Consider the following 144,179-nt stretch of genomic DNA (forward strand, 5'->3'; position numbering starts at 1 on the left):
AGAACCAACAAAGCCAAAAGTTGGTTCTTTGAAAAGACCAATAAAACTGACAAATCTTTAGCTAGACTAACAGAAAAAAAGAGAGAGGGTGCAAATAATGAAAAATCAGAAATGAAATGTGGGACATTACTTTTGACCCAACAGAAATAAAAAAGGATTATAAGAAGATACTACAAACAATTGTACACCATCAAATTAGATAACCTAGATGAAATGGACAAATTCCTAGAAACATGCGGTCGCAGTTAATTCGTCTGGGGGGGGGGTGGCGGCCGGTTGCTAAATCCTAGGCTCTCAGGATTGCTCGGAGGGTACCGGCGGCGGGGGCTCTTTCCCGGAGGCGAGGGCAAGGCGGGGGACTTGGCCAGGTCCCCGGCGGAGGCGTGCAAAGTATGGAGGGCGGCGAAAAAGGAACAGGTGGGACACGTTTCTTTTAGGGTGAAGAAGCCAAGAGAGTTTTTTAGGGGAGAGTACAAGCTTATAACGGGCGGTTTAGAGGGCGGGGTAGCTGTAGAGGTTAAAGGCTTGGATTGGTTCTGAGAGGGCGCGGAGGTTGTCTTTGGTTGTTGGGTGTTGCACAATGATTGGTGCATGCGCACTGGTAGTAGGGGACGTTGCATTGTAACGGAGGGGTTGAGTGGTTAGACGAGGGAGGCGGTCTTACCCGGCAAGCTTCCTCCAACGGTTGGTTTTGGGTGAGGAATTGGGGCCTGCCTCCGGCCTCACCTTCTCAGGCCCGGGGGGCTGTGGAGGGCGCTGTCACCCGTACCCACTACCCTCCCCAGGGGTGGATCCGGTCCCCCGGCCCAGGCCCGCCAGGTTGAAGCACGTAATCAGTATCCCGCAGAAACACACAAACTACCTACAATGGCACAAGAAGAAATAAAATATCTCAACAGACCAATAACAAGAGAGAATCAGAACCCATAACCTCCTAACGAAGAAAAGCCCAGGACCAGATGACTTCACAGGTGAGTTTTCCCAAACATTCCCAGAAAAATTAACACCAACCCCACTCAAACTCTTTCAAAATATTGAAGAAGAGGGAATACTCCCTAACTCATTCTATGAGGCTAACATCATCCTAATACCAAAGCCAGATAAAAATATCATAAGAAAAGAAAATTATGCACCAATATCCCTTATGAATATAGATGCAAAAATTCTCAATAAAATACTAGCAAACTCAATCCAATAACATATTAAAAGAATTATACAACATGATCAAGTGAGATTTTTCCTAGATATACAAGGGTGGTTCAATATAAGAAAATCAATTAATGTAATACACCACAGTAATAGAATGAAGGAAAAAACACACATGATCATCTCAATTGATACAGAAAAGGCATTTGGCAAAATTCAGCACCTATTCTTGATAAAAACACTCAGGAAACTAGAAATAAAAGGAAACTTCCTCAATGTGATAAAGGGCATATATGAAATACCCACAGCTAAAATCATATTCAATGGTGAAAGACTGAAAGCTTTCCGTTTACGATCAGGAATAAGGTACGAAAAATAAATGAGGTATCCATTTGGAAAGGAAAAAGTAAAACTTTCCCTATTTGCATACATGATCCTATATATAGAAATCCTGAAAAACTGTATTTTCTGCATGATTTTTCTGTAAACCTATAGCTTCTCTAATAAATTTTTTAGAAAAAGATAAATAGCACCTGATACAAGTTCATGATAATTAGTATAGACACTGTCTGTCACAAGGGTGAGGGGATGGTTGCAAACTTGTGAGCATGTGCTCTACCCAAAGAGGCATCCTCCACACAGCTCCAGCTGAAACCGCCACCTATTAGCCCACTTTTCCACTGAAATAGCCCTTCCCTTTTTGGTTTGCATAAGTTTTCATTTCCTTTGTTTAAGCTCCAACCTCTTCATGTTTATTCAGAAGAAGCTTGCTTCACTACAAGAAAAGTTACTTTTTCCTTTCCCTTTGCAGCATCTGCTAAAGCCGGTTCTAGCCAGCCCTAGCCACTAGGGCAAGCAGTCAGGAGAAGCCCTGACCTAAAGTCCCCTTTGCCGAATTAAAATAGTAAAACTCACACCCACTGATCATGCTAAGCCACCATTTTTGTACATGCAATGCATGAAGTAGCATGATTTGGAACTGCACATGTACCACTTTAGCCTATCCCCTTAACTCATGTCATCTCACCCTTCTTTAGGCACTCCCTTAAGCCCACCTTCCCCAAATCGTATAAAATCCCCAGACTCCTTCTGCTCAGGGAGACAGATCTGAGCTGCTTGCAATAAACTTTCTTTTCTTGAAATCCTGGTGTCATGGCATTAACTTCTGTGCACATCAGGCAACGAGCTTATGCTGGGCGATAACTCTGCTCATTGTTGTTATGTACCAATGCCAGTCCAAAGTGGTCAGGTGTCTTAATGCCTTAAGGTAGGTAAGAAATCGGATTTTAAAATTCCGGATTTTAAAATGCTAGCAACCATGATGTTCTCATAAACATTGGGGACTGATGGCTTGACATGCTGAGCCCTCTGTCTTGGGGCTTGCCCCTATGAAGCTTGTTACTGCAAAGAAGAGGATAAACCTGCTTTATAATTGTGCCTAAGAGTCTCCCCTGAGTACTTCTTTGTTGCTCAGATGTGGCCCTCTCTCTCTAACTAAGCCACCTTGGCAGGTGAACTCACTGCCCTCCCCCCTACGGGGGACCTGATTCCCAGGGGTGTAAATCTCCCTGGCAATGCAGCATATGACTCCCGGGGATGAATCTGGACCCAGCATCCTGGGATTGAGAACATCTTCTTGACCAAAAGGGGGATGTGAAATGAAATGAAATAAAGCTTCACTGGCTTAGCAATTTCAATTGTAGTCGAGAGGTCACTCTGGTGGACATTCTTATACTCTATATAGATAACACGTTTTAGGTTTTAATATACTGGAATAGCTAGAAGCAGATACCTGAAACTATCAAACTCCAATCTAGTAGCCTTGACTCTTGAAGACGATTGTATAACAATGTAGATTACAAGGGCAATAGTGTGATTGTGAAAACCTTGTGGATTGCACTCCCTTTATCCAGTGTATGGATGGATAAGTAGATAAACGGGGACAAAAACTAAATGAAAAATAGGGTGGGATGGGGGGGATGATTTGGGTGTTCTTTTTTACTTTTATTTTTTATTTTTATTCTGATTCTTTCTAGTCTAAGGAAAATGTTCAAAAATAGATTGGGGTGATGAATACACAACTATATGATGGTGCTGTGAACAGCTGATTGTACACCATGGATGATTGTATGGTATGTGAATATATCTCAATAAAACTGAATTTAAAAAAATGCTAGCAACCAGTTGAAATTTAAAGCATTGTGGGGGTTAATTCTTACAAACCACATTAAAAATATTAATGGGATGGCTTTATCCTATTAGCCCTTAATTTGCAACCTCTCTTCTGCATTTTAATGGAGTGTTGTACGTAAGAATGGCCAATATTTATTAAAAGCTTACTATGTGCCAGACAGGCCCTTTCCTAAGTGCTTTACATGTATTCACCTATTCAATCCTCTCAATAGTCAAAATGTTGACTATTATTTTCCCAATTTTACAAATGAGGAAATAGAAGTTAAACAACCTGCTCAAGGTCACTGAGTTGGTAAATGAATTCCAGCCGTGGTTGCCTGGCCCTAATATAAGGCTTCTTACCTGGTCTTACCTACTGGACCCTGATTCCTTGAACTTAGCCACTAGACCCTTCACCTTTGTACTTCCTACAGTGCTAAGCATATGAGGCACTTCTTAATTGTACTGAACTGAACTGATATTGTATGTAATAGATGCAATTATACTTTCATTCATTCACTCAGTAAAACATTCTGGGTGCCTACCATCCACATTTCCTTTTCTGTGCTAGAGAGTATAGGGGTCCAAGGACATGGCCCTTGCCCTCCAGGTGCTTGCAGTTAAGGAGCACAAAATAACTATCACTACTCAAGTCCACTGAATTACTACATAAGATTAGCTGCAAAATTTTACTGAGTACCAATAATTAGTTCACTGCATAAAGCAGGAAACATAAAATTGACACCCTGGTGATCTAACAACATTTAACAGAGGAGATGAAAATATGCAGAGAACAGATGGACAAAGAACAAAAGGAAAGATTGATTTCAGGGAAGAAACTCCAGAAAGCATTTCAGAAATGTTAACACTTCTCCTGGCAAATGGCTGAAGGAAAAGAGCTTAACTGAAATTCACAAAGCAAAGTCATTAGATCCAAAAGTACCCACTTTTGATGACGGTAGCAGTTTATTGTGAGAATAATTAACAGTGCTGAATGGCATGTGAGTGTGGTGGAAAGGGGAAGTTTAGTCATATATGTCACCAGAAGGAAAGTTGGAGGTTAAAAAATGAGAATGTGTAACACAGTGAGTCTTGTAGTGGACAATGTCTGCGATTAATTGTACATAAGAAAGTCCTTTCATGATCTAGAGCAGATGTATGATACTATTATAAGAAGTTAATAATAGAGGGGTATATGGGGAAAAATGTACTTATTGCAAATTATGGACTATAATTAACAGTAATATTTCAATACTCTTTCATTCACAGTAACAAATGTACCACATCAATACTATGGGTCAATAATATGGGGGGATAAGGAGAATGGGAGGTGTTCTGGTTTTCTAATGCTGCAGTTATGCAAAATACCTGAAATGCATTGGCTTTTATAAAGGGGATATACTAGGTTACAAGTTTACAGTCCGAAGGCCAGGAAAATGTCCAAATTAAGGCATCAACAAGAGGATACCTTCACTGAAGAACGGCTGATGGCATCTGGAAAACCTCTGTTAGTCGGGAAGGCACGTGGCTAGCATCTGCTGATCCTTTGCTCTGGGGTTCTGGTTTCAAAATGGCTTTCTCCAAACTATCTCTGGGCTAGCATCTCCAAATGTCTCCAAGCATCTCCCCCAAAGTCTCTCTCAGCTGCTCTTGGGACATTTTGTCCTCTCAGCTTCTCTGGAGCAAACTCTGGGCTAGCATCTCAAAGCATCAGCAAGCATCTGGGTCTTGGCCTAGCATATCCCAGCACGTTTTTCATCTCTGCTCTCTGTGTGACCTCCCTTTAAAGGACTCCAGTAAACTAATCAAGACCACCCTGAATGGGTGGGGTCAAATCTCCATGGAAACATACAATCAAGAGGTCACACCCTAATCAAAAAGATTAATAAATCTGCCCCCACAAGATTGCATTAAAGAATATGGCTTTTAGGGGGACATTATATATCCAAACTGGCACAGGAGGATTAGGGTTTTCTTTTTTCTTTTTTGAAGTGATGAAAATGTTCTAAGTTTGATCATGGGGCTGTGCACATCTATGTGATGATACTGTGAACCAGTGATTGCATACTTCAATGGTTTTTATGCTGTGTGAATATATCTCAATAAAATAGCATTTAAAAAAAGTACCCTCTTTTGTATGGTAAGATCCTTGAAAGGTTTCAGAAAACATACCTTTTTGGTAATTCTGTGAAAACTCCTCACATATATAAGACAGGTGATGGAAAAGCAGGTAGTTCCTCTGAACTATTTATATAAATCAGATTCTACTGTGACAAACACATTATAACAATGTCTTTTGAAAAAGACATTTGAAGGGGGGAGGGAAGGATTACAAAAGGGCACAAGAAAACTTTTAGGGGTGATGGATATATTTGATATCTTGACTGTGGTAATGGTTTATGGGTATATTCATATGTCCAAACTTATCAAATTGTAAACTTTAAATATTTGCAGTTTATGGAACATCAATTATGCCTGAATAAAACTGCAAAAAAAGTTTCCTAGGTTCTTGCTATTGAAAGTGTAGAAGCAGACAGCAGACAGGCTCCCTCCAGACCTAGAAATTTGTAGCTTAATAAGCTGTCCAAGTAAATCCTATGTATATTAAAGTTTGACCTCTTATTATAAGGAATGTCTGGAATTCATCTCCCACAACAGGTTGTTAAAGGGAAGTGAGTTGTTAAAAAGGAAGTTATATTTCCTAATCTTTTTTAGATCATTAAGAGCAACTAACTACTGATGTCCCTTGATGGTTTTATTAGCAAGAGGAGTAGATGTTTGTTCTGGAAGATGTTCAAGTTCTTCAAGAATATTCAATATGCTAAGTTAAAAAAAAGTTGACAGTGATTAGTTGCTTACATTCTATCTATCCATCTGTAATCTGTAGGTTTTAATATTTATAGTCTTAAAAAATAACTTTTTTTCTGATTATAAAAGCAATGTTTATTGTAGAAACTTGGAAAACAGAAACTATAATTCCATGAGTAGAGTCATATACCCATCTCATTATCACTCACAATACTTATTGACTATTAAAGGTAGCCCAAACAAGGTAATTATATTTATGACTTCCTGGAGAGTCGGCCTTGTAACATGCATATTTTAAAACTGATTACAGCTAAATCTAAAAATCCAAAGCTAAGTGGAAGTCACTGGACCTGGAGTAGTAGAATTCGTTTTGAATCCCGTATAACTAGAAGTAAGTTTACCATAAAGTTAATGAAGTTCAAGCTTCAGAGTTCTTCACTTACACAGGCCCATTCTAAGGCCTTCAGAGGGGCCCCGGCAATATATTTACGTGGTCAAATGTTTTTGTAAAATTTGCAGAAGTAAGATATTTAAGACTACTGTCTCTTTCCATTCTGAATTTCCCTCCATTGCTCTTCTCATCTGCATTAGGTAGTGTTGGAATGGCCATCAGCTTTTTTTGGATCTGGCTAAAGTTACAATGATCGAGAAAGGGAGACATTTAATTTGGGTTTCATAGCATGCATTTATGTGGTTCATAGTCACTTCCGCATACCATTAAATTACTGCTCACTGTGGGTGGAGGAATGGCTTTCTGGAATACACCTACTGCTCATTATGCCAACTCAGCCAGTACCATGTCAAAAAGCTGCAGGGCCAGAGGGCAAAGGAATGTTGTGGTACCTGGCACAGTAAGTATGTAGGTAACAGAGGAGAAACAAGGTTTGAAATAAAAGGAATAAGAAGCTAGGTCATAGAAAATTCTTCCAACCACCAGAAGTAAAAAAATTATAAGTGGAGGGATCAATTTTCTCAACGCTTAATCAAAATGGAGGTTCTCACTCATCAGGATCTGCTTATGTCGTATACACAACTATAAATGCACCATACTTTCTTTTGTTTATGGGACATGAACTTGTAATTGTACTACAGTGAGTATGTGTGTATGAGTATGTGTGTATTTGAAGTTGCATGTTTTATTCATCCCAGTGGATCAGATCATGTCTTAATGTAGTAGAAAAATCTTGTCCTGAAAAACCCGGGGGTCCCAGTAAAAACCACATGGCCTTGAAATCTTACAATTCATATATAAGAGAAACTCCATAAAGGTTTTCCCAAATTTAACAATAACCCTAAAAAAGCACAAGATAGTTTCAGTAATAAGTTGTGAAGGTAAAAGAAACTTATAAGCAATAATAAACAAGGTGATCGACCATGCTAAAGAAAAGACTGATCTATTTTCTGTATAGAAAATATTGCAAATAAGTGTCAATATAAAAGGTGATCAAAGTATGCAGCCAAAAAACATGGGTATAATTATTATAAATGGTGTTTATAAAGTCTGGCAACAGGTGAATATACATAATATCACCGAGGACATAATCAATCCTTAAAAATAAAAAATTGTTTCCAGACTTTATGGACACTGAAGAATATCTGATGTTAACAAAAATTTTATGGCTATGTGTATATGTCTGTGGTTTTTGTTAACTTTTAAAAATGTAATTTGTGATTTCTTTCTCATTCTAAATTATATTCATTTTCCTAACTAACTTGCTGTTCGTATTTTTTTTTTTTTTTTTTTGTATTTTTTTCTTAAAGAGGACCCCACAAATTGCATGAGCCTCAGTTCTCGCAAAACCAGGATCTGGCCTCAGAGAACAACCTCAGAGAAACCACTGAATTTCTCTCAGCCTGTTTCCTCTTAAAAAAAAGTTGGCACTTGCCCTGCTTTATCCACCGAGTTGCTGTGAATACCAAACGAAATTGTTGCGCAAAAGACTTTGCCATTCACACAGCTCCTGACAAAAGTGAAGGCTCTCTGACCTGGAGGGTATCCTCTTCCCCACACAAAACCCCCACGCCGAGCTCTTCTAACTCAGCTCCGGCTGGACACTGACAGCCGCGGAACAAAACCTAGTACCACAGGCGGCTGGGGTAGGGGACGCTAAGATGTAGCACCCACTAACGTGGAGAAACTAGAGTTGGAGAGGATGGGGTGACGGTGGGGTTAGGACTATCCGCACGCGGGAAGGGGCGATGCTGCCAGCGAGAGTAAGAACTAGGGGGCGGGGCAGGTGGTCGCGGAGGAGGTGTGACTGATGCTCCCGGAGGGGGCGGGGCACCAGGTCTCAGCCCCTCTCCCGGAGCCCTCTATCGTCCACGGCAGCGGAAGTTCCGGTGTCGGTGAGGGGAGGTCAGAGGTCAGCAGGAAGTCGATACGTGGCCGCCGCCTGTCCCCGCCGAGGAGGCGCAGCAGCCGGAGATGGCGGCGGTCCTGAACGCAGAGCGACTCGAGGTCTCTGTGGACGGCCTCACGCTAAGCCCAGATCCGGAAGAGCGGCCGGGCGCGGAGGGAGCTCTGCTGCTGCCGCCACCGTTGCCGCCGCCCTCGCCTCCGGGGTCCGGCCGGGGCCCGGGCGCTCCAGGGGAGCAGCAGGAGCCGGGGGAGGCGGTGGCTGGTGGTGTGGCGGAGGAGGCGCGGCGGCTAGAACTGCACTGGGGCTTTGGCTTGGAGGAGCTCTACGGCCTGGCGCTGCGCTTCTTCAAAGGTGAGCTGAACCGGCCCCGCCGCCGCCGCCGCTTCTTGGGCGGCCCCGGGAGCCCGGCCCCGACTGTGGCCCCTAGGGTGACTGGACCAGTCTCCCTTACATCCACCGCGATGACCGGAGTAGGATTCCGTCCTTGGGGCTACCTGAAGCTTGTCACTGCCCGCTTGGCCACTAGGTCACACCCCATAGAGACCTGGAACCTTTGCTTAGCAGCTCAAGTCCCACCTCCCGGAGGTTACCAGGAGTATTTTTATTTGATTTAGTTTCTGGATTTCCAAGAGTCAGGGTACCTCTGTAAGCCCTCTCTGTCCCAGGGATCCCATGCTGGGATTTGGGGATTTTTTTTTTTTTAACCTTTGTTTTCCTTTTCCCGTTTCCCATGGCCTGGCACATTAGATCTCGCTGATTTTTCTCACTTTCACATAGTGGAATTTCCATAGCTTCCATACATACCTTTTCTAGGGAACCATAAACTCGAATAGGACTTTATCAGCTGGCAGAAGTGATGTGGCAGAGAGGAGGAAGTAAAGTATAAGCCAATACATCACCTCCGGCTTGTCAAACTCAGAAGAGAAAAGATGTCCACTGTTCTAGTAACTTCTAGATGGCTAAAATTTTACGTTGTAAGTAATTTGGAAGAGTGAATTCTCAGAAAGACCTAAAAAGTACCTTCTGTGCTTCTCGCGGAATTAATTGTATAATGTATTCTTTTCTTAGAGCGAGATTGTGGTATGTGGTATTTTTTTATTGGATGATTCACTTAGTCAAATGGTGGTGATATTGGTCACATGATTTTTTTCAGTGGGAAAGACTGATGAGAAGCCCGGCCCGTTAATTTGATTCTTAGAGAGATTTAGACTGGTGGGGTGGATGAGTGGGGAGAAGATTTTGGCCAGTAAGACTTTAAAAGTGGTTGCTAGGTTCCCTATACATTCCAGAACAGCATATTTATGACATTTTTCCTGGAGGGGGGAGTACCTTTTGGAGTATGTATTTACTACCCGAAGTTGAGTAGTTCACTATAGGGATACGTACTAAGGTTATTTGTTTCCTTTCAAAATAAGTTGTGCAAACTACTGAAAATGTTTCTTTTATAAATTTTCCAGAAAATTGATCATTTCACATTCATTGCATTTTTTTATTAGAGAAGTTGTGGGTTTACAGAACAATCATGCATAATGCATTCATTGCATTTTTTATTAAAAAGTTTTCCATTGAAATATTCATCATCATTGCACAATGAGTTCAGCCCTCTGTGCACTGTGTAGCTTGGGGAATTGGTAATGGCTAATGGGTTTTGGATCACTTGACCCTTAGGTCACTGGCTTGAATTTACAGTTTGCTGTGTTCATGATGTACTGCCACTTAACATAAAAATCTGGTGGTTTCTGTATAATTCATATAACTGCATGCTACCTTAAATTTTTATTCTTGGGACTTATTTTTCTAGTATTCAATAATAAAAACTATATTTAGCAGAGAGAGAATGTAAGAACTAAGATAAGAATCACCTTCTAATCTTAGCTTTAACCACATGACTGACAAAAAGATAAATGGGTAGTTTCATCTTTTGAGCCTATCTTCTCATTTGAAAATTGTAGTAAAAGATTTAAACGCCACATAATGTGCAGTAAATTTACCATAGCTTTGGGAGTCAGGAAGCTCTGGATTCTGGTTACCCTGTAAACTCCTAGATAATTAATTTTCTCTTCCTGGCTCAGTTTCCTCTAATATTAAAAAAAAAAAATAAAAAAAGTGGGGGGATGGGACTGGACTAAATGAGATTTGATGTCCCAGATTTAAGATTCAGTAGTTTAAACTTAACATTATTTTAACATGTTTGTTGAGTGATAGGAATTCCAGGGGAACCTATTGTTTGGGAGCCTAGTTGTCAGTCACCTTAGAGAAAAAAGCTGCATTGATATATATGGTTTATTTAGTTCCTAGGTTAAGCTTTCAAAGCAGTATACAAGTACTTAAAAGGAGAAATACCACAGCAACAATTACAAGCTACCTTTCTGCATGGATCATTACCTTGGTTAGCAGTGAAGAGGCTGTTAATAACAGATGTCTAATTGAAAAAATAAAAATAATAAGGGAAGATCCAAAAGCACTCAGGTTAATTATGGGAAGTGGGGTAAGCCAAGTGTTCCTGCCTTTTTTTGTTGTTGTTTTGCTGCCTTTGTTTTAATGTGTGAATTTTTCTAGTGCAGTACTTTCATTTTAATCAGTCTTGCAAGGACTTCTAATAGATCGCTGTTTTGTGATTTTGTACAAGTATCTCACAGGAATTAGATATAACATTACATTATCTTTTCTGCTCTGGGGTATATATGAATCTTGAAAGCATGGATCTCTTTTTAAGTTTAAAATAACTTAGATTGAGACTCAGGAACCCATTGTGACAACTACCTACCCTCTAAATTTTGTGAATGTAAAAGTAAAATAATAGATGAAACTATAGGCAATTGTTATAACACATTTTACCATCTAAATTCTATTTAGTAGACATTTGAATCCTTAAAATGAATCAAGTTTTATATTAGGTTAGCACTGTGGGTGAATAGTACATTACTTCTTGCCATACAGGAAGATGAGTTAAAGGTCCAGTGACAACTGCAGTGCACTGTGAAGGATTGAGAGAGCAGATGCCATTCCACAGAGGGGGAAAGGGCAAAAGTCATGAAGGTCTGAAAGAACATGTGTGTCTGGGAAATGGTAAAAATGAAGTAGTTTGACCCAGAGAACTAGAAGGTAAGTTGGACTCAGATCCTGGAGGGACTTGAATGCTGGTGTAAATAGTTTGGCCTTTTTTTTTTTCATTAGACAGTGGGGAATCATTGAAGATTTTTAAAGGGAGGACCCAAGTTTCCCAATTCTAGTTTGGCAAAGTTTAACCTGAATTATATGAGTTTCTTCTCTCCTTGGGTTGAGGACCAGTTGGACTGTAGCCTTTATATTTTTATACTTTTTGGGTGGTTACCTGGAGAGTTGTAGTTTGCTTTTTAAGAGTTCTTGGTGACTAGATTTTTCTTCTCAAAATACTTTATTGCCTCATTAAATTATGTTGGTAGTTCATTGCATTACTTTAAAATTCCAGAGTAATAATTGCTACCATTGAGCAGATGTTCACTAAATGTCAGATATTATTCTGAAAGTTGTATATATACTGTTTTGTTTAGTCCTCTCACCAGTCCTTCAGTGAGGGTATCATCCCTGTTTCTTAGTTGAGGAACCTGACCCAGGCCACTTAGTTTTTATTAGCAAGAGGCAGGGTTGGTTCTGTCTGTCTAAAGACAGTTTTTCCCACTACAGGAGGAACCCTGTATTCTGATGGCGTACTGAGAAAAATACTCAAAACAACCTACTCTGTTATCTTGTCACATTTTGGAATGTTTTTAATGTATTTGCTTGTAAGTATTAATGATCTAAGTTGATTAAGTTTTTCAAAGCATGATTACTTTATTGAGAGTCTCTTCAGATATCTGGAAAAGGAAAGTGTGGGCTGGAGAACCTTCTACTCTGAATTCTTATGTACTAGCAGGTTTGAAATTTTGAATGTAATGGAAAAATCCCCTCCCAAGGACTGAAGTAAATGTGCCCACCAAAAAAATTGTTATACTAAATCCCATTGCTGTTAATATAATATTTGAACTTTTCTGTGGAATGAATTAATCTCATCTTTTGGGAGGTCTGCATTTAGTTAACACAGTCATTGTTTGTGTCACCTCTTTTACTGTTGTAAACTTAAAATGGATGTGGAAAATTTTCTTTTTTTTTTTTTTTAATTTTATTTTCAACTTTTTATTATGGAGAATTTTGAACGTACACGAAAACTGACAGAATAGTGTAGTGAACCTCCATGTACCTGTTCCCAAGCTAGACACACCCCATCCATTTCCCAGGTCATCTGTAAATATTTCATATATATGTCTAAAAGATATAGTCAAGTGATCAAATTTCAGGTTTCATAAATGTCATAACTGTGTTTTTAAAAAAACAGTTTGTTTAAATAAGTATATAACTGAGTGTAATTAACAGCAATACTAGCAGAAATACATTAACTATTTCTTAAAGAAACTGAGTCAGAAATTTAAGTCTCTCCAAACCCAACCATAGTTTCCTTTACCTTTCACATATGTAGTTAAAGTTATCTCCCTCCCCCCTTTATTTCCCCTGCATTTTGTTGAAGAAGTTGGGTGGTTATTCGGTGGATTTTGTTGATTGCATCCCTGTGGTTAGCATATTTCTCTAATTTTTGTGTTTCCTGTAGTTGGATCTATAGACTTGATCAGGTTCTAGTTTTTTGGCAAGGCTACTTCATGCTGTGTCCTTTCATCCGTGAGGCCAATAATGTCTGTTTTAGTGATGTTAAGAGTGTTGATGATCAGTATCTGGGTCTGTTAATTCATTAGGGATTGAAAAATATTGATATTCTAATTGTCTCTCCTTCATTGGAATGCTTTTCTTCTGCAATTTGATTTCCTAGGGGTGCAGTTCAGATAAGAAAGGAAAGATTAAGTGTTTTTTCCCATTTTATTAGTTTTCAAAATGAGTTATTTATCTAGCAACCTCAAAAGATGGCAGTTTTTAAAATTTTATTATGAACTCATGCTTTAAATATATTTGATAGTTTTTTTGTTTTTGTTTTTGCTATTATTAGTATTGATGCTCTAATTCTACTGCTTTTGGCCAGTGGGGGCCTCTTCAAATTGGATCCTGAGTTCCTAGCTTCCTTGCTGTCTGGTATGAAAAAATGTTCCAGGTTCATCTTAACACATTTCCCGCCTCAGACCAGGAATCAGCCATTTCTCCAAAGAGCCAGGGTTCCTTTTAGTGAGAAATGGCATTTAAAGAACCATAATCTGATACCAGGGATAGCTCATTGCTCATTGTTACTGAATTGGTCATTGTTTCTAGGCTTTTTCAATAGCCTCTCTGGTGTGTTGGGGGAGGGAGATAACTTTAACTATATATGTGAAAGGTAAAGGAAACTATGGTTGGGTTGGGAGAGACTTAAATTTCTGACTCAGTTTCTTTAAGAAATAGTTAATGTATTTCTGCTAGTATTGCTGTTAATTACACTCAGTTATATTCCTGACAGCAGAGAGAGGCAATCATATGGAAATCCTGGAATAGTTCCATTTCCTGTTGTCTTTCCTTAAACATAGGCATCAATAAGAACTTTTATAAATGGGCTTATTAACATTTTAAAATACTATATAGCTGTAATTTATTCATTGACAACTTATATGTAATTAGCTTATGCCCCCTGAACCTGGGCAGCCTAGCCTCAGAAAATTTCAAGTTTAATTGTTACTAACAGCCATTACATTTTTTTAAAATTCAGTTTTATTGAGATACGTTCACATACCATACAGTCATCCATGGTGTACAATCAGCTGTTCACAGTACCATCATACAGTTGTGCATTCATTACCCCAATCTATTTTTTGAACATTTTCCTTGTACCAGAAAAAGTGAAAATAAGAATAAAAACTAAAAGTAAAGAACACCCAAATCACCACCCCACCCACCATGTTTGTCATTTAGTTTTTTTGCCCCCATTTTTCTACTCATCCATCCATAAGTGTGATCCATAAGGAGTGTGATCCATAAGGCTTTTGCAGTTACAGTGTCACCTCTTGTAAGCTACATTGCTATACAGTCATCTTCAAGAGTCAAGGCTACTGGGTTGCTTTTTGATAGTTGCAGGTATTTACTTCTAGGTATTCCAGTGCATTAAAACCTAAAAAGGATTGTCTGTATAGTGCATAAGAATGCCCACCAGAGTGACCTCTTGACTCCATTTGTAATCTCTCAGCTATTGAAGCTTTATTTTGTTTCACTTCACATCCCCCTTTTGATCAAGATGTTCTCAATCCCACGATGTTGGGTCCAGATTCATCCCCGGGAGTCATATCCTGCGTTGCCAGGGAGATATGTACACTTGAGAGTCAGATCCCACATGGAGGGGAGGGCAGCGAGTTCACCTGCCCAGTTGGCTTAGCTAGAGAGAGAGGGCCACATCTGAGCAACAGAGGTACTCAGGGGGAGACTCTTAGGCTATAAGCAGGTTGAACATCTGATTTTTGATTTGCTAGTTCATATTAAATTTGAACTGGACTAAGTTTCCTTTAAAGACTGAATTCAAGGACATGTGTACGTATATTTTTAATATAAATGATTTTAACAGTTGCCTGAGGCCCCCCTCCTCTCCTTTATTTACTACACAAAGGAGAAATTTACACAAATCATATGTGTATAGGTTGGTGAGCTTGAACGCACTAGTTTAACCAGCACCCAAGAGGAGATGTTTACCTTTAACACCTAATTAAAATGAGAGCCACTAAGGAGAAGTATTATCTCCACTTTTTAAACTGAGGGTTAAAAACTTTCAACTTGTCTGTGCTTTCTAGTTAGTAAATTTAGGAAGGTGGCCCTGGAGTTAACACTGCCTGGGGTATGTTTTCCTCCTGGCTCTGCCACTTAATTGTTTAAACTCTTAGTGTCTGCCTTTTTTCAAAGGTTTGTTTTAAGAATTATAAGAAGGTATATATATATTAACTCTTAGAGTACCTGGCAATTGATATTCTGTGGCTGTTTATATTGTTGAAGAGGAGGGATTACCCAGAATTGATTATGGGGTGTGTTGGATTAATGCAGGAAAAGTCTTAGCTTTATTAAGCACTTACTACAAACCAAGCAGTTTCCAAGGTGTTTTATATTCATTGACTCAAGAATATTGCATTGTATTATCCTTTCTTGTACGTGGTTTAGGACTTTGTCAATCAGGTTTCTTTTCTTAGTCTAACATTTATTTCCTTTCATTGTCACTGGTATATTTTGGGGTTTTAAATCCAACATGGTAGAGATGTGGTTTTAGTATTTCTAAAAGAAATTTTTTCAAAGTGTGTTCTGTGTCAGGTAACAATGTGATGTAGCCATGAAGGAAAACAGGTTTGATTTGGGGCTGCTTTGGTGGAAATATGATATCTTGACTGAGGGAAGGGAGGGATGGTCCCACTTTCTTCTGCACAAATCATACAAGCCCTAGATACTTCTTTAAGTTTGGGGTATCATCCTTTGGGGTGGCTAAGGACAAAATGAAGCTCATTCAGAGGAGAGCAACTTGTAGAGTGTAGGAATTCAAATCCCATGCCATCATTATTATAATATCTACTATTTAGTCAGTGTCTACTCTATGGAGGCATTACACCAAGCACTTTGTAACACATTATTTCTTATCCTCACAAGAATCCTAAGGACAAGTATTATCTCCACTTTTTAAACTGAGGGTTAAAAACTTTCAACTTGTCTGTGCTTTCTAGTTAGTAAATAGCAAAGCTGGGATTTAAATTTAGATCTTTTTATCTTGTGAGGTAAGATTAAACCGGGATATTTAGCTTAGAGAATAGAGAACCCAGGGCAAACATGATGGGTATTTTATGACTTTTTTGAGGTCTGGTCTATGATGTGTTTTAGTTAACCCTGAGGACTAGAAATAGACCCTGTGGATAGAAATTAGAGATACCAACGCAAAATAAAGAACTAAGACTCCCAGCTCTCCGAAGATGGAATAGACTCCTTTGGGATAGTGAGTTCCCATCACCAGAAGTGTTCAAGCATAGGTTAGCAATTGCTGTGTGGAAATGTAGAGGGGATTTGAGCTTTTGGTTGTGTAATTCAGTCATTTGTTTTTATTATCCCTTCTAACCCATAGACCTTATAGCCTTCATTTCATCAAATGAATGCTAGAAGGGACGTTGAAATAATTTGGTACATCCATTTACCTTTGCCTCCAGAGAGAGGAGAAAAATATGATTTTTCCTGTAAACTTATTCTGGGCAGTTGAGGTGTGAGCCTGATAACCTTTTTTATAATTAATTTCAGGTGGAAGGGACTCCATTTTAATCTTCCAGAGCTTTGGGTTTGGCAACTGTGATTATAAAGCTATTACCAAATTATGCTGCCTTATTAGAACTGTAAAGTTAAATAGTTATGAATTTAACAAGAACTTAGGACCCATTTCTATTTTATTTGCTGGGGAAAATGTGTTTGTGTGTTGTGTTCATTTTCTGTTGCCGCTTAACAAATTAACACAAATTTAGTGGCTTAAAACAACACATATTTATTCTCTTAAAGTCCTAGAGGTCAGAAGTTCAAAATGGGTCTTACTGGATTAAAATCGAGGTGTCTACAGGGTTTTGTTCCTTCTGGAGGCTCTAGGGGATAATCCTAGATAATTCCTTACCTTTTCTACCTTCTAGAGGCTTATGGCCTCTTCTTCCATCTTCAAAGCCAACAGCATAGCATCTTCAATTCTCTGACTCTTTTGCCTCCTTTCCTTGAAGTAACCACTCTCAGTTATTTTAACTGTTTATTTTGGTATTCTCCATTTTCCTGCTGCTTCTTGAATTTAAAAAAAAAAAAAAATTCTACCTCACTTATGATTGTTTCTCTTACTCCTTCCCTCTTCCAAACTCCTAACTTTATAATGTTACATTTTGTGGTTAAATCAATATTTACTATATTAGTGAGTTTTATTCATAACTGAGACAGATTGTGTGTTTTGATTACATTTTAGTTCTTGTGCAAATTCTTGTCTTTTGTGAAATTAGAGACAATTATTTGTTTTCTTTGACCTCAAATAAACTTTTTTTTTTAAAAGGCATTCTTCCTAGATGCTCTTAAATTCTTGATCCATTCTTAGCTTTCTGCCTTCTAGGCCTGCTGCCCAGCTGTCATTCTGGAAATTACCATGGCCACTCTACAGTGTTAGATTCTCTTTTCTGTGAATTCCTTAATTTTTTATTGTTGTTAATTCCTTTACTTTGGAAGTACATATCCTCTGATAACTTCTTGAGAAAAGGGTACATGGGAAATAAAGTTTTTTAGACCTTTCCTATCCAAAAATGTATTTGCTTTACTGTCACAATTGATTGATATGATTGGGTGTAAAAATCTAGATTGGAAATAACTCCCCCCTAGAATGTTAAAGGCATTATTCCTTTGTTTTCTAGTTTTCAGTATTCTTCTTAAGAAGTCATTCTGATTCTTGTGATCTGTTTTTCTCTTTGGAAGTTCTTAGGATCTTCTCTTTATCACCACTGTTCAGAAATTTCTCAATTATTGTCCTTTTTGTTTGTTTTATTTTTTACCAAATGATGGTGCTGAACATTGGGTAGTACTTTTAGTCTGGAAATGTGTGTCCTTAATTTCTGGAAAATTTTCTTATGTTATTTTTTTCTATAATTTCCCCTCCTTTTCTCTGTTTCCACTCTCTGGTACCGTTACTATTCCAGTATTCAGTCATCTGGATTGAACTAATTTTCTTATCTTTTCTCTCCTGTTTTCCATCTTTGACTTCTTCTTCTGTTTTCTGGGAGATAGCCCCATCTCTGTCTTCCAACCTATTAATTTTTTTTTTAACTTCCGTTTTTACATTTTTTATTTCCAGGAGTTTTTTTTTTAATTGTTCTCTGAATGTTCTTTCTAGTATCTTGTTTGTCTTTATGGATGCAATCATTTCTGTCTTTGAAGATGTTAAATATAATTTTTGAATTTTGTTTTGTTTTTTAGTTTCTTTCAGACTCCCCCCCACCCCTTGGAAGCGCTCTTCAGTTGTCTGCTAATTCTGAACAGCTAATTATAACCTTTAATAGAAGCTTCTAGTGTGGAGTGATGAAGCAAAGGTTTCATTGGGGAACCCTCAAACATTAGTATCTGTAGATCTTTTCTTCCAAGTCACTTTTTCTAGAAAATTCTCCTTTCTTCTTCCTGGAATGTATGAAACTGACTGCCAGCATTCAGGAACTGAGTAGGAAAAGGAGCAGGCAGGTGGAAGTTGCTCACCGTTTAATAAGGGAAATTTCATTTCTGTTGTTTTTAGTCTGGCGTTTCACACCAATCCTTGCTCTATCTGTAGCTTCTCCAGTTCATTTTCTCTAGTAAACATCTAGCCCTCTGCTAAAGTAGGAGCAAGTTAGCGGTCTGCCTGCTTGGGGTTGGTACATACAATGGGAGGGAAGGTATTTACCTGCTTCTTATATATACTTTAGACCAAAGGTCCTGTTTACATCTAGACTCCAGCTTTTAAACCTGTTATCTTCCATTTTAAAATGTACACCATTTTTAAGTGTACAGTTCAGTGACATTAATTACATTCAGTATGTTGTGCAACCATCACCGTGTTCCATTACCAAAACTTTTCAACAGACTTTGTCTCCATTGAGCAAAAACTCCCCATTCCTCTGCCCCAGACACTAAGCTTCTAATCTACTTTCTTTTTCTTTTAATTTTTATTCTAGTAACATATATGACCTAAAATTTCCCCTTTTAACACATTCACATATGATACAGTGCTGTTAATTACATTTACAATGTTGTGTTACCATCACCACTATCCCTTACCAAAACTTTACAGTCAACCTTAATAAAAATTATGTGTAATTTAAGCTTTAACTCCCCCTTCCCTACTCTCAACACAGTCCCTTGTACCTATATTCTAGATTCTGACTCATCATAGTTTGCTTATTTATTTCATATCAGTGGGATTGTACAGTATTTGTCCTTTTGTGTCTGCCTTATTTCATTCATCTTGATGTCTTCAGGGTTCATCCATGTTGTCACTTGAATCAGAACTTTAGAACTTCATTCCCTGTTTACAGCTGAGTAATATTCTACTTTATATATTGTGCCAGTTTGAACGTATTATGTCCCCCAAAACGCCATTATCTTTGATGAAATCTTGAGTGGGCAGACGTGTCAGTGTTGATTAGATTGTAATTCTTTGAGTGTTTCCATGGAGATGTGCCCCACCCAACCGTGGTGATGACTCTGGATAGTTTCCATGGAGGTGTGGCCCCACCCATTCAGCATGGGCTCTGATGAGTTTATTGGAGCACTATATAAGCTCAGACAGAAGGAGCAAACTTGCTACAGCCAAGAGGGACACTTTGAAGAATGCACAGAAGCTGAGAGAGTGGCTGCAGGTGAAAGTTTGAAGATGGCTGTTGAAAGCAGACTTTTGCTCTGGAGAAGTTAAGAGAGGACAAACACCCCAAGAGCAACTAAGAGTGACATTTTTGAGGAACTGCAGCCTAGAGAGGAACGTCTTGGGAGAAAGCCATTTTGAAACCAGAACTTTGGAGCAGATGCCAGCCATGTGCCTTCCCAGCTAACAGATTTTCCAGACACAATTGGCTATTCTCCAGTGAAGGTACCCATTGTTGATGGACACTTTATGGCCTTAAGACTGTAACTTTGTAACCAAATAAACCCCCTTTTATAAAAGCCAATTGATTTCTGGTGTTTTGCATTCAGGCAGCATTAGTAAACTATAACATTAATACATACCCCATTTTGTTTATCCATTTATCGGTTGGTGGATACTTGGGTTGCTTCATTTTTTAGCAGTTGTGAATAATGCCGCTGTGCACATCGATGTGCAAATATCTGTTCAAGGCCCTGCTTTCAGTTCTTTTGGGTATATACCTAGAAGGTGGATTGCTGAGTCAAATGGTTATTCTATACTTCATTGAGGAACCACCAAACTGTCTCCTGTAGCAGCTACACCATTTTACATTCCCACCAGCAATGAATGAGTGTTCCTATTTCTCTGCATCCTCTTCAACATTTATAACTTTCCATTTCTTTAGCAGTAGCCATTCTAAGCGTGTGAAATGGTATCATTATGGTTTTGATTTGCATTTCCCTAATAGCTAATGATGTTGAGCATCTTTTCATGTGCTTTCTAACCATTTTATGTATCTTCTTTGGAGAGATGTCTGTTCAAGTCTTTTGCCCATTCTTTTAATTGAACTCGAAATGAAGTCCTGATGTGTGCGACAACATGGATGAACCTTGAGGACGTTATTTTGAGTGAAATAAGCCAGATACAAAACGACAAATACTGTATGATCTCACTAAGATGAACTAAATATAATGAGTAAACTCATGGAGTTAGTATCTAGGATATAGGTTACCAGAAGATAGAATGAAGGTAGAGAATGGGGAGCTGATGCTTAATTTGTGCAGAATTTTTAATAAGGTTGATTGTAAATGTTTGGAAATGGATAGAAGTGATGGTAGCACATTATTGTGAGTATAACTAACAGCACTGAATCATGTGTTTAAGTGTGATTGAAAGGGGAAGTTTATGGTCATGTATGTCAGCAGAAGGAAAGCTAGATTATGAGATGTGGGAATGTATAACATAGTGAACCCTGTTTTGAACCATGAAGGTATTTAATGATACAAAGAAAAGAATGTTCCTCCATGAACTAGAACAAATGTATGTCACTATTACAAGGGGTTAATAATAGGGTGGTGTATTTGAAAAAATTAACCTAATGCAAACTATGGACTATAGGTAACAGTGATGTTATAGTATTCTTCCATCATTTGTAACAAAGGTACCAGACCAATGCTAAGTGTCAGTAATAGGGCATAAGGGGCATGGGGTTTTCTCTTGTTTTGGAGCAATGAAAGTATTCTAAAATTGGCTGTGGTGATGAAAAGCACATATCTGTGATTATACTGAGAGCCGTTGATTATACCTATTGGATGGATTGTATGCTGTGTGAATAAAACTGCTTTAAAGAAAAAATCATAGGAACCACAAGAAGACTAGAAAGGAAATGTGTAACTTCTGAACTACCAAGGGAAGACTGGAAAAAATAAAACTTGATCACTCTTTAAAAAAAAAAAAAAAAAGAATGTATTGCCATACAACAAAAATGTGTGGGGTACGGGGAAAGAAAAATATAAGAAGAATATATGAAATCAAGTTGGTATCAAACATGATTGTTACAGAATTAGGTTGTTAAATTTTAGGCCCAATGTAACCATAAAGAAAATACATGAAAAATACAGCCAGAGGAAATGAAAAGGGACTCAAAATGGTACAATACAAAAAAATAAAGCAAGTATGAAAGTAGGCATTAATGGAGGTATGGCTCAAAAAAAGTATGAGTTACAAAGACAAAATATCAAAATGGCAGAAGGTCCTACATTATCAGTAGTGACCTTAAATGTTAATGGATTAAACTCTCCAGCCAAATGACAGTGATCTGCAGAATGAATAAAAAAGCGTGACCCAACTATATTCTATTTACAAGCAGCTCACCTTAAATTCAAAGAAACAAATAGGTTGAAAGTGAAAGGATGATATACACACACACACACACACACACACACGCACACACCATGCAGGCAGTAACCAAAAGAGAGCTGGGGTAGCTGTACCATTATTAGATAAAATAGATTTAGGCGCTTTATAACCACAAGGATGGAGTGAGCCCGTGCCAGGCCGGCTCCAGCCAGGAAAGCAGGGCAGGAGAGTGAGGTTGATGCCCGGTGGCAGGGTGAGCGCGGCATCCGGCGCTTCTCATTGCCACAGAGCAAGGAGGGGGTGGGGTACAGCACGGTCATGGGCTACCGCTCTCAGGCTTTTTCCCTTCTGTAACTCCACCAGAAAAGTTTTTTTGTTTCCCAGCTGATTTTGGCATCACCAAGGGAGCTCTTTATTATTATTTTTTTTACACTTTATTTTGAAATAAATTCAAAGTTATAGGAACAGTTGCAAAAACAATACAAACCCCATACACAGAACTCCAGCATTCCCTAACCACCCCCCTATACCCCGATCCAACTTTAGCATGTTGTCACACTGCTATTTCTTTCCCTCCCTCCGTCCCTCTCTCTCTCCCTATCTATCATCCATCATCTATTGCTCTGTCTTCTCACCAAGGGAACTCTTTAAAATGACACCTCTCCAGATTGCACTGATGGACATTGGAAACATGGGCCAGTCAGTGGACATCAGTAGGCTTCAACTGGCTGTGGCTGAACGCCAGTCAGAATTGCTGACCCAGAGTAAGGCCAGCTTCCCTAGAATCCTCAGTCACCCAGATCCAGATTCTTCCGATTCTGGATTTGACAGCTTCGTTGCCTCTCAGATCACGAAAGCTTTAGTCAGTGGACCAAAGCCACCGATGGAAAGCCACTATTGTCCGCCACCTCCTCTCCACAATTGTGAGGATGAACTGGCTTGGCTAAATCCAACAGAGCCTGACCACACGATTCAGTGGGATAAATTGATGTGTTTGAGACTAGCACTGGTGTAGAGATTAAGCGAATAATGGCCAAAATTTTAAAAAGCCCCTTCTCCCCAACAAACACAGCTCCTTGGTGAGTTGGAAAAAGACCTCAAACTTGTTTATCATATTGGCCTCATTCCAGCCAAACTTCCTGACCTAGTGGAAAACAGTCCCTTGTCACTACAGAAATTTTACTGAAGTTAATGCAGTTGAGCCAGATAACATGAGTGTTTTTCACTTCTGGTCAGTATATCCATTACATATATATATCCTTACATTCTTTGGAAGTTGTGAATTGATGAACTACAGCTGTTGCTCTGCCTCCTGAATTTATTCACCTTTATATATCAAATTGTATCTCTACTTGTGAACAAATTAAGAAGAAATATATGCAGAATTTTTTGATACATTTCATATGTCTTTCTCCAATCCTTAATCTGTAACAAAATTATTAATGTGCAGGACTTGTTTGTAAAGTACAGCTATTCTATACTGAATTCAGTAGGATACAAGAGGCTGCTGGCCTTTTCCAGTTTTTGAAGACATTGGATACTGGGGAAACACCTTCTGAGACCAAAATGTCAAAATAATACCTCATAAGAACCACCCTGTTTATTCTTCAGCTGTACTGTGATTTAACTTTGAAAACTGTTAAAAACCTTGCGTGGTTTGCTTGTTGTAATGTATATAAACAAATCTACTTAACCAAGTTTTGCTTTTCTGGATGATTTTTTCCTTTAGATGAATTTTTGATAAGAACTTGGAAAAATGTCTCTTTAGATTTCTTGCTGATAATTATCCACAGGAGGAATGGTTATCCCCCCAAAAACAGCTGTTGCAAAAAAGTAAATGAGTCTTTAGCACTAAATAGCAAAGTGCCTGTTTTTGTTTAAAAAATAAGTTACAGGCTTATTTTTTTTTAATCATCATTTTATTGAGATATATTCACATACCACGCAGTCATACAAAACAAATCGTACTTTCGATTGTTTACAGTACCATTACATAGTTGTACATTCATCACCTAAATCAATCCCTGACACCTTCATTAGCACACACACAAAAATAACAAGAATAATAATTAGAGTGAAAAAGAGCAATTGAAGTAAAAAAGAACACTGGGTACCTTTGTCTGTTTCCTTCCCCTACTTTTCTACACATCCATCCATAAACTAGACAAAGTGGAGTTTGGTCCTTATGGCTTTCCCAATCCCATTGTCACCCCTCATAAGCTACATTTTTATACAACTGTCTTCGAGATTCATGGGTTCTGGGTTGTAGTTTGATAGTTTCAGGTATCCACCACCAGCTACCCCAATTCTTTAGAACCTAAAAAGGGTTGTCTAAAGTGTGCGTAAGAGTGCCCACCAGAGTGATCTCTTGGCTCGTTTAGGAATCTCTCTGCCACTGAAGCTTATTTCATTTCCTTTCACATCCCCCTTTTGGTCAAGAAGATGTTCTCCGTCCCACGATGCCGGGTCTACATTCCTCCCCGGGAGTCACATTCCACGTTGCCAGGGAGATTCACTCCCCTGGGTGTCTGATCCCACATAGGGGGGAGGGCAGTGATTTCACCTTTCAAGTTGGCTTAGCCAGAGAGAGAGGGCCACATCTGAGCAACAAAGAGGCATTCAGGAGGAGACTCTTAGGGAGGCCTAGCCTCTCCTTTGCAGCAACCGTCTTCCCAAGGGTAAAACTTATGGTAGAGGGCTCAACCCATCAAACCACCAGTCCCCTATGTCTGTGGTCATGTTAGCAACCATGGAGGTGGGGTAGGCGAATACCCCTGCATTCTCCACAGGCTCCTCAAGGGGGCACTACATCTTTTTTTTTTTCCTTGTTTTTCTTTTCTTTTTTTTTTTTTTTTAACTTTCCCTTCTTTTTTAAATCAACTGTATGAAAAAAAAAGTTAAAAAGAAAACAAACATACAATAAAAGAACATTTCAAAGAGACCATAACAAGGGGGTAAGAAAAAGACAACTAACCTAAGATAACTGCTTAACTTCCAACATGTTCCTACTTTACCCCAAGAAAGTTACATAATATAGCAACATTTCTGTGAACTTGTTCCTACTATATCCATCAGAAATTAACAGACCATAGTCATTTCTGGGCATCCCCAGAACGTTAGCTTATCTGTTCTTGGATTATTGTTCCTCCTTCCTTAATTGCTCTCTACTGCTAGTTCGCCTACATTCTACATTATAAACCATTTGTTTTACATTTTTCAAAGTTCACATTAGTGGTAGCATATAATATTTCTCTTTTTGTGCCTGGCTTATTTCGCTCAGCATTATGTCTTCAAGGTTCATCCATGTTGTCATATGTTTCACGAGATCGTTCCTTCTTACTGCCGCGTAGTATTCCATCGTGTGTATATACCACATTTTATTTATCCACTCATCTGTTGAAGGACATCTGGGTTGTTTCCATCTCTTGGCAATTGTGAATAATGCTGCTATGAACATTGGCGTGCAGATATCTGTTCGTGTCACTGCTTTCCGATCTTCCGGGTATATACCGAGAAGTGCAATCGCTGGATCGAATGGTAGCTCTATATCTAGTTTTCTAAGGAACTGCCAGACTGACTTCCAGAGTGGCTGAACCATTATACAGTCCCACCAACAATGAATAAGAGTTCCAATTTCTCCACATCCCCTCCAGCATTTGTAGTTTCCTGTTTGTTTAATGGCAGCCATTCTAACCGGTGTTAGATGGTATCTCATTGTGGTCTTAATTTGCATCTCTCTAATAGCTAGTGAAGCTGAACATTTTTTCATGTGTTTCGTGGCCATTTGTATTTCCTCTTCAGAGAACTGTCTTTTCATATCTTTTGCCCATTTTATAATTGGGCCGTCTGTACTATTGTAATTGAGTTGTAGGATTTCTTTGTATATGCAAGATATCAGTCTTTTGTCAGATACATGGTTTCCAAAAATTTTTTCCCATTGAGTTGGCTGCCTCTTTACCTTTTTGAGAAATTCCTTTGAGGTGCAGAAACTTCTAAGCTTGAGGAGTTCCCATTTATCTATTTTCTCTTTTGTTGCTTGTGCTTTGGGTGTAATGTCTAGGAAGTGGCCGCCTAATACAAGGTCTTGAAGATGTTTTCCTACATTATCTTCTAGGAGTTTTATGGTACTTTCTTTTATATTGAGATCTTTGGTCCATTTTGAGTTAATTTTTGTGTAGGGGGTGAGGTAGGGGTCCTCTTTCATTCTTTTGCATATGGATATCCAACTCTCCCAGCCCCATTTGTTGAAAAGACCATTATGGCTCAGTTCGGTGACTTTGGGGACCTTATTATCAAAGATCAGTCGGCCATAGATCTGAGGGTCTATCTCTGAATTCTCAATTCGATTCCATTGATCTATATGTCTATCTTTGTGCCAGTACCATGCTGTTTTGGCAACTGTGGCTTTATAATAAGCTTCAAAGTCAGGGAGTGTAAGTCTTCCCACTTCGTTTTTCTTTTTTAGAGTGTCTTTAGCAATTCGAGGCATCTTCCCTTTCCAAATAAATTTTATAACTAGCTTTTCCAAGTCTGCAAAGTAGGTTGTTGGAATTTTGATTGGGATTGCATTGAATCTGTAGATGAGTTTGGGTAGAATTGACATCTTAATGACATTTAGCCTTCCTATCCATGAACGTGGAATATTTTTCCATCTTTTAAGGTCCCCTTGTATTTCTTTTAGTAGAGTTATGTAGTTTTCTTTGTATAGGTCTTTTACATCTTTGGTTAAGTTGATTCCTAGGTACTTGATTTTTTTAGTTGCTATTGAAAATGGTATCTTTTTCTTGAGTGTCTCTTCAGTTTGTTCATTTCTAGCATATAGAAACATTACCGACTTATGTGCATTAATCTTGTATCCCGCTACTTTGTTAAATTTGTTTATTAGCTCTAGTAGGTGTATCGTTGATTTCTCAGGGTTTTCTAGATATAAGATCATATCATCTGCAAACAATGACAGTTTTACTTCTTCTTTTCCAATTTGGATGCCTTTTATTTCTTTGTCTTGCCGGATTGCCCTGGCTAGCACTTCCAGCACAATGTTGAATAACAGTGGTGACAGCGGGCATCCTTGTCTTGTTCCTGATCTTAGAGGGAAGGCTTTCAGTCTCTCACCATTGAGTACTATGCTGGCTGTGGGTTTTTCATATATGCTCTTTATCATGTTGAGGAAGTTTCCTTCAATTCCTACCTTTTGAAGTGTTTTTATCAAAAAGGGATGTTGGATTTTGTCAATGCTTTTTCAGCATCTATTGAGATGATCAATTGATTTTTCCCTTTCGAGTTTTTAATGTGTTGTAATACATTGATTGTTTTTCTTATGTTGAACCATCCTTGCATGCCTGGAATGAACCCCACTTGGTCATGGTGTATGATTTTTTTAATGTGTCTTTGGATTCGATTTGCAAGTATTTTGTTGAGGATTTTTGCATCTATATTCATTAGGGAGATTGGCCGGTAGTTTTCCTTTTTTGTAGCATCTTTGCCTGGTTTTGGTATTAGATTGATGTTAGCTTCATAAAATGAGTTAGGTAGTGTTCCATTTTCTTCAATGTTTTGAAAGAGTTTGAGTAAGATTGGTGTCAGTTGTTTCTGGAAAGTTTGGTAGAATTCCCCTGTGAAGCCATCTGGCCCTGGGCATTTATTTGTGGGAAGATTTTTGATGACTGATTGGATCTCTTTGCTTGTGATGGGTTGGTTGAGGTCTTCTATTTCTTCTCTGGTCAGTCTAGGTTGTTCATATGTTTCCAGGAAATTTTCCATTTCTTCTACATTATCCAGTTTGTTGCCATACAGTTGTTCATAATATCCTCTTATAATTTTTTTAATTTCTTCAGGATCTGCAGTTATGTCACCTTTTTCATTCATTATTTTGTTTATATGGGTCTTCTCTCTTTTTGATTTTGTCAGTCTAGCTAGGGGCTCGTCATTCTTGTTGATCTTCTCAAAGAACCAACTTTTGGTGATATTTATCCTCTATTGTTTTTTTGTTCTCTATGACATTTATTTCTGCTTTAATCCTTGTTATTTCTTTTCTTGTACTTGGTTTAGGATTGGTTTGCTGTTCATTTTCTAGCTTCTTCAGTTGATCCATTAGTTCTTTGATTTTGGCTCTTTCTTCCTTTTTAATATATGCGTTTAGTGCTATAAATTTCCCCCTTAGCACTGCTTTTGCTGCATCCCATAGGTTTTGGTATGTTGTGTTCTCATTTTCATTCGTCTCTATATATTTAGCAATTTCTCTTGCTATTTCTTCTTTAACCCACTGATTGTTTAGGAGTGTGTTGTTTAACCTCCAGGTATTTGTGAATTTTCTAAGTCTCTGATGGTTATTGACTTCTAATTGTATTCCATTGTGGTCAGAGAATGTGCTTTGAATAATTTCAATCTTTTTAAATTTATTGAGGCTTGTTTTATGTCCCAGCATATGATCTATTCTGGAGAAAGTTCCATGAGCACTAGAAAAGTATGTGTATCCTGGTGATTTGGGATGTAATGTCCTGTATATGTCTGTTAAATCTAATTCATTTATCAGATTGTTTAGGTTTTCAATTTCCTTATTGGTCTTCTGTCTGTTTGATCTATCTATAGGAGAGAGTGATGTGTTGAAGTCTCCCGCAATTTATTGTGGAAACCTCAATTGCTTCCTTTAGTTTTTCCAGTGTTTCTCTCATGTATTTTGTGGCACCTTGATTGGGTGCATAGACGTTTACGATTGTTATTTCTTCTTGCTGAATTGCCCCTTTTATTAGTATGTAGTGGCCTTCTTTGTCTCTCAAAACATCCCTGCATTTGAAGTCTATTTTACCTGAAATTAATATTGCTACACCTGCTTTCTTTTGACTGTGGCTTGCATGAAATATTTTTTTCCATCCTTTCACTTTCAGTTTCTTTGTGTCCCTGTGTCTAAGATGAGTCTCTTGTATGCAACATATTGATGGTTCATTTTTTTTGATCCATTCTTCGAATCTATATCTTTTAATTGGAGAGTTTAATCCATTTACATTCAACGTTAAAACTGTGAAGGCATTTCTTGAATCGGCCATCTTATCCTTTGGTTTATGTTTGCCATATTTTTCCCTCTCTCTATTAATATCCTTTATTGTACCCATACCGAATCTCTTTAGTACTGAACCTTTCTCCAAGTCTCTCTGTCCTGTCTTTGTTTGTCTGTCTGTAGGGCTCCCTTTAGTATCTCCAGTAGGGCAGGTCTCTTGTTAGCAAATTCTCTCAGCATTTGTTTGTCTGTGAAAAATTGAAGCTCTCCCTCAAATTTGAAGGAGAGCTTTGCTGGATAAAGTATTCTTGGCTGGAAATTTTTCTCACTCAGAATTTTAAATATATCGTGCCACTGCCTTCTCGCCTCCATGGTGGCTGCTGAGTAGTCACTACTTAGTCTTATGCTGTTTCCTTTGTATGTGGTGAATTGCTTTTCTCTTGCTGCTTTCAGAACTTGCTCCTCCTCTTCCGTGTTTGACAGTGCGATCAGAATATGTCTCGGGGTGGGTTTATTTGGATTTATTCTATTTGGAGTTCGCTGAGCATTTATGATTTGTGTATTTATGTTGTTTAGAAGATTTGGGAAGTTTTCCCCAACAATTTCTTTGAATACTCTTCCTAGACCTTTACCCTTTTCTTCCCCTTCTGGGACACCAATGAGTCTTATATTTGGACGTTTCATATTATCTATCATATCCCTGAGGTCCATTTCGATTTTTTTCAATTTTTTTTCCCCATTCTTTCTTTTATGCTTTCATTTTCCATTCTGTCATCTTCCAGGTCACTGATTCGTTGTTCAACTTCCTCTAGTCTTGTACTATGAGTGTCCAGAATCTTTTTAATTTGGTCAACAGTTTCTTTAATTTCCATTAGATTATCCTTTTTTTTATTTAGTCTTGCAATGTCTTCTTTATGCTCTTCTAGGGTCTTCTTGATTTCCTTTATCTCCCGTACTATGGTTTCATTGTTCATCTTTAGTTCTTTGAGTAGCTGCTCTAGGTGCTGTGTCTCTTCTGATGTTTTGATTTGGGTGCTTGGGCTTGGGTTATCCATATCGTCTGGTTTTTTCATATGCTTTATAATTTTCTGTTGTTTTTGGCCTCGTGGCATTTGCTGAACTTGATAGGGTTCTTTTAGGGTTTGTAGACCTATTGAAGTCCTTATCTCTAATTTATCAGATCTACAGCTTCGTGGAGTACACTTTCTCTAACTAACCAGCAGGTGGCATCCACGAGCCACCTGTTCTCCACAAGCCAGTTCTCCCTTGCTTAGCCTTTTTTTTGGTGAGTGGGGGAGTGAGTCTTGTGGGGCCCAATTGGTGTACCAAGCTTGCGTGTGTAGTTGGTGTTGCCTGCCCTGTATGTGGGGCGTGTTTCTGGGCAGTCTGGGAGGGGGGGGTGGCCCTAACAATCAAATCTCCCTGATGATCCTAGAGTTTTAAAGCTGCTGCAATAGTCTAATCCTTCAGTTCAGTCCTGCCACAGTTTGTCTCTGCCACTGACCCACAAGTCTTTGGTATTGGCGTATGGCTCCTCAGACTTGCAAGTGGGCCCCTCTTCCAGGCCGTGCACCCCGGGTCCTCTGTTGAGGGATGACTGTGCTATGTCACAGGTGAGTGCCGTCCCCCCAGGGCAGTTCTGGGCTGGTGGGCTGTGTAGGGAGGCTCCCAGTCTGCTCAAATGATGGCTGAATGGGGCTTTGTTAATTCACACTGCTCCACCTTCCCAGCTCTGGGACAGTCAGCTGAGGTTGCAGGGAAGGCTAATGTCCACGCCCAGTTTTGTGGTGTGTGCCTGTTATTTGAAGCACTTCCGTCACACTGGGTTGTCTGGGGCAGCTCTGGGCTATGGGGCTGGCGATGGGCAGGAGTGTTTCCTGTCCACCATGATGGTGGCTGTGAGCGGACACCCCCCTTTTCTTGGGAAGTTGTGGTGTTTAGTGAATTTTCTCAGCCACTGGATTATTGCCTTTTGTCTCAGAGCTCTCTTAGTTCTGCTCTTGACTTGACGTGCCCAAATTGCAATTCTTTGAAGCTTTCTGTATTGGGCTTCTTAGAGTAATTGTTTTAGAAAAAGAAAAAAGGATTAAAAAAAAAAAAAAAAAAAGGGGCCCTCCTCAGAGATCTAATGGGTTATTGAAATGCTAATAGACAAAGCAACCAGGGCCATTAAGGAAAGGTCCACAGGGCAGAGAGATCAGCTTTTCTTCGGGATTTGCATATGCGCCTCAAGGCCTGAGCTCCGCCCTTCCCCTTTCTGTGTTCACCAGAACTCCAAAAATCCTCTGATTTATTTTGGAGTTTTTCGTGTTATTTTTTTTTTTCTATGCCTGTCTCCTCTCTGCTGGGCTGGCAGCTCTCAGATTCTCTGGTGTCTGGTCTCAGTCTATCTATGGTTGGAGTTTGAATCAGTAGAATGAGTTTCCGAGAAGGGCTACCACTGCAGTTCTCCCTTCTCCTTTCCGGAGCTGGCAGCCCCTCCTCCCACGGGACTGAGCCTGGCAGGGAGGGGTGCGGGTCCCCTGGCCGCAAAAACTTACAGATTTCGCTGATCTCAGCAGTTCGACATTTTCATGAGTGTTGTATGAAGTATGCCCGAAGTCAGATTGCTCTGTGGTGTCCAGTCCACGCAGTTCCTGGCTTTTTACCTACTTTCCTGGAGGAGTAACTAAAACTTACAGCTCACCAGTCTGCCATCTTGCCCCGCCTCCCTCGTGTCCTCTTATTTTAAAAATAAGTTTATTATATAACAAAACAGATACAGAAAGCTACACAAAATAAGTGTAGAGCTTAATAAATTACTATAGGATAAACACCTGTTTAACTACTATTCAGATTAGGAAATAAAACATTGCTACCCATCCCAAGAACTCCTTCATGAGTCTCACCCCTTTCACAAAACCCTCCCTCCACAGGCTTATTTTTATCATGAATCTAGTATCCCTAAGGTTCCAATGTTCAGGTATTAAGTGAGTAAATGAAGACATTCTTTTGTCATACTGTCTTTAAGGTGTAAACAGTTGAGTGTTTTTGAATCATCAAGTGGCAAACAAGTTTGATTCTGAACCATTTGTACATGTATTTCTTAACTTCTCATTAAGTACAATTTGAATCAAGGGACACACTTGTAACTATCCTTTCTTGTCATAGGGACTTACTAGATTACAAAATATTCCTTGGACTGTCGAACTCTTAGAAAACCTTTTCTAGGCTATAATAGCTTAGTTTCCTGTTTCGTTTCGTTTTGTTTTATCCTTTCACTCTTTCTGTTATTAGTCCAAAATAGTCATATTTTTTATTTTTTTAAAAAGAGGAATCATCAGTTATGCTTTGGGAGGTAGTCTCATCATGGAGGAAATGCCATTTAAAATTGCTTGTTGAGAGGGATCATTTATTCTCCTGTCTGTAGAAGGGCAGGTGACATGTTTGACAGGTATTAAAGCAAGGTGACAGTGTGTGGGCTTTTATCCTTCCTTTAACTGTGGGACAACAGTGCCTTACATTAAAGTTCTTTTTTTTTTAACAACAACAACAAAATAGACTTTAATTCAAAAATTGTTATAGGGACAAAGATAGTCACTGTATACTGATAAAGGATTCAATTCAACAAGAACACGTAACAGTTATAAATATATATCCACCTAATGGCAAAGTCCCAAAATATACGAAGCAAATACGACAGATTTGAGGGGAGAAATAGACAGTACTACTTTAATGGTAGGATACGTCAGTACACCACTTTTGTTAGTGGATAGAACTTCTAGACACAATCAATAAGGAAATAGAAGACTTGAACAGTACTCTAAACCAACTAGACCCAGCAGACATATATAGCACACTTCAACAGCAGCAGGAGAATACACATTCTTCTCTGGTGCACATGGATCATTCTCTGGGATAGACCATATGTTAGCAAACAAAACAAGCCTCAATAAATTCAGAAATATTAAAAACCATACAGTGTATCTTCTCTGACAACAATGGAATGAAGTTAGAAATCAGTAACAGAGGGAGAAATGGAATTTCACAAATATGTGGAAATTAAACAGTGTACTGGTAAGCAACCAATGGGTCAAAGAGGAAATCACAAGGGAAATTAGGAAATATCTTGAGGTGAATAGAATGAAAATACAACATACCCACACTTAGTGGATGCAGCAGAGACAGTGCTGAGAGGGAAATTTATAGCTCTGAATGCTTACATTTAAAAGAAAAGAAAGATCTCCAATCAGACCTAACATCACAGGTGGAAGATTTAGAAAAAGAAGAACAAACTAAACCCAAGCAAGCAGAAGGAAAGAAATAACAAAGATTAGAGTGGAAATAAATGAAATCGAGAAAAACAACAGTAGAATCAACAAAACTGAAAGTTGGTTTTTGAAAAGATAATAAAATTGGCAAGCCTTTAGCTAGACTAACTGAAAAAAAGAGAAAAGCAAATAACAAAAATCAGAAATAAAAGTGGGGACAATGTTACCAACCACACAGAAACAAAAAGGATCATAAGAGAATACTGTGAACAGCTGTACACCAACAAACTACATAACCTAGTTGAAATGAACAAACTCTTAGAAACACATGAAGTACCTGCACTGACAGAAGAAGAAACAGAAGATCTCAACAGACCAATAACAAGTAAAGAAATTGAATCAGTAATCAAAAGCCTCACAAGAAAGAAATGCCTAGGACCAGATGGCTTCACAGGGGAATTTTACCCAAACAGTCCAAGAAAAATTAACACATATTCTGCTTAATCCCTCAGAAGAGGGAGGGAACAATACCTAACTCATTTTTTGAGGCCAACATCATCCTAAGGCCAACATCATCCTAATACCAAAGCCAGATAAAGATACTACAAGACAAAATTACAGACCAGTTTCTGTTAGGAATATAGATGCAGAAATCCTCAACAACATTCAACAGTACGTTAAAAGAATTATACACCATGATTAAAGTGGGATTTATCCCAGGTATGCAAGGGTGGTTCAATAAAAGAAAATCAGTGAACATAGTACACCACATTAACAAAATGAAGGGAATATTATTCAGCAGTAATAAGGAATGAAATCCTGAAGCATGCAACAACATGGATAAACATTATGTTGAGTGAAGTCAGTCAGACACAAAAGGACAAATGTGTGATCTCACTAAGGTAACTATAATAAAACTCATAAAGTTAAAATCTAGACTAGGTTACCAGGAGATAGAATGAAGGTGGAGAATGGGGAACAGGTGCTTATTATATGCAGAATTTTTAACTAGGTTGAATTTAAATGCTTGGAAATGTATAGAGATGATGATAGCACACTACGGTGAGTGTAATTAACAGTGCTAAGTTGTGTGTGATTGTGGTTGAAAGGGGGAAGTTTAGAGTCGTATATGTCACTAGAAGGAAAACTAGAGGATAATAGTGAACCCTGTGGTGGACGATGACTGTAATTAATTTATGAAGTAGGCCAAATGTATGTCACTATTACAAGGAGTTAATAATAGAGTGGTATATGGGAAAAATGCACCTAATGCAAACTATGGACTGTAGTTAACAGCAATATTTTAATACTCTTTCATCAACAGTAACAAATGTACATACCAATGCTTAGGGCCAGTAATATGTGGGATAAGGAATATGGGATGTTTTTGGTTGTTTTGCTGAGTAATGAAAATATTCTAAAATTGTGGTGATGAATGTATAACTATGTGATGATACTGTGAACCAATGATTGTATACTTTAGATGGATTGTATGGTGTGTGAATATATCTCAATGAAACTGCTGTTAGCAAAAAGAGATAAAGGATGTTAAGATGACAATGTGTGAGCATAAAGAAGAAAAAAAATGTTGCCAATATGGCATAAGTTCTTTTTGATAACCACTCCTAATTTTAGACCTCTCGCTACTTTCTCACTCCCATCTGTTTTTTTTTTAACGACTCCTTCCAGATCTCTTTCGTTGCATTTACAGTCATGTAAATGTACCTGTAGACTATGTGTGTGGGTATGTTTAACATGTTGTATTTAATCAAATCTGAGACTCACTATTATTTTATGTACCATTAAGAAAGAAAAGTTTTTGCCAGTTACAACTGTAAGATGAACTGTAGACTATAAAACCTAATCTGATTTTAGAGATGTTAAATGTTTGGCATGGAGGAAGAGGGGATTGCTTCTTAGAATCGATGAAATAGATTGTGTGCTATGATTGTATGTGGTTATCTACGGCTTGCTTTTTTCACTTAACAGTATTTCCTATAATTGCTTCATTTATACTACAGTCTGAATATACTACATTATTTAGCCCACTCCCTTACTGATGAACTTCTAAGTTCTTTCCAGTAATAAGAAAACAGTGCTGTAATGAATATCCTTTTATCTGCTTCCTTCTATGTATTTGGGAGTACTTATCAAGGTGGATAATGAGAATTAGTGGTCACAGGGCATGTACATTTATAATTTTGAAATATGTTGTCAAATTGACCTCCGCAATAATTGTACCAATTTACCAACATTAGTATACAAGAGTATCTGTCCCATTCTCACAAATTTAATGTTATCTTTTTTTTTACCTGTCTCATGGGAAAGGGGGTCTTAGAAACTGATGGTTTTAATTTCCATTTCCCTGATGACCAGTAAGACTGAATATCTTTTTGTATACTTATTGACTATGTCCATTTTTTTTTCTTCTCTGAATTTCCTGTTCATATCCTTTGATTCATATTCTTCTGTCATCCATGGTGATTTTATTTTGGTGCACTCTGAGTACAGATAAGAAATTAACTTGTTGTAGGCAATATATGTTACTTTCTACCCACTCTTTTTAAATGCATGAAATGTGGTAGTCTGTTATCATTGGAATCAATCAATAATTAATATTACCATTTCTCACAGAAGCAGCACTATGCCTAAAGGACTTCCCATTTTACCAGCACCCGATTTTATACTATTGGATGTTGGTAGTAGTTAAGCCATTATGGGTCAACCTGGCTTCAAGAAAAAGATAAAAGGCATCCAAATTAGAAACAAAGAAGTAAAGCCTTCCTTATTGGCCGATGACACTATCCTATATACAGAAAATTCTGAAAAATCTACAACAAAGCTCCTAGAGCTAATAAATGCATACAGCAAAGTGGTGGGGTACAAGACCAACACCCCCAAATCAGTAGTTTTTCTATACACAAGCAATAAACAATCAGAAGAAGAAATCAAGAAATAGATTCCATTTACAGTAGCAACTGAAAGAATCAAATATCTAGGAATAAATCTAACCAAGGATGTAAAGAACTTTACACAGAAAACTACAAAACACTGCTAAAAGAAATAAAAAAAGACCTAAATAAATGGAAGGATATTCCACATTCATACATTGGAAGACTGAATATTTTTAAGATGTTGATTCTACCCAAAGTGATTTATGGATTCAGTGCAGTGCAATCAAAATTCTAACATCCTTCTTTGAAGAAATGGAAAAGCCAGCCATCAAATTTATGTAGAAGGTAAGGGACCCCGAATAGCCAAGGCCATTTTGAAAAAGAAGAATGTAGTTGGAGGACTCACACTTCATAATTTTAAAACTTTTTAAAAAGCAACAGTAATCAAAACAGCATGATACAGGCACAAGAACAAACAGACAGACTGAGGGACAGGGTGGAATCAAATTGAGAGTTCAGAAGTCAGCCCTCACGTTGATGGCCAAAGACCACTCCGTTGGGAAAGAATAGTCTCTTCAACAAATGATGCTGGGAAAACTAGATGTCCATATGCAAAAGAATGAATATGAACCCCTACCTCACACCATATACAGAAATCAACTAAAAATGGATCAAGTACCTAAATGTAAGATTCAGAACTATAAAATACCTAGAAGAAAACATAGGAAAGCATCTTCAGGATCTTGTGTTAGGCAGTGGTTTCTTAAACTTTAAACCCAAAACATAGGCAACAAAATAAAAAATAGATAAATGGGACCTCATCAAAATTTTAAAATTCTGTGCCTTAAAGAAATTTATCATGAAAGTAAAACAACAACCTTCCCAATAGGAAAAGATATTTGGAAACCACGTGTCTGATAAAGATTTAATATTCAGAATATATAAAGAAATCCTACAATTTAAAAGTAACAAGGTAAACAACCCAATTAAGAAGTGGGCAAAACTCCCCCCTACGTGGGATCAGACACCCAGGGGAGTGAATCTCCCTGGCAACGTGGAATATGACTCCCGGGGAGGAATGTAAACCCGGCATCGTGGGATGGAGAACATCTTCTTGACCAAAAGGGGGATGTGAATGAAAATGAAATAAACTTCAGTGGCAGAGAGATTCCAAAAGGAGCCAAGAGGTCACTCTGGTGGACACTCTTACGCACAATATAAACAACCCTTTTTAGGTTCTAATGAATTGGGATAGCTGGTGGTAGATACCTGAAACTATCAAACTACAGCCCAGAACCCATGAATCTTAAAGACGATTGTATAAAAATGTAGCTTATGAGGGGTGACAGTGGGATTGGGAAAGCCATAAGGACCACACTCCCCTTTGTCTAGTTTATGGATAGATGAGTAGAAAAATAGGGGAAGGAAACAAACAGACAGACAAAGGCACCCAGTGTTCTTTTTTACTTTAATTGCTCTTTTTCCCCTTAATTATTATTATTGTTATTTTTGTGTGTGTGCTAATGAAGGTGTCAGGGATTGATTTAGGTGATGAATGTACAACTATGTAATGGTACTGTGAACAATCGAATGTATGATTTCTTTTGTATGACTGCGTGGTATGTGAATATATCAATAAAATGAAGATATAAAAAATAAAATGAATATTAAAAAAAAAGAAAAAGAAGTGGGCAAAAGACTTGAATAGACATCTCTCCAAAGAGGAACACAGATGGCTAAAAACCACATGAAAAGATGCTCAACATCATTAGCTATTAGGGAAATGCAAGTCGAAACCACAGCGAGACACCATTTTACACTCATTACAAGTGTTGGAGAGGATGTAGAGAAATAGGAACACTCATTCATTGCTGATAGGAATGTAAAATGGTGCAACTGCTGTGGAAGACAGTTTAGTGGTTCCTCAGAGAGTGAAGTATAGAATTACCATTTGACCCAGCAATCCCATTCTAGGTATGTGCCCAAAAGAAAAGAAGTCAGGAGGGGTTTGAACAAATATTTACATACTGATGTTCATAGTAGCATTATTCACAATTGACAAAAAATGAAGCAACTTAAATGCTCATCAACAATGAATGGATAAATAAAAGGTATATGCATAAAGTGGAATATTATTCAGCTGTAAAAAGGGAATGAAGTTCTGATTCATGTGACAATATGGATGAACCTTGAAGACACCGGGCTGAATGAAATAAGGCAGACACAAAAGGACAAATACTGTATGATCCCACTGATGAAGCAAACTCAGAGAGTCAGAATCTAGAATATAGGTTACCAGGGGACAGGGTGGGGATAGGAAATAGGGAGTTAAGGCTTAAAATATACAGTGTTTCTATTTAGAATGATGGAAATGCTTTGTTTTATCCATGGACCATGGTGATTATAGCACAACATTGTTGATGTAATTAACAGCACTGAAATATATATCTGTTGTTAAAAGGGAAAATGTTCGGTTGTATGCTTACTAATAGAATAAAAAAGTATTCTAAATTCATGAAATTACACCACAGAAAGTGAATCCTAAATTAAACCACAGATTATATATTAATAATACAATCATGCTTTCATCAATTGTAACAAATGTACCACACTAATGCAAGGTGTTACTAATAGAATGGTATATGGGAATCCCGTGTTTTATGCAAGATTGTTCTGCAAACCCACAACTTCTCTAATAAAAAATTGTTTAAGAAAAGAAAAAAACACTATTTGGTTGTTTCACAGCCATTTTTAATATGTGTAAAAAAGGTGTTAAGCTGTGGAACTACATTATGTGTGCCTAACTGCAGCTGATAGATTAGTTTCTATGCAGTAGCTTTAACATAAACATTGGTACTTGGCTTCATTTTTAAAAAAGTAAATAATTCAGCATAAAGGATTTCTGGCTGTTATAATTTTGTAATTGAATTTTAAAATCTATCTATAGTGTTTGTATCTACCACAGGCAGTTTGTGACATGCCTTATATCAGTGTTAGTGTATTATGCTGAAATTAATGTACTTTGCCAGTGCTAACTGTTTCGTGTTTCTCTTTGTTATAGAAAAAGATGGCAAAGCATTTCATCCAACTTACGAAGAAAAGCTGAAACTTGTGGCACTGCATAAGCAGGTTCTTATGGGTCCATATAATCCAGATACTTGTCCTGAGGTTGGATTCTTTGATGTGTTGGGGAATGACAGGAGGTAATGTTTTGTTGTATGAATAAGGATAATGTTAAAAAGAGTACCATGTGAATAGGTTAGGATGTAAATAACTGGTTCATTAGCTTAGAATAAAAATGGAAACAAACATTTTGCTTGCAGCTTCTGGTGTCTTCAAATGTTTATCTGTTTTTGGCTTGGAGATGTTTATGTCTGACTATTGTGAAAGAAGTTGACTCATCTGATTATGAGCGTTAGACAACTACAACTTCATTTGATTCTTCCTAAACAATATTAAAAGCAGCCTTTAATATGCACAGCTGTATGAGGGTACCCAGGGGCAAGTGATTGTACACTTTGGATCTTTGGATAATTCTATGGTATCTGAACAATCTCAATAAAAATGAAAAAATGAAAAAAAATAAAAATAAAAATAAAAAGCAGCCTTTAAAATACGTGGTAATTGATTCCCTCATTGGGATGTATAGAGTTATGAGAAAAGAATACATTGAGTATTTTATTCATTTAAGGCTAAAATATGATACAAGGAAAATAAAAACTTTGATACCTTTTTGTTAATATAGGAATTATAAGCAATGCAGTTAAATGCTTAGTTAACTATAAACCTTATAGTAGCTGTTGTAGTTTAATAACAGTGTACCTGTAGTGTATGTGGCATACCTAATTTAGTAAGTCAGTACTTGTTTGTTAAAAGCTCTTAGCTTTGAGCCTTTTGTTTATAGTAGAATCAAATCCTTCATTTTAGTTATAACTTGGAATTGTTCACATTTAAGTTTAAATTAAGTCAAGTTCTCATTCTATTAAGAAGGGTAGGTAACTTTTCTTGTTTTTCCTTGTAGGAGAGAATGGGCAGCCCTAGGAAACATGTCTAAAGAAGATGCCATGGTAGAGTTTGTCAAGCTCCTAAACAGGTGTTGCCATCTCTTTTCAACATATGTTGCATCCCACAAAATAGAGAAGGATGAGCAAGAAAAAAAAAGGTGAAATTTGAGAACATGGAATACTTTATCCCTTTGCAACCCAAAACATTGATGCTTTTGCTTTATGGAGTGTCTCTTCAAGATCAGGTGCCTTACTTCCCTTGGATCCCCACTTTTTATGGCAGTTGTTCAGACTTTGATGTGAGCAGGTATTTATGAGTTTTGGAGGGGAGAGGGGTGCTGCTTCCTTTTGGCTATACGTTTAAAGGGAACTGTCCATGTATCACAATAGCATTCCTTTTGTCTTTTTATGCTTTCGAGCACCTTCCAGCATAAACTCAACAATCCCCTCCTCCCTACCCTTTTGGTCTGACATATATACTTGAGCTTCTAGAATATTTATGCTTCATTTCACCTGTTCTATGTGTTAGTTCTTACATAGAAATTCCCATTGGCTCTGGCTCACAGATGGTTTATTTCTGGTTTATTTCCAAAAGTTGGAGGGGACAGCTGCTAAATGAGCTGTTTGTGTTTATGGAATTCTCTTTTGTGATTGTAATTTAACTGAATTATAGTTAATACCTTATTTATCTAGAGATTATATTTTCAACAACTTTGTCTAAAATTCTAGAGAACCAAAAAGACGCTATCAGACTTCAGATTTCTTTCTCAGATTATCTGTCTTATACTTTAGAAACAGTTGTTTCTCTAGTTTCCCACCTCACACAAGATGAGAAATAATAGATTAAAAGAGAAAATAGCCTGATAGTGAGGGAGAAAACAGGAAATACGAAAAATAGACACAAGACTTTTAAAAAGTATGACAGTCGGGCCATTTAAAATGAAGGTAAACTTCTCCATCAGTACTTTATGACATAGTCTAATGTTTATGTTTGTAGTTACAACCCCTGAGTCATCAAGAGACAGACCACTAGATACAATTTGTTCCTGTTTAACAAGGTAGGAAATGAGTTAATACATTTTCAGAAAATTTTTATCCAAAGGAATTTTTTTTTCTAAAGGAAATATTTTGATTCTTACAAGAATGGAATGAGGGTACTTTAACTGGAAAATTTATTTATGTGCTAATAGTCCATTGTGTAGTGATGTTGGATCAATGAGGTGTATCTGTTATGTCTTTGGAAGTAGGTATACATTGCTTTAAGTCCTTATTTTAATGATAAATAATCAGATTTCTCTTGAGCATTGTCAAGAGTTAATCATTTTAATGTAAAAAGCTGCATTTTTCTTTTCAAACAATACTTTCATGGGGTGAAATCCATATAGAATTCTTTATTTCCTTTTTTTAACATTTTATTTCAGAGTACTTACTATCTTATAGTACAATTATAAAAATAATACAAACCCTATACAGAGAACTCCAACATACACCTACCTCCCGATTTTACCCGGATCTGCCAATTTTAACATTTTGCCACATTTACTGTTCCCCCTCCCTCCCTTCCATCCATCCACCCATATTTGCCACATTTGCTCGCTCGCTCTTTGTTTCTTTCTCTCTTTCTATATCTAATCCATTCATCCATCCATCCAATTCATTAGTTGATATTCTGAACACTTGAGCGTAGGTTGTATGTATCACACTCCTTGAACACTTAATACATTTCCTGAGAACAAGAATATTCACTTACGTAACCACCTTACGTGCAGTTGTCAAGTTCAAGAAATTTAACACTGATATAAAGCTTATAGTTATATGCTAATTTTTTCATGTGTCCCATTAATGTCCTTTATAGCCTTTTGTCTTCCCTTGCTAGTCCTATCCAGGATCATAAATTGCATTTAATTGTGATTTTCTCTTTAGTTGCTCTTTCTTTTTTTTTTTTAATTGTGAGAACATATAAACAACATAAACTTTCCCATCTTAACTGCTCCCTGGCATATCATTCAGTGGGATTAATCACATTCACAATATTGTGGAACTCCCACCACCGTCCATTACTAAAACTTTCCCATCTCCCCAGACAGAAACTAGACACCCATTATGTTTTATCTCTCCATTCTCCTTGCCCCCCCACCCTCGGCAAACTGTAATTTCTGTCTCTGTGAGCTTTCATATTCTCTGATATTTTCTGTGAAGCTACCATCAGGCTTAAATTTAACATCCTAAATCTATAGTAGTCTAATTTGTTTTGATATCAACTTAACTTCAATAGTATACACAAACTATGTTCCTATATGTAGTTCCTGTATCTCTCTGTCCCAGATCACATGTTTATACCTGTGAGTCCAAAACCACTGATTTATCATTACATTTTATTCATTTGCCTTTTAGATACTCTGGGAAGTAATAAGTGGAGTTACAAACCAAAAATACAATAGTACTGGAATTTATATTTACTCGTGTCATTACCCTTACTGGAGGTCTTTATTTCTTCATGTGACTTCAGTCTATTGTCTGTTGTCCTTTCCTTTCAACCTACAGAACTGTCTTTAGCATCTCTTGTAGGGCCGATCTAGTGATGACAGACTACCTCAGCTTTTGTTCATCTGGGACTGTGTTAATCGCTCCCTCATTTTTGAAAGACAGTTTTGCTGGATACAGGCATACCTCAGAGGTATTGCAGGTTTCACCTGGGGCAGGCGGGGAGCCAGCCAGGGCACCACAAGATCCTACTACTTTTTTTAAAAAACAGTTTTATTCACACACCATATGTTCCAGTTTTCAAGAACTGCTGTCATGCAAAATACCAGAAATGGATTGCCTTTTATAAAAGAGGTTTATTAGGTTACAAATTTGCAGTTCAGAGGCCATGAAAATGTCCAAATTAAGGCATCAACAAGAGGGTACCTTCAGTGAAGTAAGGCCAATGGCGTCTGGAACACTTCTTTTTTTTTTTTTTTCTTTTTTTTTGGAACACTTCTGTAGCTGGGAAGGCACATGGCTGGCATCTGCTGATCCTTTGCTCCTTGGTTGCGTTGTTTTCAGCTTCTGATTCCAGTGGCTTTCTCTTTTTGTCTCTGGGGGTCTTGTCTTAGGTTCTCCAGGGCAAATTCTTGGCTTAGCATCTGCAAACATCCTTCTGTCCTCATCTCCAAGCATTTTTAAGCATCTCTGTCAGCTCCAGCTCCTGTCTTTCTTCCTGAGCCTCTTAAAGGACTCCAGTGATCTACTTAAGACCTACCCTGAATGGGCGAGGCCACACCGCCATGGAAGTGATCCAATCGACAGGTTGCGCCCTACTCAAAAGACTAATAATTCTGCCTTCACAAGATTGCATTAAAGAATATGGCTTTTCTGGGGGACATAATATACCCAGACCAGCACACTACGATCCATCCTTAAGTGTACAATCAGTAGCTCTTGGTATAATCACATAGTTAAGCATTCATCACTACAGTCAATATGAGAACATTCTCATTTCCTCCAAAAAAAATCTCATGCCCCTTATTTGCCCGTCATTGACATTTAGCTTTGGTATAGTGCCTTTGTTATAATTAATGAAAGAATATTACAGTGTTACTGTTAACTATAGACCGTAGTTTTCATTAATTGTATTTTTTCCCATATACCACCCTATCTTGTAATAGTGTCATATGTTTGCTCTAGTTCATGTAAGAACTTTCTTACACTTGTACAGTTAACCACTGTCATCGTCCACTATAGGTTTCACTAAGTTATACAGTCCCACTTTTTATCTTCTAGCTTTCCTTCTGCCTACCAATTTTAAGTAGCCTTTTTCTTGATTTGGTGCTCACTCGGTTTTCTGGATCTCTGAGAAAGATGTTTCTGTCAGTTCTTACTGGTTGTTCAAAATTTCTGTGGCAGGAGGGAGCCCTGAAGCATCTCACTCTGCCATGCTGATTGGGACAAGGTCCATATAGAACTATTTTAAAGAGTTTAAGACCAGACTTCATCCATCCAACCTTATGGAACATCTTGCTCTCTACCATTGTGACACATTTAAAAATAGGTGATATTATTGCTGTATCTTGATCATTGGCTATGGCTCAGGTATGTTGTTATAACCTATAGGAGTTTGGGGGAGATAGCGGGCTAACGAAGATAGTTCTCATATTGAAGCTAAGAAATGGTATCTTCTCTGAAAATCCTCAGAAATCTTCCCTTTCGTCCTTTCTTCAGCCTCACTATACTCCACACCACTCTTGCACACATAATGTATCCATTACTGTGTGGTAGATTCCATTTTCTTTTTTGGAAAAGGGTGTGTAGGGCTGACACTTAAATGTCCAGCAACTGTTGTTTTCTTTTTTCTTTTTTTTTTTTATCTTCATTTTATTGAGATATATTCACATACCACGCAGTCATACAAAACAAATCGTACTTTCGATTGTTTACAGTACCATTACATAGTGGTACATTCATCACCTAAATCAATCCCTGACACCTTCATTAGCACACACACAAAAATAACAAGAATAATAATTAGAGTGAAAAAGAGCAATTGAAGTAAAAAAGAACACTGGGTACCTTTGTCTGTTTGTTTCCTTCCCCTATTTTTCTACTCATCCATCCATAAACTAGACAAAGTGGAGTGTGGTCCTTATGTCTTTCCCAAACCCACTGACACCCCTCATAAGCTACATTTTTATACAACTGTCTTCGAGATTCATGGGTTCTGGGTTGTAGTTTGATAGTTTCAGGTATCCACCACCAGCTACCCCAATTCTTTAGAACCTAAAAAGGGTTGTCTAAAGTGTGCGTAAGAGTGCCCACCAGAGTGACCTCTCGGCTCGTTTTGGAATCTCTCTGCCACTGAAGCTTATTTCATTTCCTTTCACATCCCCCTTTTGGTCAAGAAGATGTTCTCCGTCCCACGATGCCAGGTCTACATTCCTCCCCGGGAGTCATACTCCACGTTGCCAGGGAGATTCACTCCCCTGGGTGTCTGATCCCACGTAGGGTGGAGGGCAGTGATTTCACCTTTCAAGTTGGCTTAGCCAGAGAGAGAGGGCCACATCTGAGCAACAAAGAGGCATTCGGGAGGAGGCTCTTAGGCACAACCATAGGGAGGCCTAGCCTCTCCTTTGCAGCAACTGTCTTCCCAAGGGTAAAACTTATGGTAGAGGGCTCAACCCATCAAACCACCAGTCCCCTATGTCTGTGGTCATGTTAGCAACCATGGAGGTGGGGTAGGCGAATACCCCTGCATTCTCCACAGGCTCCTCAAAGGGGCACTACATCTTTTTTTTTCCTTGTTTTTCTTTTTTTTTTTTTTAACTTTCCCTTCTTTTTTAAATCAACTGTATGAAAAAAAAGTTAAAAAGAAAACAAACATACAATAAAAGAACATTTCAAAGAGACCATAACAAGGGAGTAAGAAAAAGACAACTAACCTAAGATAACTACTTAACTTCCAACATGTTCCTACTTTACCCCAAGAAAGTTACATAATATAGCAACATTTCTGTGAACTTGTTCCTGCTATATCCATCAGAAATTAACAGACCATAGTCATTCCTGGGCATCCCCAGAACGTTAAATAGCTTATCTGTTCTTCTTGGATTATTGTTCCCCCTTCCTTAATTGCTCTCTATTGCTAGTTCCCCTACATTCTACATTATAAACCATTTGTTTTACATTTTTCAAAGTTCACATTAGTGGTAGCATATAATATTTCTCTTTTTGTGCCTGGCTTATTTCGCTCAGCATTATGTCTTCAAGGGTCATCCATGTTGTCATATGTTTCACGAGATCGTTCCTTCTTACTGCCGCGTAGTATTCCATCGTGTGTATATACCACATTTTATTTATCCACTCATCTGTTGAAGGACATTTGGGTTGCTTCCATCTCTTGGCAATTGTGAATAATGCTGCTATGAACATTGGCGTGCAGATATCTGTTCGTGTCACTGCTTTCCGACCTTCCGGGTATATACCGAGAAGTGCAATCGCTGGATCGAATGGTAACTCTATATCTAGTTTTCTAAGGAACTGCCAGACTGACTTCCAGAATGGCTGAACCATTATACAGTCCCACCAACAATGAATGAGACTTCCAATTTCTCCACATCCCCTCCAGCATTTGTAGTTTCCTGTTTGTTTAATGGCAGCCATTCTAACCGGTGTTAGATGGTATCTCATTGTGGTCTTAATTTGCATCTCTCTAATAGCTAGTGAAGCTGAACATTTTTTCATGTGTTTCTTGGCCATTTGTATTTCCTCTTCACAGAACTGTCTTTTCATATCTTTTGCCCATTTTATAATTGGGCCGTCTGTACTATTGTCATTGAGTTGTAGGATTTCTTTGTATATGCAAGATATCAGTCTTTTGTCAGATACATGGTTTCCAAAAATTTTTTCCCATTGAGTTGGCTGCCTCTTTACCTTTTTGAGAAATTCCTTTGAGGTGCAGAAACTTCTAAGCTTGAGGAGTTCCCATTTATCTATTTTCTCTTTTGTTGCTTGTGCTTTGGGTGTAAAGTCTAGGAAGTGGCCGCCTAATACAAGGTCTTGAAGATGTTTTCCTACATTATCTTCTAGGAGTTTTATGGTACTTTCTTTTATATTGAGATCTTTCATCCATTTTGAGTTAATTTTTGTGTAGGGTGTGAGGTAGGGGTCCTCTTTCATTCTTTTGGATATGGATATCCAACTCTCCCAGCCCCATTTGTTGAAAAGACCATTATGACTCAGTTCGGTGACTTTGGGAGCCTTATCAAAGATCAGTCGGCCATAGATCTCAATTCGATTCCATTGATGTATATGTCTATCTTTGTGCCAGTACCATGCTGTTTTGGCAACTGTGGCTTTATAATAAGCTTCAAAGTCAGGGAGTGTAAGTCCTCCCACTTCGTTTTTCTTTTTTAGAGTGTCTTTGGCAATTCGAGGCATCTTCCCTTTCCAAATAAATTTTATAACTAGCTTTTCCAAGTCTGCAAAGTAGGTTGTTGGAATTTTGATTGGGATTGCATTGAATCTGTAGATGAGTTTGGGTAGAATTGACATCTTAATGACATTTAGCCTTCCTATCCATGAACGTGGAATATTTTTCCATCTTTTAAGGTCCGCTTCTATTTCTTTTAGTAGAGTTATGTAGTTTTCTTTGTATAGGTCTTTTACATCTTTGGTTAAGTTGATTCCTAGGTACTTGATTTTTTTAGTTGCTATTGAAAATGGTATCTTTTTCTTGAGTGTCTCTTCAGTTTGTTCATTTCTAGCATATAGAAACATTACTGACTTATGTGCATTAATCTTGTATCCCGCTACTTTGCTAAATTTGTTTATTAGCTCTAGTAGCTGTATCGTCGATTTCTCAGGGTTTTCTAGATATAAGATCATATCATCTGCAAACAATGACAGTTTTACTTCTTCTTTTCCAATTTGGATGCCTTTTATTTCTTTGTCTTGCCGGATTGCCCTGGCTAGCACTTCCAGCACAATGTTGAATAACAGTGGTGACAGCGGGCATCCTTGTCTTGTTCCTGATCTTAGAGGGAAGGCTTTCAGTCTCTCATCATTGAGTACTATGCTGGCTGTGGGTTTTTCATATATGCTCTTTATCATGTTGAGGAAGTTTCCTTCAATTCCTACCTTTTGAAGTGTTTTTATCAAAAAGGGATGTTGGATTTTGTCAAATGCTTTTTCAGCATCTATTGAGATGATCAATTGATTTTTCCCTTTTGACTTGTTAATGTGTTGTAATACATTGATTGATTTTCTTATGTTGAACCATCCTTGCATGCCTGGAATAAACCCCACTTGGTCATGGTGTATGATTTTTTTAATGTGTCTTTGGATTCGATTTGCAAGTATTTTGTTGAGGATTTTTGCATCTATATTCATTAGGGAGATTGGCCGGTAGTTTTCCTTTTTTGTAGCATCTTTGCCTGGTTTTGGTATTAGATTGATGTTAGCTTCATAAAATGAGTTAGGTAGTGTTCCATTTTCTTCAATGTTTTGAAAGAGTTTGAGTAAGATTGGTGTCAGTTGTTTCTGGAAAGTTTGGTAGAATTCCCCTGTGAAGCCATCTGGCCCTGGGCATTTATTTGTGGGAAGATTTTTGATGACTGATTGGATCTCTTTGCTTGTGATGGGTTGGTTGAGGTCTTCTATTTCTTCTCTGGTCAATCTAGGTTGTTCATATGTTTCCAGGAAATTGTCCATTTCTTCTACATTATCCGTTTTGTTGCCATACAGTTGTTCATAATATCCTCTTATAATTTTTTTAATTTCTTCAGGATCTGCAGTTATGTCACCTTTTTCATTCATTATTTTGTTTATATGGGTCTTCTCTCTTTTTGATTTTGTCAGTCTAGCAAGGGGCTTGTCAATCTTGTTGATCTTCTCAAAGAACCAACTTTTGGTGATATTTATCCTCTCTATTGTTTTTTTGTTCTCTATGTCATTTATTTCTGCTTTAATCCTTGTTATTTCTTTTCTTCTACTTCGTTTAGGATTGGTTTGCTGTTCATTTTCTAGCTTCTTCAGTTGATCCATTAGTTCTTTGATTTTGGCTCTTTCTTCCTTTTTAATATATGCGTTTAGTGCTATAAATTTCCTCCTCAGCACTGCTTTTGCTGCATCCCATAGGTTTTGGTATGTTGTGTTCTCATTTTCATTCGTCTCTATATATTTAGCAATTTCTCTTGCTATTTCTTCTTTAACCCACTGATTGTTTAGGAGTGTGTTGTTTAACCTCCAGGTATTTGTGAATTTTCTAAGTCTCTGATGGTTATTGACTTCTAATTGTATTCCATTGTGGTCAGAGAATGTGCTTTGAATAATTTCAATCTTTTTAAATTTATTGAGGCTTGTTTTATGTCCCAGCATATGATCTATTCTGGAGAAAGTTCCATGAGCACTAGAAAAGTATGTGTATCCTGGTGATTTGGGATGTAATGTCCTGTATATGTCTGTTAAATCTAATTCATTTATCAGATTGTTTAGGTTTTCAATTTCCTTATTGGTCTTCTGTCTGTTTGATCTATCTATAGGAGAGAGTGATGTGTTGAAGTCTCCCACAATTATTCTGGAAACCTCAATTGCTTCCTTTAGTTTTTCCAGTGTTTCTCTCATGTAGTTTGTGGCACCTTGATTGGGTGCATAGACATTTACGATTATTATTTCTTCTTGCTGAATTGCCCCTTTTATTAGTATGTAGTGGCCTTCTTTGTCTCTCAAAACATCCCTGCATTTGAAGTCTATTTTATCTGAGATTAATATTGCTACACCTGCTTTCTTTTGGCTGTGGCTTGCATGAAATATTTTTTTCCATCCTTTCACTTTCAGTTTCTTTGTGTCCCTGTGTCTAAGATGAGTCTCTTGTATGCAACATATTGATGGTTCATTTTTTTTGATCCATTCTGCGAATCTATATCTTTTAATTGGGGAGTTTAATCCATTTACATTCAGCGTTAAAACCGTGAAGGCATTTCTTGAATCGGCCATCTTATCCTTTGGTTTATGTTTGCCATGTTTTTCCCTCTCTCTATTAATATCCTTTATTGTACCCATACCGAATCTCTTTAGTACTGAACCTTTCTCCAAGTCTCTCTGTCCTGTCTTTGTTTGTCTGTCTGTAGGGCTCCCTTTAGTATCTCCAGTAGGGCAGGTCTCTTGTTAGCAAATTCTCTCAGCATTTGTTTGTCTGTGAAAAATTGAAGCTCTCCCTCAAATTTGAAGGAGAGCTTTGCTGGATAAAGTATTCTTGGCTGGAAATTTTTCTCACTCAGAATTTTAAATATATCGTGCCACTGCCTTCTCGCCTCCATGGTGGCTGCTGAGTAGTCACTACTTAGTCTTATGCTGTTTCCTTTGTATGTGGTGAATTGCTTTTCTCTTGCTGCTTTCAGAACTTGCTCCTTCTCTTCTGTGTTTGACAGTGTGATCAGTATATGTCTCGGAGTGGGTTTATTTGGATTTATTCTATTTGGAGTTCGCTGAGCATTTATGATTTGTGTATTTATGTTGTTTAGAAGATTTGGGAAGTTTTCCCCAACAATTTCTTTGAATACTCTTCCTAGACCTTTACCCTTTTCTTCCCCTTCTGGGACACCAATGAGTCTTATATTTGGACGTTTCATATTATCTATCATATCCCTGAGGTCCATTTTGATTTTTTCAGTTTTTTTCCCCATTCTTTCTTTTATGCTTTCATTTTCCATTCTGTCATCTTCGAGGTCACTGATTCGTTGTTCAACTTCCTCTAGTCTTGTACTATGAGTGTCCAGAATCTTTTTAATTTGGTCAACAGTTTCTTTAATTTCCATAAGATCATCCATTTTTTTATTTAGTCTTGCAATGTCTTCTTTATGCTCTTCTAGGGTCTTCTTGATTTCCTTTGTATCCCGTACTATGGTCTCATTGTTCATCTTTAGTTCTTTGAGTAGCTCCTCTAGGTGCTGTGTCTCTTCTGATCTTTTGATTTGGGTGCTTGGGCTTGGGTTATCCATATCGTCTGGTTTTTTCATATGCTTTATAATTTTCTGTTGTTTTTGGCCTCTTGGCATTTGCTGAACTTGATAGGGTTCTTTTAGGATTTGTAGACCAATTGAAGTCCTTATCTCTAATTTATCAGATCTGCAGCTTCGTGGAGTACTCTTTCTCTAACTGACCAGCAGGTGGCGTCCATGAGCCACCTGTTCTCCACAAGCCAGTTCTCCCCTGCTTAGCCTTTTTGGTGAGTGGGGGAGTGAGTCTTGTGGGGTCCAATTGGTGTACCAAGCTTGCGTGTGTAGTTGGTGTTGCCTGCCCTGTATATGGGGCGTGTTTCTGGGCAGTCAGGGAGGGGGGGGTGGCCCTAACAATCAAATCTCCCTGGTGATCCTAGAGTTTTAAAGCTGCTGCAATAGTCTAATCCTTCAGTTCAGTCCTGCTACAGTTTGTCTCTGCCACTGACCCACAAGTCCTTGGTATTGGTGTATGGCTCCTGAGACTTGCAAGTGGGCCCCTGTTCCAGCCTGTGCACCCCTGGTCCTCTGTGGAGGGATGACTGTGCTATGTCACAGGTGAGTGCCGTCCCCCCAGGGCAGTTCTGGGCTGCTGGGCTGTGTAGGGAGGCTCCCAGTCTGCTGAAATGATGGTTGAATGGGGCTTTGTTAATTCACACTGTTCCACCTTCCCAACTCTGGGACATTCAGCTGAGGTTGCAGGGAAGGCTAATGTCCACACCCAGTTTTGTGGTGTGTGCCTGTTATTTGAAGCACTTCCGTCACACTGGGTTGTCTGGGGCAGCTCTGGGCTATGGGGCTGGCGATGGGCAGGAGTGTGTCCTGTCCACCAGGATGGTGGCTGTGAGCGGACACCCCCCTTTTCTTGGGAAGTTGTGGTGTTTAGTGAATTTTCTCAGCCACTGGATTATTGCGTTTTGTCTCAGAGCTCTCTTAGTTCTGCTCTTGACTTGACCTGCCCAAATTGCAAGTCTTTGAAGCTTTCTGTATTGGGCTTCTTAGAGTAATTGTTTTAGAAAAAGAAAAAAGGATTAAAAAAAAAAAAAGGGCTCTCCTCAGAGATCTAATGGGTTATTGAAATGGTAAGAGACAAAGCAACCAGGGCCATTAAGGAAAGGTCCACAGGGCAGAGAGATCAGCTTTTCTTCGGGATTTGCATATGCGCCTCAGGGCCTGAGCTCTGCCCTTCCCCTTTCTATGTTCACCAGAACTCCAAAAATCCTCCACTTTTATTTTGGAGTTTTTCGTGTTGTTTTTTTTCTATGCCTGTCTCCTCTCTGCTGGGCTGGCTGCTCTCAGATTCTCTGGTGTCTGGTCTCAGTCTATCTATGGTTGGAGTTTGGATCAGTAGAATGAGTTTCCGATAAGGGCTGCCACTGCAGTTCTCCCTTCTCCTTCCCGGAGCTGACGGCCCCTCCTCCCACGGGACTGAGCCTGGCAGGGAGGGGTGCGGGTCCCCTGGCCGCAAAAACTTACAGATTTCGCTGATCTCAGCAGTTCCACGTGTTCATGAGTGTTGTATGAAGTATGCCCAAAGTCAGATTGCTCTGTGGTGTCCAGTCCACGCAGTTCCGGGCTTTCTACCTACTTTCCTGGAGGAGTAACTAAAACATACAGCTCACCAGTCCGGCATCTTGCCCCGCCTCCTGTTTTCTTTTTTAAATGACAAAATTTTTTTAGTTTTTGAAATTTCAAAAATAATACACAAATATATGCAATATAAATGATTTTCCATATATGGCAATATATGAAGTATGAAGTGACAATCTTCCCTCCCATCTGTCTTTTAATCCCATTCTCCTTTCCATAAATAGTAACCGACACATTTAGGGTGTATCCTTTCATACCTTTTTCTATGTAGTTACCTCGTTTTACATTAAACACATGTATTAAATGTCTTTACATATTAGCCTATGTAGTTCTGTCCTTTTTTTATGGCTACGTCATATTCCAGGATGGAGTTTTCATTATTATACACATTTGTTGAGTGCCTGTTCTCACTGTGCTAAGTTCTAAGGATGTAATGGTATGAGATAGGCATTTTCTGCCCTTGTGGAGCATACTCTTTAATGGGTAAGGCAGATGTATTACTAAATTCATCACTCATATGTAATTGCAGCTATGGCAAGTATTATGAAGGATGAAGGAAAAGCTCATGGTGCTATGAACATATATTAAAGGGGAACCTTCAGGGAAGGGTATATCATAATGGTTTAAGTAATATCTTAGTGATGGACACCCTTTTCTCTTGCTGTCTTGCAGTAATTATTCTTGGCTTAATATTGTAATTAAATCCATACGATAAATTTCTAGGAGTATATGTGTTTCAAATTTTCATAGATATTACTACTTCGTTCTCTTAAAAGTTTTCATCAGTTTTCACTGGGAAATGAAGTCTTAAGTTATTTCTAGACAGGATTCTCTGTATAGGGTTCATTCTCTGTCCTTTACGTTGTAGAAAGGAAGAGGAGGAAAGAAGGCGGCATGAAGAGGAAGAAAGAGAACGTCTGCAAAAGGAGGAAGAGAAACGTAAGAGAGAAGAAGAGGAAAGGCTTCGACGAGAGGAAGAGGAGAGGCGGCAAATAGAAGAAGAGAGACTTCGATTGGAGCAGCAAAAGTAAGCTTGTGTATGGCTTGTAATAAAAATGAGAAGTAGACTACCACACCTTTGTTACTTGACTTTTTATCATTGGGTGCCTTAGAATAATTGTGTAAGTTGTAAAAGTGGGAAGCAGACCAATATTAGCTACCTTTTGTTTTTACCAGTGATCTATTATCTAAGCAGACCAATATTAGCTACCTTTTGTTTTTACCAGTGATCTATTATCTAACAAGGCCATGTCTTAAGTGTCATTTGGTTGCAAAAAGAGGGGTGGAAAGTATTGGTAGATTTGGGATTAGTTCACAGAACCCAGGGACTAGAAGCAAAAGCTGAGGTTACTTACTTGCACTCTCTGTCTCTGGGTCCACGTGCTATCTTGTCTTAAGCTGCTCTCAGCTTATCTCTCTTTGTCATTTGTCCTGCTCTCTGCAAATTGTTACCCTCTGCTTTGGCATACACAAGGCTATCCCCGCCTGGATTTCTGTAGTCTGTGTTTTCATGCATGTGACAGAGATGGGCTGAAGTCTGTAAGACCCGGTTACAAATTCCCAGGAGAGGTAATCTAGTTGGCTTGGGCTGTGTCTGGTATCCATCACTAGTCCCTAGTACAGGACTTGGGAGCTGAAACCATTTTCTACACAATACGGGCTGTGAGAGTCCCTGGTTCTTCAGGAGGGAGCTATGGATACAAGAATGAAGTTATTAACATCCATAAAATGCTGTGGGGAAAAAAAACAACACTGTGGGAAAAAGGCCTGTAGATCTAAGGGTGGTGTGGCTTATAGGTTAAACCCAGAGCTCATGAGAGTCCATGGCTTCTCATTATTTCTGGGTAGTATCTTGGAAAAAGCCTCAGTGCTAGCCTTAAACCAGTGCAAGACCTCACTCCACTTTCAAGACAAGCTGTGAATACCGCTTTTTTTTCCTGGGGCAGGGGAGTGCCCTAAGTGGACCCAGAATCATGCTATATTCGGGAGTTTGTAGATTTTGTTTTATGAATGGATGGCTTTGAGATTTTTGTTAAATTGGTCACATAACTGAATTAGGAAGCATGTGGTTCCTCTGTAAAAAGAAGTTGTAGGAGTTTATAGAAATTAGTATCTCAAACCAAGTATTCCCAGATATTATTTAGGGCAGGCTTTAAATGAAATGCTATGGCTCCTCAAATTTTCACTGGCCTTACTTATATGTTCCAGGACCACCTGGACCATCTTTTAGTTGCTCTTCCTGCCTCTTACTGCTTTTCATGTATTTAGGATCAAGACATCATAACCAGTGGTTATAGATGCCATAGATGACAAACCATCATCTTACAGCATGATGGTTAAAAACTATAGGCTGTTGTGCCAAACTGCCTGGATTTGAATCATTGCTTTGGCCCATACTAGCGGTATAATCTCAGTTAAGTTACTGAACGCCTGCATTTCCTCCCATGAAACCCTGCCTGTGGGTTGTTGTGACGACAAAATGGGTTAGCACGCATAAGTGCTTTGAACGCTGTGTGACACATAGTAAGGGCACAGTAAATGCTAGCAGTTATCGATCATGATGATGATGATGATATGCTTATTATTCTCCCTTCCATCCTAAATTTTCCTTTAAAAACTTAAGAAAAGTTAGAGGCCATGTTTATTTTCTTAAGTCTTTTTCCTGGGCCTGGGACACATGCTGATTGGTATACATTACTAGCCTAGTCATTTTGAAGAGTTAGAAAATTATAAAAATTAATAACAAGAACATTTTATTTTGCCATAAACAATCTCCTGTAGTCAGACTAGTGTATATTTTTTAATGTTTTTAGGCAGCAGATAATGGCAGCATTAAACTCGCAGACTGCCGTGCAGTTCCAGCAGTATGCAGCCCAACAGTATCCAGGGAACTACGAACAACAGCAAATTCTCATCCGCCAGTTGCAGGAGCAGCACTATCAGCAATATATGCAGCAGTTGTATCAAGTCCAGCTTGCACAGCAACAGGTATGATAGACAACCCCAGAATTTAGCCTTAGAGAGGGTTTTTCATTTCATTGGAACCCAAGTTCTTTTTTAACAGCTGCTAATAAATTTTGCATTGGTTAGCCCCTAAGGTATAGAGTAGCTTTCAGGTGGCTTTTATTAAGGGCAAACTTTAGCATTGCCCTGGCATTTATGAAAGAAAATATATGGTATTGAAGCAACAATGATTTGGCCAGTATTAATTGTTGTAAGGGTATTTGGGGATTGTTTGGGCCATGCATCATGTCTGTGAGTCTAGCACAGACTCAGATGGTGACCCTGGAACCATAATGAACTGAGTAACTAGCCTTACTTCAGCACGTTCTTCAGGCAATGCACTGTCAGGGCCTGGACAACTTCCAGTGGGAGGACCTCCCACCCCTAAGTCTATAGGTTGGTTCTAGAGCTCAGTTGGGTCCATCCTGACACTTATTTTAGGTGATCATCGTGTCCTGGAATTGTGGAAATGGGGCACCCCGGGATTAGTAACCTTGTTAGTTCTCGTCCTTGGTAGGCAGTGTTCACGTGCAACACCTGGATATTCCTCCTCCATTTCCCCACCAAATATTTTGCTTCCACATAGGGGAGGTGGTTGGGGGAAAGGACATGGTACTGGGGCTCAGATACACTTGAATCCTGTCCTGGCTTTGCCATTATCTTGTTTGCTTTCAGACAGATTACCAAATCCTCTGGTTTTTCTGCCTCTTCTCCCAGTTAGTAAGAATGGAATATAAAATTAAGCTACCTGTCCTGATTGCCTCACAGGACTATCAGAGGGATAAAATGAGAAAATAGTTACTGTGTGAAAGTGTTTTGTATATATGGAAGATACTAATTTTAAATTCATCATTTACATCTTGCAGAGGTATAAAATGCCTCCTTAAACTTAACCTAGGTAAGTTTTACTTATTTCATTTTCATTTACAAAACACCATCTGCCAAAAAGTCTTAGTGAAAAAAGGTGTTACACTGTAGATGCTCAGCGTTTCTTCTTAGATGAAGTCATCTTTATTGTTTTTGCCACACTCTTCAAATTACTTGTAAATACATATTCTTTCCTAAAATACTTTTTCCCGAGTCTTTGGCATCAGTGAGAAGTTGAAAAGCGCTGCAGGTTTTCGTCAACCCTTGAGAGGAAAAAAAGGATGAACTAGTTTTCATTTGAGATAATAAGCAGTATTTTTAGGGCTTTCTTCTCTGTCCTCTACAATGTCACAGGCAGTGAGATAATGTGGTAATAGGATTGCTCACACACACTTTCCTGTTTGTAGATTGCTGTCACTTAATGAGAAGAAAGTCATTCAGGTCTTTGAAATGCATCAGAAAGCCATAATTTAGAGTGATCAAAATGATTGGTGCCTCTGGGAAGAGATGGAGAAGGAACAAAGGGAACGTCAGCTCTATGAAGTGTTAATTATACTCAGCAAAATGACAAAATGTGAACACTTGTTAATTTGAGGGTGTAGTTACATGGGTGTTCGGTACATTGTTTCTATGGTTTTCTGTGCTTTTAAAAACTTCCCAAAGAATAGGAGAGAGATTATGTAAAGAAATCATTGTAGTCTACTGTATATATTAGATGTATATTCATGGGCAGTGAGATCCCAGAGAAGGGGATCATTCCACCAGAGAGTTTCAAGAAACACTTCCCAGAGAGGAACCATTTGAATTGGGCTTATTGATCATACAGTGAATGTTCTGAGTGTCCTGCCATGTTAGATTATATGTGCTTTTTCTAGAAAACTAATGTGAAAATAACTGACAGTAGGTCAGTCTAGGCTTTGGGAGAAGGTATTTTAAAATCCCTCTTAAGTTTGCTGTTACTAGCAACAGAGAGAGGTGGTGTTGCTGTTCATTTATGTAAATGATTTATACATGATATGTAAAGTGAAATGTGTATGCATATATGCATAGTAAAAAGTGGAATGATATATCAAATGATGGAATTATAGATGCTTTTTCCCTATATTTTCTGATTTTTTTTACTACGGTGAACACATGCTTACTTGTGACTTAATGTTTTAGTTTAAAAAGTTACTTAAATGCCCATCAACAGTAGGATGAAAGATTAAATTTTTTATTTTCACAGTGGAATATCCTGTAGTAATGCAGATGAACAAACCAAAACCACTCATAACCTTATATATGAACATCACGAAAGTAATTTGAAAGAAACCAGACATAAAAAATATATGCACTATGTGACTCCATTTATGTAAAGTTCAGAAACGGGCAAAACTAATCTGTAGTATTAGAAGTCAGGATAATTGTTACCTTTGGTGGTGTATCTGGAAATGGGACACAAGGGAAGATTCTGGGATGCTGGTAATTTCTTAACCTGAATGTTGGTTACACGAATGCATCTGAGTTTTGAAAATTCAGGTTATACAATTAGGATTTGTGCTCTTTTCCATATGTGTATTATAATTCAATTTAAAGTTCCCCCAGAAGTTACTTAGGTAATACTTAGGTATTTCAAATAGTATTAATATCTATCCATTTTCATTTAAGAGGAGAATGTCCCCAAATAGTTGTCCTTTGGGTATAAAATGTGTTTACTCTCCCATTTTGGGACTCTGAGTCCCAAAGACTCAGAGGACTTGTGGGGGGTGGGGGGTGGGGTTAGAATTTGTTCATTTTTATTAACATAGGACATTTGTAGAAAAGTAAAAAATCGGCACAAAACTAACTTGATAAATTCATTGTCTCAATGAAAATGCCCAAGACTCTTGACAATTAATTTCAACCAACCAACTAACCAACTTTTTTGTAAGAGTGCTGACTAAAGATTAAAGGAAGGAATGCTTTACATTTAAGTTATCTAAGCAACTGCCTCTGAAGGTTGCTAGAGCAATCTCCAAATGCCATCAGTGGAGCTCTTTCATTGGCATTTTGAAAATCTGAGTAATTTGTGTCAACCATACCACCTGCTGCTGGAATCAAAATTTAGGAAGTCTGAGAATTCTTGAGTCAGACTTGGCAAAGGCACAGATGCGTGCAAAGAAATGAATACATCTCTGGATTGCTTGTCCTTGGAGGCATTTGAGTTGTGTGATCTCAGAGTCTGGCAGGAGCAGAAGAAGCGGTTTTCAGGCAAGCTTTTGGCACTGATTTTCTGCACAGAGGATGCCTGCGAATACTCTAAACTATGCTTCTGGCCTGCCTTGCATTTCACCACCATAATGTTTTTTAGTAATCCTCTGTCCCAGAGGACCTGTGGGTTCTGTGGCCAACTGCAAGATAGTTTGGTTTCTGGGGAGACCTGCATTGCAATCAGGACTAAGCTCTTCAGGGTGAGAGGGGTGGCCTTTGCCTGGCAGTTCACTGCCAGCTTAATGTGCTGGCTCTGGTTTTCCACAACCGTCTGTGGCAGCTTTACCATAACACCTTGGGTGGCAGCATGAGGAGACATAATATCATCCAGAGCTCAGCTGAGTGATGATCACTGTCTGGATTGTTGTCTCTGAAACATTTTGCTCCACAAACATTGGTAATCTGGGCCCTGGTCTCTTTGCTGCATTGAGTAGACCTAAAGTTCGGAGCCTGTGATTATTTTGACAGTTTCAGTACTAGGCTGCTTACATGCACCATAGTGGAGTATAATTTTACATATCTTGTTCTTACAGCTCAGTCCCCGGGTGCCATTGTTCGTGCCTCATTGGGGACACTTCCTGGTTTCCCACAACCTGGCCTTCCCCAAGTTCGATAAGAAAGCTGCAACTTTAGTCCTCAGAGAGTTTGCTTCCATTTTTCATAGTTCAAGTACCAGCTTCCAGGGCATCTGGAAAACAGTGCAGCCTCAATTCATAAGACCTAAAAGATGTTTCATTAGTTTGTGACCATCAGAGAGGATAGGTAAAGACATAATCTTTTGAAGAATAAATAATACTGCTTAATCCAACTTCCGTAGTTTGAAGTCTATGGTGTGACAGTGCACACATCTGCTTCCTCCTTTCTGCCCAGACAATGGCAAAGCTCCTGCCCAGCATTCCACAGTCAAAAAAGATTCCCAGTGACCCTAGGTATCTTAACAGCCTGCCCTGTGCCCCCATGCAGGCTTCCGGGCCCTCTCAGAGAAAATTTTGATTTCATGTTTTTGAATTTGCACATTTCAATCATAATTACATAAATAGTGATAAATTTTCAATGAAAAGTATTTTTACCTTCAGCTCCATTTTATAAGCCTATTTAATTCCTAGGTCCATAGTTTTTACAAGATTAACAGTTTTCAGTATAGTTGGGATCAGAATTTTTCTGTGTAAAGTTTATAGTGAAGATTTAATTTATTATTTTTATCCATATTAGAATAATTGTCCGCATTTGATTTATTGGTTAGCTTGGGAGGTCCTTATCAGATTTTACCAATAACAGTTTCTGCCTTTGTGAATTTTCTTCTGTAGTCATTTATAGTTCAGTTTTCCTGATTCAAAGTTTATGTATCTAAATTATCAAGAATATTTCATTCTTCTATCAGTTTTAATAAAAATGTTATTATATTTAATTTTTGCCCTTAGTAAGTTTATTTTGGATTATTTCTACCGAGTTTAATTTTTTCCTGGTTAGTTTTTCTAGTGATCCTCACATCACAAAAATGTGATCATCATCCACAGCTTTTTGTCCATGTTACTGTTTATTGTTTTAATTGTTGGTTTGATACTGTGTTGATTATTAGTACCACTAATATTCATTTATAGGTGGGATAAAAATTGATTAAAAACTTTATTTGTAATTTCTTGGAACAGAGCAGTTTGGTAGGACGAAGGGGGTGGGCAGGAGGTTAGGATGCACTCCTGTTCAGATGTCCCACCTGTTAGGCTTCTTAGTCCCTCTGTCCTCATTTTTTTTCAACTTGTAGGCAGCATTACAGAAACAACAGGAAGTAGCAGTAGCCAGGGCTTCTTTGTCTACATCATCAAAAGTGAATGCAACTGTACCAAGTGATATGGTGTCAGTTAATGGACAAGCCAAAACCCACACTGACAGCTCTGAAAAAGAACTGGAACCAGAAGCTGCAGAAGCAGCCTTGGAGAATGGACCAAAAGGTATGGCACATGTGTTCATCTGTCTAGATGTCATAATTCATACTCCATGAAAAGCAAAAGCCAGGAGGTCAGGTTAATTAGCTTTAGAGAGCAATTACATATTTGTGAGAGTTGAACAGTTTTTCAGTCTTTTTAGTAGAAATCTGATTCTTCTGGTGACCTTAGAATAATGTAGAAGAAAAGCAAGTTGGATGTCTTTTGGACGCTTTGGATCGTCTTATTACATATATTGGTTATATATTGCTCTGTAATAATTTACATCCAAAATTAGCAGCTTAAAATAATAACAAACATCTGTTATCTCACATAATTTCCGTGGGTCAGGAATTCAGGAGCAGCTCAGCTGGGTGGGGTCTCTTATGAGGTTGCAGTTAAGATGTTAGTCAGGCTGTAGTTATCTGAAGGCTTGCCTAGGACTAGAGAATCTGCTTCCAAAATGGTTCACTCACATGGCTGGCAAGTTGGTGCTGGCTGATGGCAGGAGGCCTAAGTCACTTGTCCCATGAAGCCTTTTGGGCTGCTGCATGTCCTCAAGACATAGTGGCTGGCTTCCCTCAGACACATGATCCAAAAAGGAACAAGGTGGAAGCAGCAATGTCTTTTATGCCCTAACCTTGGAAATCATACACCATCTCTTCAAGGGTGGGGGTAGAGGGAGGGCAAGGACTATGTAAGTTCATGAATATCTAGAGATAAGGATCATTAGGGAGCATCTTGGAATCTGTCTACTATGTATTATTACATCTGTTTTTTGAGACTTAAAGTACCTTGTTATCCAGAAGATAACTTAGTGTTTTTTAAAGCTCTGTTAGCTTTTCATGGATAGCTCATTCATTCATTCAACAACTGGTTGAAGGCTTTCTTAGGGTTAGGAGTATAGTGCTGAGACAAAATAGCATGCACAAAATGTAAATTGTAGCTGTGATATGTACTGCGAGAGAAGTACATTATACTTTGAGAGCATGTAATATGGGAGATTTGACCTAGTCATGGAGATACACCCTTTCCTGAGGGAAGGGATAATTGAGCTGAGATCTGAAGCAAGAGTAGGAGTTAACAAAGTAAAAAGGAATAGAAGAGCAAGCATTTCAGTGACAGTGAGCAGGGATGGTAGTATAGTTCATAAGAGATTTAGTTTCAGAGATCTTCCTTGTCTTTTTAAACAAATAACAGAAAATACCTTTAGAAAAGACCTTGAAATTCCTTGGTTTACCTTCTTCCTCCTTTTTTCTAATTGAGAATTACCAGTATTTTCAAATGAAATAATTTTTTGTCAAAGGCTCTGTGACTAAATCTGTCAAACTTGTTGAATACTACAGTGTACATAGATACTGCTCAGTAACAAGACTTGACTGCTTTTTACTCAGTCCCCAGGAGTTCCAATACCTCCTGAGTTTTTCTTTGTTTCTTTTGGCCTCCTTTAGAATAGCCCCTAGAACTAAAGTCAAAGCCCAGTTTTCTTTGGTCACATGCAAAAAATATTAATTTATTCCTAGGTCCAGATCACTCTTCCTTGCTAGAATGTTTCCCTAGCTCCAGTTGGAGAGTGCAGTCTTAAATCCCCGTATGTAATTAGAGTGTTAACAAAAATTACTTCTAAGATTGTGGATTGCATTTGTTACTTGAACTGGTATGATGACCTCTGAATGCCTGTGATGTTGTTAAATGTAGTAATTTGGTGAGGGGGAGACTTCCATGGGGATACTTACATTCCTCCAGATCCTTCATCTAAACTAGTAAAGCCCTGAGGCCAGACCATATTGCATTAGGTACCTAAGTATGGCTGGGCAGGTGGTTCTGTGCAAATGTTGCTGCCTGTAGGTGAAGGCTGGTCCTCTTTAGCTTTTGTAATTCCTGTTGTCTTTAGAATCTCTTCCAGTAATAGCAGCTCCATCCATGTGGACACGACCCCAGATCAAAGACTTTAAAGAGAAGATTCGGCAGGATGCGGATTCGGTGATTACAGTGGGCCGAGGAGAAGTGGTCACTGTTCGAGTACCCACCCATGAAGAAGGATCATACCTCTTTTGGGAGTTTGCTACAGACAATTATGACGTTGGGTTTGGGGTATATTTTGAATGGACAGACTCTCCAAACACTGCTGTCAGCGTACATGTCAGTGAATCCAGCGATGACGAAGAAGAGGAGGAAGGTACAGAGCCATTGTTCCATATTTAGTAACTGCTATGTTGTATGTTGGCAAACATGATACATATTTCAGATGTCAGCCATCTTTATGCTTCCTGATTAATACTTCTTGGTAAGGAAAGACTCTAATAGTGGAACTTTAGGCTGAAAAGGTTGTGAGAGAGGCCAGCCTCCTGTTTTGTGAATTGGGACCTGAACATGAATTTTTCTGAATACAAGGAGAGTGTCTGGCAACTTACTTGCCATTTTACTGCTTTCTGAATACTGTTTTACTTCTAGCCTTGTATGTTGAAAAGCCAAATGTGCAAGGTTTTTTGAAAAATTTTAAAGGAGCAAGTAAGAAATTCTGTCAACCCTGGAATATATTTAAATTTATATTTCCTACATTAGTTTTTTAGGTCCTTATTACAAGATTTTTTAAATTGTAAATACAGAAAAAATCTCACCAGAACATTCTACCTTAAAAAATTTTTCAATTCTTCCCTTTGGAAATTTCCTATTTTACTGGGGTGTGTGTTTTAATTTCCTGGCTGCTAAAAGAAATACCATGCAGAGGGTTGGCTTAAACTACGGGAATTTATTGGCTCATGGTTTTGAGACTAGAAGAAGTCCAAAATCAAGGTGTCATCAAGGTGATGCTTTCTCCCAGAATACTGTGACTTTCTGGGGCTGGTTGCTGGCAATCCTGGATCCTTGGTTTTTCTGTCACATTGCAGTGCAAATGGTGGTTTTTCCTGGCTTCTCTGGGTTCCGTTTATTTATAGCTTCTTCCCATGGTTTTCTTTCTCTGTGTCTGAATCTCATTCTGTTTGTAAAGGATTCCAGTAATAGGATTAAGACCCCTTCTGATTCGGTTGGACCACATCTTAACTGAAGACACCTCATCAAAAGGTCCTATACAATGGGTTCACATCCACAGAATGGATTAAGATTAGGAATATGTTTTTCTGGGGTACATAGCTTCAAGCCACCACGGTGTGTAATTATTTTATTTTCTGTAAGTAGGCAAATTTAGGTGTTTTCAAGGACAGCCTAAACTATCTTGGCCTAGGAAGAAGGTTATAAAATATATTGCTTATAATAGAAGTCAGTCTCCTTGATTTTGTTATCCAGAAAAGTCAGAATTTGAGACTTTTCTCTACCCCTGGTAAGCTCTTAATTATTTGTTGACTTGAGAGAGATGTGGAAGGAGTGCCCTATCTATGAAAACGGAAAAAACACCATCACAGTTCTTTGGGACTAACCATTCAGGTGACTTGTAAACAGACTGCTTATTCTTGAAGAGGGTTGGTAATATTGTAGTTTCTCAGAGCTTATATTGGAATAAATTTAGAGAGGTAATGTTGGGGGAGAGTGGAGGGAGCCTCAAAAGGTACACAGTTGATCCAATCATGTTACCACACCACACTGTGGGAACTTGGTATCATGTATAGAAACACACACACAGCAAGTGTGCCATAAGCATTTCCTGAAATTAAGTTTAATTTTAATACATGATTTCACATTTAATATTTAATTCAGTATTCTTTCTATTTAATTTGTATTAATCATTTTTTCAGCTTCAAAGACAGTTTTTATTCCGTCGAACCATCTGTGTGAACCATAAGAGTGTTCCAGAAATTCCAGTATCTCTTATAGACTAACTCTCCCCAGAAGTAGATCAGAAATCTTTTATTACACGGTGGGTCCAGATATGAGCTGGTAAATGTAGAACCATGGCCATGGACCATTGGCATTTATGAGTTGCTTTGTCTTATGTGACACTTGATTTTCAGTCATCTTTATTCCTGAATATCATTAGCAAAATAAAGCATTGTCTATAAATACTGTTGACTGAATGGACTAGAAAGAAAAAATTCAAGAGTGAAGACAGAGAAAAAGAGGTGAGAGACCTGAGCAGATCATCCAGGTCTACTACTATTATCTCAGGTACTCCTCGGCAGCCTCAGTACCAAGGGCTAACCTGAGCCCTGTACTGGACTTCCTAATGCATCACAGGGACTCATTAAAATCAATCTGTTTAAAAATGTGTAAGAAGGAAATATTTTTGTTTGTGTGCAAATTATTCTACTTATAAAGAGCTTTTGAATAATATGGAAGAATTTTGTGTTCAGAAGTGGGTTGAGGTAATACATTTCTCCTGAGTTGGTTGCTGGAGAATTTCTAAAAAGAGGTACTTCTTAGACTGAACTTTCATTTTGTTGTAGTTTTTGGGTTATTGATGTTAGGAAGAGCACTGGTGAAAATCATTGGGGTCCAGCGTCTGTTCTAGAGGTGAGCACCTTGGTGATTCTTGACCTTAGCTCCAATATGTATCCTTAAAATGGATGATAGTATTGTCTACTTTGGTACCCATTCCTAATCATTAAATAATTTGCAGTTTAAATGAATCCATTAGAACCTCTGTATTAACAGTAATGACAGTGGCTTTATTGCCCTTAAGAATTGTTTGCTAAGCGAGCATGATTTTCTCCTGTTCGGAGATTTAGCCCAGAAACTGGGTTTGTGGCCACCATGCCACCACATATTGTCCACATTGTGCACTTTTTGAGGAGTTTTTTTTTACTTGATTTAAGATGGAAGAAGAGTCCAGGGGTTTTGGTTTTGTAGGCTTTGCCTTTTCTTCTTTAGTCTTAAAGGTAGACAGAGGAGTTTGTTTTCTCTGAAGAATTATGGATTATTGTTTCCAAGTTTCCAATCTTGTCTTAAATTGATGAAAGTCTTTAGTTTTGCGGATTTTGAACAGAATTCATATCTTGAATTAACATACCCATCTCTTTCATGGATAATCTATGGGCAGTAGTGTACGTTTTGAGTGTCTCTGGATTTCTCATCTGTACATAAAAGACATTTAATTTTAGATGTTGTTATGTGTTAGGTCCAGAGCCGTTCAAGAATCCACACAATGCAGCAAGTCATGGTTTAAGTAGAGAGTTTAAAGTTTATTAGAGGAAGAAAGCAGAAGAAAGCAGGTGGGAGCCATCAGAAAAGAAAGAAAGGAAAAATGGCTCTGACCTCTATCTGAGAGCAGCACTTTTTAAAGAAAACAACCACGTGGGGAGAGAAGGGTGTTGGGGGAGAAGGGTGCCTGCTGAGTGCATCCTGTGCCTCGATTGGGCAAGTGCCTATCAATTTTTAGGCTGATGGGTTGTTAGGATTCTGGCACATTATTCTTCTTAGAAAAGCGGCTATGTTATCCATCTAGGGAGAGCAGGCCTTTTCAGTTGTTTGTCTTATAGAAATATTTGACCTTGCTTTTACCCGCCTTCTGGGGTTGGGGCGCCACTGTGTTTGAAACAGCCTTGAACAGCCTTCATTCTTTAGTTTACGGGGCACATATTTTCTGTGAGATAAGCAGCATGGCCCCTGGATCAGACATTCCTTCTGTATGTTAGACTCTTTTTTCTGGCATCCGACATTATGGTGAAGCAAATCTGATTTGGGTTTACTTTCATGAGTGTTACCGGCTTTTTTTTTAAGTTGTGGTAAAATTCATATAACATAAAATTAACCATTTTAGAACACCCAATTCAGTACATTCACAGCATTTAGTACATTCACAGTATTGTGCAACCACCACCTCTGTCTAGTTCCAAAACATTTCATCACCCCAAAAGGACACCCCATTCCCTTTAAACAGTTTCTCTTCATTATCCCTTCCTTCAACCCCTGGCAACCACAAATGTGCTTTCTGCTTCTATGGATTTACCTATTCTGGATGTTTCATATAAATGGAATCATCTGATATGTGACTTTTTGTCATTTGGCTTCTTTCATTTGGCACATTTTCAAGGTTAATTCATGTTGTAGCATGAATCAATAATTCATTCCTTTTCTGAATAATATTCCATTGTATGTATATACCGCAATTTGTTTATCCATTCATTCATTGATAGACCTTGGGTTGTTTCCACTTTTTGGCTGTTGTGAATGGTGCTCCTGTGAACATGTGTGTACATGCGTTGCTTTGAGTCCCTTTCTTCAGTTATTTGGGTATATACCTAGGAGTAGGACTTCTAAGTCATATAGTAATTCTGTATTTTAACTTTTTGAGGAACTGTTGAACTGTATTCCTGCTTTTTTAAAAGAAAAATAAACTTTCTATTTTAGAATAGTTTTAGGTTTACAGAAAAGTTGCAAAGAAAATATAGAGTTCCCATATACATCGCATCCAGTTTCCTCTGTTGTTAACATCTTACATTGTACATTTATCATAACTGCTGAACTAATTATTATTAACTAAAGTCTATAATATCCAGATTTCCTTAGTTTTTATTTAATGTCCCTTTTTTGTTCTAGGATCTCATTTAGGATACCACATTATAGTTTGTCATCATATCTCCTTAAGCTCCTATGAGAGTTTCTCATACTTTCCTTGTTTTAAATTCCTCATAGTAACCACTGAGAAGCATCGGCCCATTAATTTGTGCCACCAAAATTCACTTTGCTATGTTATAAACCTGAAAGTCTTTTATCATCTTTTATTTATGCTGATGCTTCCTTGACCTATTTCCTTGATTTCCATAAGATCATCTATTTTTTTATTTAGTCTTGCAGTGTCGTCTTTATGCTCTTCTAGGGTCTTCTTGATATCCTTTGTATCCTGTACTATGGTCTCATTGTTCATCTTTAGTTCTTTGATTAGTTGCTCTAGGTACTGTGTCTCTTCTGATCTTTTGATTTGGGGGCTTGGGCTTGGGTTATCCATATCTTCTGTTTTTTTCATATGCTTTATAATTTTCTGTTGTTTTTGGCCTCTTGGCATTTGCTGAACTTGATAGGGTTCTTTTAGGATTTGTAGACCAATTGAAGTCCTTTTCTCTAATTTATCAGATCTACAGCTTCGTGGAGTACACTTTCTCTAACTAACCAGCATGTGGTGTCCACGAGCCACCTGTTCTCCACAAGCCAGTTCTCCCCTGCTTTGCCTTTGTGGTGAGTGGGGGAGTGAGTCTTGTGGGGTCGAATTGGTGTACCAAGCTTGCGTTTGTAGTTGGTGTTGCGCACCCTGTATATGGGGCGTGTGTCTGGGTGGTCAGGGAGGGGAGGTGGCTCTAACGATCAAATCTTCCTGGTGTTCCTGGAGTTTTAAAGCTGCTGCAATAGTCTAATCCTTCAGTTCAGTCCTGCCACAGTTTGTCTCTGCCACTGACCCACAAGTCCTTGGTATTGGCATGTGGCTCCTGAGACTTGTGAATGGGTCCCTCTTCCAGGCCTTGCACCCCCTGGTCCTCTATTGAGGGATGACTGTGCTATGTCACAGGTGAGTGCCATCCCCCCAGGGTGGTTCTGGGCTGCCGGTCTGTGTAGGGAGGCTCCCAGTCTGCTGAAATGATGTCTGAATGGGGCTTGTTAATTCCCACTGCTCCACCTTCCCAAGTCTGGGACAGCCAGCTGAGGGTGCAGAGAAGGCTAATGTCCATACCCAATTTTGTGGTGTATGCGTGTTATTTGAAGCACTTCCGTCACACTGGGTTGTCTGGGGCAGCTCTGGGCTATGGGGCCGGTGATGGGCAGGAGTGTTTCCTGTCCACCAGGATGATGGTTGTGAGAGGAAGCCCCCCTTTTCTTGGGAAGTTGTGGTGTTTAGTGAATTTTCTCAGCTACTGGATTATTGCCTTTTGTCTCAGAGCTCTCAGTTCTGCTCTTGTCTTGACCTGCCCAAATTGCAAGTCTTTGAGGCTTTCTGTATTGGGCTTCTGAGAGTAATTGTTTTAGAAAATGAAGGAAAGATTAAAAAAAAATAATAATAAAAATAAAAGGGCCCTCCCGGCAGATCTAATGCATTATTGAAATGCTAAGAGACAAAGCAATTAGGGCTATTAAGGAAAGATCCCTGGGGCAGAGAGATCAGTTTTTCTTTGGGTTTTGCAGATGAGGCTGCAGGGCCTGAGCTCTGCCCTTCCCCTTTCTATGTTCACCAGAACTCCAAAAAGCATCCGCTTTTATTTTTGAGTTTGTATTGCTGCTGTTTTTGCTATGCCTGTCTCCTCTCTGCTGGGCTGGCTGCTCTCAGATTCTCTGGTGTCTGGTCTCAGTCTATCTATGGTTGGAGTTTGGATCAGTAGAATGAGTTTCCGATAAGAGCTGCCACTGCAGTTCTCCCTTCTCCTTCCCGGAGCTGACAGCCCCTCCTCCCACGGGACTGAGCCTGGCAGGGAGGGGCACGGATCCCCTGGCCGCAAAAACTTACAGATTTCGCTGATCTCAGCAGTTCGACGTGTTCATGAGTGTCGTATGAAGCATGCCCAAAGTCAGATTGCTCTGTGGTGTCCAGTCCACGCAGTTCCTGGCTTTCTACCTACTTTCCTGGAGGAGTAACTAAAACATACAGCTCACCAATCCGCCAGCTTGCCCCTCCTCCTTGACCTATTTCCCTGAGGCTGTTTATATTTAATATGTTAAACTGAGACTTTTAAGCTGCTTCAAATTTTCTCAGTTATCCCTGTAGGTTTCTAGAAGTTTAGAAACTATACTGGTATAAACCTGTATAATCAGAGCTCATTTTTTACCACTTGGATCATCTTGGGTTACACAGGCTTAGTAAAAATAATTGAGTTTTTGGGTTACCTCTGAATGCCTACTTTTTACTGTGGTTTCCTCTTTTTACTCTTGATATTTAGGATATATGGAAAGCAGTAGTCCTCAAAAGCTCCCTTTTCCCACCTTCCTAAAATGGGGAGGATTCTCATATTGTTGAGAAAGGAAGTATGAGAGCAACCTTTCCTTGGTTATACTCCTGTTTGGAGGAATTAGGAATTGAATGGATGTAGAAGGGAAGAATGGAACCCAGAAATAGGAGCAGTGGTCAGAGCACAGAAAGGGATAGGATGCCGATCACTTACACCACCATGTGTTCCCCCAGTACTCTGAAGGCCCCAGAACAGTGCTTGGTACATAGCAGGTACTCAGATATTTGAATGAGTGAATGAACGAATAAAAAAAAATACATGCTTGCTTGCACATAAATTGTAAAACACCAAGAGAATTCCTAGGAAGAGCAATTTCCTAAAGAACAGAGTTCAGTTGCTTGATACAGATGTGGTTTTCCTGGATCTGTTGATTGACTTACCACTTATTCTGTCTTACAGAAAACATCAGTAGTGAAGAGAAAGCTAAAAAGAATGCCAACAAGCCTCTGCTGGATGAGATTGTGCCTGTGTACCGACGGGACTGTCATGAAGAAGTGTATGCTGGCAGCCACCAATATCCAGGGAGAGGAGTCTATCTCCTCAAGTTTGACAACTCCTACTCTTTGTGGAGGTCAAAATCAGTCTACTACAGAGTCTATTATACTAGATAAAGATGTTACAGAGTCTGGAGTCTAGGGTTGGGCAGAAGATGGCATTTAATTTGGAAATTTCTTTTGACTTTTGTGGAGCATTGGAGTCAGCGTTTACTCTATTGATTTTGGTCTGATGGTTTGCGAATTCTTGTTGGGAATGAGACTTTCTCTGAGACCCTTTAGCTTTAATGCTTCAGGGTTAAAAAGGATCCCTCAGACTCATCTAGTCCTTGGGTGCTGACCAGCAGGGTCCCTAGTGGATGCTGAAGTTATATGACTTACATATTAAATCTCTGAAGTCTCCAAAATAAAACATCCCAACATTGACCCCATTTGGCTGATGGTTCGTCCATTGCTGCCTACTCTCCATGTGTTTTGTGAGAGCCCGTAATTACACTGCCCTCTAATTTGAAATCCTTATGTTAATAGGCTATATCAGACGCAGCTGACTTTGGTTGAAGGTCACCATTTTTAAACCCCAAAAACTTAAGGCCTCACTGATATAATAGAAAAAGTTGTCTCAATTTGATCTGGTTCTGAATGACCCAGATTGCTTTTGCTTTTGGTGCAGCTGTGTTTAGTTCAGAGTTGTATGACAGAGAATTATTTTCTGAGATAATCTTAAACTAGAATATTCAAACCCGATGGAGAATTGACACATCAGGATACATGGTTCACCTCAAATGTTCTTTTCTGTGAGCCGCCACAAATTGTCAGTCCTTTCATCAGTGAAATCTCCAGATTACCAGTAGGAAAGCAAAATTAATTCATTTCTTTTTTGATTTGGCTTTATTGATTATCTCAAATTGAAACTGTTTTCTGCACAACCAGTTAAGGATTTTGTAAACTCAAATTGGCACCTACTGAATTTAAATATTTTAAATCATTTAAGTATAATTTAGTGATGGAGAGTAACAGTGCGCACTAATACAGAAATCACTGCCAGAGACAGTCCATTCTCTTTTAAATTGGTTACTACTTAGGCACAAACCCTTTATGATTCCAGTTTGGACTTATTAGAATTGGAAATGCATATGCACATGCTTAAATTTTATAGCTTTAATCTGTATTATGTCTGTTGATGGGAAGAGGTACATCATTGTTTTCGTCACTGAAAACAAATATGGATTAATTGCCTCAAATTTGTATAAGTGACTAGTTTAGAGATTCTTGTTTTCAGAAGAGAGTGTGGTATAGGTAGAAAATGACAAAGATGGCAATATACACTTAACGTTGTTACTAATATGTTACTGAAATACTTAGATTTTTAAAATTTCAAATCATAAATCACTTCTCATAGAAGGATTTCCATTGATTAGCTGCAGTATATACAGTTCACTACACAAGGGGCTGTTTGAATTTCTTGTGTGCTGCATTTCTTTTCTGTTTTTTAATACTTGGTTTTGTACATATCTAACTCTGTTCTCTTTTGGTTGTTCAGAAACTGGATTATTTCTCCTAAGCAGTGCTTAATTTGTGTTTTTTTAATTTTGATTCAGAAGTATTCCCAGGTCATAGGTGTCCTTACTATTAAATCCAGAACATTTGTCAGGCTGTCAGCTCTCATGTACATATGGTATAGAAACCATGGGGCTAGGCCCTTCCTGGCTTTTTTGTTTTAAATGAGAAAAATACTGTATTTAAAATGTAAAATAAACTTTTAAAAAGCAGGCATTAATATATATTTCTTCCAGGCTTTGATTACAGATTTTGTCCTTACACATGTCAAGATGAATTATCTTCTAAAAATATCCTTGTTTTGGGGAGCAGTGTATGTTACCTTCCATAGCAGCAGTCCCTGTCATGTGTTCATGTCAGAAAATTTTTGGTTTTAAACTTTTTTATTGCCTTTGGCTGTTGATTAGTACAGTACAAGTGTGATTTAAAAAAGATCTTAAAATAATATATTTAATCAATTAAAATGTTTATCTGTAACTTGTTGATGTTTCATTAATATAGTTGCTTTCTGAAGCATTGGCACTGTATTTCATCATTTGGGTAGGAAAAGAAGAAATGTTTTAAATGACCCTTTCTCATTTAAAAAAGGTCTAGTTAAAAAACAACGAACTATTTAATCTCTCACTGATTTAGTTTGTACCGTGAATTACCCTAATGCTTAAAATAGATTTAAAAATTTTCAGACTTCTTGATGTAATGGAAAGCACTGACTTCTTAATGAAAGTGACTTGTTATAAATTGTTTCCCCTATACAACCATGTGTATAGCTTGTTCCTTGAAGTGCATGGAGGTGTCCAAAATAGCTCCTGAACAGCAGCACATATTCAGTAGATGATTGCAAAGCAGCACCCCATTCAATGTTGATTGGAGTGCCAGAAGCTATTCTTTCGAAAATTATCCCACTGAAAAATGCAGGGTGACTTGGATATTAAAAAAAAAATTTTTTTTTTGTAATTTTGAGTAAAAGTGAGGTGATCATCTTGGTATTTTTGCTGAGTAGGTTACCATGAAGCCAGTCTGGAGAAAATTAAGGAGAGCTGTTGATGTATGAGCACCTCTTGGAAACCATGCTGCTGAGTCTTGATCATCTGTTTTATGGAAGAGGAGAAGCAATCAATTAAAAATAATAAATGATTGCTAATAATTCATGATTGCTAATAATTCACTGGGGCTTAGAGTGCAACAGTCAACTTCCAAAATCGTCTTTGCATCTGTCCCCAGCTTTTTCTCAATTCAATTCTGTCAGCAACCTAAAAAAGTGTACATGTATATGTGCCTGGGTTAGAGCAAATCTTAACTTTATTTCTATTCATTGACTTTTCAAAATGTGTGGGAATCGGTATTGGACCTTTATCCACATATATGAGTTTAGGATTCTTCAGTTTTCTTACTGAAAATTTTTCAAGAACAAGTTGATTATTGTCCTTCAAGGCCCTTATTTTTAATATGTTGCATTATTTCAAGTGCTTATTATTTTGTAACTCCCTTTTATAGTTGGCACGCCACTTGCAAGTTGTGACTTGTTTAGGGCACTTAATCCAGAACCAGGAAACTATAAACGGCTGACTTTTTCAGAATTGACTCTGGCATTTGAACTCAGGCAGTCAGACATGGGGTAAAAGTATAAATGGGAGCAGTTAACTCATTTCTGGTAGCTGTAGTGAAAGCTTGTATCTGAGTGCTGAGTTAACTCAATGATGAACTGTTGACTTGCAGGTCTGTGTCTGAAAAGAACACCTACAAACTGGATTACAAATGCTGATTTTTTTTTTTTAACCTTTCCTTAATGGCATTTCCCTACAAATTAGCATTTTTTACTCTTATCCAAGAACATCAATTTAAATATCTCCAGTTGTAAATGGCATACCCTTTTCTAGCATGGCAGAGTATGTAAATGTACGTGTGTTTTTCATAAGGTCTATATTTTGTAACTTTTTTTATTCTAGGTTGTGTCTTGGAGAACTTTTCCTATTAGTAATATAGATCTACTGTGTTCTTTTAATCTTGAGTTCTTCCATAGAATAGCAGTTTGGTCACTTTTCTGTTATTGGGCATTAGGTTACTTCTGATTTTTTTTTTTTTACAAGTGGTGGTGTTCCAGTGAACATCCTTTTATGTGTCTCTCTGCAGATCTGCCTGAGATTTTTTCAAAGGTAGATATTGAGAAGTGGAATTGCTGGATCATAAGTTCTGTGCATTTTTTATTTTACTAGGCACTGCTAAATTATCCTCCAGAATGGCTGGACTAACTTCTACATTCCCACCAGTAGTCTATGAGAAAACTGCTTTTTTCCCCATCAACCCCTTGATGTTATCAGACTTAAATATTGGGTAAAAAAAAAAAAAAGAAACTTCATTTTTGCATGTGTTTCCTTGAAAACTGGTAAGGTTAAGCATCCTTGTTTATTGGTCATTTGTTATTTCCTTGCCTGTAAATTGTGTTTGTATTCTTTGCTCAATTTTCAATTGGGTAATTTTTTATATTGATTTGTTAGCATTTTAAAAATGTACTTTATATACTAGTCATCTGTTATATATGTTTTAAGTATTTTCTCCCAGTTTATTGCTAGTCTATTAAGTTTGTTTACGGTGCTCTGTGATTTTGGGTCTTTGTTTTAAATTATGTTGTCTATTTTATCATCTTTCCCTTTATGACTTTTGCTTATTTCCATATATATATTATACAAGTCTGTTTCTGAACTCTCTTCCTTTTATCTGTTTGTGTACTTATGTGCTAATATCACATTCTAAACTACTATAGTTTTATAATATATTTTGATATAAGGCAAATCCCTCCTGTACTTTTTGTAATTTTCCTTGGCTATTTTTGCACCTTTACTCTTCCTTATGAATTTAATAATCAGCTTGCTCTGTTTCAGGAAAAATCTTACTGGGATTCACAGCGAAATATTTCACTGAATTTATAGATGAATTTTTGGATATTTGGTCACTGATTTTTTTTTTTTTTTTTTTAATTGTGATTGTTCACATACCATACAATTATCCAGAGATCCAAAGTGTACAATCAGTTGCCCCCGGTACCATCATACAGCTGTGCATCCATCACCACAGTTAATTTTTTTTCAATTTTTAGAGCATTTTCATTACTCCACAAAAGAAATAAAGACAAAGAAGAAAAAAAAATGAAAAGAAAACTCAAATCCTCCCATATCCCTAACCACCCCCCTCCATTGTTGACTCGTAGTATTGGTATAGTACATTTGTTACTGTTTATGAAAGAATGTTGAAATACTACTAACTGTAGTATATAGTTTGCAATAGGTATATATTTTTTCCCTATATGCCCCTCTGGTCACTGATTTTTAATGTATCTTAGATTGCCTTTTTAGTAGATTGATAGTTCTTGTTAGTTTTTGAATGGTATCTTCAGTGGAATAGATGGGAGGTACAGCTCTTAAGTGGTCTTTCCTGCCATTATTAGTATACCGACTAATCTCAGGCAACAGAGACTCATAAATACAGTGGCGCAAATAAGAGAATTTGTTTGCTCTATTGTATAGGTCGGAGGAGATGGGATGCAGGGCAGGTAGGTTCCAGTACTTCATGAAGTGGTTGAGAGACCAGAGTTTGTTTTATTTTGTTCCACCATGAGGATGGTGGTGTTTTTGTATGCATGGTTAGAAGCTGACTCACCTGCATCACATTCCTGATTCAGTTAGACACAGAGGGAGAGTGAAGACCCTTATTTCTGTTTACAGGTTATTAGCAAGTATTTAGTCATATGCTCTCTAGCTGCAAGAGCTGTTCGGAAATAGCTCTAGTTGGCCAATCAGTTATGTGGCCAGCCAAACCTCAGAGAAGGGTGAGTGTGTTATGAAAAGGAAAATGGTTTCTAGTGGACAGTTAGCAGACTGCCTCCTGCCCTGGGCATTTATCAGTGGGTTTTTAAATATATAACTTTCCATGACTTTTTCCCCCATTATAAATGCCATACACATTTGTTATAGAAAATTTAGTATACATTTAGACAAAAAGAATAAAACTAGAATTATAAAACTACCACTGAGAAGTAATGGTTATCATCATTTTGGTAACTTTACTTCTGGTCTTTTTTTCTAATTTTCAATTATAATATAATTCTAGCATACAGGAAAGTATAGAGAATAATCTGATGAGTATTCATGTAACTCCATCCATATTGGTCACATCTTATCATTTTTTCGTAATTCCATATGTGCTTCATATCTTGTCTAAGTAAACATTTATGAACGAGTTTTAGCCTTGTGTACCTTTCCCTGATTACCATTTCCCTTTCTTCCTCTCTAAGATAATCATTATCCTGATTTTGACGTTTATCATTCCATGTACATTGCCATTAACAACTAAATAGTATCGTTTTTCAAGATGCTTTTGAATTGTATTTAAATTGATATCATTCAGCGTTTGTTTTTCCAATCCATATTGTTTTTTAATGATATCCAGGTGATTCATGTAGCTCTAGTCATCTATCATTTAGATACTATATGTAACCATGTAGTCCTTCTCCTGCTGTTGAACATTTAGGGTTTTCCCCAGCTTTCCATTGTCATAAATATTCTTGCGCAAGTCTTTGGTGCAAGAGTTTCTCTAGTCTATCAACCAAGAACTAGAAATGCTGATTCATGAGCTATGTGGATTTTCAGTTTTTCCATATATATATTATATGAATCTGTTTCTGAAGTCTGCCCAAAAACAAACCCCCACATCCATGGCCAAACAGTTCCCAACAAGGGTGCCAAGTCCACTCAGTGGGGAAAGAACAGTCTCCTAAACAAATGGGAAGTCTTTACTTTTAAGTTTATGAAACATTCATAGTTTGTGCTTTCTATATTTTCTTTAAGAAGTTTTCCCAGCTCTGAGGATAAAGATAGTCTTCTGTATTTCCTTCTAAAAGTGTGAAAGTGTTGGGTTTCCCATTTAGGTCTCAAATGCATTTGATACTCACTTTGGGTTGTAAGATACTGAGTCTGATACTACTTTATTTTTTTTCATACGGATGACCGATTATCCCAATACCATTCATAGACTAGTTATCCTTTACCTGCAATTTTGTAATGCCACTTATTTTATATACCAAATCTCCATATATATCTATGAATCTAATTCTGGGCTCTAAGTGGTCATTTTTTGGTCTGTTCTTGTACTGGTATCAGACTGTCTTTATTACTTTAGCTTTGCAATAAGTCTTGATATCTGGTGGAGTGAGGATCCTGTCTTTCCCAATATAGTTTTTAAAATTGTTTTGGTAGTTTGGGTCCTTTGCTTTTCCGTATGGACTTTATATTTGTTCATTTTTTCCTTTTTAAATTTTTGAGTATTAGAATATTTACATGGTTCAAGAGGTACAAAGGCTTATCTAATTCCTAACTTCCCACTCTGTCCCTAGCCAGGCAAGGACTCAAGCTTTCCTCCCTGGAGGCAGTCACCATTGTCCGTTTCATGTGTATTATGCATATCCAAGTAAATAAGTGCATATTCATAAATTCTTCCCCCACCTATACTCTATTCTACAATTTTTTTCACTTAACAACTTATTTTGGCAGTCTTTCTATATCAATATATAAGAGCTTCCTCATTCTTTTATATGAATGTATGGTATTTCGTTGTTGGATGGACCAATGGATTTTACTACTTCACTTATAAAGGACATTTAAGTTGTTTCCAGTCTTGTGCCATTCAGATTTGGCAGTGAGTGATCATGTACCTATATTATTCTGCAAGCGTATGTCAGTGTAGTTTGTTTTAGGGGTAAGATTGAGCATCTTTAAGTCTCAGACCTTTTTTGTTGTTGTATAGTATATCTTTATTTTTTAATATCAGGTTTACTGAGGTATAATTTATATACAATAAAAAAAGGACCCTTATAAAATATACAGTTGGATGTCATCATGGCAGTAATTTTCATCTTGCCCTATTGGAGCCAGTCCCTTTTTGCCCCCCTGACAACCACAGAAATCTGATTTCTGACCCTATAGATTTGACTTTGCCAGAATGTCATATAAATATAATCATATAGCATCTTACCCTTTGGTGTGTGGCTTCTTTCACTAAGCATAATGAATGAATGCATTTGAGACTCATCCCTGTTGATGTATCAGCAGTGCATTTTATTGCTGAGAAGTATTCCATTGTATGGATGTGTAACACACTTTATCCATTCCCTTGTTGATATTTGGGTTTTTCCAGATTTTTTGACTATGAATAAAGCTGCTGAAAACATTCATATATAGGTCTTTGTGTAGACATATGTTCTCATTTCTGGCTTAAATATCTAGAAGTAGGTTTGCCAGGTCCTATAGTAAGTGTATGTTTAATTTTTTTATAAACTGCCAAACTGTTTTCCAAAGTTGTGCCATTTTTCATTCCCACAAATACTGTATGAGTTTTAGTCATTCTGCATCCTTACTAGCACTTTGTAGACAATCATGCCTCCACAAATAAATGCGGTTTTAATTCTTTCCAATCTATAATCCTTTTCTTTCTTTTGCTTGCCTTATTGCGCTGACTAGGACCTCCAGTGCAATGTTTAATAGAAGTGGTAAGAATGGACATCCTTGCTTTATTCCATCTTAAGGGGAAAGCATTCAGTCTTTAACCATTAAGAATGAATGATTTTAGGTGTAGGTTTTTCATAAATGGCCTTCATCAGATTGAGGAAGTTCCATTCTGTTCTTAAGTTTACTGAGAGCTTTTATCATCAAGGGATGTTGACTTTTGTCAAATGCTTTTTCTCCATCTATGGAGATTTATGGGTTTTTTTTTTGTTGTTGTTGGGTTTTTTTTTTTCCACTAGTCTTGGTATGATGACTTACACTGATTGCTTTTTGAATGTTGAACCAACTTTGCATTTCTGGGATGAACCCTACTTGGTAATTATCCTTTTTTTATAATAGTGCTAGATTTGATTTGCTAGCATTTTGTTAGAGTTTTATGTCTCTGTTCACAAGGGGTATTGATCTGTAGTTTTGTTTTCCAGTAATGTAATTTGGCCTGGTTCTGGTATCAGGGTAATGAAGGATTCATAAAATTTGTTGAGAAAAATACCCTCTTCTATGTTCTGGAAGGGTTTCTGTAGGGTCGGTATTATTTTTTCCTTAAATGTTGATAGAGTTCTCCAGTAAAGCCATGTAGGTTTGAAATTTTCTTTTTTTTTTTTACTTCTTTAACAGGTTGTCTGTTTTTTCTTGAGAGAGTATTGGTAGTTTGTGTCTGTCAAGGTATTTGCCCATTTTATCAGAACTATCAAATTTTGGCATATAGTTCTTCATATTTCCTCATTTGCTGTTTCATGTCTGAGGATCTATAGCGATGTCTCCTCTTTCATTCCTATTGGTAATTTGTCTCTCCTTTTTCTTGATCTGATTGGCTAAAGGTTTATCAATTTTATTGCTCATTTCAAAGAATCAGGTGTTGGTTTCATTGATTTTTTTTCTTGTTTTTTATATTTTAAATTTAATTGATTTGCCTCTTATTATTTCTTTCCTTTTACCTGTTTTGGTTTTAATTTGCTTTTTTCTTTTTACTGAATTTCTGAAGGTACAAGCTTAGGTTATTGATTTGAGGTCTTTCTTATTTCTTATATAATCGTTTAAAGCTATAAATTTCCATCTAAGCACTGCTTTAATCTGCATCTCATAAATTTTGGTATGTGTATTTTTGTTTGCATTTAGTTTAAAATATTTTTTAATTTCCTTTGTGATTTCTTCTTTGACGTGGTTTTTTAGGAATAGGTTGTTTAATTTCAAAATATTGGGGATTTCCCAATTTTCTTTTCCTGTTCTTGATTTTTTATTTAATTCCAATGCAGTTGGGGAACATATCTTGTATTACTTCAGTCTTTTTAAATTTATTGGGACTTGTTTTATGTTCCAGAATTTTCTCTCTTGGTTGATATTCCATGTTCACTTGCATAGAATGTATAGTCTCCTATTATTAGGTTAAGTGTTCTGTAAGTGTCAAGCAGGTCAGTTTGGTCAATAGTTGTGTAAAGGTCTTCTGTATTTTTACTGATGTTATGTCTCTTTGTTCTATCAGTTATCAAGAGAGGAGTGCTGAAATCTTTAACGAAATTGTGGTTTTATCTATTTGTCCTTTTGGTTTTATCAGTTTTTGCTTAGTGTATTTTGAAGCTTTTATTGGGTGAATACACGTTTATGATTATGTCTTGTTGAATTGACCCCTGTAGTATGTAATGTTTCTCTTCATCCCTAGTTCTATTCCTTCACATAAAGTTTATTTACTCTGGTATTAATACGAACACTCGAGCTTTCTTTCAACTAAAGTTTACATGGTATCCCATCCTTTTATTTTTTTTTTTTTTTTTTTTTTTTTTCATTTTTATTGAGATTGTTCAGATACCATACAATTATCCAAAGATCCAAAGTGTACAATCACTTGCCCCTGGGTACCCTCATACAGCTGTGCATCCATCACACTTAATTTTTGTTCAATTTTTAGAAACTTTTCATTACTCCAGACAAGAAATAAAGTGAAAGATGAAAAAAGAAAAAAAGAAAAGGAAACTCTAATCCTCCCCTATCCCTAACCAACCCCCCTCAATTGTTGACTCCTAGTATTGAAATAGTACGTTTGTTACTGTTTATGAAAAAATGTTGAAATACTACTAACTGTAGTATATAGTTTGTAATAGGTATATAGTTCTTTCCTATATGCCCCTCTATTATTAACTTCTAATTGTATTGTCATACATTTGTTCTGGTTCATGAAGTGATTTCTAGTATTTGTACAGTTGATCATGAACATTACCCACCATTAAGAATCAGACAATACCACCAATGTCAAGTGTCTAACATGCCTCCCCTATCCCCCCCTCTTATCTGCATTTACCTTAGTATATCACCTTTGTTACATTAAAGGAAGCATAATACAATGATTCTATTAGTTACAGTCTCTAGTTTATGCTGATTGCATCCCTCCCCCAATGCCTCCCCATTTTTAACACCTTGCAAGGTTGACATTTGCTTGTTCTCCCTCGTAAAAGAACATATTTGTACATTTTATCACAATTGTTGAATACTCTAGATTTCACCAAGTTACACAGTCCCAGTCATTATCTTTCCTCCTTTCTTGTGGTGTCTCACGTGCTCCCCATCTTCCTCTCTCAACTGTATTCATAGTTACCTTTGTTCAGTGTACTTACATTGTTGTGCTACCATCTCCCAAAATTGTGTTCCAAACCACACACTCCTGTCTTCTATCACCCTGTAGTGCTCCCTTTAGTATTTCCTGTAGGGCAGGTATCTTGTTCACAAAGTCTCTCATTGTCTGTTTGTCAGAAAATATTTTGAGCTCTCCCTCATATTTGAAGGACAGCTTTGCTGGATACAGGATTCTTGGTTGGTGGTTTTTCTCTTTCAGTATCTTAAACATATCACACCACTTCCTTCTTGCCTCCATGGTTTCTACTGAGAGATCCGCACATAGTCTTATTAAGCTTCCTTTGTATGTAATGGATTGCTTTTCTCTTGCTGCTTTCAGGATTCTCTCTTTGTCTTTGACATTTGATAATCTGATTATTAAGTGTCTTGGCGTAGGCCTATTCATATCTCTTCTGTTTGGAGTACGCTGCGCTTCTTGGATCTGTAATTTTATGTCTTTAAGAGATGGGAAATTTTCATGAATTATTTCCTCTATTATTGCTTCTGCCCCCTTTCCCCTCTCTTCTCCTTCTGGGACACCAATGATACGTACATTATTGTACTTTGTTTCATCTTTGAGTTCCCGGAGACGTTGCTCATATTTTTTCATTCTTTTCTCCATCTGCTCCTTTGTGTGTAGGCTTTCAGGTGTTTTGTTCTCCAGTTCCTGAGTGTTTTCTTCTGCCTCTTGAGATCTGTTGTTGTATGTTTCCATTGTGTCTTTCATCTCTTGTGTTGTGCCTTTCATTTCCATAGATTCTACCAGGAGGTTTTTTGAACTTTTGATTTCTGCCGTATACAGGTCCAGTGCTTCCTTTACAGCCTCTATCTCTTTTGCAATATCTTCTCTAAACTTTTTGAATTGATTTAGCATTAGTTGTTTAAATTCCTGTATCTCAGTTGAAGTGTACGTTTGTTCCTTTGACTGGGCCATAACTTTGTTTTTCTTAGTGTAGGTTGTAATTTTCTGTTGTCTAGTCATGGTTTCCTTGTTTATCCAAATCAGGTTTTCCCAGACCAGAACAGAGGGAAGAAATATTCAGTATCTGGTTTCCCTGCAGGTGTGTCTTAGAAAATTGCTCCACCCTTTGATGCCTCGGGTCACTGTGCTTTTCTGCCCAGCAGGTGATGCCTGTTAGCCTATAATTCTTGACTGGTGTGAGGAGGTGTGGCCGTGTTCCCCCAGGCTCTGGGGTCTGGTTGTGAATGGAAAGGGCCCCACCCCTTTCCTCCTAGAGAAGACAGAGCCCCCAGGTGGAGGTCATTAGCATTTCAATGGTCTCGCTCTCTGCTTGTGGTGTCTCCGCCCTTCTCCGAGTCACAGCCCTGGAAACTTAAAATGACTGGGGCTTTCTCCACTGAGCCGAAAAAGAAACAGATAGTCCCCTTCAGACCCAGTCAAGGCGACCCTCCGGCTCTCCCAGGTCAGTCGTCACCCAAAGCCTCTGTCTGTTTTTGGGGATGTGTACCTGTAGTGAGCAGTTCACACTCGCTACTTAAAACCCCAGTTGGAGCTCAGCTGAGCTGTATTCGCTTGCTGGGAGAGAGCTTCTCTCTGGCACCACGCGGCTCCGCAGCTCGGGCTATGGGGGAGGGGGTCTCCCGACCTGGTTCCACAGGTTTTACTTACAGATTTTATGCTGTGTTCTCGGGCATTCCTCCCAATTCAGGCTGGTGTATGATGAGTGGATGGTCTCGTTTGTCCCCCCGCAGTTATTCTGGATTATTTACTAGTTGTTTCTGGTTTTTTGTAGTTGTTCCAGGGGGACTGCTTAGCTTCCACTCCTCTCTATGCCGCCATCTTGCCTCTCGGGATGTTACAATCTTATGTAGCAGAATTGTGGCCATCCTTTTACTTTTAACCTATCTATGTCTTTGTATTCAAAATAGGTTTCTTGTTGACAGCAAATAGTTGGTGCTTGTGTGTATGTGTGTGTATCTCCAATCTGATAGTCCCTTTCTTTTAATTGGGGTGTTTAGACCATTTATATTTAAATCTACATCTTGCTGTTTTCTTTCACTTTGTCTCATTGATCTTTAGGTGTTTTTTCTCCCTCTTTCGCACCTCCTTTTGAATTTAGTATATTTTATGATTCCATTTTATCTCTCTTACTGGCTTTATAAGTTCTTTGGTTTTGGTTTGGTTTGTTTGTTTAGAGCTTGCACTAGGGTTCATGATATATATCTTTACATATCACAGCCTGCCTTCAAATAATGTGTCATTCATGTACAGTGTAAAAACATTACAACAGTATATTTCTCTTTCCTCCCTGGTGGTTTTAAAATACATTTTTGCCTAGGCTTTGAAGGCCAGAGGGTTTTTTTTCGCTTCTCCAGTGGTTTAAGGCTTTTGCTTCATAGTAGAAAAGGGTTCTGGGGGAGTGGGCAGGGCTGCATGCCTGTCCCCCAGGAGCAGCAATTCAATGTGAGTTCTCTTTGTCTGTTTTCTTAGCTGTTCAATATTGATGACACTAGCCCACCCTTGAACTTTAAAAACTTGTTTAAAATTTTAGCACATTTCTTATTCCCTAGCTCCAGTGATGGCCGTCTTTTTCATCCATGCTCAGCCACAGTGAAAGAGTCCATAATCTGTTTGGGTGGGCTTGTCACTCTTTGGAATTCAGTTTACTTCATTGCTTTGCAACTTCACCTCTTAAAACAACCCAAGAAAAGTTATGATTTTTAAAAATATTATCTGATTTCTTCTCACTATTAGTGTAGGAGTGAAGTTCTCTTATACCTTCTATATTTTAACCAGGAGTGAAACCTAGATGTGTGTGTGTGTGTGTGTGTGTGTATTTTGCTTTTAAAAAATTTTTATTATAGTAACATACATACAAGCTAAAATTTCCCTTTTTAACCACTTTCAAATATACTGTTTATTGGTGTTAATTACATTCACAGCATTGTGTTACCATTACCGAAACTTTTCTGTCACCCCAAACAGAATCTCTTTAACAGTTAAACATGAACACCCCACCCCCTACTCCTGCGTGTATTCTAGTTTCTGACTGTATGTATTTGCATATTCTAATTATTTCATATCAGTGAGATCGTACAATATTTGTCCTTTTGTATCTGGCTTATTTCACTCAATATGATGTCTTCAGGGTTCATCCATGTTGTCACATGGATCAGAATATCATTGCTTTTTATAGTTGAATAATATTCCATTGTATGTTTGTCTGTTGATGGACACTTAACTTGGGTTACTTCCATCTTATGGCAATGTGAATACTGCTTTGAACCTCAATGTGAAAATGTATGTTCAAGTTCCCGTTTCTTTGTATATTTTGTAATCTTTTATTGAAAACTGAACTTTTTGATATTTTAATGTGTTGTATGTTGTCGCTGCAATTTAGACTTTGAGGTGTTTCTTCCTTAAGCTTGTACCCTGCTAGTGTTATGACAGAACTTTCCTTGATTGCCAGGAGCTAACAAAAAAAAAGGAGGAGGAGGGAAAAAAGAAAACACTTCTCAGTCTTTGCAGATTGACCTATGAGACCTCTGCTCCAGGACTTATTCATATAATGGGTTGTATGAGAATAGCTTCAGGCCAAAACCTCGGGGCCTCCCTGATCCTCTCTGCATGCAGTGTCATCTGGGGCATGCATGTGTGGTTCTAGGAATTCTCTTCTTTACATGGTTGCAAATGTCCCCACTTCCCTAGGAAACAGTTTCCTTATGGTCCTGGGTGCTGCACTCTGTGTCTTACAGTCAACAGTCTGTTGCCCCAGGCAGTATGACTTGGCCGATCTCCCACAGCATTCTGTAGGAGAGCTCAGTGAGCTGCCTTCTACACAAAGGCAAGTCCCTTTGGCCACCACCAGACAGATTAGGCCAGACATACATGCTCCCATTATCTGTACAAGGAACTGGAGTCAGGGACTGCACTGGGAGGACAGGCCAGCTCTGTGCCTAGCCAGTGACAGGAAAAGTCTTTTTCTTGATTCAGCACTACCCTGATACTGCAGACCCCTAAGTGTTTTCTGGAACCCTGAGAAAAAATGCTTCTGCCAGTTCTTGCTCATTCTCCAAAGCTTCTGTTCAGGGACAGAGCCATGAAGCATTTTATCCCATCATCTTGGTTGGGGCAGGCTTTTCACTCTGTATATTTTAATGCTTTAATTTGTTAATTCTGGGATTTAGTCCCTGAACTGTCTGTTCCCTAAATTTATATCCAGCTAGTGATACGACAGATTTCCTTGAGTGCCAGTAGCTTAACAAAAACAAACCAACCAACACACACAAGAAAATACTTTTCACAGGCTTTGCAAATTTGCTCTTTGTTGGTTGGTGCTCTTCTTCAGAGTTCAGACCTCCTGCCAAGAAGATCAGCCTGAGGCAAAAGTGCAAGATCCTCTCTTGTGAACCTGCCTCTTGTCCTGGGTATGCACTTGTGGCCTTAGATATACCCGGGTTTGCCATTTACAGGAATCCAGATGCTCTTTTCCTATTAAATCAACCCCTCAGCCCCGTTGGGGAAGTCTGTTGTATGTCTTGAATCTGGTAATTCTTTCCCCCAGGCAACTTTGATTTAGTTATTTCTTATGCTGCTTTACCCATGAACAAGCTGCTTCTGCTTGCAGGACTCACTCTAGGAAAGTGAGCCAGAGGGGAATTTCCTGGTTCAGTCCTGCACGCTGCCTACCTGGTAGATTGGCAGTAACATACAGGCACCCCATTGTGTGCATAAGGGTAACTGCTGCTTCCGGAACAAGACCAGGGACCCACTATGGGAGCCCTGACTGGTGCCACACTGCCAGTGTGGAGGAGGGGACAGCAAGGATATCAGTGAGCTGCTCCTAGTTTTTATGTTATGTTTTCTTGGTTTGGCACTTGCTTGGTTTCTGCAACATTTTAAATGTTTTCTGTAGTTCTGAGGAAAATGGCTTTGACAGTTTTTGCTAGTTGTTCAAAGATTTTTGGAGGGGAATGGAATCCTGGAGCTTCTTACACTGCCATCTTGGTCAACCAGAACTCCAAGGGTGGAGCTAGGTATGTTTTTAAAATACATTTTCTCATTGTTTATTGATAATTGTTTTGCATATTGATCTTGTAGACAGGAGTCATCTCTTAGAACTAGGTTATTCCATTTTGAGGGTAGTTCACCTTTTTTCTCTCCAGTCTTAGGACAAGACCTATTGACACTGAATTCATACATGGCAATTGTTCCATTCTGGTGACAGATTGATTTCTAAGCAATAAGGGGGCCAGGGGAGAGAAAGTAATGCTGTCCACAACCATCCTTTGGGCTTCAGGATTATATTGAGAACTGGCTTCAGAGCCAAGGTCTGGTTAAGACAAAGATTTGTCGTAGTCAGTTGATGATTGGACTTTGAGGCATGCATTCAGCACAAGGTCTTCTTTGTGTTATCAAGGACCACTATTTGACTAATTCTCTTCTTGGGGCTTGTCTTTGCTTGTTTTCTTTTGTTTGTTTTAAAGACCCTGTTCTTAGCCATCTGTGAAGAAACTGGAGATTTGTTCAGATGTATGGGGTTTTAGTCTAGTATAGCCCTCCACAGTGATTGTCAGATACCCCTCAGAGGTCAGGCTTTTCTAAATAAGGTAACTAGCAATAGCCTCAAGTCTCAGTTAAGGTGTCTGGGGACAAATACTTTCCCCGGAAACCTTTAATAGTAAGCAGATTGGGATAACTGGCACAGAGTCTGTCCTGGAGCAGGTTCATTGAGTTCTTTAGTATAATTAAATACCTTAAAGGATTAAAAATCCCCTGGCAAACATTGTCTTTGTGTTCCATTTGTTAATATCTTATGAATACGGTTTCTGCCTGAGGGATTGTATACATCCGCAGAGTCTTGGGAAAACTTTATATTTTCCAACAAAGCATTGAGTATACATACATAACAGTCAATCCTGGGAAATGAAAGTAAAGATTTTTGTTCCTTCTGGCCCTGAAACGGGTGTACCACAGAGTCAACAGAATCCTTCCTGGATTCACCAATTGCTAGTGTCTGAACAGCCGGACTCCCTCTTTTCTCAGTGGACCCTTTCTTCCTGGGACCCTTCCGCCACACCCCAACCCCCTCCCCTAGTGTGCTGCAGGGTACACACTGCTGCCAGCTGTGAGGCTGGGCAACCACTTAGCTTCTCCGGGCTGGGCTTGTGGTTCTCCTGTGAAATGGGAGGATTGGATCATACGAACCCCTCACTGAGAGGTTCTCACATCCCTTGGCAGTTCTCATGCGTTGGTAGCAGACATCATTCCTCCTGGTCCCTTAGTACAAAGATCCTCCACCCTGGCCGGAAACAGCCTAAAATAAAATTATGTTTGAAAGAAGACTAATTCTCTAAAAGCAAGCTACCAGAATTATTATTAACAGTTCCCAGAAGTTGGTAGACCTACTCCCAGTACTTCCCACTTAGATTTATGGTTCATGTGTTTTTTATTGTTAATAAAACTAGCACTCAAGTAGCTACACTACTTGGAAAAGTAGAGTCAGGGCAGGTGCTTTCTCTTTAACAGAAGGATGAGTCTGTACACTGGGCTACAAGTGCCAGCTTCCTTCTGCAGCCTTATGTGCCCCTTGCTCCCCTAGAACAGCCATAACAGGCCCCAGCCACCCTTCCACCCCCACTCTCAACAGGTGAGAATGCCCCAAATCTTCCTGCACCCTCCTTGCCTCACCTCACCTCGCTTCCCACCCACATGCCTTCCCCTGGCTTCCCCCTCTGAGTCTTCCCTGCATCCATCTAGGTCCTCTTCCTGGTGCGGCCAACTTTTTCCTTCAGTTTATAACCATGCTCATGTTTCATCATAAAAGGAAAAATAGTAATGTCTCCTGATCTCGGCCCCTAATGGTTTTTGCCCCATCTCCTTTCTGTTACACACACCCAAGCCACTCAGGAGGATTCCTTGTCTCTGCTGCCTCACCACTGTAGGCTGGCTGCTGCCCCCACCTCTGCTAAAATTCTCATCATCCCCTGTCTTAGTTTCCTTGGCAGCTCAAGCAAATACCATGCAATGGGTTGGGTTAAACAATGGAAATTTAATGGTTCACTGTTTGGAGGCCAGGAGAAGACCACATCAAGGCCTCATAAAGGCTTGCTTTCTTCCAGAAGACTGGCATTCTGGGGCTGGCTGCTGGTGATCCTTGGTCCTGGGCTCCTCTGTTACATGGTGTATTAGAGTTCTCTAGGAAAACAGAATCAACAGGAGATATCTATAAATATGAGATTTTATAAAAGTGTCTTATGCAACTGTGGGGATGCACAAGTTCAAATTCCATAGGGCAGGCAGTGAGCTGGCAGCTCCAACGAAGGTCTTAGATGAACTTCTCAGGAGAGGCTGCTGAGGAAGAGAAATTCCATAGGGTAGGCTGCAAGCTGGCATTCTGATGAGGGTCTCTAATGTGGTTGAAGAAGTAGTGAATGTTCTCTCTTCTCCCTTAAAAGTCTTCAGCTGATTGAATTCTCTCATTGTGGGAGACATGCCTTTCGTTGATGTAATCAGCCACAGATGCAATCAATTGACAATTTAATAAAACCAGCCTTCTGGTTGGTTAACCAGCCACAAACGTCCTTGCTGTTATGGTTAGGCCAGTGCTTGCTTTGACCAGACACACTTGGGCACCATCACCTGGCCAAGTTGACACATGAACCTAACCATCACACATGGCAGTGCACATGGTGTCCTGTCCTTTCTCTTCCGGTTCTGTTGATGTTCAGCTTCTGACATTTCCTCTGTGGCTTTCTGTTTCTCTGCCTGAATTTCATTCTGCTCTAATAGGATTAAGACCCACCCTGATTGACTTGGGCCACACCTTAACTGAAGTAAGGAACAACAGGTCCTACTAACAATGGATTCACACCCACGGGAATGTATTAAGAATATGCTTTTCTGGGGTACATAGCTACAAACCACCACACACAAACCCTCACCAAAGGTCACCAACAATCTTGTTAAAGCAATTGACACCTTAAAATCTTGGGTTTCTTTGCAACATTTTGCTGATTACCACTCCTTCCTTCCTCGAAATTCTTTGCCTCACTGTCTTCTTGTAACTTCTACTGGATTCCAGCCGCCTCTCTGGGTCCTCTTTTACCTGCTCCTTGGCCTTGGCTTCCTCCTGTGTCTCCTAAAGACTAGTGGTCGCTGGAATTCTGGCTTCAGCCCTCATCCCCCTTCCCTTGAGCTAGGGGAGGCAATCCTGCCTAGCCCTACCCATTTATGGGCATTTATGGCCTGGAAATGAGACTTTGTGACTTTCTTAGTAATTTTAATGAGGTCTTGTGTGTAAAATACTCAAACAGTAAGTAGTAAACTTTGTTTATTAGCAGTTTAGAGAATTGTGGGAGGCAGGGCTCCTGATTTGCCCTTTAGACCCCATGGATCCAGGCTGTGGTGATACATGAACCCCCTGGAACCTGAATACAAGGCTTGGGCATAGGAGCACTTTTCTGTTTCCATCCTGTTCTCAAAGGATTCTCTGATCCTGAATTTAGCGCTCACTCTCTGGGTGATCTCTCCTCCAGCTCCCACCAAACCCTCAGTATTCACCTCCAGCCCAGCCCCAAACTGGTGTTAAGGAATGGGTGATTTCCCTAAATGGAAGATCATTCAGCCCAGAGCAGGAAGTGGAATGGACTTCAGAACTGGGAGAGGAGAGAGGTGCTAGAGAAAGGCTGGCCCCAGCGAGGAAGTGGCTGTAAAGGTGCTGGCTGACTCTGCACCTGTATTGTACAGTGAGGAGATTGGCTTCAGGGGCACAGAGACAGCTGTGGGGTCAGCCCATTGCTCAGCAAGAACGGGGAGATCACCTCCTCAGCCAGACACTTGCAGTGAGTGCTGTTTGCAAATGACAGGGGTGTCACTGGGCTGACCAAATGCCAGGGGTAGGGTTTCTGCAGCATTCATTAACATTTCATTACACAGATACTCCATGAGCTCTGCCAGTCAGTGCCAGATGCTAGTGATACTGGGGCATCGAGCCCAGGAAGGGCCCTGCTGGCAAACAACCAGCATCCTATTGACAGACCAAGTCAACAAGGAAATGAAACAATGCCAGATAATGAAAGCAATAGAGAAGGTGACTGAAGGTCATGTGGTACTGTGACTGGGGCCATTAATCTAGCTTGGGAGGTCAGGAAAATAAGTATTTTGTCTGAGGCCTGAAAGATGTCAGCCCTGTGTAGATGTGGGGGCAGAGCCTTCAGGCTGAGGGAACACCCCAAAGTAGGAACAAGTCTTATGTGAAGGAAGAAAGTGGCCTCGCCAGCTAGAAGTGAGAGTTGGGGAAATTGTAGGGGATGAGATGAGAGAAGAAGGCAGGGTCCAATCTCATAGGGCTCTGTGGGCCAGGGAGAGGGAGGGGTAGATCTTATTCCAAGTGCAGAGGGGAGGGAGTTAGAGGGGAGGCGTGTTAAACTGAGGAGAAACAGGGTCTGATTGATTTTGGAAAGATTTTTCTGGTTGCTCTATGATAATGGGGAAGCAAGACTAAAAGGATGGAGACCAATTAGGCGGCTACCGCAGTGGTCTAGGTGAGGTGACGGGGGTGGCAGGGAGGGTAGGGAGGTTGGTTGAATTCAGGAGAACTTTTGGAGATAGAGCTGGTAGGTGACTGGACTCTGTCCTGAGCGGCCATGTGGAGAAGATTGTGGGGCCTCCGTTCTACTGAGTATCACCACACCCAGAGCAGGGGACCCTGGGCAGTGTCAACCCACCCTTTGAGGCTCTCTGCTGGAGACCATGGAGACACACCAACCAGTATCCACCCTTTAAACTGGGAAGGCTCCAGGGCCCTTGCTCAGATATGGGGAGGTGAGCCTGTGTGATATATTTAGAAACATAATGGGGTTTCTTTGTGGCCCTCAGCCTTGTCCACAAAGCAGCTTTATAAACATGAATGGGAGGGTGGAGGGTGGGTGGGAGAAGACACAGAGGTGGGTTCTCCATACCCCCAAGCCGGTGTCCCAGGCTGACCCTTGCTCCTTGGTCCTCTGTCCCACCTGGAGAGGCCTCTGGGATCAGAAGCCTGAGGGGTGGGGTAGGGAGGAAAGCTGGGAGGTGGGCCTGTGCTCAGGTGTTCTCTACTGGAGCTCAGGAGGGTCTCCTCCTTGGCAGCCAGCGAGCAGGCAGGATGAAGCTCTAGGCGAGCCTGCTTGCTTGAGGCCCAGCGGGTCTCACCCAGCCCCACGGGGGTCTTCCTACAAGGCCAGGCCCTCTCCCATCTGACTCACATTTCCCTGTCCCTCTGTCCCACACCCCACTCCAGTCTCTCCCCAGCATCCCATAGCTTTTCTTGTTTTTCTGAGCTTCACTGCTTGAAGGGTGGGTGGCAAGGGAGGTGCAAAGCTTTAGGAATCCCCTCAAGAGGCCAAGGGTCCCTGCCAGGTGGGGGAAGGTGGTTATCCAAGCCAGTGAAAGAGGAAAAAGTAGAAGAAAAGACTAGAGGGAATTGTCAGGGAGGGGAAGCTATCATCTTAAGTTTATTTCAGCTGACAGATTAATAATAATGGCTAAAACTAAGCATTTACTTTGTACAAACTATAGTCCTAAGTGTTTTAAATGTCATCTCCATTTTACAGAAGAAAACATTGAGCCTTAAAAAACTCAAGTAATTTACCAAATATAGACAGCAAATATTTGGTACAACTGAGGTTTAAATTCAGGGTTGCCTGACTCCACATCCCCAAATAAAACTAAGATTGTGGTTTCTAGAGTCAGATTGTTTAACGTCAAATCATGACTCCATCACTTATTCTGTGAAAACTTGGGCAAGTGACTTAATGCTCTAGGTTTCCATTTCCTCATTTATAAAATGGCAATAGTAACAGAACCCATCCCAAAAGTTGGCTGAAGAGTGAGTTAATACATGGAAGGTGCTTGGCAGAGAGCCTGGCACATGGTAAGTATTCAATAAACGTGGGTGTGATTACTCGTTGTCGTTATCTTGCCATAAACCTGCAACTGGCCTGAGGTTCGGCTGGAAGTTGCTGTTAGAAGCTGGGACAGTGGACACTCCAGCTCCACCAGCCTTCCCTTCCAGTGCTGACACAGAGGGCCCAGCGCTGCAGCTGGAGGCCCGAATGGTGGTCTGAGGCACTACGAGATTGACCCTGTTCCTAGAGCTGGAAGAAAATCCACTGTACGTTCTTCCTCCTGTGCGTCCCCCTGTTAGAAGAGTGAGAGTCACTAGATCTTCAGTCTTGGGACCATGACCTCCCAAACCCCTGACCCGCTCCTGTCCCCACTCTCTGGGCATTTTCCCTTCTGCCTTGGGCTCTATTGTGGCTCAGCATGCCCTGCCACTAAGCCTGTCTTTATTTAAATTGTTGATAGTTTGTTCATGATTGATTTCTGCATTCATTTTGATTTTTTTTAATATTGCATTAAAACATTTACCTCGATTACTGAGTTTTGGGCACCCCCTTAAATTTAGCACCCAAAGCAAGTGCCTCACCCACCTCACCCCAGTCCCAGCCTCACTCCTGAGGGCTGCTCGAGTGTCCTCGCAACATGGCAGCGCCTCAGACAGAGTGAGTGTTCCAAGGGTGGGCAAAGAGGTACATGCCATGTCTTTTATGGCCTTGCCTTGGAAGACACAATCCATTACTCCATCCTAGTGGTTACACAAGGCAGCCCTTTTCAGTGTGGAAGAGCACTACATGGGAACGTGAAAACCAGGAGACAAGAATCGTGGGGAACCATCTTAACCATCTTGGAGGCTGGCTGCCAAACCTGCTCTCTGGCCGATACCTTAGTGGTTGGGAGCAGCCTCTGCAGGATGGAACCGGGAGTCCAGTGAGGCCTTCCTCCCTTCCACCGCTCTCCCCTCCCTTAGACCCTGAGTGGGACTGACCCAGGGACCCAGGTGGGCCCCCCTCATCTGATCACAGTTCACTGGTCCAGGGAGAACAGCCCTCCCCCAGGATTTTTAAATGTGAGAGTGAGTAAGTCAGTCCCTCTCTGGGGGTAAACTTGGAAAATTTGACCTGGGTTGAGGGGTGCGGTTGCCAGCTGGGCAGAGAAATTAGAAATGAGAGGTGAGCACGAACACACCATTGGATCTTGTCATCCATGAGGTCAGCAACCCTCTTGCCCTGCTTTTTCTATTGCCTGGATTTCAGAATCAGTAAATGTTGAGTTGGGTTTCTGTCACTTCAGCGCCTCTTCCAGGGCTGCCTCCTATGGGAGGTGAAGCTGGGGAGGTGTTTCTCAGTGTGGCCATTGCTTGGGGCTCTTGTTGAAAATGCTAATGCCCAGGCCCCCTGGCAAACCTACTGAGCCAGAGTCTCTGGGGGTGGGTTCCAGGAATCTGAAATTTTAACGATGAAGTTTGAATACGATTGTGCTTGGTGTTACACAGTAAGGCAGATGGCCATTTCTCCTCTGAGGCCTGCAATTCCTGTTGGTTAGTGTGGATGTAGACTGAGGCACTCAGCATGTTGATGGCCCAGGAGGGAGATGTGGGCTCACAGCTTTGGGGAAGGAGTGGAGTTAGGAGCTACGAGAAGAGCATGTGGGCTGTCCAGGCTGAGGAAGGGAGGGAGGGCTGCCCGGAAAGGCACTGGCAGGCAGGACCTGGTTTTGGCTGCTGCTCACGCTCAGTGGGTAGTCTTGGTAAGCCTTGTTAAGTCCCAGCCTGCTTCCTCACCAGTTAAAAGAGGAGGATGGACAAATTATTACAGAAGTTTCCTTACAGCTCTAAATCTCAAGCCTGGGGCCTGGGATGTGGGGGATTTCGTTTCCCAGAAGGCTTGATCCTGGGGTTGGATTGAGGGAAGGGAGTCCCTGAGGAACGGGACCAAGGGCTGATCCCTGGTGTCTCAGTGTGTTCACCTTGCTCCTCCCGTGGGGGTTGGGGTTCTCTCTGGAAAGCCAGTGCCAAGGAGCCTGGGCACTCCAGGGCTTAGCCTTGTTACCACAGCGCCCAGCCAGACTGCCAGGAAGACGTGGGTTTTTCCTGGTTGACAGCAAGAAAACCTTGACCCCCTCCACTTCCTGCCCAGGGGTCAGACACAGGAGAAGGTACTGGGACATGCCACTTAATTGGAATTTGCAGCTTCCTGACCCAGCTCTTCATTTAGACCAGTTCTGGGAGCATGTGCTCAACCAGCAGCATCAGCATCACCTGGGAACTTGTTAGAAATGCAATTATCGGGCCCTACCCTAGACCTCCTGAATTTGAAACTCTGAGAGTTGGTCCCAGCCATCTGTGTTTTCATAAGTCTTCACGTGTTTCTCATATACACTAAAGTCTGAGAACCACTGCTTTACCCTGGGGGCCAACTGTCCCAGTTGTCTGGGATTCTCCCAACTTTAGCACTGAAAGTCCTGAGTCCCAGAAAGCCTTCAGCTCCAAGCAAACTGGGATGGTTGGTTACCCTTAGCTTTAGGTCTCGGGTTCCATTATCCAGTGCCGGGAAACACCACCACCCCACATTGTAATAAAGCAATATTAATTTGCTCATGAATCTGCAGTTTGGGCAAGGATATTTCATCTCTGTTTCACTCTCATCTGGAGCAGCTCTAAGACTTGGGACTGGAGTCATCTCAAGTCTTGCTCACTCCCATCTGACTCTTGCACTGACGATGACTCAAACAGCTGGGGCTGGACTAGCTGAGGCTCTCAGTCATTTCCAGCTACACGTGGTATTTCCAGTATGGCAACTCAGAGTAGAAGGACTTACACGTGTTGGCTAAGGGATCCCAGGAAGCCACGTCCGCAAAGAGAGAATGCCAGTGGAAGCTGCAGCATCACGGAACACCAATTCCAAAGTAGTCACAGGCCCACCCTGATTCCAGGGGAGGGAACAGGTCTCAAGCTCAGTGGAGGAGAGTCAACATCACACTGTAAGAAGAGCACGTGGGGTGAGAGATATTGGTGTTGACATCTTTGGAAAATCCACTCTGCCATACCTTGTCTCCTCCTCAAGCACAGAAAATTGAGGGAAGGGAGTTCCAATAAGATAGAATCCATTCTTCCTTCTCCCTTCCTCCTTTTTATCCTACAAAGTTAATTGAGCACCTACTAAATGCTAGGAACTGAAGGTAGGGACTAATGTACTGCTGCAAATTCATTCATTTATTTTCAAGTCAAGTCTGAGCTCCAGTCCTGAGAGACCGGGGCAACTGCAGCTGCTGGAGAGAGGCACAGGCCTGGGGCACTGGTACAGCTGGGCAGGGCATCCTGGGAGGCTCTGAACCTAGGGACAGGGTGGGGGTAAGAGTGACAAGAAGGATGAAGTGGAGGGGAGAATCAGCTGTGCCTTGTTTTCCTGGATAAATGGTAATAAGGACCATAGCCTTCCTCACCTGGGTGAGGGCTTTCAGGGTTTCAAAGCACCTTCCTTCCCATCACCTGTTTGATTCCAAATTGAGTTTGAGAGCTGTGCCTGTAACATATATTAAAATTTGTCCAGGTCTATTTCCTCTACCTGACAGTGAACTCCACTCGGGGCAGGGACTTTCTTAGAGTCCTCCTTGAGCCCAGCATAGGCCCCCCACCCTTGTCACAACTCCCCATCCAGATCCAGGATTTTCCACAGAGCCGGGCTCATCTGCAGGTACTGGCAATACTGAATGCAGGGCTAGTCTCACTGCGGTTCTCCTTCCACCCCAGCCACTGTGCGCACTTGCTGAACTTGTAAAAATTAAAGGAAAGCAGCCCCACTCTGGGCTGTCGTGGGCCTGTTCCGCATCTTGAATTTCAGCCCCCTACTTTGGCCAGAGCCTTTCAGCAGAGCACAACCTGTATAACCATATGTAGGCTTAGCAGAATCTTCACCCATTTTCTTATCTCCAGCAATTGGGGCCACCGAAACCAGAGCGTCATCTTATTGGCTTTGGCGCCATCTAGTGGACACATTTGGGTTTGTACACAACACAGCCCATTCTTTCCACAAGTAGCAAAACCAGCGACTTACCTGGTCCCACCTAGTGCCCCAAAGTCCCAAATCCACGGTCCCAGCCGCCTCCCACCTCAGCTCACTGCCAGCCTTTTGTTCGACACCAAGTCAACATGCCTTCACCTCAGATCAACAGGAACTCTTCCCCTCAGATTTCAGCCCCTGTACCTAAATTTGTGTACAAAAATGGACATTTGTTACAACAGTGAAGAATGAAAACTAAAAGTCCATTAAGATGGACTATTCCTTAGAATATTATGTAATTCTAGGAATACTATATAATTTATAAGCGTACTTAACTGGAAACATCTCCAGCAAGCAAATTAAAGAACAATATATACAGCATGATCCCATTTACTAAAAAAAAAGAAACAAACCCAGACCTATTATTTACATATAAGTTTGAAAATGCATGGGAGGGGGTAGTCAGGACACACATCAAACTAATATGATTAGCTCTGGAAAGGGAAGGGCTCAGGGAAGGGTGAGCAGGTCTTTCCTTTTGCATTTGTACTGCATATCTTTTTTAAGATTTTAAGGTAAAAAAAAGTTTTTATCTCAGTCTCCCATGTGATGCCAGGATGAACATCCCTGGCCTTCTGGTTCAATCCTTCTTTGTCCCCCTTCCCAGGCCATTAGGTGCCCTGGGAGCAGCTCCTTCTCAGCCCTGCCGCCTCTTCCCCTCACCCCTGGCAGTTGAAGCTCAGTTCTGGCTGTGGCTGCCCACCCCTCTGCACAATGTCCTTCCCAGCCATCGGGCCTCTCCAAAGCACTGATGTGGTCTTGCCACTCCTCTGTGCAAGGCCTTGCATGGCTCAGCCTCACATTTAGGGCAATTCCCTGCTGTATGAATCATCTTGGGAGGCAAGGCTCCTCCTCCCACTTCACGGCTGAAGGGGATCAGCTATTCCTTCTCCCTCCCCTGGACAGCTGGGGTGCAGGACCCTTACCCAGTCTTGGAAAGCTGGGAGCTCTCATTGAGTCCAGCAATGCTGTGGTCCAGTTGTGGTGGTGGCCACAATACAATGGTGTCCTCACTAGACTGTCCCTGGCTGTGACTGGCCATCCAGGCTCCTCTGATCCATGTTTATTTTCTGCATCCTCTTCCCCAGACTTCCAGTCAACTCCTTGAGCTCCTCAGTACCCTCCCAGTAACTCCTTTTCTGCTTGGAGGCAGACAGGGTTGGTTTTGATTGCTGCCTACCCAGACCTGGTCAGGCCTAGGCCAGGCGTATGGAGCTTGGTCCCTGGCAGTCACCGGTAATTGACCATGTGTGAGTGTGATATAACCTCTGGTCCATGTGGTGACATGGTGCTGCTGGTGTAGCAAGAAGTTGTGTCAGGACTCAAATGTTAAGAGTCAGGAAGTGTGACTTGCAAAAGGCAGTTGCCACAAGCATGGAAGACAATTTTGCTGGGTTTTCAAAGTAGTGGCATGGAGGAAGGTGTAAGAAGCTTGGTGATCTCCCCATGGGGGCTTCCCTTGCCTGGCAGGCCTCACCCTGCACAGGCAGGCCACACTGCCACCACTGAGCATGTCTCAGGGAGTTGCTGGAGAGATGCCCATGAGATGTGAGAAGAGGGGCCAACCAGACATGCCCCAGCCCCAGGGCCTCTGCAGACATGTGCTGGTGATACACTTTTTGCATGAATTACAATAAACTGTCACTGTTACAAGAGGTAAGTATGGGGTGCTCACTCCACTAGGCCTCCACCACACCCTCAGTGGGACACTGACCTCTGGAATCCTGTGCCAGCCCTTCAGACCACCTGGCCAACCTTCTCTCCAATGGAGACCCAAGTGGATCCTCTGCTGTCAGGTCATTCCTCCAGGCCCTGCAACCCCCCTGGGTTCCTGCCAGGATCAAAAAACTCCCTTCAAATCTTTCCTGTCCTCTCTGCTCAGACAGAGCCCACACAGCTCAAGTTCCACAGCCATCGTGCAACAAATATTTTTTGAGCATCCACCATGGGCCAGAGTGTGGACAGGGCTTGGCAGAGGCCCTGGTGCTGGGCTCCCTAACCCACCCCATCCCCACCCACCCACACAAAACTCCCCTTGTCCTGAAGTCTTCAGTAACATCCAGCATAGCACTCCTTGATACCCATCTCCTGTTCCTCCACACCTGAGCTGGGTCTGTCCTGCTTCTGCCCCTGGCCTGGAAGCCCTGGGCTCACATGGAATTCTCTCCTACTATGCCTGGGTTGTTGAAAAGACAGCTCAAGTGTCTGTTTTTTCAGGCCAGCTGGGACCGAACCCCAAGCAGCAGCAGCACCAAATAAATTACCTGGATTTTCTGGTTTCACAGTGCAGAAAGCTGTGTCTCTGGGCTTTGTAAACAAGGGAGATATTTTTTAAGACCAAGGGGTGCTGGAGAGTCATCAACCAAACCATCCCCCGACCCCCACGCACCCACCCAGCGACTGGGGCGGCCCTTCCCTGACCCTGGCCTCAGCCTTCCCAAGGAGAGGACGACGCGGGGGCTTGGGGAGGGGCCCGGGAGCTGCCCGCGAGACCGCGACACCCGGCGGGGCCCGGAGAGGCAGGGGGCACGGGAGGGGCGCCCACCGCGCCCGCCAGCAACTTTGACATCTGCAGGAGGCGCCGGCTGGACACAGCAGACCTGAGTTCCGGCCCTGGCTCTGCTCTCTGGCCTGGAGCCGGTCACTCCACCTCCGGGACCGCAGTTTTCCCAGCTGGGAAAACGGGCAACAACGCCCGCCCGCTTTTCTCCCCGGGTGCCCGGCGAGGTGAAGGGAGATGGCGGGCGCGCGGGGCTTTGCAAAGCCACCCGCGGTGGAGCGAGGGCAGGCCGTGAACAAAGAGGGGCGCGCGGGCGGGCGGCGGGTGGAGCCTCGGTGCCCCGGGGGCGTTCCCTCGCCCCTCCCGCGCCGCGCCCCGGCGCCGAGCAGCCCCCGCGGGGCCGCAGGGCGGAGTCCGGGCAGCCGCGCCCCGTAGTCGGCCCTGCGGCGGGCGGGCCTCGGAGCGCAGCAGCAGCGACGCTGACAATAGTCACCATTTCCGCTCGGCGCTCCTCGCTCTGTTTGTTCCTCCTTACTGGCTTGAGCCGCGAGGGCGCTTCGCTTTCATTTTATAGACTTTGTGCCCTAATTTATTTTACTGAAATTAGGTTTTACTACAGATGTGTCTCCTTTTTGTAGTAAGAGAAACGCAGACGCGAGGACCAGACGCCCCAGCGCGCGGAGCCCCCGGCCGCTGTCGCCCCCGCCCGACGTCGGACAGGGAGACTCCGGGCTCGCGGCTCCCGCGCGCGGTGGCCACCAGGGGGCGCCGTCGCCCTGGGCCTCCTGCGCCCGGGGCCGCCCTGACCCCACCGGCGGGCTCGGGCCAGGCCCGGGGACGTGAGCAGCGGTGTCAGCGACAGACGGGCCCTCCCTTGCCCCGGTGCAAGGCGGCCAGGGTCTGATGGCGGAGGCGCGTGCCGGCCTGGACTGGCGGGGTAGGGCCCGGGGTAGTCGCGCGGCTGGGCGTCGCGCAGCCCCACGCCCGGCCCGAACCTCCAGAGGGCACCAGTGAGAGCCCTGAGTTGGGTCGCTGTGTGCGCTCCTCGTGCCTCTGTTTCCCGTCTGTGAACGGAGCATGGGAGTTGCCTCTCTGGTGTAATGCGGCGCGATTCCGAGGCTCCTGCAGGCAATGCTTGGATCCTCCCAGCTTGCCCGTGGGGGGAGAAGGCGGCACCGCCAGCCTGAGAAGCCTTTCCTGCGGACTTTTGTAGAGCGAACACAGATGTCATATAAACTCCTTGTATTTTCGAACCAAAACAATCATTGGAGGGCGGGAGCCAGGTCCTCTAACCCCTATGTGATGTGATGGTGTTACTAATCGATATATGCCTGGGAAATAATGAGCAAATCTTCCTTTAAACATACATGGTAAAGGGAAATCTGTCCTATTCAGGAGACAAGCAGCTGATTATCTGCTTTACAAAGGGATTTCTCCGTTGACAAAATAATTTGCCATGGGATTTCTCTCAACGAAGAAGTTGTAAGCAAATCACTCTTGTAAATATAATACTTACAATGGGCCAGGGGACTTGGGAATGAATCCATCTGTAAATACTTTGGTAAAAATGAATATAGGGCCAAGGGCAGGTGTGAGATTCAGGCCCCAGAACCAGTTCTGGGCCTGATTCTCTCAGGCTCCCTCTATAGCCACCCCAGCAGGGAGCCAGGATTCTGCTCCCCCTGTCCTTGGGATCCTGAAGCTGGGCCCCCTTCTGCCCCGTTTCCCCTCCCACACCCCCACCTCCTACTGCAGATTCTTCAGCTGTTCCTCAGAGCTCAGCTGGAAGGGGCCTGGAGACACCATCCTGGGAGCACCTTCACTGGCCAGTCAACCTGTGCTGGAAAGGGTGCTCCTTGTGAGGACTCCAATTTGTCCTGCCTGGCCTGGGGACACCCACCCATTTCCCATCCCACCCACACTCACCCACAGGGCATCCCTAGAGGCTGGGGGATGGAGGACATGACATCTCAGACTCCAGGACTCCACAAGAAGCCTGGACTACCAGCCCCAGCCCACTCTGTGGCAAGAAAAGGCTCAGCTCCCACCACGGTGGGTCTTGCCACACAAACCTCGCCCTTCCATGGCCCACTTGGTGCTGGTCAGGGACCCACCACTTAGCAGATACCACTACTCATTCAATGCTTTTAAATCTACTGAACTTTTCATTAGATCCAAAAAGCCAGTGGAACAGACACAGGCTCACTTGCCTCTTGGCTGAGGAGGTAGCAGAAGCCAGTGCTGGGGTTTGGCAGGGCCCTCTTCTCACTCTCATTTTTTTTAATGGTCCTAACATAAATGTGTGTGTGTGTATAACAGAAAATTTCCATTTTAACATTTTCAAGCATATAGTTCAGTGACAAGGATTATATTTACAATGTTGTGTTAGCATCATCACCATTCATTACCAGAACTTTTCCGTCACCCAAACAGAAACTCTGCACCTGTTAGGCACTGACTTCCCACCCCCCACTCCTGGTAACCTGTGCTCTGTTTTCTATCCCTATGAATTTACATATTCTAGCTATTTCATGTAAGTAAAATAAATATCTGTCCTTTGGTGTCCACCTTATTTCACTAAACATGATGTCTTCAAGGTCTATCCATATTGTAGCATGTACCAGAACTTCATTCCTTTTTATGGCTGCAGAACAGTCCATTGAACCATATTTTTTTATCCATTCATCTATCAAGGGACACTTGGGTTGGTTCCACTTTTTGGCTAATATGAATAATGCTTCTATAGCCACCCCAGCAGTGTACAACTATCTGTCAGAATCCCTGTTTTCAATTCATTTGGGTATATACCTAGAAGTGGGATTGCCAGGTTATATGGCAATTCTGTGTTTAACTTTTTGAAGAACTGCCAAATTATTTTCCACAGGGCCTGCATCATTTTATATTCCCACCAACAATGTACAAGTATTCTTTTTTCTCCATATCCTCTTCAGCACTTGTTATTTCTGTTTTTTGTTTTTGTTTTTTAATAATAGCCATCCTAGTGGATGTGCAGTGGTTCTCACTCCTATTTAAATTGGAAAGCTCCCCTTCCCCAGCAGGCCCAGTCCTCTCACTGGTGGTGATGCCCACCCTAGGCCCACCCTAGCTGGAGAGAGAAGGAGGCCTGCAGGGAGGGGCAGCTGACCCAGTGCCTCAGGTGAGGATCCCCTGGCTGCCTTCACTGCAGCCCCCCAGCATGCCGTCCTCTACCACCCCGGACCCCTGCAACTCAGAGGAGGGGCTCCACCCTCAGTGGCATGTGCGGAAAGCACCTCATAGAGCAGATTTCATTTATTTATTTTCTGTTTTTCTTCATTCATTTGCTCTTCCCCCAGTTCCTGACACCCACTTTTAATCAGGATTTCCAGTAGGGGTGGGAGAACATAAAGACACTTTTATAGGATTCATGGAGCGTGCTTCTTACTTCAAAATACTGGACTGATTAACTGACTCCACCACTTACCAGCTGTGTGACTTGGGGCAAGGCACTCAACCTCCCTGAGACTCAGTTTTCTCATCTGTAAAGTGGGACCAAAGGTTCCTTGCCTAGAGATCTCCACTGTGAGTTGTGGCCAGAAGGCTGTAAGGGGTCCCAGTGGAACTTTTTCTGGCCAAGGCAGAAAATCAACCTAGGGCTCTGTGGATGGTGAGATAGCCCAGACTCCTCCCCACTGCCCCTTTATCTCTCCTCTGTCTTCCCTCACTCACCTGGGACTCCTCTTACCCTCTGGACTTCCTCACCATTCTCTTTCCTGTTGTCTGGTGACGTCCCAGGACTTGATGCCTGTGTAATTCCCAACTGGTTGAACACTGAGGACCACTGAGGGCCCCCGTCTGGGACAGGGACAGGTATCTCATAAGGGAAGAAAGAGCTCCCTCAGCTCACCCAAGTCTGGAGGCCCCGTCTATGTCCTAGCTCCACCAATCACCCCTGTGTTACCTCCTCTCATGCACCTCACCCCATCCCACGAGGGCCTGCAATGGAAGGTGTCGTGCAATCAGCCATCCATCCCAGAGAATTCGTTATGTTTCATCCAGACTCTTCATCTCCTCCCTTAGAAATATATGTCCCTTCCACACCTGGAAAATGCCCTTTCACTCCTGGAGGGCCTCACTATCTTCCCCCAACTCCCACCCACCAAATTAGCCCAACCAGCGTCCTCAAGAACCCAGCCTTGAAGAAGAAGCCGATTCCCCTACCCTCCCCACTCCCGTGTCTCCCTCCCTGCCCTCCTCCTCCCCTCCCCGGCTCAGCGGGCAGCAGCCCAAGGGCAGCAGGGAGACAGACACCACCAAACACCTCCCACTGCCTGGCAATCCTAATGACCTGGACGCACCTAGACAGAGGCCACCAGAGGCGAGGAGCCTGATCAGTTTTATTCCTTAGCCTTACGTGGGGATGGCACCATCCAGAAGATGTATGGCTCAGCTCATCCACATTCATCATGATTATCCTTCATCGCCTCTCCGTTCACGTCAGAGGCTTCTTTAATGAACCTTCCAGCCGATAGCTGCCACCACCCCTCCAGAAGTGACGTTCCCCTGCTGGAACAGGTCATCTGAAGGTGGAGAACCCTTCCTGCTCTCGAGTCCCCAAATACCAAAAGCCCCCATATCACCAGAAGTACAACTGCCTTTGCCCCCACACCCAAATGTCAAGGGAGCCGCCCCCTCCTCAGCTGAAAGGCAGGGTCCTATCCTCAAGAGGGAGTTAGAGACTCAGGGCTGAGAAGGTTTCCGGTACTTGAAATCCCTCATCAGCCTGAGGGGGCAGTGAGCAGGGCTTTGAGACATGCAGGGAGATGAGGCTCAACCCTGCTTCAGGCGCAAGAAAGGGGAAGAGCTTTCATACTAACAAGGAGAGAGGCGAACTTGAGTCGACCAGCCCCCGGCCGTCTGGGTCAGCCAGAGCCCAGAGACTTCCAGGAAATGGAGGCAGGGCACCAACCTGGTCCGGGCCCACGAGTAGGCCTCAACCACCACCACACGCACCATCAGGAGTGGCAGACTAAACTTGCGATGGAGGGCCCACACGTCTGCCCGCCATGCTGTTCCCGTAAGGTGGTCCTCGGCCCTGGGTGGGCAGCTCCCCACTCCATTGGACCTGGTCAGGGCTTGCCCCTCAGTTGGGGCCCTCTCAACCAATCCCACGGCCTCTAACCCATCTTGTTTTCTCCTGATTCAGGGCAGAGCACCCCTCCCTCCTTCCATGTAAATTCTTCCAGAACAGCCCCCTGTCACTGTTTTCTTCTAGCTTCTCCCAGGCCCTCAGACCCACTCTGGCCCTGCCCTCTTCTGGCCTTGGCTTTCTCTGCCATCTGCATACACTTTACCAAAGTGGGGTCATCCTGAGGGCAGAGCCCTTGCCTGCCCGTCCCCGGTGCTTTATAAACTGAAGCTTAGCACAGCTCCGTGAACCTCCAGGGGCTTGGGTGAAAACATCATGGACATTTGGATGTTGCAACCCTAGATCAGCCCTTTGGTTATTTTTAAATGTGCCCACAGATTCTTTGGTAGATCTTGCTTCCAAAGATGGAGCCAAATCCCCTCTCCTTGAATGTGAGCTAGACTTAATGACTCGCTTAAAATGAAGAGAGCATGGTGGAAGTGAGGCGTGACTCCTGAGCCTAGGTCACAAAGAACAATGCAGTTTCTACCTGTCCCCTTCTCTCAGATCGCTCGCTCTGGGGAAGCCAGCCACCGGGTAGTAACGACACTCAACCAGCCTGCAGAGAGGCTCCTGTGGTGGGATGGGGACCTCCCACCAACAGCCAGCACTAACTTGCCAGCCACGTGAGGGAACCCCTTAAAGTGGATCCCCCAGCCCCGGTCAAGCCTTCAGCTGACTGCAGCCCCAGCTGACATCCTGACCACAATCTCATGCGAGACCCTGAGCCAGAATAGGCCACTCCCGAATTCCTGAGCCAAAGAAAATATGAGACAATAAATGTGGATTGTTGTTTTAAGTCACTGAGTTTTGGAGCAATTTATTATTCAGCAATAGCTAACCAATAAAAAGTCCCTATAAGCTGAGTGTCCTTGGGTAAATTACTTGACTTGAGCCTCAGTTTCCTCATCCATAAACTGAAAATAATAGGTGTACCTCGGAGACTCTACACAGCAGAGAGAAGCAAACACATTTCTACACTTGGAACCTCCATAGCTACCTGAATTTCTGCAACACTCTAAGCGCCAGCTCTGCCCGCTGTGGATTTGGCCCTATGGCTGCAGAGAAAAGAGTCTCAGGAGAAAACTCAGGGATAAAAATGGAGGAAGTGATGCCTCAGCCTGAAATTACTAGAAATGTCCAGGAAGTAAAGGAGGAAGAAGACACTCAGGAACCAGAGGAGCCCTTAGGTCAGCTAAATATTCCTTGGAGTGATGAGGAAATCAGGAGTTTCATTCAGAAATGGGAATCCCTTGAATGTGTGATGTATCCCAGACAGAAGAAAAAGAATCATGTGCTGTCGAAATCAATTGCCCAGGGGCTCAGGAGAGGGGCATAAAGAAGAGCTAGCAACAATGTCTCCCCATGTTGATAAGTTTGACAGACTTATTTTGGACTAGACATGAGGCCAACCAGAAGCCAAGGACTGAACCTGCCTTGTCCTTACAGAAACATCCTACACAGGATAACAGAGTATAACTGGGAGGACAGTGTCTCCTCAGGTTGTCCCCATGCAGACATGGCCAACCTTCTACCTCCTGAGGTCCAGCTCCAGGCATGTACCATCCTTGTGCCCCTTGAAGAGCTGATATGGACCTCCCCACATATGATCTACATGGAGAACCCTCAGGTAGCAGGATGGGCACCCTGGACACCAAGGCCTCCATGGTCACCTCCATTCTCCCAGAAGACCCCACACCCCAGCAGCAGTGGTCAACCGCCTCTGACTCTGATGCGGATCCTGGTCTTTAGGACAACTTGAACCTGGATCCCAATTCTGTTTGAGAGATAACAGAATATCACAGATCCGCGCACTAATTCCACCTTAATGATGTTTTTCTTCCAATCTATTAACACAGAATATTCTATCATTAAAAAAAAAATAGGTGTACCTCACAGAATTATTGAAAGGCTTAGAAACAAGATACATAACATGTAACATTAGTAGGCAATAGATTAGAAATAAGATACTTAACAACATAGTATTAGTGAGCCCTTAACATGTGGTGGCTGAATATTAATCAAGTAGACGTCTGCCCCTCGTTTGTCCATCCTTTGGGCAGCCCTGACTCCAGAGCTGGGCCTAGAGGTGCTCCTGACAAGTGGCCCCATCATCCCACGGGCATAGAAATGCTCACCACATTAACTAGGAGCTGAAATCTCTCTGCTGGAGCACAGGACTGCGGCTGCCTCCGCAGACAAGAGCTGGCTTGCTAGGGGTCAGGAAGAGAGTTTGTCCCTGAATACCTTTTTGCTCTTTTTGAATTTTGAACTATATGAACGTGTCATTTATCCAACAAGTAAATGAGTAAATAAAATAAATACTTATAAAAGTGAGGCTTACAAAGAAAAAAATAAATGAATCATAATAGAACAACAGGTAAATCTCAGACCACAGTGTGAAAATCCAGAACGGATGGTGTGGTGAGCCAGCTGCAGGCACACTGGTGGCAGAATTGGAGGTGCACAGGGGCAGGAGGAGCAGGAGGGAGAGAGCAGGAAGGGCAAGCTGCAGGGCATTCTCTCATCCTTTAGAGTCCAATCTCTTCCCACCATTACCCCCACCCCAACCCCAGGTTAATTGTTCCCCCATCTCTGCTCCCAACTAACCTCCTACCTTGCTGGGTCAGGGCACTTGGGGTCTTGGCTTAGAGATGATTGTTTATCCAGCTCCCTTCCCCACCCTTAGCCCCCAAGTTTCTTGTGCTTGAGATCTATGTCCTTGTTGTCTCTTTCTGCAATGCCCATGCTAGTGGCCTGCAAAATACATCAGTGAAGAGGTGGAGGAGAAGAGAGAAAGCCATGAAGAGTTGGCTTGGGATCACAAAGCTTCATTTTTATTCTAAAGTAGGAAGATCCCACTTTTCCCCAAAAGTACCTCAGCTGTGAAGCTCAGGTTCCAGGGTTGCACCTGAGGTCCTAACACACAGGTAAACTTCTTGGCCATGAAGATGAAGGACTTAACACTGGTTACCAGTGACCTTGTACCCTGGCCACTGGAAAGGAAAGGAAGGAGGGATAGAGCCTTATGAGGGGTAAGATTCCTCCTACGTCTGGAGGTCTGGAAGCTGCATGCATGCACAAGGCTGCATTACACTCAGGAAAGACCAGAGAGGGTTCCAGCTATGTGCACATCACTGGCTGAATGTTATGCCTTGCACACAAGCAGAAGAGACATGAGAGGGCCTGGCAGAAAGTAAAAGTTGGGTCAGACTTCTAAAGCTGCCTGAATTTTGAATGTGTTCTCCAAATCCACAAAGAGCTCCATCAGCAAAGGGTGAAAGCCTTAGTGGCTCAATGTTTAGGCACAACCTCTTACCAATCATTGACTCACCACTAAGCTATGCTGCTAGAAGGACAACCCCTAAGAATCCAGGCTTAAATATAAAAACCAAAAAAAAAAAAAACCAACAACAACAACAACAGAGCAATAACAATAGGGTAGGAGATGAAATTAGAACCCAGAGTTGTTACATTTTTTATAAAATGCCCAGTTTTCAACCAAACCATACCCAAACCAAACCAAACTATGAGACATGCAAAGAAACAGGAATCTGTGACCCATTCAGTAGGAATCAGTGGAAACTATCTCTGAGGAGGTCCACAGGTTGGACTTTGCCTTCCTTCTTCCCTCTCTTTCCTGTTCCAAATTTCCAGGGAAGGGGCTCTGATTCGATGTGACTCCTGATCCTGTCAACTTGGATTTGTACTAACTTGGTGGGTGGATGCCACCTTTTTGATCCCATATGGATAAGGATCAGTTCCCAGAGAAAAAAGAAGCCATCTAGGTAGATACTGCCAAAGGTGTCCAACACCCTTGCTTCCTTTCTGAAAAGGTAAGCAGTGACACCCCCAGGTACACAAAGGCACTCAGATTTGTTCTCTCCCATCAGATGGGGTGCATTGTCTTCTGGACACTTTGTAGGCTGGTGCTTTGCAAACATCCATTCTCCCCATGCAAGGAGCTGTGTAGAGAGTTGGGAGAGGCAAGGGGTGGGTTGGGAGGAAGGGTGAGGTGGGTGGGAAGAGGGCTCATTAATCCCCAGTTCTCAGAAGTGGTTCCATCATTCATTTTAATGTAAATTGCATTCAAAAAATGGTTCTTCCTTTCTGTTTTATGTCCCCTTGACTCCGTGCCTACCAATGATCCAGACTGGGTTGCATGTCCATAGGACATGGGTGGGAGGGATGACAACACTCGGGTGGGCCTTGTGTGAAATGCAGCTCCAAAGTAGCAAGGAGCAGACAAAAGGACCAGGAACAAGAAAAATAAAAGGTATTAAAATAGGCTTAGCTACTTTGGGGTTTTCCTTTGTATTTATTTTTAGCAAGGATTGTGTGCCTAACTCTGCATTAAAATAGCTGATGCTACCAGTTATTGTTCCAGGCCCTTGCACACTCCAGCCTGGCAGGCTCTCTGCAGCCAAAAGTGAAGGCAGCTGGCAGGGCCGGGCCCACCCAAGCCGGGGAGAGGATATTTGTTTCATGCACTCCCCCCTCACTGAACCCTCATCTGCATGAAGGCAAACAGTGCCATGGCGCTGTTGGTATGGCTCAGAGCTAGGAGAAAAAGCTCACGGGAGGCAGCCATGCTTGAAGACTTATGCCTCCAAAATGCCTCCCTTGCTGACTGTAGCCAAGAGAGGGCTGACATCCTTCTACTGGATCACCAAGTCTGGCACCTGGGAGAGAAAGATGCCACAGTCAGCTTTCCTCATATTCCATTAGGGACTTTGAGTGGTTTTCCTAGGAGATGGAATCAGGGATGCCTTTCTAATAAGGAAGTCCTGAGTTAAAATTCCTGTATGTGTCACATCCTCCCTTCTGGCCCACTGGCCAGTGGGCCTCTGGTCACCTGGGAGGAACCTGTGTGTCTGGGGTGGGGTAGGATGGGGTAAAGAGGAGGCGGCCAAGGGACCTTGGAGGAGAGGGTAGGAAGCTCCATAAGACAAACATTATCTTTGCCCAAGTGTTTCCAAGTCTTGGCCCTAGTGCCAGTGACCTCGCAAAGCCAGAAGCCCTGAGCAGAGTGGGGCAGTTAATCCTGAGCAGGAAGGTTGCCACAGTGTTACAGCTGACTTGAATACTCAGAAAAAGACAGTGTAATGTCGCTGTGTGTGACTACTTCAGTTCATATCCTGAGGACAGTTAGTTAGCAATTGAAGTGCTAAGTGAAGCCAGGAGTCCACATTCCAGAGGTGGCTAAGACAACCACTTCCGATATAATTATCTAAATATGTACTTGAGTGTTAAAAATCGCTTTTCTTTAGCAAAATAATTGGTGTTCCATATGTGATTGGCTAGAGAGACTGAGCAGGGCCCCTCTGCCCTTGAATGAGGGGATTATAAAAATCTGGCAAGCTCTGAGATGTTCCAGGTCTAGAGTTCCGTTTGTTCCTGTGTTCCCTCTTTGGGGGAGGGGGGGAGGCGATTCTGTTGACTGATACTACAGTGAGAATGCCGTTGCATTTGCTTCTGAATGACCCTTTCTTGCCAGATACATGTCAAAAATCTGGGGCCTCACTGTTGGGCAGCTGTCCTGTGACCTCAAGCAGGTTATTTAACTTCTGTCTCCAATGTCAACTTTTGTAGAATGGTTACCTTGTAAGGTGGTTGTGAGAACTATATGAACTTCAGAACGTCAAGTTTCTGCTGCAGCGCCCACTCGTTCTGTGACTGGGCCACGAATCTAACGAGGGTCCTGGGCTGGGTCCAGGGCCTCCAGGTCCTCCAGGTCCTGGGCCTCACAATCCCCGGGTCCCCGCGGGAACTGGGCCAGTGGCTCCCGGTTCGCGCGGATGCTCCCAGCGCCGCCCTTCCTCCCTGCCCCCGCGCCACGCACCCTAAAGCGGGACATCTGGTGGCCCAGCCGCCCCTCCGCCCCTGCTCTGCGGAAGCCTGGAGCTGGCGCCCGCGCTCTCGGTTTCGTCGCAGCCTCGGTGTCCGCCCCTCTCTCCCTCAAGCGCGTCACGCCCGAGGGAACCCGCCCCCGCCCTCGTCCCCGCCTCCCAGCTCTCGCAACCGGATCCCCCTGCCTCCCACGGGGCGCGGGGTACGTCTGGGCCGACCGAGAACAGTCGGCTGTGGGCAGCAGCTGCAGGTGCCTCCCTCTCTCCCTCTCCTGCAGCGCTTAACTTGGCCCTTTTCCACCAACAGCACTTCAGCAGCTGCCAGGAACTGAAATATTAATAGGTACAAACTTCCTGGAAAGATGTTCTTCTCCAAGACAGATGACTCCGCCTTCTGCCACCAGAAATAAATAAAGGACAGCTCTGAGGTCAAAGGCGGCCGAGGAGATAGGGAAGACCCGAGCACGTCGCGGGCGGGGGCTCGGGGCGCGCCGCCTCCCCACCCACACTTGGGGTAGCTACAAAACCGCGTTCCGTGCGGGGTTCCCGAGCCGCTGCAAGTCCGAAAGGGAACCGGCTCTTTGTAACAGAGCCCGGGAGCGCGCGACGGGGACGTGGACGCACAGGAGTGGACGCGCACGCCCGAGCATGCGCAGGCCCTTCCTCCCCTCTCGCCGCTACCCCGAAACACCCCTTGTTCCACAACGCGCAGCCCGGGTCTCCCGAGGCCGCGCGCCCGAGCTGGCTCTCCGGTGGCCTCGGCCCTCACAACTCCCCGGGCGGCGGGAGGCAGTCCACTGGCCGGTAGGAGAACGGAGAGGATTTACGCACCGCTGATTAATCCTCGCCGCCCGTGGCCCTGGCCCCTCTGCCCCCTTCCCGCGGATGGTGGATCCCAAGGGGAGGTGTGTGTGTGTATTGGTGACCAGGTGATGCGCGCGTCTCCCGAGCCCCCCTCCCCTCTCCGCAGACAAAGCCGGGTCCGCCCTCCGCGCTCACCCGCCGCAGCATTTGTCATTCAGAATCCTCAAAACAAAACCCCACGTTGGGTTTAGAGACGCGATTTGCCTTTCCGAGTTCTCTGGCATTCCTATCTTCTAGGATTCCCTAAACAGCGAGGCAGTTGTAGCAGAGGAAGCCAGACGCCCCTGAGGAGACTGCAGACCGGGAAGCCCTAGTTCCACCTCCGCTTTCCCGAGACGCTGCGGTTTCAACACTCACTCGTATCTGGCAGGTAGCAAAGTTCCTGTGCAGGGAAGTTTAAAGACCCACCCCCAAACCCCACATTCCGTTAAGGGGCGTGGGCTCCTTAAATCCAGCTTTGGGCTTCTGAAAGTAGCAGCTGTGCCTGAATCTGCTGCCAGCTTTTTTCCCTACTTGTAAGTCATTCGTTCATTCATTTAACGATATTTATGAATACCTGGCAGGTTCCAGACGCTGTTCTAGGCACTGGGGCTACAGCAGCAAACAAAACAGACAAAAGTGCCTGCCCTCCTGGAGCTTATATTGTAATGGGAAAGACAGAACGAGATAAATAAGTAAAATATATGTGATAGTGCAGTGAAAAGTAAAGCAGAGAAGAAGAGTTTGAAACGTGTATGTAGGGAGGTTGGATAAGTTTTGAACAAGGTGACTTGGAAGGCCTCACTGAGAAGGTCAGTGATTTTTTTAGTAAAGGCCTGAGGAAACTGAGCTAGCATGCAGGTATCTGGCTGTCTTCTGTGTTCCAGGAGCAGCCCTGATATCACTGTGGCAAAAGCAGAGTGAGAAGGAGGCTTCTAGTAGAAGCTGGGGCTGGAGTAAGAGATGGGAGGCGGACAGTTCTTGTAGGACCCTGTGGGTTACTGTAAGTTCTTGGGCTTATCTCTCAGGCAAGATGCCCCTGCAGGGTTCTGAGTGACAGGTCTGACCTGCTAAAAACAGACTGCAGGGGTACAGGGACAGAAGCAACTAGACCAATCAGGAGGCTCTTGCTGTGATCTGAGGAGAGCGGGTGAGAGACTGGGCCTAGCACGGTGGCAGCCTGGGTGAGTCGAAGTGGTGGGATTTGGGGTATATTTCAAAGGAAGAGCTGATAGGATTTATTGCTGGGCCAGATATGAGGTGTATCTGTGTGTGTGAGACAGGTGGAGGACAATACCAAAGTTTGGGCCTAAGCAAGAGGCAGAAAGAATTGCTATTAACTGAAATGGAGAAAACTGGCATTGCTAGTTTGCTGGGTGGGAGTGGGTGTGGGGGTGGAAGTCAGGAGTTCAGTTGTGAACAGGTTAGCTTGAGACACCCATTCCATTCGGCATCCAAATGGAGGATTGAGTAGACACTGGTTAGACAGGTCTGCGGTTCAGAGGAAACTGGAGGTACAGGAAGTTGACACAGAACTTGCTGTAATTTAGAGCCACAATTTTCTGAGGTTAGGTAGCTCGGTGCAGAGCTAGGATGTGGAGCCCCAGTCTCGGAGCTCCTGATGCCGCAGGGTAATTACAGTAGGAGGTGATGGTAGCACCTGGGACCTAGGGAGGGCAGGAGGCCCTGGGGTCCTTCAGGACCAGCTGCCTGGCCTGGGCTAGGTTGGAATTTCTCCCAGTGGGGCTGGTTGGGCCTCACAAACCTCCACGGGACTGAAGCCGGGAGGGCAGGCTTTGTTTCTGGGGATCTCTGGCTTGTGGTGTCAAGGAGGAAGCGGCAATCCTTTCCAGCTGTGGGTGAGGGCGGCTGTGCTGGAAAACAACACGGTGCTATATCACAACCTACATTTCAGCCCATCAAGCCTGCCATCCTTGGGTTGGTTTAGACTTAACCTTTCCAAATGTACCCAACTCTGTAAAGCTATTTCATGGAATAGTCTGTAACATCACAGCTTCGGCTTGGTTGCTGCAGTTTCCTTCCTCTGGTTACCTCCCCAGGTGGAAGGGGCCTCTCCTGAGTGTCTGCTTCTCCCTCCATCACCAGCCACCACCTCTCTCTATTCTCCACAGGGCAGGGGCTTCAGCTTTACTTATAACTTCAGCTGTTGTTTTCCTCATAATTCTGCTTCCTCACAGTTTTGGTTTGTAGGGCCAACCTTGGACCATCGCCACTTTATGGCATCTCTCAATGTATTTTTCCAGTTCCTCCACCTACTGCTATTGCCTACTTCACAATTAAAATTCTCTAGAGAGAGAATTTGGCCCAGCTCTTCTTTTCATGCCAGGCCCCCCTCACAGACCATTACTCAGGTGATGGCCTGGCTGATTTAGGGCCAATCAGCTGTGACTGGTGGAGGGAGTGGGGTCAAAGGAGTATCTTAGGGCTGCCTATCAGCAGGGGGCTGTGGCTGTGCAGTTTCATTAGCGGTGACTTTGGGGGTTAAGAGGAACCTTCATAGAGATATCTGACATGCAGATGATACGCTGTGGGAAGAATCTGGAAGCCGTTTTGGATGAGGTGATATTTGAGCTAGGCTTGGAAGAATGAGTAGGATTCCGGTGAGCAGATTGGGTAAGACATCCCAGGAGGATAAAAGGAAATAAAGCAGATGTGTGGCTGGAAAGGGGTGCATGAGGGAGAGTTGAGGGGGGTGAGGCAGAGTTGGGCTGAGGCCAGACTGGGTAGGGATTGTATTTTGTAGGAGGTGGGGAAGCAGTAGAGTCAGTGTTACCAGAGCTGTGCTTTAGGAATCAGGGAGCAGGTAGAGGGTGGAGGCAACCGGGAAGGAGCCCACATCTTTTTCTGCAAACTCTGTCATCCATCTTCTAGGAGGGGACCAACCTCATCTCCAACCTGGCACTCACCAGGCTCAAGAGACACTCACTGCCCCCCAAATGCCCGTGGGCTGTTCCACCTTTCTAATGACCTACAGGCTATAATTGGAAGTGACCTGTGTCGCTTTTAGATCAACGGGTGTAAGTTCTCTGTGCCCTCTTTGCTCACACCATGATGCCTTGTGATTGTCCAGTTCTTCTAGAACCCTAGGTTTCTGAGGGTTACTGGGTGAAGCAGAGCCCTTCCTTTCCAATACCCTTCTCCCACTGCACTGAGTATATAACATGATTGAGAAATAAGCTCTTATTGTGTGAAGTCGTTGAGGTTTGGGTGGCTAATTTGGACCTAGCCTAACCTGACTGATGTACCCTCTCAGCAGATGGGCTTCCCACCCCACACACAGAGGTAGGCTGGGAGTAGGTAGAGGGGGGAAGGCATCGGGAGTCAGACCCCAGGAGGAAGATGTGACTTGGGCCTCTAAAGCACAAGGGCCCACCACCTTGATGGGGCCACCTTCCTGGGATGAGCCTGCACTGCCTGGGTACATGGACTTCTACTGCGGGTGCAGGAGGCACCTGGAGATGACAGGGAGAAACTGCTTGTGGTGGATTGTCTCTGACTCACCAGTGTCTCAGGCCAGCAACAGGAAGGACCTGCCCCAGGAGAGAGTGAGGTCAGACCAGACTTGACCTTTGCTTTCTCTCCCCTGGGTCACAGAAGAGGTCTTCTCTGGCCTCTTCACTGGACTTTGGTCTTGGCTCCTTCTGCTGGCCCTCCATGGGGAGCTCTGAGCATGGCAAACTTGATCATGTTACTTCCTGTGCCAGTTTGAATGTATTTTGTCCTCCAAAACGCCATGTTGTTTGATGCAATCTTCTGGGGGCAGATGTATTAGTGTTGATTAGGTTGGAATCCTTTGATTGAGTGTTTCCATGGAGATGTGACTCAATCAACCATGGGCGAGACCTTTGACTGGATAATTTCCATGGAGGTGTTACCCCACCCATTCAGGGTGGATCTTAATTGAATCACTGGAGTCCTATAAAAGTGTTCACAGATAGAAGGACGTGCTGCAGCCAAGAGAGACACTTTGAAGAATGCACAGGAGCTGAGAGTGGAGCTAGAACACAACCTGGGATCAGCAGACACCAGCCACGTGCCTTCCCAGCTAACAGGTTTTATGGATGCCATTGGCTTTCCTTCAGTGAAGGTATACTTGTGCCGATGACTTTATTTGGACTTTTTCATGGCCTTCAGACTAATTTTGTAACCAAATAAACCCCCTTTATAAAAGCCAATCCATTTCTGGTATTTTGCAGAACAGCAGCATTAGGAAACTGAAACACTTCTCCACTTAAAAACCCAGGATAAGGTCCAAATACCCTGGTCTAGTTTTTAAGATCATTTGCAACCTGGCCCTTTCACATTTTCTCTGCTGCAGCTGCTGCTGGGGATTGGACTCTGTTCCTCCAAATTCCCTGTAGGCTCACACCTCCAGGTCGTTGCCTGTGCCCTCCCTAGAATGCCCCTGCATCCTGCCAAAGTCCTCCCACACCCTGCTGAAATGTCACCCATCCCTCTGTCTTTCCTGGCCTGCTCTTGTTCTCTCTCCATGCTCACTGAGCCTCTGCCTTTGTCCCTCTGCCTCTGCTGGAACAGGGCCAGATCTTTCTGGCCTGGAGGTCCCTGTCTGCAGACCTGCTTACCCCCTTGTGCTGGTTTGTATATATTGTGTCCCCCAGAAAAAGCCATGTTCTTTAATGCAGTCTTGTGGGGGCAGACGTATTAGTGTGGATTAGGTTGGAACTTATTGGTTCAGTATTTCCATGGAGGTGTGGTCATGACCATTCAGCATGGGCCTTGATTAGTTCACTGGAGCTCTATAAAAGTTCAGACAGAAGGAGATCACAGCTAGCAGTAGCTGAAACAGACATTTTGAAGATGGCCGTTGGAAGCTGATGCAGACATTTTGGAGAACACCATTTCGAAATACAACCTGGGAGCAAGCAGATGCCAGCCACATGCCTTCCCAGCTAACAGAGGTTTTCTGGATGTCATTGGCCTTTCTCCAGTGAAGGTACCTGATTGTTGATGTGTTACCTTGGACACTTTATAGCCTTAAGACTGTAACTGTAACCAAATAAACTCCCTTTTATAAAAGCCGATCCATTTCTGGTATTCTGGCAGCATTAGCAAACTAGAACACCCCTGGAGGGCAGACAAGGATCGTTCACTCCACCAGCTCCCCACCAGGTGCTGTGCTCGGGATCACCTTCCTGGAGCTGACAGTCTTGGGGCAGGCGCATGTTAAACAAATGATCAGACAAATCTAGAACATCTTGCCTTGAAGGGAAAAACAGAGTGGGTGAGATCTCTTCTAGATGTGGGAGGGGGGGTTGCCAGGGAAGGTCTCCGTGAGGAGGTCGATTTTAAACTAAGGCCTGAGGGACAAGAAGGACTTGGTGGGCTGGGCGGCAGAAAAAGTATGACAGGCAGAGGGAAGAGCATGTGCAGGAGCCCCGGGGGACAGTGGGAAAGGATGGAATAATGAACCTGAAAGCAGGTCCTGCACCCTCGTTCCCTGTACATTTCTCTTTTTCTCCCTCCCTCTCTCTTTCTTCCTGTTCTCCCACCAGCCTGTGCCTTAACTATAACAGGTGTTCCTGCGAGCACCAGGCTTGGTGCTGAGGCCTGTACAGGCTCACCTCTGCAGCGATCCTGGGAGACAATCGTCTCAATTTTATAGACAAAGTAACTGAGAGGTTATGGGACCTGCCCAGGTCCCTGGCCAGCAAGTGGTGAAGCACGTCTCCAAATCTGGGGCCTGGCTTGTGCTACATCTCTGCCTCAGAGTATTCTGGAGCTTTGCTTGTGCCTCAGGGCCATACCCGGGCCAGAGGGTAGAGCCTAATCCTGTCTGGGTCATCTCCCTGCAGGCTGGGGGATTGTGAGAGTGGGGCCGTGAGAGAGGCTGGTAGAGAAAGCTGTGGCCCCAGGGCCAGGCTGTCCCCCAGAGGGCCCACTCCCCTCCACTGGTAACAGAAGGGTCTTGATGGGACTGAGCTGTGAGTGGCTAAATGGTTTTAGTCTGCCATCAGCTCAAAGAAAGTAAGAATGTCATAATAAATCAAGGGGGCATGCCATCACTCAGGCCTGATGACTCAGTGACAGCATAATTTCTGTGATTCAAAAAGAGCCCAGGTAAATACAAAGCAGCCAGGTTCAATCACAGCCCTAGCAGGTGCCAAGAAAAAGCCAAGGGCAGGGACCTCCCTTTGCCTACCACTCTCAGGTGCAGCCACCCATGACATTCCATTAATCCTCACTACAGCCCCTCACTTCTATGAGTGAGAGAACTGAGTTTCCCAAAGATTCAGTCAGGAGCCCAAGGTCACATGGCTGGCACAAAGGGAGCTGGAAGTAGAACACAGGTTCCCTGAACCCAAAGCCCACATTTCTTTGCAGCCCACTGGGATCCAGGAGCAGGGAGGGGAAGCCAAGGTTTAACAAGGTGGTCTGGCAAGGCTCCTGGGAGTCTAGCCCAAGGAGCTTCCCTTCCAAGAGATGGTTGGGACCCAGGGAGCCTCCTCAGCAAGGTGCTTAGGACTTTCCAAGCCCCTTGCCTTAATGCCTTCTTAGAAGTGTCTTTCTGAAATCGAGATTTGTCTTAGTTTCCTGGGACTGCTATAACAAAGTACCATAAACTGTGCGGCATAAAACAGAAATTCATTGTGTCACAGTTCTGGAGACTATAAGTCCAAAATCAAGACGTCACCAGGGCCATCTCCCTCTGAAACCCACAGGGGAGAATCCTTCCTTACATCTTCTAGCTTCTGGGATTTGCTGGCAATCTTTGGTGTTTCTTTGTTTATAATGCATCTCTCCAATCTCTGCTCCATCTTCAAATGGTCTTCTCCTCTATGTCTGTCTGTGTCTGTGTCCAAATTTCCTCTTCTTATAAGGACACCAATTATATTGGCTTAGAGCTCACCCTAATCCAGTTTGACCCCATCTTAAATAATTACATCTTTAAAGACCCTATTTCCAAAAAAGTCACATTTAGAGGACAGGAGTTTGGACTTGAACGTATCTTTTTGGGGGGATCCAAATATCATTATTGCTGAATAATATTCCATTGTAAACCATGTTTTGTTTATTCAGTTTTGGGCTAATACAAATAATGCTGCTGAGAGCATTTGCATGTAGATACTTGATGTGGATTGAATTGTGTACCTCACTTTGGACATTCTTGGTCTTGGTCCACATTCTGATGGGTGACTTTCAGAAGCCAGAAAGTCAACAGAACCCAGAGGAGAAAGGCAAAGATATCACCGTATGCATTGCCATGTGACAGAAAACCAGGAACCACAAAGATTGCCGGCCAGCCAGAAGATATCGACCCTGGGAGGAAGCAAGTCTTCTAGCCTCTGAAACCACAAGCCAATAAATTCCTGTTGTATGGTATTTGTTTTAGCAGCTGAAACTAAAACAGTACCTTACATCTATTATTTGTAATCCGCACAACAATCCTGTGAGGTGGGTATTAGTATCCTTGCTTTACAGAAGAGTACACTGAGGCTCAGAGAGATTAAGTCATTCACCCAAGGGCACACAGCTACTTATTTCATCAGTTCTTGGAAGAACATTTTTTTAACATTTTCATGTTTCTGAAACAGGATGCATATTATAACTATGGCTTGTCATAGTTTATTTGGCAGCATTTTCCCCTTTCTTAGTGGTGAATAAATAATGATATATTTTACAATCAAGAGCATCTTAAATTTGATGAAATATGGTATTAAGTGTCTTCTCTTATAGTTCAAGCAGCTTCCCTTATAGTTCACCTTTGTGTTAGTCAGTATGCTTGGTTGCAAGTGACAGAAATCCAACTCAAAGGGGAGTCTGTTGGCGTGGTAGTTGGAAGAATCATGGGAATAGCTCATTGGATTGGAGGAAGAGCTGCAGGGACCCTGAAAGGACTCAACAGTTAGATCCCTGTCCATTTGTCATCTCTGTTCATCTCTGCCAACAGTCTCTCTTCCTCTGTTCTGGTTGGCTAAAGCTACCAGAAATGCAAAATGCCAGAGAAGGATTGGCTTTTATAAAGGGGATGTATAAGGTTACAAATTTATAGTTCTAAGGCCATAGAAGTGTCCAAACTAAGGCATCAACAAAAGGGTACCTTCACTGAAGAAAGGCTGATGGCATACGGAACACCTCTGTCAGCAGCTGTCTGCTGGTCCTTTGTTCCCAGGTTCTAGGTTCAAAATGGCTTCCTCCAAAATGTCTCTGGGCTTCTGTCTCTCTTAACTTCTCTCTCTCAGCTCCTGTGCATCCTTGCTTGTTCTCCCAGGGTGTTTCTCTCTAAGCATCCGGGTATCCTCTCTTAGCTTCTCTGGGGTGAACTCTGGGCTTCATCTCTCAGCTTAGCATCTCCAGACATCCTTCTGTCTGCATCTCCAAGCATCTCCAAGCATCTGAGTTTGTCTCAGCCCCTGAGCACTCTTAAGGACTCCAGTAAACCAATCAAGACCCACCATGAATGGGTGGGGGTTCTAGTTTGTTAATGCTGCCAGAATGCAAAACACCAGAGTTGGACTGACTTTTATAAAAGGGGGTTTACTTGGTTACACAGTTACAGTCTTAAGGCCAAGAAGTGTCCAAGGTAATGCATCAACAATTGGGTACCTTCACTGGAGGATGGCCAATGGTGTCCAGAAAACCTCTGTTAGCTGGGAAGGCACATGGCTGGCGTCTGCTCAAAGTTCTGGTTTCAAAATGGCTTTCTCCCAGGACGTTCCTCTCTAGGCTGCAGTTCCTCAAAAATGTCACTCTTAGTTGTACTTGGGGTATTTGTCCTCTCTTAGCTTCTCTGGAGCAAGAGTCTGCTTTCAATGGCGATCCTCAAACCGTCTCTCAGCTGCAGCTACTCTCTCAGCTCATGGGTATTCTTCAAAGTGTCCCTCTTGGCTGTAGTTCCTCTTCCAACTGTTGCTCTCAGCTGCACCGAATTCCCTCTGCCCGTCAGCTCATTTATATTGCTCCACTGATCAAGGCCCACCCTGAATGGGTGGGGCCACGCCTCCATGGAAATATCTCATCAGAGTTATCACCTACAGTTGGGTGGGGTGCATTTCCATGCAAATCTAATCAGCACCAAAATGTCTGCCCCACGAGACCACCTCAAAGAATATGGCTTTTATTGGGGGACATAATACATTCAAACCAGCAGAGTGGGGTCACACCTCCTTAGAAATAATTGAATCAAAAAGGTCTCACCCATAGTTGGGTGGGTCACATCTCCATGGAAACAACCTAATCAAAGGTCCCATCCATAATAAGTCTGCCCCCACAAGACTGCATTAAAGAACATAGTCTTTCCTGAGGTACATAACAGTTTCAATCCGGCACACCCTCCATGGATCAGCCCCAGCTTAATAGTCCTGGCAGTTAACTCAGAAAACTTTTCTCACTACATCTGTACATCAACCCAAGGGAAGTACTCTGATTGGCCCTCTGTAAGTCACATGACCATCTCAGGTCCAACTGCTGTGGCCTGAGGAATGGAGTCCTACAATGGTCCAGGCCTCACTGCCCTGCCCTTCGTTGTGGCTAGGAAACCAGAGTCTGTTACCAGAAGGGGGAAAGAGTATCTGAGCTGGGCAGCCATCAGCTTCATTTCCTCAGCCCGCTTTCACATTGCATCATTGATCATCACTGCAAACATTACAGACAAGGAGTCTTAAGAAAGAATATCTGGTTCATTCATTTTGTTGTGAGGTAATCCTCCAAAGAGGCTAATTATGCTTCCAAGAACTATGTTGTTTGAAGGACTCAATAAAGCAATGAAATATGCATGAAATATACTAGATATAATTATGTTTGAACTCTCAAGTCAAGATTTGTTTGCAGACAGTTCTCTAATAGAAATATGAAAAATCTTTTATGACTAAACCTGTGAATTTGCCACACTGAATTTAAGTGCCAAAGTATTTGCTTATATTTATCTCTGCCTTTAGACTATTTGAAATCTCTTCTGCATTGCCCCCAAATATCTAGCACCCTGCCACTTCTACTCTTTTGCTCGCTTTCTCTTTATCTGAACTGCTGTCCCCCCATTTTCATTTATCCAAATCATACCAAGTCTCAATTGAATGGGGCCTTCCCTGACGGCTCCATCTGAAAACAATTCCTCTCTTTGATGGATTACCACAGATGCCTCACTAGGACCAGTTATATGGCAGGTATCAGAGAAGACCTTGTTGCAGGATATTTCCTTAAGCATTAGTTGAGTTTTTCCTTCCTGTGTTTTCCTTTCCTTATTTTAGGAAAGAGCTAGGCTCTTCTGTGTCCTTGCCTCAGGGAAGGTTAAATCATAGGATCTGAGATACTTCCAGGCTTACTAGGGTAGGAACTTAGCTGCTATAGCAAGAGACCCCAAAACACAGTGATTCAAACTAAAGATAGAAGTTTATTTCTCTCTCACACACCAAACTGGAGGTGGGCAACAGTGGTTTACGATGGCAAGGGTTATTCAGGGACCAAGGCTCCTCTCCCTGTTATCACATCTAATTCCTGACTTGTGGTACCAGTTTCTTTATCAGTCAAGATCCAGTCAGGAAACAGAAACCACACCAGTTGTTTGGACAAAATGTAATATGAAGAACTGTTAAGTAAGGTAGAAAGCAAACTAGTAACTGAAAGAGTAAAAAGAGAATTCTAAGACATCATGAGGGTAGCAAACTGCGGGAAACAGCTACCATCTCTAGGGCTGAGAGAATAAAGGAAAAGAGGCCGGAATTATTAAAACTTAGAAAACTTAGAGAAGAGGCCCAGGGGCTGTAAGACAGACCTCTGAGGAGGGTGCACAACCAGTCAGCTGGTGCTGGTGTCTCTGAGCTTGAAGGAGGGGCCCCATGGATATGGGACCTAGACTTCTGGAGAGGGGACATCATCCAGTGAGTGGAGTGTGTGTGTAGCAGGAAGCATGAAGAAGCTGCTTCTACAAGTGTAAGAAAAACTGCAAACTGGATTGCACTGCAGCTATAGGAAAGCACTGTTTCTGCTGAGTTGAAAAATCGAGATGGGGGCTGCTCACAGGAATTGGAAGCTGATTGGAAGCTCCTAGGAAGCCTATGGGGAGAAGCAAGCCCCTTTTTCTCTAGCATCGCAGTCTCCCTCTACTGTGCTCTACTAGGCTAGCCTCAGAGGGAGCCAGCTGGAGAGCAGAGTCCTGTCCCCACAGCACAAAGCAGAACCAACACAGGGCAACACACAGATACGGTAAAGGCCACAAAGCAGTACTCTGATGATTCAAATTTGGGATACTCGAGGGTGAGTCCACATTCAGCCTCATGCGTCACAAAACCTAACAAGTATTTCATATATTTCGTAACTGTCTGAATTCACTATTTTACCAGGATTGAAGTTGAGGGCTCTGCCATTTAATGTCTGTCTGATTTGGGGGTTGGGGGGACTGTTGTTTTATCTTTCTAAGCTTCAATTTCTGTATCTCTAAAATAGGGAAAACAATACTTATTCCTCAGGGTTGCCGTGATAGGAGAATGAAAGCATAGCAAGGCACCTGGCAAGTGGTGGAGAAGATATTTGAAAACATCTGTTTGCCCTGAATCTGAAGCCAAATGTACCCTCTTTAAATTGTCAACTTTTTTCAACATTATGTTCCAGGGTCCCTGGAAACCCTTTAGGCTAAACCATTGTTCTTTATTTCCCAAGAGCGGTTCTGGAGGTAGAAGTCCACAGAGCTTCACCCCTCCCTCCCTCAACCCCACTGGCCAGTAGAGCAGAAGGGAGGCTCCGGGAGGTCCCAGGCAGGACTTTGAGTAGAGGTGCAGTTCTCAATTTGGATGTGTCCTTTTCCTGAGAAAATATCCCCCTGCTGTGCTCAGGTAAGGTTTTCTTTAGGACTTTCTCTAAGACTCTTTCTCTAAGACTCACTGCCAAGTGTTTCTATTCTGTGGGATGGGGGAAAAATTCCACATTTATTAAATGGTCCCATTAAAACTTCTGGGCAGCTCCCCGCTATGTGGGACCTGACTCCCAGGGGTGTAAATCTCCTTGGCAACACAGGATATGACTCCCGAGGATGAATCTGGACTGACACTGTGGGATTGAGAACATCTTGACCAAAAAGGGGATGCAAAATGAAACAAAGCTTCAGAGGCTAAGAAATTTAAAAAGGAGTCGAGAGGTTACTCTGGTGGACACTCCTACGCACTATATAGATAACACTTTTTAGGTTTTAATGTATTGGGATAGCTAGAAGTAAATACCTGAAACTATCAAACTCCAACCCAGTAGCCTTGACTCTTGAAGACTATTGTATAACAACGTAGCTTACAAGGGGTGACAGTGTGATTGTGAAAACCCTGTGGATCGCACTCCCTTTATCTAGTGTATGGATGGATGAGTAGAAAAATGGGAACAAAAACTCAATGGAAAATAGGGTGGGATGGGGGGGATGATTTGGGTGTTCTTTTTTACCTTTATTTTTCGTTAGTATTCTGATTCTTTCTGATGTAAGGAATATGTTCAAAAATAGATTCGGGTGATGAATGCACAACTATATGATGGTACTGTGAACACCTGATTGTACACCATGGATGATTGTATGGTATGTGAATATATCTCAATAAAACTGAATTTAATTAAAAAAACAAAACACTTCTGGGCAGGGGCTGGGGTGGGGCAGAGGTGGCCTGAGCAATGTTGCCTGGAAGGTGGCATTTGTCCTTAGGGCCCTCCCACCCACCTCCCACCCCCCACTCCAAGGCCCATTGTGGCCCCTCAACCCAGACAACGGGAGAAGCCTTTAAGATACCCTTGAGAGAGAGCCCCCACCCCAGGATTGCTGAGGGGAGGAGCCAGGAAGCAGTTGATGAAAGTCTTCTAAATACTTTTCCACCTTTGGTGTCCCCAGATCTGGCTCCTCCAGTACTTAAGACTGCTCAGGCCTAGTAGTGACCTCACAACTGATCACTTTGTGACAATCCCACATGGCTGGCTCCTAAGTAAAAACCGATCCTGAGGCCTCCCCGTGTGTATCTGGTCCTGACCTGTATAAATCCCGCTCACCCTCGAGTCGGTCCTGAATGTTAACCCCGCCCCCAACTCCTTCTCTCAGCCGCGATACCGGACTCAAACTCTGGACGCCCCTCCTAGGTGCTCCCTATGGCTGCTCCTTCTCGGGGCTGCTGGCAGAGCCTGGTCATCCTTTCTCTCAGCTCCTAATCAAAGCCTCCTCGGCGCGCGAATCAAAGACTGGAAGCGCCGGGTAATAAGAAAGCTTAACCCATAGGGCTGGGAATCCGGCAGGTCAAGTGTGAGTTAGGGGCGCAGCTACTGGGGTGCAGGGGGCGCAGTGACTGTCCTTCAGAAGCATGCGGCGTCCCAGAGTTTTCTGTTTCCCGTTCAGTTTCAACCAGGTCCACGAAGTTTAAAACCGCAGTTAACGACGGAAGCCCACTTTCGCCGGGCAGAAGGTGTGGCGCGCGGGAGACTACGGCAGGCACGGCTGAACCGAGTTACTGCTCCCGAGAGCAACGGCAAGAATTAACGTAACATTTACATGCTAATGGCTTCTCCGTTTATAAATATTACATTTTCATCCGCCCAATCAGGAGGCAGCCGAGCACTAACCGACTTTGTTTTCCAAAGGGTTTGTCTAACGTCTTTTGCTGTTCGTGCGGCAACTTCACGGCCGCAGCTGCAGCTCGCGGGCCTCGAGGCAGCCACAAGGCCGGGCCTGGGGCGGCCGGGAGGGTGGGTGTGGGGGAGCGCTGGGTGGCCCCGAGCGCTGGGCCGTGCGGGCCAGCAGCCCCTCACCCGGGGGAAGGGACCCCAAATCCCGGGGCCGGAAGGAGCTGCGGAAACAGCGACCCCCCGCTCTCCCCAAGCGAAGCTGAGGCCTCAGGAGCAGGCCTTACCGCGTGTGGCCGGGGCGGGGCCGTCGGGGCCCTACAGGGGCCTGGGGCGGGGGGGAGCCTCTCCCGCCGGGCGTAAGACCGCTGGAGGTGCTGGCCGGGAGGGCGACGAAGAGGCCGGGGAAGCTGCCGAGACAGTGGCTTCGGACCCCGCAGCGCTGCTGGCTCCGGAGACAAGGTCTGCGAGAGGCGGGGCCGAAAGGGGGCGTGGCCTTGCGGGGCGGGGCCGTGTCACGTGGCAACCCGGGAGCACTCTTGTGTCGGGGATGGGGTGGGGATAGGGTGGGGATGGGGTGGGTTGGGGTGGGGGTGGCGTCCACCCTGCGTGAGACAGCGGGTGACTTGAAGGATCGGTTTAGCGCTTTAGAAAGATCTCTCTGTGGAGGGCGAGACTCGAAGGGGAGAGCCCAAGTCACTAGGAGTGGCGACGGTGGGCCCCAGCTGGGAGGGAGGGGAGACTTGAACTGGCCTCCCCGACCTAGGTGGAGTATTAGGGAGGACCCTGACAGTGACCCTCCTCCAGGCTGCTCCCGAGGAGGGGTTGGAAGGGGCTGCCTTTTCTCACATCCTATTCCCCAAGACTGGGGCAGCGCTCTTCAGGCGTCCATCCTCCGCCAGCTCCGCTTGGGGCACTGAGAGGCCACGAGTCGCCGGGGTCCTGCAGGAAGCGCCTGATGCGCGGCCATCTGCTGACCACTCTGGAGCCAGCGCGGTCGCCTCGGCTCAGCTGGCAGTGAAGCCCCGGAGTCCTCTTACAATCGTCAGGCTCCGCAGACCCCCCACTTGGCCGGGATGCCCTTGAGGATATTGGAGGCTGACATCTTAGCAGAAATCCTGGCCACCTTTTCTCTCCAGTCTACCTCCCTCTGCTATACTCGGAATCACAACTGCTTATTTCAGGCCCAAATATGGTGATGATGACCAAATAAAATATACCGTGGACTGAGCCCTCAGTGGGCATGTCCGGTGATAAGCATTTTTTCTTTTAATCATCATTTTATTGAGATATATTCACATACCACGCAGTCATACAAAACAAATCGTACTTTCGATTGTTTACAGTACCATTACATAGTTGTACATTCATCACCTAAATCAATCCCTGACACCTTCATTAGCACACACACAAAAATAACAAGAATAATAATTAGAGTGAAAAAGAGCAATTGAAGTAAAAAAGAACACTCGGTACCTTTGTCTGTTTGTTTCCTTCCCCTGTTTTTCTACTCATCCATCCATAAACTAGACAAAGTGGAGTGTGGTCCTTATGGCTTTCCCAATCCCATTGCGGTGATAAGCATTTAATGTACATTCTCTCGTTTGATCGCCATACATGCTCCTACCACTTTCGTCATTTTTGCTTTGCCAGCACACCCACCGGTACTCTTATTTATTAACAATTTTTAACTAACTCAATTTTTAAACTAAAGAGGTGCTACCTGAAATCACAGGCTTGACGTGCAATTTTAATTTTTTAAATGTTCACTCATAAACCGCCTGAAATCACCTCATGTTTCACTGGTTGTTCTTGTTTTTTTTAAACTGAAAACCCTTGGTTCATGGAGATAAAGTGACCTTCCCACAGTTATAGCATAGGCCGAGTTGGTTCCCTATTCGATTCCTGAAATTGCTTCAAATTAGAGAGGTCCACAGAGCCGAAACAAACACGTTGATTGCCCAAGACATTGGGGCTGGGGATTGGAAGGTAGGGATACTCTGAGCCCGGGTTCTTTCATCTCTAAAATGGAGATAGCAAAGCCTACTTCATCCGGCCTTGTGAGAACTAAATGAGATAAAGCACAGAGTGTTCACAGCATTCAGCTTGGCACGTAGCAAGCACTCAACAGATCGTAAAATCCTTGGTAGCAGAGCTTTTAGGGCCAAGCCTGGGCGTAGCTTCTCTGCCAGAACATCTAAGATTCCACAAATGCTGCTCCCCTTAAGTTACCACTGTTATCAGTTTGGCACGTATCTTTCCAGACTTTTTTCTATACATGCACACATAGTATTTGTGCATACATAATATGTACAAATACACACATGCACTTACAAATAATTTGGGTTTATGTTATTGTTGAACTTGCAGAAAAATCTACACCTATTCCACAGCTTGCTTTTTTTTCACTTAATATAGCTTGTAAATCTTTCCAGATCAGCATATATATGACTCTCTGCCTCATTCTTTTTAATTGGTATATGGTATTTCTTAACAAAATTTTAAAATGTTTTTTTCCCCCAGATAATCTTAACCAAGCTCTTCCTAATGGACATTTAGGTTGTTCAAATATTTCAGTTTTACAAACAGTGCTGTAATACACATTGCTATTGCTTTGTATATCTTTGCATTTCTGGGAAACAGGTTTATAAAAGTGGAGCTTTTGAGGAAGAGTAGTAAACCATTCTTTTATATTTCCTTTCAGTTCTTTATTAGTTCTGCTCTTGATGTTTAGCCCTTTAATCCATCTGAAATTAATTTTGGGGGATAAGAAGTAGGAATATGACTTCCTTCCCAACGAAGAGCACAATTATCTTAAATCTTTTATCCAGTGATTTTTGACATCATCTTTATCATATCTTTGATTCCCATATATTCTGGGTTCTGTTTCTTGGCTATTTATTTAGTTCCATTGGTCTATTTGTTTATCTTATGCCAATATTATTTTTAAGTATTGTAGTTTTACATTTTGACATCTGTTTAAAGCAAGTTCTTTCTCTTTTTTCTAAAATTTCTTGGCTCTTATTGCATAGTTTCTCTTCCAGAGGAACTTTAGAATCAACTTGTCAAGTTCCTTAAAAAATCCTATTGGAATTTTTATTATGTTTGTCTCAGTGTATAGATTAATGTGGAAAGAACTGAAATCTTTACAGTATTGAGTCCATTTTTTTCATTCATTCAGCTCTTTTCTATGACCATCAATAAAAGTTTTTGGTTTCTTCAAATATTTCTCACACATTTATTAAGCTTATTTTTTTGGTATGTTATACTTTTAGTGGACATTGTAAATGTTTTTTTTCACATATTTTTATTTATTGACTTTATGACCTGCCAATATGTTCATTATAAATTTTAACTGGTTATTGCTAGTGTATAGTCAATAGACTTTTGTGTATTTTTAACCTACCATCTTATTGAAATCTCATTAAAATCAACAGTTTGACAGTTGGGACTTTTGGGTTTTCAAGGTAGACAACATTATTTGTTAATAATAATTTTATAATAAAATAACAGTGAATATTTATTGAGCATTTACTATGTGCCAGGAACACTTCTAAGCACTTTACTTATTCTAATTCATATAATTCTCACATCCCCCTATAATACAAACATACCAAACATTCTATTTCTCTCATTTTATAGATTAAAAAACTCTTGAACCTCCACTTTCCTTTTCAGTTATTGCCCCATTTCTCTCCATTTTAAACACAATGCCTACACTAGGTATCTCTATTCCTTTCCTTCAATTCTCTCTCCCTTTTTTTAAAAGCATTTTTCCCAATTTTGAAATTTTTAAATCTATAGAAAAATTGAAAGAATGATACAATGAACACCTTTCATGTAGATTTACCAGCTGTTAACATTCTACCATATTTGTTCTCCTTCTGTCTCAATATATATATTTTAAATTAAGCTCTAGCCAATATGACTCTCTTACCCCTTCAACATGTATCTCCTGAGGAGACAAGGATGGTCTTTACAACTACAATACTGTTATTACATCCAAGAAATTTGAAATTGATACAGTAATATTTAATATACTATCCAAAATAAAATTTCCTCAATCCCAATAATTTCCTTAAAAAAATTTTTTTTGGATCCAGGCTCTGATCAAAGATTAACTGATCAACATGCACTTAATTGTCATGTCTCTTAAGTTACCTTTAATCTAAAACAATTCCCCTTTTTTTTTGTTTGATTTATTTTATGAAATTGATGTTTTTGAAGAGTCTAGGCCAGTTGTTTTGTAGAATTTCTTATACTTTGGATTTACTTGGTTGTTTCCTCATGATTATATTTAGGTTAAACATTTGGGTCATGTGTCCTCAGTGTATTACATCAGGAAGCTCATGATGTTTGTCCTATTATTGATGATATGTGAAGTCTGATCAATTGATTAAAGCCCCAGTCTGTCTTGAATCCACTCTAACCAGATTTTGCTCTTTCACCAAAACTATTCTTATCAAAATACCAACTTTCTCCACATGCCAAATGCAATGGTCAATTCTCAGGCCTCATGCTGCTTCACTTAGTAGTATTTCACACAATTGACTACTCTCTTCCTTGAAGCACTTTCTTCTTTTGGCTTCCAGGACACCAAGTGTGTCTGGCTTTCTTCCTGTCTCTCTGCATCTCCTTCTCAGTCTCCTTTGGTGTTCCCCGCTTCACTGCCTAAACTCTAAATATTGGAGGGCCCCAGTTCTTGGCCCTCTTAATTTTTTTTTTTTTTTTTTTTTTAATGTTTCAATTTTTTTTTTAATTCAAGGAGAGTTTAATAAAGAGATTAACGACATGTGGGTAGGGTGTAAAGAAACTACAAGAGATAGTGCAGCAGTGATGCCAGAAGGGATGAAAAAAGGGAGAGGTTACCAAAACCTGGAGGGAGAAAGTCTTGTGGAGAGGCCTCTCTTGACTTTTTTTTTTTTTTTTAATGCAATTGAGATATATTCACACACCATATAAACCATCCAAAGTATACAATCATTCAGTGCCAGCAATTTTGAAATTCTCATCCTAGACATTTCTAGGGCCACTTTCCTGGAAGAAGGAGATATTCTTGCTTAGGTCCCTTTTAAGGTTCTTTGATTAACTAGTACTCAAGTTTCATTGTTCTCCGTGACTTTTGGCTCCATTCTTTGGGAAGTTTGTCCTATTCCAATATCCACCTTGGCCACACCTGCAACAGCATCAGAGAATATGCCATCCTTAGGTGCTGAGCAGTTTTCTCAGCTTGTCTTCTGCCGAGGAATGTGGTGAATCCAAAGGTTGTTTTAAATCTTGAAATAATTTTCTTTTAGACCAGGCTTGTAGCATTTATTTGATTCCAATCAGTGCTCCACAGTTCTTTTTTAGACAATGCTCAATTTTCAACATTTGCCTGCCTCTCTAAACTTAATTGCTGTCCTTTTGGCCAAATGAAAGGATTTACAAAGGGTGACTTGAATCTATTCAGTCAGAGGTTTTTAACAAAGGGCATCAAGGCCTGTGATTTAGCCTTTGCGTCTAGCTGTCTTATTCTGCTTTTGTTGATCAGATAATTTCTCAATTTTATCTTTTACTGGTTGAAAATAAAGGTAGTTCCATTTTTTCACCCCTTAGTAATATAATTTCTGGGCTCGCTCTCCTTTCAATTCCAAACTCGGCAATTCTTTTCTAAGCTCATCTTTCTTATAATACCTCGTTAAATAAATGCAGCCAACCATTGCGTGCTACCAACATTCTACTTTCCTACTTCCTCACCTAAAGTTACAAATTAATTAGGTACATTATTTGCCTTCCAAGTTATTGAGAAAGTTTAACTAAAGGCTTTATCTCTAGAACATGAGTTGCCATCTTTCTAGTTTAATAGTGTTTGCTTGCTGCTCATTAGCCACATAATCTAGGATGGCAGCACCCTACCTGAGGTACCATGTCAATTAACTTTTTTTTTTTTTTTTTTAATCATCATTTTATTGAGATATATTCACATACCACGCAGTCATACAAAACAAATTGTACTTTCGATTGTTTACAGTACCATTACATAGTTGTACATTCATCACCTAAATCAATCCCTGACACCTTCATTAGCACACACACAAAAATAACAAGAATAATAATTAGAGTGAAAAAGAGCAATTGAAGTAAAAAAGAACACTAGGTACCTTTGTCTGTTTGTTTGCTTCCCCTACTTTTCTACACATCGATCCATAAACTAGACAAAGTGGAGTTTGGTCCTTATGGCATTCCCAATCCCACTGTCACCCCTCATAAGCTACATTTTTATACAACTGTCTTCGAGATTCATGGGTTCTGGGTTGTAGTTTAATAGTTTCAGGTATCCACCACCAGCTACCCCAATTCTTTAGAACCTAAAAAAGGTTGTCTAAAGTGTGCGTAAGAGTGCCCACCAGAGTGATCTCTCGGCTCGTTTTGGAATCTCTCTGCCACTGAAGCTTATTTCATTTCCTTTCACATCCCCCTTTTGGTCAAGAAGATGTTCTCCATCCCACGATGCCGGGTCTACATTCCTCCCCGGGAGTCATATTCCACGTTGCCAGGGAGATTCACTTCCCTGGGTGTCTGATCCCACGTAGGGGGGAGGGCAGTGATTTCACCTTTCAAGTTGGCTTAGCCAGAGAGAGAGGGCCACATCTGAGCAACAAAGAGGCATTCAGGAGGAGACTCTTAGGCACAAATACAGGGAGGCCTAGCCTCTCCTTTGCAGCAACCGTCTTCCCAAGGGTAAAACTTATGGTAGAGGGCTCAACCCATCAAACCACCAGTCCCCTATGTCTGTGGTCATGTTAGCAACCATGGAGGTGGGGTAGGCGAATACCCCTGCATTCTCCACAGGCTCCTCAAGGGGGCACTACATCTTTTTTTTTTTTTTCCTTGTTTGTCTTTTTTCTTTTTTTTTTTTTTTTTTTTTTTTAACTTTCCCTTCTTTTTTCAAATCAACTGTATGAAAAAAAAAGTTAAAAAGAAAACAAACATACAATAAAAGAACATTTCAAAGAGACCATAGCAAGGGAGTAAGAAAAAGACAACTAACCTAAGATAACTGCTTAACTTCCAACATGTTCCTACTTTACCCCAAGAAAGTTACATACTATAGCAACATTTCAGTGAACTTGTTCCTACTACATCCATCAGAAATTAACAGACCATAGTCATTTCTGGGCATCCCCAGAACGCTAAATAGCTTATCTGTTCTTCTTGGATTATTGTTCCCCCTTCCTTAATTGCTCTCTACTGCTAGTTCCCCTACATTCTACATTATAAACCATTTGTTTTACATTTTTCAAAGTTCACATTAGTGGTAGCATATAATATTTCTCTTTTTGTGCCTGGCTTATTTCGCTCAGCATTATCTCTTCAAGGTTCATCCATGTTGTCATATGTTTCACCAGATCGTTCCTTCTTACTGCCGCGTAGTATTCCATCGTGTGTATATACCACATTTTATTTATCCACTCATCTGTTGAAGGACATTTGGGTTGTTTCCATCTCTTGGCAATTGTGAATAATGCTGCTATGAACATTGGCGTGGAGATATCTGTTCGTGTCACTGCTTTCCGATCTTCCGGGTATATCCCGAGAAGTGCAATCGCTGGATCGAATGGTAGCTCTATCTCTAGTTTTCTAAGGAACTGCCAGACTGACTTCCAGAGTGGCTGAACCATTATACAGTCCCACCAACAATGAATAAGAGTTCCAATTTCTCCACATCCCCTCCAGCATTTGTAGTTTCCTGTTTGTTTAATGGCAGCCATTCTAACCGGTGTTAGATGGTATCTCATTGTGGTCTTAATTTGCATCTCTCTAATAGCCAGTGAAGCTGAACATTTTTTCATGTGTTTCTTGGCCATTTGTATTTCCTCTTCAGAGAACTGTCTTTTCATATCTTTTGCCCATTTTATAATTGGGCTGTCTGTACTATTGTCATTGAGTTGTAGGATTTCTTTGTATATGCAAGATATCAGTCTTTTGTCAGATACATGGTTTCCAAAAATTTTTTCCCATTGAGTTGGCTGCCTCTTTACCTTTTTGAGAAATTCCTTTGAGGTGCAGAAACTTCTAAGCTTGAGGAGTTCCCATTTATCTATTTTCTCTTTTGTTGCTTGTGCTTTGGGTGTAAAGTCTAGGAAGTGGCCTCCTAATACAAGGTCTTGAAGATGTTTTCCTACATTATCTTCTAGGAGTTTTATGGTACTTTCTTTTATATTGAGATCTTTGGTCCATTTTGAGTTAATTTTTGTGTAGGGGGTGAGGTAGGGGTCCTCTTTCATTCTTTTGGATATGGATATCCAACTCTCCCAGCCCCATTTGTTGAAAAGACCATTATGGCTCAGTTCGGTGACTTTGGGGGCCTTATCAAAGATCAGTCGGCCATAGATCTGAGGGTCTATCTCTGAATTCTCAATTCGATTCCATTGATCTATATGTCTATCTTTGTGCCAGTACCATGCTGTTTTGGCAACTGTGGCTTTATAATAAGCTTCAAAGTCAGGGAGTGTAAGTCCTCCCACTTCGTTTTTCTTTTTTAGAGTGTCTTTAGCAATTCGAGGCATCTTCCCTTTCCAAATAAATTTGATAACTAGCTTTTCCAAGTCTGCAAAGTAGGTTGTTGGAATTTTGATTGGGATTGCATTGAATCTGTAGATGAGTTTGGGTAGAATTGACATCTTAATGACATTTAGCCTTCCTATCCATGAACATGGAATATTTTTCCATCTTTTAAGGTCCCCTTCTATTTCTTTTAGTAGAGTTATGTAGTTTTCTTTGTATAGGTCTTTTACATCTTTGGTTAAGTTTATTCCTAGGTACTTGATTTTTTTAGTTGCTATTGAAAATGGTATCTTTTTCTTGAGTGTCTCTTCAGTTTGTTCATTTCTAGCATATAGAAACATTACTGACTTATGTGCATTAATCTTATATCCCGCTACTTTGCTAAATTTGTTTATTAGCTCTAGTAGGTGTATCGTTGATTTCTCAGGGTTTTCTAGATATAAGATCATATCATCTGCAAACAATGACAGTTTTACTTCTTCTTTTCCAATTTGGATGCCTTTTATTTCTTTGTCTTGCCGGATTGCCCTGGCTAGCACTTCCAGCACAATGTTGAATAACAGTGGTGACAGCGGGCATCCTTGTCTTGTTCCTGATCTTAGAGGGAAGGCTTTCAGTCTCTCACCATTGAGTACTATGCTGGCTGTGGGTTTTTCATATATGCTCTTTATCATGTTGAGGAAGTTTCCTTCAATTCCTACCTTTTGAAGTGTTTTAATCAAAAACGGATGTTGGATTTTGTCAAATGCTTTTTCAGCATCTATTGAGATGATCAATTGATTTTTCCCTTTCGAGTTTTTAATGTGTTGTAATACATTGATTGTTTTTCTTATGTTGAACCATCCTTGCATGCCTGGAATGAACCCCACTTGGTCATGGTGTATGATTTTTTTAATGTGTCTTTGGATTCGATTTGCAAGTATTTTGTTGAGGATTTTTGCATCTATATTCATTAGGGAGATTGGCCGGTAGTTTTCCTTTTTTGTAGCATCTTTGCCTGGTTTTGGTATTAGATTGATGTTAGCTTCATAAAATGAGTTAGGTAGTGTTCCATTTTTTTCAATGTTTTGAAAGAGTTTGAGTAAGATTGGTGTCAGTTCTTTCTGGAAAGTTTGGTAGAATTCCCCTGTGAAGCCATCTGGCCCTGGGCATTTATTTGTGGGAAGATTTTTGATGACTGATTGGATCTCTTTGCTTGTGATGGGTTGGTTGAGGTCTTCTATTTCTTCTCTGGTCAGTCTAGGTTGTTCATATGTTTCCAGGAAATTGTCCATTTCTTCTACATTATCCAGTTTGTTGCCATACAGTTGTTCATAATATCCTCTTATAATTTTTTTAATTTCTTCAGGATCTGCAGTTATGTCACCTTTTTCATTCATTATTTTGTTGATATGGGTCTTCTCTCTTTTTGATTTTGTCAGTCTAGCTAGGGGCTTGTCAATCTTGTTGATCTTCTCAAAGAACCAACTTTTGGTGATATTTATCCTTTCTATTGTTTTTTTGTTCTCTATGTCATTTATTTCTGCTTTAATCCTTGTTATTTCTTTTCTTGTACTTGGTTTAGGATTGGTTTGCTGTTCATTTTCTAGCTTCTTCAGTTGATCCATTATTTCTTTGATTTTGGCTCTTTCTTCCTTTTTAATATATGCGTTTAGTGCTATAAATTTCCCCCTTAGCACTGCTTTTGCTGCATCCCATAGGTTTTGGTATGTTGTGTTCTCATTTTCATTCGTCTCTATATATTTAGCAATTTCTCTTGCTATTTCTTCTTTAACCCACTGATTGTTTAGGAGTGTGTTGTTTAACCTCCAGGTATTTGTGAATTTTCTAAGTCTCTGATGGTTATTGACTTCTAATTGTATTCCATTGTGGTCAGAGAATGTGCTTTGAATAATTTCAATCTTTTTAAATTTATTGAGGCTTGTTTTATGTCCCAGCATATGATCTATTCTGGAGAAAGTTCCGTGAGCACTAGAAAAGTATGTGTATCCTGGTGATTTGGGATGTAATGTCCTGTAGATGTCTGTTAAATCTAATTCATTTATCAGATTGTTTAGGTTTTCAATTTCCTTATTGGTCTTCTGTCTGGTTGATCTATCTATAGGAGAGAGTGATGTGTTGAAGTCTCCCACAATTATTGTGGAAACATCAATTGCTTCCTTTAGTTTTGCCAGTGTTTCTCTCATGTATTTTGTGGCACCTTGATTGGGTGCATAGACATTTACGATTGTTATTTCTTCTTGCTGAATTGCCCCTTTTATTAGTATGTAGTGGCCTTCTTTGTCTCTCAAAACATCCCTGCATTTGAAGTCTATTTTATCTGAGATTAATATTGCTACACCTGCTTTCTTTTGGCTGTAGCTTGCATGAAATATTTTTTTCCATCCTTTCACTTTCAGTTTCTTTGTGTCCCTGTGTCTAAGATGAGTCTCTTGTATGCAACATATTGATGGTTCATTTTTTTTGATCCATTCTGCGAATCTATATCTTTTAATTGGGGAGTTTAATCCATTTACATTCAACGTTAAAACCGTGAAGGCATTTCTTGAATCGGCCATCTTATCCTTTGGATTATGTTTGCCATATTTTTCCCTCTCTCTATTAATATCCTTTATTGTACCCATACCGAATCTCTTTAGTACTGAACCTTTCTCCAAGTCTCTCTGTCCTGTCTTTGTTTCTCTGTCTGTAGGGCTCCCTTTAGTATCTCCAGTAGGGCAGGTCTCTTGTTAGCAAATTCTCTCAGCATTTCTTTGTTTGTGAAAAATTTAAGCTCTCCCTCAAATTTGAAGGAGAGCTTTGCTGGATAAAGTATTCTTGGCTGGAAATTCCTCTCACTCAGAATTTTAAATATATCGTGCCACTGCCTTCTCGCCTCCATGGTGGCTGCTGAGTAGTCACTACTTAGTCTTATGCTGTTTCCTTTGTATGTGGTGAATTGCTTTTCTCTTGCTGCTTTCAGAACTTGCTCCTTCTCTTCTATGTTTGACAGTGTGATCAGTATATGTCTCGGAGTGGGTTTTTTTGGATTTATTCTATTTGGAGTTCGCTGAGCATTTATGATTTGTGTATTTATGTTGTTTAGAAGATTTGGGAAGTTTTCCCCAACAATTTCTTTGAATACTCTTCCTAGACCTTTACCCTTTTCTTCCCCTTCTGGGACACCAATGAGTCTTATATTCGGACGTTTCATATTATCTATCATATCCCTGAGGTCCATTTCGAGTTTTTCAATTTTTTTCCCCATTCTTTCTTTTATGCTTTCATTTTCCATTCTGTCATCTTCCAGGTCACTGATTCGTTGTTCAACTTCCTCTAGTCTTGTACTATGAGTGTCCAGAATCTTTTTAATTTGGTCAACAGTTTCTTTAATTTCCATAAGATCATCCATTTTTTTATTTAGTCTTGCAATGTCTTCTTTATGCTCTTCTAGGGTCTTCTTGATTTCCTTCATATCCCGTACTAGGGTCTCATTGTTCATCTTTAGTTCTTTGAGTAGCTGCTCTAGGTGTGTCTCTTCTGGTCTTTTGATTTGGGTGCTTGGGCTTGGGTTATCCATATCGTCTGGTTTTTTCATATGCTTTATAATTTTCTGTTGTTTTTGGCCTCGTGGCATTTGCTGACCTTGATAGGGTTCTTTTTGGGTTTGTAGACCAGTTGAAGTCCTTATCTCTAATTTATCAGATCTACAGCTTCGTGGAGTACACTTTCTCTAACTAACCAGCAGGTGGCGTCCAAGAGCCACCCGCTCTCCACAAGCCAGATCTCCCCTGCCCAGCCTTTTTGGTGAGTGGGGGAGTGAGTCTTGTGGGGCCCAATTGGTGTCCCAAGCTTGCGTGTGTAGTTGGTGTTGCCTGCCCTGTATGTGGGGCGTGTTTCTGGGCAGTCGGGGAGGGGGGGGTGGCCCTAACAATCAAATCTCCCTGATGATCCTAGAGTTTTAAAGCTACTGCAATAGTCTAATCCTTCAGTTCAGTCCTGCCACAGTTTGTCTCTGCCACTGACCCACAAGTCTTTGGTATTGGCGTATGGCTCCTGAGACTTGCAAGTGGGCCCCTCTTCCAGGCCGTGCACCCCGGGTCCTCTGTTGAGGGATGACTGTGCTATGTCACAGGTGAGTGCCGTCCCCCCAGGGCAGTTCTGGGCTGCTGGGCTGTGTTGGGAGGCTCCCAGTCTGCTCAAATGATGGCTGAATGGGGCTCTGTTAATTCACACTGCTCCCCCTTCCCAGCTCTGGGACATTCAGCTGAGGTTGCAGGGAAGGCTAATGTCCACGCCCAGTTTTGTGGTGTGTGCCTGTTATTTGAAGCACTTCCGTCACACTGGGTTGTCTGGGGCAGCTCTGGGCTATGGGGCTGGCGATGGGCAGGAGTGTTTCCTGTCCACCAGGATGGTGGCTGTGAGCGGACACCCCCCTTTTCTTGGGAAGTTGTGTTGTTTAGTGAATTTTCTCAGCCACTGGATTATTGCCTTTTGTCTCAGAGCTCTCTTAGTTCTGCTCTTGACTTGAGGTGCCCAAATTTCAATTCTTTGAAGCTTTCTGTATTGAGCTTCTTAGAGTAATTGTTTTAGAAAAAGCAAAAAGGATTTAAAAAAAAAAAAAAAAAAAACGGCCCTCCTCAGAGATCTAATGGGTTATTGAAATGCTAATAGACAAAGCAACCAGGGCCATTAAGGAAAGGTGCCCAGGGCAGAGAGATCAGCCTTGCTTCTGGATTTGCATATGCGCCTCAAGGCCTGATCTCCGCCCTTCCCCTTTCTGTGTTCACCAGAACTCCAAAAATCCTCTGCTTTTATTTTGGAGTTTTTCGTGTTGTTTTTTTTCTATGTCTGTCTCCTCTCTGCTGGGCTGGCTGCTCTCAGAGTCTCTGGTGTCTGGCCTCAGTCTATCTATGGTTGGAGTTTGAATCAGTAGAATGAGTTTCCGATAAGAGCAGTCACTGCAATTCTCCCTTCTCCTTCCTGGAGCTGACAGCCCCTCCTCCCCCGGGACTGAGCCTGGCAGGGAGGGGCGCGGGTCCCCTGGCCGCAAAAACTTACAGATTTCGCTGATCTCAGCAGTTCCACGTTTTCATGAGTGTTGTATGAAGTATGCCCAAAGACAGATTGCTCTGTGGTGTCCAGTCCACGCAGTTCCTGGCTTTTTACCTACTTTCCTGGAGGAGTAACTAAAACATACAGCTCACCAGTCTGCCATCTTGCCCCTCAATTCCCTCTTAATTTTAATCTACACCTACTCCCTTGGTGATCTCATTCAGTTTCATGGCTTTAAGACCATATTGCTGATTACTTCCAAATTTATATCTCCAGCCCAAACCTCTCTTCTCAACTCCAGGCTCATAGCCAACACTACTTTGAAATCTCGACAAGAAAATCCATCATGCATCTCAACCTTAACATGTCCCCCAAACTGAGATCCTTGTATTCTCCAAACATACTCCACTCACAGTCATCCCTATCTCAAGCAATAGCAACTTCATTCTTGCAGTGGCTCAGGCCAAAACATCTGGCACCATTAACCCATCTTTTTCTCTTGCCTGCATCCAGCACTAAACTCTTAGCCATCCTAACTTTAAAAAATATCCAGAATGCCTTTTCTCACCACCTCCATTGCCCCCACTCAAGGCCAAGACACTATATCATGTCACATTTAGGTTATTGCAATAGCTTTCTAACTAGTTTTCCTGCTCAGCCCTTATTCCCTCTCAGTCTGTTCTCCACAGAGCAGCTGGAGTGATTTTGTTAAAACGTAAGTCAGGCCTTTTATCCTCTACTCAATGTTCCACATGCTTCCCATCCCGCTCAATGTCCTTAATAGGACCTACACAGTCCTCCATGATCTGGTTCGCATTGCATCTTTAATTTCCCTCCTACTCTTCTGCTCATTCTGCTCCAGCCGTGCTGGCCTCCATATTGTTCCTGAAACACATCAGCCTTGCTTCCCCTTTGCATTAGTTTTTTCCCTCTGCCTGGAATAATCCTCTCATGTCTGCATGGCTCATTTTGTTCAGATCTTTATTCAAGACACCTCAGTGATGCCTCCCCTGGTCACTCTTTTTCACTCCTTGCCACCCCTAACATAACAACACTTCTCATCCACTTTATTTTCTCCCCTTTAATACTTAACCCCTATCTAACGAACTACATATTTTACTTCTTGTCTGTTTCCCTCAACTAGACAATAGCTCCATGAGGTTAGGGAACTTGGCTTCATTCACTTCCATATGCCCAGGACCTGGCACATAGAATTCCATATTTATTGAATGAAAGAGGCATAAGGGGATTGGGTGATTTGTCCAAAGTTACACAGCTAGGATAGTGGCAGTCTGGCTCTAGAGCCTAAACTCTTAACCGTTAATTATTTCCATTTTTTACTGTTTATTTTCTCACTGACTAGAATCTTCCGAAGAATGTTTAATAGTGGTGAAGTCTTCAAAATGACTAAAAGAATGCCTCTTACCTAGGGTTTCACCATTAGAGATGTGATTTGACACATTATCACGATAAAGATGTCCCCTTACCTAGTCCCATTTCATTTTGAGAACAAAACTCAAGGGCATGAGAGAGATCGCAGAAAATGCCTTTGGAAAGACTCCAAGTTGAGGTCAGGTTTTTCTCTACAACTAACTTTTCAAGGAACAATATGTATGTTGGTTTGCTCTCAGATTTTTAGATTCAAATGCAGCATTTATTGAGTAACTACTATGTGCCAGGCCTTGGGTTTTCACAACTATTTTCATTTACTCCTCAAAATAACCAACCAGTTACCATTCATTAAGGTTACAAAAGTTTAATGTTAAGTCCTGAAGGCAAGCATGAACACTTATTCTTTTTCCCATTAATTCAACAGATTATCAAGTTTATGTCCCAGTGATGGGGCTACAATGGAAAATATGGCAAACCCGTTATTGTAGCTCATTCTAGTGGGAGTGAAGTTAATAAAAAAATAAATGAAATTAACAGGGTAATTTAGGATTTGGATAACTACTAAGGAAATAAAACCGAGGGATGTGGCAAAAGGGTATGGGCAGGAGGGTTGTCTTATTAGGCAAGTGGTGGAAAGACAGCAGATTGATAAAGTCACATCACACAGGGCTTTGTGAGCCAGTGGGGAGTTTGGGTTTTATTCAGCATGCAATGGGAAGCCACTGGATGTTTTTAGGTGGGGAAATGACCTAAAAGGATATGTTTTGGCAACTCTCTGGAAGCTGTGTGGAGAAAAGGCCATGAAAGTACGAGTGGATAGATGCAGACACACTTAAGTTATTGCAGTAATCCAGAGAAGAGATGATCAATTGGACTAGGATGGTAGTAGTGAGAAGTGGAAAGTTTTGGATGCACTTTTGGACGGAGCACCAAAGGACTTGAGTGTGAGGAAGTGGAAGAAATTAAGAGGGGTAGTTTATGACATAGAAGGAAATTAGATCTCCTAGATGAACAGCATTGGTTTTTGAATGCTCACAGGGTTTTCTTGTCAGATTCTAAAATTTGTTCCCCTTTCTTTTCCTTTGTCTCTACCAATAGCATTACCTTCTTTATTCTCCTATCTCTGGCAATATTAACTTCTAATTTATTTGTACATACCACACAGAGCATGGTAACTCAAGAGAAGTCCCTAGATTTAAGACTATCTGGGGACAAATTCCATCTCAATTTACTGTGTGACCTTGGGCAAGTTTCTTTACCTGTAGAACAGGTTACAGAATACTTGATTTAGACTTTAGGAACCTTTTCTGGAATCAAGATATTAATTGGCTATTTCCATTTTACTTACTCAAAAAAGTTCAAAAAGCTGGTTGAGTTTGAAGATGCTAAAAGCTGAAACTTAACTGAGCTTGAAGGTAATTTTAGCTGTAGTTCCTACACCACTGGACCCAACTCCAATTCACTACAGAGGATTTTCCTGGCTAGGTTTGCCATGTAGCAACTCCAAAGCCTACTAGGGAAGAGGATTCAGTCTGATAGTTACTGAGCACCCAGGGAAGAACGCATGAGAGATCTCACTCAGGAGTTAAAGGATAGCCCTGAGCTCAAAACTACTATGAATATTGGCCAGACCCTGGACAATTAAAAACATATGGTCCCAAATTCCAAATCCTCATTTGTAAATAGAAACAAGTAATTACCTTAATAGGGACATATGCTAACATCCACCAACAATAGGCCACACTATGTTATGACAAGCTCCTGATATGCTGACCAGCCATCTGTATGCATACGTCCAACAACAAATCCATCTACTTGTGCTATTTTTCCTCAACTGCCCTATTTTGTAATATACAACTTATTGTGTATTAGTACCTGGACAGTAAGCACAAATAAGCATTCAAAATGGGTTCAATAAATGAATTAAGGGATCCTCCCATAAGGAAAGAAAAACTACACTTTTAGTTCACTGAAACATTTGAAGAGCAAAATTTTAAGACTGAATCCAAGAACTTGAAGGGTATTTCTACTTGTAAATAATTGGTCCACATCAGACTCCAGCAGGTTAACATTAACTATTATTTTTCCTCCCCCATTAGAGGCCCATTTTTTCTACTAGTACTTTTCATAATAGGCCTACCATTTATGTACCTTTGCAATGCAAAAACCTAACTGAAGAGGAAACATTTAGCAACTACTGTTGACTTTCAGTAGCTTGTTTTGAGAAAATACCAAGCAATAGGTACTCTGTCTAGTAATCCAAGCAATACCAATGCCCACCTGTAGAAGTATATATAAAGGACCACACAAAACTAGGAAGCCATGTTACCAGATGTTTTATAAATCTCCTATAATCTAAAGATGAAGTTACTGCCCAAAAGAGCTTAAGAACATTAAGAACCTAAGTCAAACATTAAACCTTATCGAACTAAGTCTGTTCTTAGCTCATTCATTGTTAGTATTTCACATCACTTCCAGAGCCAAGTTTCAAACACTTGAATGTTCTATCAGTACATTAGGGATGTTATAGTTCGTAGGCTAATTATCCTCATTTCACAAGCATTCTGATGCTAAATGAAATGCAGTGCGCTAAGAGCTATTGGTGTTTCAGTAACTTCAGGATTAAGTAGTAGGCAGCATCTTAATATAACATCTCTAACACTAATTTTCCAGCTGAATGAAGACTTAAACTGTTTTATGTTTTCACTTAGTGTTAAACATTTAAAGTTTATGTAATATATATCTGTACTTTCACTACTCAACACAGACTACTAAGTATTTACAGGTGACCCTGATGATCAGATAGGTTTGAATACAGCATATTCAGAGTTAAGATTTGGTTTTGGCAAATATATTTCCTATCTACAAAGTTAAAAAAATCAGAAGAAACCAATAGCTCCAGCTACCTTCCAACTCGAAGCTTACATTTTTCCCCGTCTGATAGTCTTGCGCCAGATAGAAGTTGACAATTAAAGCACTTTATACTAAAAACTTTTTTTGAATACAGGAATTTCAAGTGAATTAACTGTACAAGCAAGGTTAATAATAAAGACCAAAAGCAGGTGTAGTTTAATGTATTTTAATAGCAAACTTACAGGAACAGCACAGAAGACAGACAACATTAAAAACATGTACTTGCATGTAGGACAACTCAGTTAGAAAAGTATAGTGAATGGATGGAATCTACTGTATGATAAAAATGCTACAAACACCATTTAGTTGCCATCAATAAGAAATTTACTTGTTTTAAAAAAATCCAAATGCTGGCATATCCAGAAAAATTTAACAGTTTATTTATAATTGTTATAAAGTTGAACTGTTGAAACTTGTTCACTGAAACATTTTGACTTACATTAATGCTTATGTCCCCGCATTTATATTAAAAATTCACACACAAATGAAAATGGAAAAACTGCCAATACCTGATTTCTGTCCCCTATTTTTCCATTCACAATCATATACTTAGGTACCTTTTGACCCCATGGGAAAAAAATATCTAACGTTCAGAACTACCAATAACAGGAAGAAGAAGAGAAAAAAAAAAAAAAATTTTTTTTTTTTTTTTTTTAAAGAATGAAATGTTTCCCATCAAAGAGGATTCTTAAGCACGTTCTCCACGTATGCGGCGTGCTAGCTGGATGTCTTTTGGCATAATTGTTACACGTTTGGCATGGATAGCACACAGGTTGGTGTCTTCAAAAAGGCCAACCAGATAGGCCTCACTTGCCTCCTACAACAGGAACGAAGAAACAAGTATTAATGGCGTTATTTGCAAAAGACGTATATAATTTTGAAAGTTAAAATAATGAGGTTTTTGAAATCCTTTAAAACCTATTTCAGAAGGCATGGATTATTTTACCAAACACATTTTAAAACCTGTGGGACAAAGCTGAGAAGGCAGCTTATGAAAACTGAAAAGTTTAAGTCTGTAAATATGAAATTATACAAGAGTTCAAATTACTTTATTGCTAGGAAAGCTTAATTTTTCTAATGCTAACATGATTTCTAGTACACGGAAACATCTTAAGTAGAGGAATCCAATTTAAACTCCCCTAACATTCTCATTCTTAGAAAGATAAATGGAACCATGCATGTAACCAATCCAAAATAATATCCACCCCCACCTTTCTCAACCTGAACCCCACTGAAACTCCAACAACTGTTTAAAAAACTCTGACTTGCCAAGTAAAACAACACAGTTGACATCTGGTTTCCATCCTATGGTCCTCATCTAGGTTTTTGCTTACATCTCCAAAGAATTTTATCACTAAAGTACTTTGCAGGTCCCAGAATACATTACAGATTAGTCTGCTTTTAACATCTATTTTGCCTAGATGTGTTCCCCGCTGTTCCTTACTATCTTCTTTCTCTATATTCCCTTACCTGTCATGGCATTTATTGCCCTGTAATATTAAATATCGATCTCTGTTTTTTTCATTCTACTATAAGACTCTGAAAGGTACTTCTTTCACCTACTATCACTCAAGAACTGCTAGCTGTATGAATCATTTTGACACCTGGCATATATGAAGAGGAAATAAGAGGGTGCATCAACTTATAGCACAAACTGGTAGCACATCTCACAGTTGTAGCCAAGTTAAAACACCTTACACATTTTGAAATGAAGACCTTGCCAGTTTGTTTTCCTAGTCTAGTCATCAGCTCAACTGCTTTAGTGAATTGGGAGAATTTTACCTTTTTTTTACTTTTGAAAAAAAAAAAAACAAAAAAAAAAACCACTCTGTTTTTAAAAGCACAGCATTGTAAATGTAATTAACATCACTGAATTGTATACTTGAAAGTGGATAAAATGGGAAATTTTATATTGCATACCACAATACAATAAACAACCACAAAATCACCCACAGAACTGTGTAACACCAAGAGGGAACCCTAATGCAAACTATGGACTTCAGTTAATATATTAGTGTGGTAACAAATGTACCACACTAATACAAAATGTTAATAGAAAAAACTGAGGTAGTGGTTTACACTACTGTAAACTCAAATGGTTTACAATACAGCATTTCATGAAAAAAAAATTTCGTTCACATTTATACCTTCATTTTTTTTGGCCTTTTCTCTAATGTAACAGTTTTTTCAACATTTTCCAAGCCTACTTAATCTTTCTCCAGCATGTTATCAAGAGCTAAATCTTATTTACCTACCCTTTAAGGTCTACCTCAAGACTATACCATGAATGACAAGCAGAAGAAGGCAAACATTCCTCTTGCCCCTGTTCCCAGATGCAGGTCATCTTGAGATCCAGTTACTTATAATAAAGACCATATTTTATCCTACAATGGCTCTCCCTCAAATAGACATTCAATAAACATTTGCTGGTTTGTGTTTTTATATTTAACTCTAATAAAATCTCTTCTCTTTGCAATTAGTCCTTCATATCTTACCTATTCTAAAGGTGTTAAAAGTATGCAATAACCAGTGATTCATTCTTGGGATATTCTAGAAGTGGGTAAAAACTTTGCAAAACATGGCATACTATAGCTTCCTCTTAGAGGGTTCACAACACACAACATACAAGGTCTGAAGTTCTTCAGGAGGAAAGAAACCAGGTAAATTTTGCCTAATCCAGCACATCTCAGGATTATTCAAACCTAAAACACTTTTGGGCAACGCAGCACCAAGAGCTGCTACGTGGACAGGCTGACAGGTCCCGTGGTTCCAAGACCATTTAAAGCGGTACTATCTATCAGCTTCCCTGGGCCTACTCAGATGTGGCAGCTGGGACTCTCACTGTTCTTTTAGAATGTGGCTGTTAGTTTATAGGGCTATGGCTGGTCAGCTCTGGGAGAAGATTCAATACCCATGGGGTTTGACCATGACCCAGATATTTCCAATTCTATTATCAATATCTCAAAGTTCCTTAAATATTAAGACTGGAATGGGAAGTAAAGCCTGCCACATCATTTTATTACCAAATGAACATAATTTTGAAATTAAAAGAAAAACATCTTAACAACTGGAAGAAACTGTTAATTTACAACAGTTGAAGTATATCCAGTATCTGACTCTTCCTCCATTTCAAAACACCAATATTCATTTTTACACAGAACATTTTAGTTAAAACTGACCTTAAAGGCAAAGGATAAATTTTAAATTTTAAGTTAATTCTT

The 144,179-nt window shown here is 41.4% G+C and overlaps 3 protein-coding genes, 1 long non-coding RNA gene and 1 pseudogene across 13 annotated transcripts in view; 3 read left to right on the forward strand and 2 right to left on the reverse strand.

Annotated features, from left to right (window-relative positions):
• The first annotated feature begins 8,506 nt into the window (after positions 1–8,506).
• Positions 8,507–73,474, forward strand: ACBD3 (acyl-CoA binding domain containing 3). Its single transcript, XM_037822784.1, has 8 exons — positions 8,507–8,837; positions 39,151–39,292; positions 40,111–40,251; positions 53,024–53,182; positions 54,969–55,143; positions 60,017–60,203; positions 62,071–62,355; positions 69,443–73,474. Exons 1-8 carry the CDS (start codon positions 8,552–8,554, stop codon positions 69,652–69,654), a joined length of 1,587 nt encoding a protein of 528 aa, XP_037678712.1. The 5' UTR covers positions 8,507–8,551; the 3' UTR covers positions 69,655–73,474.
• Positions 8,948–23,628, forward strand: LOC119527073 (annotated as a pseudogene).
• A 13,703-nt stretch (positions 73,475–87,177) lies between the features above and the next one.
• Positions 87,178–98,328, reverse strand: LOC119515411 (translation initiation factor IF-2-like). 10 transcript variants are annotated; one of them, XR_005213035.1, is made up of 9 exons: positions 98,147–98,328; positions 97,418–97,460; positions 97,256–97,329; positions 96,868–96,984; positions 95,148–95,297; positions 94,537–94,616; positions 94,254–94,427; positions 93,912–94,072; positions 87,178–87,411 (listed from the first exon to the last, which is right to left on the reverse strand). XR_005213035.1 is itself a non-coding variant. In XM_037811348.1 (8 exons), the coding sequence occupies exons 1-4, from the start codon at positions 98,147–98,149 to the stop codon at positions 95,278–95,280; spliced, it is 738 nt and encodes a 245-aa protein (XP_037667276.1). In that variant the 5' UTR covers positions 98,150–98,328; the 3' UTR covers positions 87,178–87,411; positions 93,912–94,072; positions 94,254–94,427; positions 94,537–94,616; positions 95,148–95,277. The 10 variants fall into 10 exon arrangements, 3 of the variants coding, with proteins under 3 accessions (XP_037667276.1, XP_037667288.1, XP_037667278.1); XR_005213033.1 differs by having other exon boundaries at positions 97,256–97,460; XR_005213031.1 differs by having other exon boundaries at positions 97,418–98,328.
• A 10,916-nt stretch (positions 98,329–109,244) lies between these two features.
• Positions 109,245–122,003, forward strand: LOC119515436. Its single transcript, XR_005213044.1, has 3 exons — positions 109,245–109,903; positions 121,147–121,319; positions 121,973–122,003. It is a non-coding gene; the product is annotated as an uncharacterized LOC119515436 (long non-coding RNA).
• A 19,105-nt stretch (positions 122,004–141,108) lies between these two features.
• LOC119524156 (histone H3.3A) overlaps positions 141,109–144,179 on the reverse strand; it is an 8,027-nt gene continuing 4,956 nt past the window's right edge. Inside the window, exon 4 of the mRNA XM_037822797.1 lies at positions 141,109–141,775. Within this exon, the coding sequence (XP_037678725.1) occupies positions 141,647–141,775 (129 nt within the window). The 3' untranslated portion in view covers positions 141,109–141,646. The remainder of the gene's footprint in view (positions 141,776–144,179) is intronic.

This window comes from Choloepus didactylus, chromosome 2 (assembly GCF_015220235.1).
Source record: "Choloepus didactylus isolate mChoDid1 chromosome 2, mChoDid1.pri, whole genome shotgun sequence".
NCBI classification, from domain to species: Eukaryota; Metazoa; Chordata; class Mammalia; order Pilosa; family Megalonychidae; genus Choloepus; species Choloepus didactylus.

Excerpts from the sequence above, each read along its gene's own strand:
- ACBD3 (XM_037822784.1), top strand. The coding sequence starts at position 8,552 with ATGGCGGCGGTCCTGAACGCAGAGCGACTCGAGGTCTCTGTGGACGGC. Across the intron at positions 8,838-39,150 it reads GGCGCTGCGCTTCTTCAAAG|AAAAAGATGGCAAAGCATTT; the intron begins GTGAGCTGAACC and ends TCTTTGTTATAG. Across the intron at positions 60,204-62,070 it reads CTTGGAGAATGGACCAAAAG|AATCTCTTCCAGTAATAGCA; the intron begins GTATGGCACATG and ends TGTTGTCTTTAG.
- LOC119515411 (XM_037811348.1), bottom strand. The coding sequence starts at position 98,149 with ATGGTGACTATTGTCAGCGTCGCTGCTGCTGCGCTCCGAGGCCCGCCC. Across the intron at positions 96,985-97,255 it reads GCAGGACAGACCCAGCTCAG|GAACCCAGGGGGGTTGCAGG; the intron begins GTGTGGAGGAAC and ends TGATCCTGGCAG. Across the intron at positions 95,298-96,867 it reads GCTGGCACAGGATTCCAGAG|GTACAGGGGCTGAAATCTGA; the intron begins GTCAGTGTCCCA and ends ACACAAATTTAG.